At 52.9% G+C, this 109295-nt stretch overlaps 1 protein-coding gene and 1 non-coding gene across 2 annotated transcripts; one reads left to right on the plus strand and one right to left on the minus strand.

Annotated features, from left to right (window-relative positions):
• Positions 1 to 14831: 14831 nt before the first annotated feature.
• PGBD5 (piggyBac transposable element derived 5) lies at positions 14832 to 102155 on the plus strand. The gene is made up of 7 exons (XM_065893939.1): positions 14832 to 15156; positions 68259 to 68686; positions 74129 to 74263; positions 91234 to 91414; positions 94856 to 95053; positions 100569 to 100674; positions 101960 to 102155. Exons 1-7 carry the CDS (start codon positions 14832 to 14834, stop codon positions 102153 to 102155), a joined length of 1569 nt encoding a protein of 522 aa, XP_065750011.1.
• Positions 56860 to 56968, minus strand: LOC136136759 (U6 spliceosomal RNA). Its single transcript, XR_010656693.1, has one exon. It is a non-coding gene; the product is annotated as a U6 spliceosomal RNA (small nuclear RNA).
• Positions 102156 to 109295: the final 7140 nt, after the last annotated feature.

Genomic DNA, 109295 nt, shown 5'->3' on the forward strand with positions numbered 1-109295 from the left:
CTTTTGAAAAGTGTTCTCCCAAGTGATGTTTGAAAGATAGTCTAGTATGGAGCAGGAAGAAAATATTAGAAGTTTAATTTGTATTTAATTTTCCACGTCATCCTTTTAAGTGTTTATCTTTTGTATACCATTTATAAGGCACATAGTAATTTAGTACAGCAGCATAAGTTTATAGTTTGTAAATAAGTATGCATACACAAATAAATATGCTTACATTGCTGGTATGTTCTCAAAAAAAACCACCTTTTTTTGAGAACGAAAGGTGCGCAGTCACGACCGTTTGGAGACCTCTGCTCTATAGACGCAGTCTATAGACGTTTTCCCCAGTCCTGGTTCCCTGTGTCCATTCTGTGAGCCCCTTTGCCGCCACATCTGCTCTCTGAAATACACGCCTTTCTGCATCCAGACCTCACCCCCAACTCAGGCAGTCACGGCCAGGATGTGGGGAAAAGGGTGGCCCCAGGAGTTTGCTGTCTCCCCTCTGCCCCTGTCAGCAGCCCCATGGCCTGAACAGCTAGTGTAGCCCATGTGTGCCAACACAGGCTCTGGAATCAAAGTGGGTGCAGAGCCAGTCGTCTCCTTGGTAGTGACGTGATTCGGGGAGAGTCGTGGGACTTCTGCCAGGACTTAGTACTCATCCTTAATCTGGCGATGAGAACAGCGCCACTGTCGGCGGGCTACGGTGAGGGCGCTGAGAGAGCGGCCCAGGTGCACAGCAATACCTGGTGCGTCGTGTTGCTATTACAGTTATTATTATCCATAATAACAAAACATAGTTTGAGACGACTTTAAAGCAAAGTCTCTTTGCCTGGATATCCAAGATGAACCTGTTTTAGGATAAATTCTGCTCTACTAGGAAGAACGGTTCAGCCAGCTGTCAGTGGGTTTCTTCTGAATCCTTTTTGAATTTTTCAGGATTCCCCCTGGAAAAAAGCTCTCAAGGAAGACAAAGTGGAGAATGGCTCGCTCTTCAAAGGCGGTGGGGGAATGGTTAATTTTGCCATTTACTAGTGCCTTAGACACAGAAGATGCTCAGTGAATCCTGCTATAGATTGAATGCCTGTGTCCCCGCCAGAATTCCTATGTTGAAACTTAATGCCCAAGGTGATGGTGTTGGGAGGTGGGGCCTTTGGGAGGTGCTTGTACCACGAGGGTAGGGCCTGCCTGAAAAGGATTAGTGCCTTCGTAAAAGAGACCCTAGAGAGATCCCTCACCCCTTCCACCACGTGAGGGTATAGTGAGAAGATGGGCACTATGAACCAGGAAGCGGGCCCTCAGACAGACGTGAAATTGGCTGGTACCTTGATCTTGGACTTCCCAGCCTCCAGAATTGTGAGAAATGGATGTCTGTTGTTTAACTTACTCAATCTACAGTAATTTTTGTTATAGCAACCTGAGCTAAGATAAAGCTTGTCTCTTATTCCTAAAAATAACACAAATAGTAACCATAATGTTAAAAAGGCACATTGTGGCCAATGACATATAACTAACATCATCCCTCCTCTATGAAGCCAAGAGCTTAATTAGGTTTCAATGGCTGAATAGAGTATGATTAAAAACAGACACCACCGAGATGTCTAAGTGCTTAATTCCTCTTCCTGCTGATTTTCTGCTAGAACAAAAGAAAAGCCCCAAGTCTCTGTTTCCACTGAACAGAGAGTGGCCAAATCCCAAATTAGGAAGCCTCGGGGTCTGTTTTGACAGCAGATGTGTGGAATTACATGGAAGCTCTATTGTTCATTCCAAAGAATGTTTCACTGCAAGGCTGCAAATACATCTCAGTCTATCAACTAAGGGGCACAAAAAATACGATTTTACTTATTTTTAAATGTGTAAATTTCTTTATTGAATCCAGTTTTGCCGGTTGTCATGGGCTCAGTTGTGTCCCCCCAACTTCATACGTTGAAGCCTTAACCCCCAGGAACTCAAAATGTGACGGTAGTTGGAGAGGGCCTTTATAGAGGTGATTAATGTAAACTGGAGTCATTAGGGTGGGCCCTGATCCAATATGATAAGGAGATTTGGACACAGACGATACAGTCCAAAGGACAGCCATTTGATGACACAGGGAGAGGATGGCCATGGACCCACGGAGGAGAGCACCTCAGAAGAAATCAACCCTGCTGACACCTTGATCTTGGACTTCCAGCCTCCAGAGCTGTGAGAAAGTAAATGTCTAAGCCATCCAGTCTGTGGTACTTTGTTATGGCAGCCAGAGCAAACGAATACAGCTGTGTTTCAGAAATGGTCTCTTTCAATTTGAGGAGCCCCCCTTTTTACCCTAAAGTTTGTTTGTTTGTTTTTTGCGGTACATGGGCCTCTCACCACTGTGGCCTCTCCCGTTGCAGAGCACAGGCTCTGGACGCGCAGGCTCAGCGGCCATGGCTCACGGGCCCAGCCGCTCTGCAGCATGGGGGATCTTCCCAGACCGGGGCACGAACCCGCGTCCCCCGCATCGGCAGGCGGACTCTCAACCACTGCGCCACCAGGGAAGCCCTACCCTAAAGTTTTGCTTCAGTTTGGGGGAGCTTGTGTTATGCTGCTGTGTCAGGGCAGGAGGTTCATGACATTTACCCCACTGGGTCTTCCAGACACTGCACAGGTGTTCCCAGGGCTCGCTACATAATTTGCAGGCCCAGTGCAACATGAAAATGTTGGGGTCTTTGCTCAAAAGCTTGAACAAAGCATTGTTAAAGGTAGTAAAACAGAAGGCTCCTGTCCTCCATGGTCTCTCCTTGTTGTGGATGCTATTTAATGTCGATATAAGTAAATAATTATTCGCACGAATTTTACCATTCATCTTTATATTGGACAATGCCAGTTGTGAATAATTTGTACGGGGACTCACAGTTCCTATTTCACAGCTGGTAGGCGCACAAGTATCTTGTTCTCGCCAGAACAGTGGAAATCCTGCACAAGCCTAGCTCATTCCACTTGACACACACATCTGTTACCAACCCTCCTTCCCATCGTCGTACTGACCAGCTGAACAGTTCAGAAACAGGAGGCTGCTTTTCTGTCCCTTTCCTTCTATGTCACTATTTTCAGCTTTAGTGGTCGGTTAACAGAGAAATAACGTGAGTGAGAAAGGTGCTTGGTTGTTCGCAAAAGGCTGTTGCCTTCTTTCTGTGTTTAAAGCAAGCTCTGGTTTGCAGGGAAAGGGTGCGTGGTCACCGACGTGAGTGCTTACCCTGTACTCACTCTGAGCGTCAATGAGCATAGCATGTCCACTTCAATGCTGTGCTCACAGGCAGGGCGACCGCTCTATGCTAATGAGAAGGTAAGAAACCATGGACATGCACATAGGCCGTCTCCTCTGCTCACATATGTGCTCCGTTGTCCCATCCACTTCACTCACAAAACACAAGTTCAAAACTAAAATTACTGGGCTTCCCTGGTGGCGCAGTTTGAGAGTCCGCCTGCCGATGCAGGGGACGCGGGTTCGTGCCCCGGTCTGGAAAGATCCCACATGCCGTGAAGCAGCTGGGCCCGTGAGCCACGGCCGCTGAGGCTGTGCGTCCAGAGCCTGTGCTCCGCAACGGGAAAGGCCACAGCAGTGAGAGGCCCTCGTACTGCAAATAAATAAATAAAATAAAATAAAATAAAATAAAATTACTAAGAACTTCAAGGGACAGCTGAGCATTAAATCTAGTGTGGTGCCCTTCCGAGGGTGGGGCCTATCTGGGGGCAGGCCCTTCTGGGGCTGGAGCCTTTTGGAGGTGGGCCCTTCTGGGGGTGGGGGGTTCTGGGAGGGGGGCCTTTTGGAGGCGGGGCCCTGTGCAACTCCAAGTGTTGCCCACCGTGAAGTCCACCCTGCCTCTCTCTCCATTGCCCTTCCCCAAGGACCTTCAGGCTTTGGACACTGGAGTTGAAACTAAAGAAATATGTCCAATGCTTTACTGCTGTGGTGGGTTGGTGTTTTTTCAGGACTGATTGACTCTCTTTACTCAGTATTTTCGGTCCCCTCCCAATCCCCAGGCTTTCCCCTATAACGTGGTGCAAGGCTGGCCTTTCTGTTGGGTCGGACCATTTGGTGAATCACCGCAAAAACCTGCCCTTCTTCCACTGCCCGGGAGGGTAGTTCTGCAGCTCAAGCTAAATATAAATACACGTATTAAATGTATTTATGTGTTAATTTACATATACACACATTTCTATATCTACACATATAAAATTCAATATGATTTGCACACTATTTGGGTAAGACGGAATGCACAGCATTCGAGAGACTTTCCTCAATTCCATGATAACAATTCAACATTGTCTTAATTAGTCCTCACACATTCCCCACCTTTCAGGTGTTACAGTCAAGGTTCGGTGCAGTACAACACTCGCCTAACGTTATTCGCTCCGTATGTGGCCTCTTGCCTCAGCCTAGAAGCCCAAGTGGGTGCTTCGGCCAAGTCTCTGGCCAGGGAGACAAAGCCAGAAGATGAAGGGAGGAGAAGTCTCGATCGGTATCTCTTCTTGGGTCAAACAAAGGGCCCTTAGCAAGAGCCCTGTTGGCCCTGGCTGGGCAGGAGACTGAGAGCAGAGGTCTCAGCCGCAGAGGGTGCGGGCATTCCTGGGAAATGCTCAGGTCAGCAGGGAGCACGGGCTTCTCCTTCCTGCCAGTGTCCCAGGCGCCCTCCCACCTGATAACGTCCCTTGTCACATGTCTGCCCACCTGTCACTGTTCCCCTTATAACAGCATGTTCAGGAAAGGGCCCGAGAAATACATTCAAACTGCAGAATCACAGCATATGGGGTAACACGTTGACCCACCCTGACAGCTTTTGATTATTATGAGGGGCCCCGTGATCTTGGGGCAAACTGATATATTTCAAGAATCAGCAAAATGACGCCAAGGGTAACATAAGGGCTAGTGATCGTTACTGGTCCGGAAATACCTCCGGGAGCCCTTCTGAACATCCTCCCCTGCCCCGCGCCCCCCGTCATTCCTCCTTGTCACCAAGCGAATGCTATTTAGGTTTTCTGAAAGAAATATGGACGACATAGTACACTGTGTGCGACCCCTGAAGCGTAATTCATCTCTGAACAACAATTAATACTGATGGTTTGAAGGATGGATACTTTCCTGGGCAGAGGAAGGAGCAGAACATACGAGGCAGCCCTTCCACCCTGCATATAAATAATCAAAGCCAGCAGTCGCCCCTCATGCACGGCCACTGTGGTTTAGGTACTGCAGCTTGTCTCCAGACGGAAGTGGGGTTGGAGCAGGTTACAGTCAAACAGAATTCAGGCTGGAATTGGACGGTCTGAGTTCTAATTCTGACTCCCTCATAGATTACTCGTATGGCCGTGGAAAATCACCTCTCTAAGATCAGTTTTGTCATCCATAGTTACAATATTTTCACAAGAAATTTTAAGATCTACCCTCTTGGCAACTTTCAAATATACAATATAGTGTTATTAAATATGGTCACCAGACTGCACATCACATCCCCAGAACTTATTTATTTTATAACTGGAAGTTTGTACCTTTTGACCACCTTCCTCCTTCACCTGTTTCATCCACCGCCACCCCCCTGCCTCTGTTCTCTGTATCTGTGAATTCAGTTGTTGCTGTTTGGGGTTTTTTTTGTTTGTTTTTCTGTTGTTGGTGGTGGCGGTTTTTAGGATTCCACATATAAGTGAGATCACGGGGTATTTGTCTGACTTATTTCAGTTCGCATGGTGCCTTCGGGATCCATCCATGTTGTTGAAAATGGCAAGATTTCCCTCTTTTTATGGTTGAATAATAGTCCATTGTATGTATTCAATATGTCTTTTCTGATACAACAAAAGTCATTTTGTTTGTGACTCAAAGAAACACTCTCTATGTTGATATTTTATAAGGAAAAGAGAAACAATATGCTACTTTATTTTCTTTTTCCTTTTTTGATGTACCGAATTCACATTTACAATCAGTATGTGAAACCCATTACATACATGCACTTCTCGGTATTAACACTAGAGTCTGGTCTATTGTCTTTTTTTGTTTTTCTTTGTCTTTTTTGGCTGCACTGAAGGCACGTGGGACGTGCCCCCTGCAGTGGGAGTGCGGAGTCTTAATCACCGGACCACTAGGGAAGTCTCCTGGTCTATCGTCTTTATTGAACGGCGTTGGGTGTTTCCAGCTTGCGACCATTATGAATAATGCACTATGAACCTCTCGATGTAGATTCCTTTTTCTTTCTTCTGAGTTAATTCTTTGAGCCACTTGCTCCAAAGTCAGGTGACCTGATTGAAGAACGGGAACAGTTGATACACCTCTTTTTCTATTGCTCTGTGTCTTACCGCTCTCCTAAAAATCTGAGTCAAATTGCAAGAGCACATCTGTTTCTCGCAACTCTGCCAATAATTTATGTTCTCGTTTTTTGTTTTTTTTTTTTGCGGTATGCGGGCCTCTCACTGCAGTGGCCTCTCCCGTTGCGGAGCACAGTCTCTGGGCGCGCAGGCTCAGCGGCCATGGCTCACGGGCCCAGCCACTCCGCGGCGTGTGGGATCTTCCCGGACTGGGGCACGAACCCGTGTCCCCTACCTCGGCAGGCGGACTCTCAACCACTGCGCCACCAGGGAAGCCCTATGTTCTCGTTTTTATGTAAATATTAATGTAAGCTTATTGTCATTTTAGGATGTTCTCTGCATTTTTAAGTCCTGCAAAAGTTATAAAATGTGCTACTTTAAATATAGCTGAACGTCTAAAGAATGTCTTATTTTGCGCTCATAAACTGGAATTGTACATATAAGTGTAATAATTAAAGGGTTAACCATGATTTTGTTAACAAAAAATGAGAATAATGAGAATACTGACCTCACAGGGTTTGTCCTGAGGATGAAATTAGATACTCCAGGTAAACCACTTAGCACATTTCCTGGCATTCAGAAGGCACACGTGACAGTTGATTATCATTTTTATGGACCTCTGTTTTTATCTTTCTAAAAGAGTCAAAAGGTATCTCGGAAAAATATCAACTGCTTCGGATGTTATGGGAAAGTGATATCTGTGTTGACCTAATTAGAACGAAGTGGAAAATCCTTTTTGTTTAAACCTTGTTGAAAATCTTCTAAATTCTGTTAGCTCTTCTGCTTTAGCAATTAGAAGAAACGTTAAAGTTTTTCTGATAATTGAGTTGCTTATTGTGACCAAAGGCATTATTAATCCGGACATGAATGCTTACAAAAGATTAGTGCAGATGAAGATAGAGAAGTGATGGGAGGTTGCAGTAAATTCGATGGAAGCCCTGACATGAGTGTTTCTTCTCTTCCTCCTGCGATTAGAACGCAGCTTACATCCTACTTAGGTGACGGTTCAGGTCCGCTACGTGCTTTTGGAGGCGCTTGGCCTTTCACAGACACCCTCGTAAGAATCATCTTCTGGTCCCTCTCACTGTAAGAAGCCTGAGGGACAGAGATGCTTTAACAACGAGTTTACAACGCCATATCAGTTCAGTAATCCAGACGGCATCTGACCCTGCAACGCCAGTTTACACTTTGAGTTATGTCAGCATCCCCTATAGGTTTGTGAATTTAGGAACGTGGAGAAGGTCCCCTCTCTTCCAGGAAGCATCTCTCCCCGTTTCTTAGCATATCTGAGTTTCTACTTCTAAGTGCTTCACTATCTTGTGTTAAACACTAACCTCTCACTGCAGTTTCTCCTTTAAAAGCAAATGAGTTTTAGGGATGGTGTTCATATCAGATCTCTTTCTTTGGTCAGAGAACAAGTTGCTGGTGGTGGTGGGGGGTGGGTGTGCTAAAAAACGGAAAAATGTCTCCAGAGGAGAAGGGAAAGGAACTAGACAAAAGTACGAAATTGTGGGAAGGGCTTTGGATTCAGCCCTGACTCCATAACTATACCATTTTCTAAGAATGTGTAAAGCTAACTTCCAATTTGTATTTTATTTTTCTTGTCTCTCAATGTCTCATATGTTCACTTGTGGAAAAAAATTTATTTCAAACCCTGGGAATAAAAGGTAGGTGGAAACACTGATCAGAGTTGTTTGTGATGCTTTGCAGGGGTCTAGCTGCCTTAAATTATTTTGTGGAAATATTAATGATCTAAACCACTCAGAAGAGAAAAAAATTCCTGTGATTAAAAAGCCATTTACCCAACTCCTTTTTAATGTCCCTTAATCTTTCCCCAAATTCTCACTTGATAGATTCCAGGTCTGTCATTAAAGTCACTTTCTTGTGCTGTCACCCTCCATCACACACACCTGGCAAAATCCCACCTGGGTAAAACCCAGCAGTCTGTCAACCCTGTGTCTCTTCCTGGCAGCTGAACGTAGTTGGAGAAAAATACAACCATGCTGGCAGGTTTCACAGTAAATTCTTGACCACAAATCCAACTGTATATCTCTAGTCGACTGAGTCCCTGCGCCCCTAGAGAACTATTTCACACCTTCTTTCCTCAAACCCCCAACTGTGGGATCCTCAACTCTGGCCACACCTTTGAATCACCTGGAAGCCTGTAAAAAGCAGCAGTGCCCAGGCCCCAACTCCAGAAAGTCTGATTTAATTGTGTAGATAGAACAGGGGGCCTTGCTATGAATTTGCTTTTTTTTTTTTTGCGGTATGTGGTCTCTCACTGCTGTGGCCTCTCCCGTTGCGGAGCACAGGCTCCGGACGCGCAGGCTCAGCGGCCATGACTCACGGGCCCATCCGCTCCGCGGCACGTGGGATCCTCCCGGACCGGGGCACGAACCCATGTCCCCTGCATCGGCAGGTGGACTCTCAACCACTGCGCCACCAGGGAAGCCCTATGAATGTGCTTTTAAAATTCTCCAGGTGACTCTTGTGTACAGCCTAGATTGAGGACCAACCCGTTCCTCAGACATAGCTGATCACCCTTCTGATGACTGCACTGAGAAAATCCAATCAGTAAGGAAAAAACACCCACAGACTCTCACCAAATCTACCTGCACGGGGCCTTCACTCACTTCTGAGAGAAGACCAACCCCTCTGCTTCTGCATTCCAGCCCATCACCATTCGAGCAACCAAGGGCTTCGTTTAGTCACTGCTCCCTCTCTCTCCAGCATCTCCCTTGTATCCTTTCTACTGAATCGTGTCCACAACTGTTCAAACTTCTCTTGATTTTAAGAAATCTCTTCTCCAATCCCAAACCCACCTTTGCCACCTCCCTTTTCTCTCCTCTCTTTGCAGCAAAATTCCTCAAACTTTGTCTTTACTCAATACCCAAATTTCTTCTCTCATTTTCTGAAATCCGCTCCAATCACAGTTTCATCCCCTCGTTGTCAAACCCAGTGATTAATTCTCAGCCCTCATCTTACTAGATCTCTCAGCAGCATTTGACAGTTACAGCTTCCTCAGAATACACGCTTAGCCTCTAAAACTTTGCTTTGTCTCAGGTTTCTGAATTCTCAGTCTCCTTTGGTGGTTTCTTCTCATTTCCCTCATGTCTAAATATGAGTGTGTGGGAGACTGGGATTGACACATATACACTATTGATACTATGTATAAAATAGATAACTAATGAGAACATACTGTATACCACAGGGAGCTCTACTTGATGCACTTGTGGTGACCTGAATGGGAAGGAAGTCCAAAAGGGAGGGGATAAATGTATGTGTATGTCTGATTCATTTTGCTGTACAGTAGAAACTAACACAGCATTGTAAAGCAGCTATCCCCCAATAAAAATTAATTTAAAAAATAATAAAATTTTTAAAATGCAAAGCTTAAATAAATCAATAAATATGAGTGTGCCCCGCAGACTTCCTAATCCTTGGGTGGTCTTGTCCACTATCTACCACCGACCTACTGATGACGCCCACGTTTCTAGCTCCAGTCCAGGCCGGAGCCTTGAATTCCAGGTTCCTCTCTTCAACTGCCTGCTTTCCAGATCCACTTAGATGTGTTAAATCCAACACGTTCAAAACCAGGTTCTTATTCTTTCCCTACAATCCTGCCGCGCTTGCAGTAGCTCATGTAAAAGACTATGGAATCATTCTCGACTCATCTCTTTCACTGTCCGCTTTTAACTCTTCCGTAAAAGCTGTGGGTTCTACCTCCAAAATATATTCTCAGTCTGAGCAGTTCTCATCACCTCCATCACTACCACTCTGTTCCACTCTGTACCACTCTGACCCTTTTTATACGTCTTGGACTATTGCAGTGGTATCCTAACTGGTCTTCCGGATTCCATCTTTGCTCTGTTCCTGTTTATCTTCCACTCAGCAGCTAGAGCGATCCATTTAAAATACAAGTCAGATCTTGTTACTTCTCTGCTTTCAGCTCGCCAGTGGCTCCCCATTTCACTCAAAATCCAGTCTTACAAGATTTAACAGCCGACTTCCTCTGCAGTTTCATCTCCTCCACTTCCCTCAGCGCTCTCTGCCTCAGCTGCATCAGCCTCCTTAGTGCTCACTGAATACAGCTAGTGTGCGCCCACCTCGGGGACTTTGCACTTGTGTCCTCTTCCTGAATGCACTAGACTTGCTCTCTCAAGGATATGCCCCAGTGTCTTCTACCAGAGCAATGTCTGCCACCACACATACACACACACACACACCATTGTCACCACCACCACAATCACCATGATCTCTGTCCCTCTACTTTTTACCCCTTATCAACAACTGATGTATTACATATTTATTTGTTTCTCTTCTTCCCCTCTACTTGAATGTAAGTGCTATAAAAACAGATTTTTTTTTTCTGATTTATTCTCAGTGCTTAGAAGGGGGCTTGGTCCATAGTAGGTACTCAGTACATTTTTGATGAATTAGTGAATGAATCAATCAATCAGTCAATCAAGCAAGCAAGTAATGGAAATGTCAGGGCATCTCAATCCCAGAAAGGGATTTTTTTCCCCATAGTTTCCTATCGTGTTACCCTGTATCATTCTTTCTCTGCCTCTTTGGGTTGACTCCTAGATAAATTCTTCATATAAAATCATTTCAAGCAAGGTTAATCCTTAGGTCCCTATGTCAGATATGACCCCAAAAGTCACACCTTGCCACGTACACTTGCCTTCAACCTCCTCCCCCCACATACTGGCCATGGTTCAGCAGCTGTGGCTCTTCCTTCCTGTCGGTTCCAGGAGCTCCTTTTCAGCTCTAGCTCCCTCCTTTTGGGTGATGAATTCAATGTGGGGAGAGGCGGCAGCTGCCCCGACTCCATCTCTGCCTTCTCTGCCCACCGTGACCCAGCAACACACAGACTGCCCAAGCCTGACTTGGCCTGTGAAGTCTGGGACTGGCCAGGCCAGTCTCTGGTGCGTTTCCATTCCCTGCAGCAGCTTGGCCATTTGCAAAATAAAAATTGTAAAAGTACCGACAGGAAGAAATATACACCATATTTTATTATTCTAAGATACCCACTTTCTCTCTCTCTCTCTCTCTCTCTCTCTCGCACATTTCACATCTCAAACATCAGGAATCGTCTTGTAGTTGGTGGTGGGCAAGTGGGAATTCCTACGTAGCCTGAGCCTGTGTCAGCAAGATTACGATTCCAGGGCACGCCTGGCTGTCTATTCCCCTCGGTACTTTAGGCTGAGGACCTTTTGATGACCAATTAAAGAAGGAAAATAAAGCTGGTTATTGTATGAAAACCTTGGATAAGACAAACAAACAGATACCAGCATTAAGCCATGCAGAACAGAGGGCAGCAACTTGGATGACCTCAAGGCACTTCTATAAGAAGTGTGGTGTGACAGAGGCTCTGGGTGGCTCAGAGGAACATACCCATGGGGAAAACCTGGGCATTGAAAACTCTCAGTGGGAAAGTAAATAAGACTAGTGAGATGAAGTTTTAGGAAAATGCTAACCAATTATTTTAACGTATTTTTATGTGCTCATTAGAGCGCTACATTATAAAAATCTGTATCTGTATTTAGATTTGATACTATAAATAATTATCAAAGAGGTGTTTTTGATATGTTTAAATTTAAATTATTAGGGAAAAAAAACACTGTATCATAGTTTAAATGGTAGCATTTTTTCTGTCGTGGTGATACATACAACAAAAGTGTACTATACCATGAAAGGAGGCCTAGACTCAATGAAATACAGCTACTAGCCCCAGGTACATAAAAGTACGAACCCCTGGTTTAACAAAACCTAAGCAATCTCCTACACAAATGAACTGCTTTTGCTACCTGGAGCTCTTTGAGAAGACTATAAACCAAAAGCTCAATATTAACCTACAATTATTAATTATATTACAAAGTTATATTATTTGGAAGATGTTTTCAAATGACTCAAAATTAAAAGACCTTAGTGTCACATTGGTTCTGTAATTATCCTCACAAATATGTTACTTATAAAAGTTAATGATGTAGAATCATCATGGTAGCTTCAAGTAGGAAGTTGCCAGGCAGATGGGAAAGTTTTCTTGCCTTTTGTTTTCCAATTGTTTTCTTCCTTTCCTCTCTTCCCTCCACAATGAGAAGCAGCCACTGTCTTTAAAGGTTGGAATATTTTTACTTTTCTAGGTTTTTACTTTACTGGGTTAAACAAAGTAACATGCTAAACATTGATTCTAAACAGGACTAGTCATCTAATTTTTATTTGACAAGCTTTGGGGTAACAATTTGATTTGGAAATTTGGTCTTTTGTGACCAAATAATCCTCTTCCCACTGTTACATGCTGTGTGAGCTACAAGCACTTTGAGGTCAGGAATGCACAAAGGCCCGGCATTTCCTTGGGATTAGTACCATACAAATGCAAATTAAGGACAGTGGAAGGCGGTGTACATCCCTGTGACTCTCACTGCTCTGTTCTGTGCTTCCTAGGGGTAGCAAAGCAATCCATTGTTTTAAAAACACACAATTAATTGCCTTAGCTGCTGACTCTTTCATTGGCTACCTGAAGAAGAGAAGGAAGAATTCTTTCCCATAGAATCCACCCCTCTGGATCCTATTCAATTATTTTTAATAGAGAACATGAAATCTCACAGGAGTCTTACACAATTTCTAATTGCAGGATTTGTACTCGAAGTATGGAGTCTTATTTTGCTCCTTGCATCTTCAGTCTACGCTTCACATGACCCTCTGTGGTAAGCCTGAGGACCTGTACATACCCTCTTCAAACTCTTTGGCTGGTTGGCACAGTATATAGATATGTTGGAAATCAGTTCTTTTCTGTGGCATAATTCTTCCAAGGGAGTTGAAATGCTTTGCAAACACTTCTCATTTGTCAGTCAATCCATAAAGCAAGCCATGTTATGCGAATCCCTTCCTTCTTATATGTTGTCTTGCGGTGATTTTCATGAAGTTCTGCCTGTACAGTGGCTCTGGTTTGGGGGGAGGAAACATGGGGGCTGGGAAGAGAGGTCAGGAACAGAAATTGCCTGCCTGACAGAACTGACCTCAGTTGATGGCAGAATGGTCCCCACATCTTTATCCTTTATGCCTGCTTAGAAATAGCAACATGCCTTTCCATTTTGTGTAATTATTTAGCTAATACCCGGTAGGATTTGTAAGCCCTCACATTGCTGTGGATTTATTTTATTTCAGAGTGATAGTGACTTTATGACCCAATTAACACCAGTGTGACTTATTGCACTATTTGTGGGAGGGAGAGGGGGCGCAAGAAGACAAGACAGACGGATCCTATGTACCACCATCAACAGGATGACCGCCACACACTCCTGTCCATGGAAGAGGGGCAGTCGGAACCTTTCTGTTCTATTTATCAGAGCCCTGAAGCCCGGGTGATTGTGCTATATTTTAACAGACGAGTGTGTCAAATGTCTGAGGGAAGGAGATACTGAAATAGCGGTGTTAGAGTAATCAATATTTTGGTGGTAGTGAATATGTTGAATTTAAAAGACGTCAAACGTCAAAGACGATGACGAATGACTATCTACCTAACTGCAGATGCCGCCACCCTCAAATTACAGGGGTACGAAGGGAGACTGACCCCAGAAATGGACCGGTGGGGCCGGCTCCTAATCGCAGCAAGGTTCCCGGAAGCCGGACAGCCCTTGTATTTATAGGAGCAAGCGGCGCAGCCCGCCGTGACCCACGGGCAGCAGCAGCGCAGAAGCAGCCGGGGAATTGTGACCCTCCGCCTACCTGGAGCGTTTCCGCAGCGCCTGATTCAGAACCACCGGGGCGGACAGCTCCCCGGCGCCCGGTGCAGGGCGCCTACTGCGGAAGGGAACGTGAGCGCGGAGGGTCCGCGCACCCTCAGCGGGCTCGGGCGCCGGAAGAGCACACTGCGTCCTCCTGAGGGAGACCCACTTGGTTCGTCCCTTTTCCCCCAGGGGCAGCGAAGGGCCTGCGGTGGCCGTCCCGGGCGGCGCGTCCCGACAGGCGAGGGGACTGGCCGGAGCCGCCGCCCGCCTCCTGCCCGCCCCCTGCCCGCCTCCCCGGCCCCTCGCCTCGCCCGCTCGCCTCGCCCCGCCCCGGTGGGGCGGACGGGGGGGCGTTCCCGGCGCAGGGCCCGCCCAGCCCCTCTCGCCCGGCCCGGGTCTGGCTCCCCATTGGCCGGCAGGCTGGAGGCGCGAGGAGGCGGGGCCCGCCTCTGGCGGCTCGCGCCCGGGAAGGTTGGCCGGGGAGCGCGGGTAGCCGCCGCGGGGAGGGCGCGCGGCGAAGCGGTGGGCGCAGAGGAGACGCAGCGGCGACGGGAGCGGCGGCGCCTGGTCCGGGCCGCAACCCCTGCCTCCTGCCGCGGCCCGCAGCCCGCGGCGCCCGAGCTCCGAGGCGCTTCCCCGGGCGCTGGGCCCGAGGCGGCCAAGACGGCGGGCCGGCCGGGCGCGGGGCGGCGGGCGCTGTGCTGCGGGCTGCGCTGGTGGGGAACGGCGGGCCGCGGCGCGGGCCCGGGGCCCGGCGCGTGCGGCTGGGAGGCGCTGTGGGGGGCCGGCGCGCGGGCGGCGGCCGGGGCCATGGCCGAGGGCGGCGGGGGCGCGCGGAGGAGGGCGCCGGCGCTGCTCGAGGCGGCCCGCGCGCGCTACGAGAGCCTGCACATCTCGGACGACGTGTTCGGCGAGTCGGGCCCGGACAGCAGCGGGAACCCCTTCTACAGCACGTCGGCCGCCTCGCGCTCCTCCTCGGCCGGATCCTCGGACGACGAAGCCGAGCGCCCCGGCCCCGCGCGGGGCCCCGGCGCCCCCGCCGCCGCCGCGCAGGAGTCGGAGGAGGACGAGGCTGGCGCGGGCTGGAGCGCCACGCTGCGGGACCGCCCGGCCCCGCGCTTCGAGGGCACCGGCGGTAAGGCGCGGCCCGGGGGCGGGGGCGCGAGAATTCCCGACGCTCCACGGGTCGGCTTGCGGGTGGCAGCTGTGCGTTTCAGGAAACACACGAGGCTGCGGCAGCGTGCTGGGGCTCCGCCGAGTTCCTCGTGGGTGGACAGGATGAGGCGAGGCCGCGGCAGCACGGGGGAGTGTGTACCCTCACGTGCTGGGAGTGTCCCCGCGTCCCGCACCAGAAGCCACTCGCCCCTGGGGGTTGGGTCAGAGTTAGGTTCTCCTAGTTGAGGGGATCCTGAAAACCTGGCGTGTCTTGGGGCGGGGAGTCATTTTGCGTTGCTGGCCCCAGAGCAAGCCTTACCCGGGCGCCACGGGTGGGGCAGGTAGCGGTTGGAGCGAGGCCCTGGGAGGGCTGAAAGGCCTCCCGTGGCGTCTTTACTGGGCTTTAGTTTTCTGCAGTTAATCTGAGAAACTTTCCGTGTCCGTGCCGTTGAGAATCTCTTGCAAAAAACAGGAAAGAGTGAAAGGACCAGTTGGGCAGCATTAAGGCGTATGCTTTTGCACCGGAAGGCACTTTCACGTGTGTCCTGCTTACTGTTACGGTCATAGACCAGCCCCTGATACCTGGAGAAGGGCTGGCAGCTCTGGCTGCTTGAGGTCCTCTTTGCTGCCTCCTTTCTTGGGAGGTGGTTTTAAAATATCTCCACTTTCCCCGCGGAAGCTCGGTAGCCTCTGCTCTCTCCCGGAGCTGGAGGCCAGCCATTTGCACTTGTCCTCTGATGCTTTTGTTCCTTGCTCTGCGCCGCCTTCCGTGGCAGCCCCTGGTTTCTGCACACTGTTTTCATGGGTGGAATGGCAAGCAGCCGGTGATGCTGACGACCAGGGAGTGGCCGCAGTGGGCATGATGCTGGGTGAGCTGCGGCTTACCCTGTGGCTCTCCCCGTGGCTCTCCCCGATTATTGTTTGACTGGTCGGGAACACAGCCCATAGGAGGACAGGACCAAGGGACCCCTGGCTGGTGGCTGGACTCGGATCAGGACATCAGGCTGCAGCCTGCTGCCAGGGCTGGCTGGACTCTCAGCAAGGAGTGGTCTGCAAGCCTCCAGCAGTCAGGCTGCAGTGTGGATATGCTAAGCTACAGCTAGGCCTCCAGAGTCCAGGTTAGCTGTGCAGTGTTGGAGGTGGGTACATTTAAAAGCAGGTTCTTGTTTGGGCTTTGATTAAGAGTGTGGGAGTTTTCAGTCACATCACTCTGTATAAATCCTTTTACCACCCCCACCCCCCCCCATATTTTCCAAAACGTCATAAAGTCTTCCAGCCCCAGACAGCTGTTTTTCATATCGGCTCTTAAGAATTTGTACCTCCCCAGAGCCCTGGTTTGGCAGGCTTTATGCAGAGCAGTTTCGCCACTGCAGCACGAACGGTCGGGAAGAGCAGCGTCGTGTGTCAGTTGGCGTTAGGTTCAAGTTGCTTCCTTCACGTGTCCACTGAGTTCACACCTGGACCTGAGAATCGCAGTCAAGCAGCATAAGCAAAGACCTTAGCGGTTATTTGGTGGTATATTTATACCTATTTTTGCTTTCCTATTTTGTGTAGGAGCACAGCCCTAATTAAGAACTTTCTTCTTCCTTGCAGGGCCTTCTCCCTGAGGGAATTTGGGGTAGCTAGCGGTGGAGGGATGACATTGATGGTTTATTAAGTAAGAAATCAGGTCCCCTGAAACAATGGAATAGGGTTTACGGGGGCTGAAAATAGGTGCAGAAATACGCTGCTGGTGAGGGAAAATCCTTGTGCCTTACTGGTGCAGAGAGAGAGCTGTGTTAAGAGGCTTGAGAGCTGCATCCTGGATGCCCTGAGCAAAGAAGGGTCAGCCTGCAAAGTTTACCAAGTCCAGTAGCTCAGACGCTCCAGCCAGAGTGTGCTCCCCACTTTTAAGGAACGCAGCCTGTACCTCCCTCCATCTTTGTTTCCCAGTTTGTTGATGGATCTCGCTGGGCTGGTACGGTGGGAAGGAGACCAAGCCGGAGGGTGGCATTTTGATCTGTAATCAGCCCTCATCAAAGAAAACCCCAAATGGAAATTGCTGTTGCTGCTAGAATCAGATGAGGAAAGCAAAGGATTCTAGACTCATGGAACAGGCTTCCTGCCTGCCTCCCGCTGTGAAAAACCACGTAGGCGTCTGTATGGAAATAGGCGTGTATGCATGTGACTGTCTTAAGTGAAAATGCGTTATCGCTTGTGCTGAGCCTGGTTTCTTCTATCAGAAAGAGGTTATGACCGCTGTCTGGGAGCCCTCTTGATGACCTGGAACCCTTTTCAGAGAGTCCCTGTGTAGGAGAGAGACGCTGGGCACCGCTGTGCCTTTGATCTGCATTCAGAGCCGCCTTTGATCTGCATTCAGAGCTGCTTTTGGCCCGGCGTGGGAGGGAGAGTACACAGTAGGGAGACATTTGATGCCCCGGAGGAAGCATTTCTGTAGTTAAGGTTGTCTTCTCAGCCTCTTCGTTCTGTTTTTTTCAGTGTATTTAGCTCCCTAAGTGCACTTAGGGAGGCTCTCCAGAAGTGCACTTATGGGTGGGGAGGTCCTCTCTCTCACACCCCCTTCCCTTCTCTCTCCTCCCGCTGGGTCCCCTTGGGATGGTTTAAGTACAAAGACCCTGTGTGGGTCATTTTAACCCCTGGTGGATGGAGGAGTCTGCCTGGGAGCTCAGGGCCCAGGACTGTCTTCTAACCAGACTCGCAGGGTATCCCCCGAAAATAGCCCCCTCAAGCTGTCAGCCTCGTCTGCCCACCGTGCAAATAACCGGCACAGCATGCAAGCTCACTCTTTGGAAACAGCATGAAATTCAGCTGCTTTGGGAGCTCCTGCCCTTTCTGAGCAGTCTTGTGATTCGTTCTTTCTGAGGAGGCAAAGGAACAGGCAGATTGACAGATGCTCGGGGGCTTCTTCTGTTTGGCTTTGTGGGTCCTTTGTCTTGGGAAGCTGGGATCTGAGCTATTTACCCTTTCCATGAGAGCGTGGACTTCACAGGAGTTGTCTTCCCATGTCAGCCGCCCTCTGTCATCATGCAGTGGGGAGGTGTGACCTTGAGAAGCTGGGGTGGGGGGGGGAACGTATGGCATTGATAGTTAACACTGAAATGTTTTATCTTTAGAGTTTGTTGTTGGTTTATTTGGTTTAGAGTCTTTTTGACTAACAAGGAAGAAGAGAAGCACCTTTCTCTTAAAACCAGAATTAAACCGAGACCTTCTACCGTACTGGAATTTGTCAGCTAAGATACTGGGCCCCTCTGGTGTCAGGTAAGCAGCTGCTCCCACCTTTAGCTCTGTGGCTCCGGGGGGAACTCAGATCATGATGAGCTATGAGATAAATCGCATGCAGTGCTACCTAATACTCAAGCGCATGCGCGGCCACGCAGATTTCAGAGAAGGGAGCTTCCTGGGAGAGGTGTTTTGCTCTTTTCCAGGAGTCTTCTCCTGTGGTGGGGAACTTGAGCTTGTGAGGAGTATAATAACCCACAGTCTGCATCTGTAACTTGCTTTTTCATGCATTATCGCACTGAATCGTCACAGGTACTCTGTGTGGGAGTTCTCTTCTCCACTTTACAGAGAAAGACAGATGGGGCTTTTCTGCCAGAGTCTGGGGGCAATGAGATTACCTTGGTTAAGTGATCACCACCGTCTAACTGCTCAGACTTCATAATTCAGGAAAGGTAGTGGGTTGGGTTTGTTTGTGTGTTTGTTTTTCACCTAGAATTCTTTCCAGTCAAAAATATTTATATTGGTTTTCATACGTGGATTTGCCGTTCCCTTTTCTGGAAACATATATAGTCCTGTGAGGCTTAATGGAGGTATGGATTTGTGTATTTCAGTGGGATTTCAGTCCCACAGTCCCGGACTGAAACAGAAGACCTAGGATTTTATCTAGCTTCTGATTTAATCCCTGCTCCCCTGAGCCATGGTAATAGGAGGTCAGAGCTCCTCTGCGGGGAGCAGGGCTTTGAATACACCAGCACCCTGGGAGTTTAGTGTGGTCTAGTACTCAGTTTTACAGTGTAACACTCACCTTTATTTTTAAGAGCTGTGAGTGTATTTTTTTTCTTATTAACAAGTAATATATGTTCATTTTAGGAAAAAAACCAAAAAGAAAAACGATAAAATTTTAAAAAATCCCATAATCTCCCGTTACTCAGAGATAATCACAGTTAACTCATTGAGTGTACCCTTCATAAATCTTAGGTTACATATTATCGGGTGACCTGCTTTTTAGTTCTAATTAGTATGTTGTAAACATTTTCCATTTCAATTTTAAAGTGTCGTTTTGATGAAACAGCTCCCTTTGGGTGGGCGTTGGGTTCCTTGCTCCCCCCCCCCCCCCCCCCCCGCTTACATATATTTATTTATGTTTATTCTGCTGTGTTAAATATTCTTGAAGTTTAAGTTTGTGTGCTCGTCTTTAATATATTCCTTAGCATAAAACGATCAAAGCAGAGTTGAATAAGGATTTTGTACAATTTAACATTTTTGATCTCTCTTGTAAAATAGCATTCTGGAAATGCAGCTACTTACACCCTGGCCAGCAGTGTACCAGAAAGTCCATTAGAAAGTCTGGCTTCTAAGGCAGCAAACCAACGTGTGATTCCTGCTGGTAGTGTGGCCCTGAGAGGGTGTTCCCTGTAATAAAGCTTACTGAGGTATGACACACACGAGCCACCGTGTGTAGCACAGCCCTGCAGCTCCCCAGGTCAAGGTAGAGTCTCTCCAGCCCCTTCCCAGTCAGTACCTAGTACTTTTTTTATTGCGGTACCGCAGGCCTCTCACTGTTGTGGCCTCTCCCGTTGCGGAGCACAGGCTCCGGATGCGCAGGCTCAGTGGCCATGGCTCACGGGCCCAGCCGCTCCACGGCATGTGGGATCTTCCCGCACCGGGGCACGAACCCGTGTCCCCTGCATCGGCAGGCAGACTCAACCACTGCGCCACTAGGGAAGCCCATATCCAAGTCTTATTTTTACAGTCTTTTTTATTTCGCCTTGTAGGATTCCATTGTATAAATACTACAGTTTGTTATCTATTATCCTATCAGTGGACTTTTGGACTGTTTTCAGGCTTTTATGAATAAAGCTGCTACCAATATTCTTGAGCATGTTTTTGATAGACATATACATAATTTCCCTGGGGCGTATATACCTAGGAGTAGGATCTCTGGGTCATAGAACAGGTGTGTCATTTCAGCCTTGGCGCCGTAGACACCATGGGCCGGGGGGATCCTTTGTCGCAGAGGCTGTCCTGTGCGTTGAAGGATACTCAGCAGCCCTCCTGGCCTCTGCCCGCTGAAAGCCAACAGCATGCCTTCCTCTAGTCGTGACAAACAAACTTCTCTCCGGGCACTAACAAGTGTCCCTTGGGGAGCAAAGTCATCTGCAGTGGAGAACCACTGCTGCAGTAGACACTGCCAGATGGTTCTCCAGTTTATACGTGCACCAGTGGTGTATGAGGTGTGCCATGTATTCATTTAGCATGCATGTTGAATCCTGCTGGGATAAGTAAGGCATGTCTCCCGGGGTCCAGTAGGAGAGACAAAGTGAAGAAAAAGAGGTAAGAGTCTGTGATCAAAGTAAACCTGCATTTAGATGGGATTCCAGAGGTACCTCACCTGATCCAGCTGGGTTGCACCTAATCCTCTGGCAGAGGTGGCCCCGAAGCTGCATCTTGAGGAATAAAAATGAATCAGGTGAAAAGGAAGGAAAAAGGCATCTCAAACAAGGGAGCAACTTAGGCAAAGGCTGGGGTGGAAGGTGGAAAGAAGCTGTGCCATCTTTGCCTCGAGCTGAGCATCTTTACTTGAGGCCTTAGTGAAAATGGCTTGAAATTTGATGTTTGTCATTGTTACCATTGCAAGAAAACTGTAGCTGGAATCTGAACTTGAAGTCCAGGCATGGGTACGGATTTACCTAGCAAATGCTGGATCCCCCAGTGAGGGGAATTTGGCAGGTTTGGCGAGAAATAAGTGCTTAGAGAGGGTGGAATCCATGGAGAGGCACTGGGGGTTTTTCTTTACGGAAGGAAGAGGGGATATGAATGACAACCAGAGTCAGTGTGGTAAAACCTTTATGGCCAAAGGATGTATAGTACCAATATTAACTTAGGGTGAGGGGGAGAATGTCATGCTACAAGAACAATAGGGTACCTAAAATATCCTGTAACGTAAAGGGACGCTCTGCCTGGATTGGCACGTGGTATAAAGAACTTTCTTCCCCTTGTTTGTGAATTCCAGGAAGAATTACTACAGAAGTATGACTGTCTGGCCATACTTTTTTTTGATTTATTAAATGCATACTAAATATTAGGTGTGTATTTAATAAATCATTTTATTAAAACAATTAGAACCACAAATTCTTTCTCTTCTTATATCCTTGCCATTGCTTCCAACTTTAACCAAGGCAACATCACTCATTGGTCAAGGCATTGGAGCCTTCTTCATCTGCTGGGATTCCCAGATTCCAGTTTTGTTGATGCCCCGCCCCCTGCTTCTATCTCTCTTCCCATTGGCTGTGGAAGAAGAGTGATCTTTACAAACCGGAGCTCATCCACTCACTTCTCTGCTTAAAACCTTTCAGTGGCTTCAACTTCAAGCCAAAGGGAATTCCCAAGTCTTTCGCAGGGCCTGCTAGCCTTCCTGTCCCACGTTCCTTTGGGTACCTGTCCTAGAGCACTCTCTCGCCACGTGACCTGTCCATCTCAGAGCCTTTGTGCCTGCCAGACCTTCACCTGGAATGTTCTTCCCAATACTGGAATAGCAGCCCTTGCTTGTTGGTCATTGGTGGTCTTGGTTCAAATGTCACGGCCTCCAAGAACCTAAAATCACTGTCTTCCCTCTGATCCCTTTTAGCACCCATATAAGCTAACTCCTTCCCAGGGCTGAGACCTTGGATGTCTTGGTCACGGTTAGAACATGGTAATTCCTCAAGTTCTGTTGGATGAATGAATGAACAAGAGACTAGATGGATGCGGAAGTAGATTTTTTAAATGGGGGTGGGAATTGGTGTCGGTGAATAAATGTTTACAAGGACCTGTGCGTTTTTAACATCTAAATTGTGGAAGCGTGGATGGGGAATGAGTTCCTTCCCAGGAAGGCACTGAAGCAAGTCTAGGATGGGTTTAACAGGGATTTCCATCCTGGATGGAAGACTGAACTCGTTGGCCTCTGGGGAACACTCCAGCCCTGGGCTTCTACAACCTGCCCACTTTCTAGTAGCTGGAGACCTCCAAGACAGGACTGTGTTAGGAATTTGCAGGGAACCAGCTCCTTGTACAGCTTAATTGTTTAACAAACGCCTGTGTATCACTTACTGTGTGCCAGATAGCGTCCTGAGCACTTTCTAACCTATGTAATCCTCATAACAACCCTGTGAGGTCAGGACTATTATTTTTCCTTTATTTATTTTTTATTTTTATTTTTTTTGTGGTGCGAGGGCCTCTCACTGCTGTGGTCTCTCCCGTTGCGGAGCACAGGCTCCGGACGCGCAGGCTCAGCGGCCATGGCTCACGGGCCCAGCCGCTCTGCAGCATGCGGGATCCTCCCAGACCGGGGCACGAACCCGAGTCCCCTGCATCGGCAGGCGGACTCTCAACCACTGCGCCACCAGGGAAGCCCTATTTTTCCTATTTTCAACATGAGGAAACTGAGTCACAGAGCGGTTAAGTGACATAGTATGGACTGGTCCCTTTGATTAGGGTACAAGTAAGCCTCATACTTAAGCATGAATTTGAACCATGGTATATGCCGGTCAGATCAACTAATTAAAAATAAGTCCCTTGCAGGGGGCTCTGAGTTGAAGACCGTTGTCATTCTCCAAATCTGTCTCACCCATTGACTCTCATCCCAGGCTTTGGCTGCACTTAATTTTCCAACGCCCCCCTACCCCCCACCCAACCCGTACAGCGAGAAGGGCCGATGCCTGGGTTCTGGGCAATGGAAGATGAGGCAAAGTGTGGACCCCATGCTCGGGCCTGACCAGGAGGAAGGGCTCCTCTGGGCCACACGTCAGAGATGCTGGGGCCAGCAGATGAGAGGACCTTGTGTCTGAATCAGCATTTGGAACACAGCCACCTGTGGATCAGTCATGTCTGTCATGGACTAAATTTATGAAGAAATGAACTTCCCTCTTGGCAGGGGCATGCGGTGGAGGGCGGGTTTTACAGGAGCCAGCAGAGTCCTATCTGCGCAGATGTTGAAGAACAGAGACGGATGGGGGAGGCGAATTCAGACCAGCAGGGCTCTCGCTGATCATCTGTACAGGATTCACGAGGGGAGACTGGGAAAAAAAGCCTAGAAAAAAAAACGAATTATTTGCATTCTCTCCGTGAAGTTCCCATTGTAACTTTGGAACAGGTGAGATGATGCAGGTAAGCAATGTGCACGGAGTATTCTAGACGCAGTTATTCATTGCACATTGATGTTTTGAAGTGGTAGAGGGTTTGAAAGGGGCTTGGGGGCCGGTTTCTGGTGGGAGCAAGCATGCCCAGGGTAAAGGGCCTGGGCTCTGCTGGCCCTGCAGTCTTGGGCAGGGGACCCAGTGGAGCTCCGCACCGAGAATCAGTAAACACATGCGGGAAAGCACAGAGCTGGTGCTTCATTCCAGGTAGCTGATTCTCATTCCTTTAAACTACGTTTTTCCTATGTGGCCAAAATGGATGGATATTGTGCTAAGAAGGTTTTCAAAACCTTTTAGGAACCAGAAACCTCAGGACAAAACCAGGAGGCTCTCTTGGAAGCCGGAGGGAGAGGCCCCAGAACCCACCCAGCTGACCTCCCCACCTTCTCTGGCAGCCCTCGGTCGCGTGGCACCCTGTGAGGTGCTTCAGGATCCCTCTCCCATCTGCCGAGGGCCTTCATCTGGTGGAACCCAGGCTGGATGGGGAGAGAGACTCCACGGGCAGATGATAGACATCGGTGAGAAGCAGTTAGTGTCCTTGGCTCTGCTGGGCCCCATCCTCTTTCCCATGGTGGAGAGGAAACCAGTAGGTGAATGCAATATTGTTGCCTCAGAGCCACCAAAAAGCTTCCGTGGCAAAGGCGATTAAAAATTTAATTACTTTAGAAGAACCAGAGAGGGAGGAGACCTGTTTTCTCAAGTTTGGAAAACAGAGTTACAAAGAGAACATAAGGGATTGGGATAAAGGATAATTTTCTGGGAAGAAAACAATAGAAACAAGTGGAATCATTTAGAGAGTGGTTAATGAAGGGCTTGCTTATGTGAGCTCCTTCTACATTTGGGGAAGTGGAGAATCAGTTGTATCTTAAAGAAGCTTCCCTGGGACCCCCGCTGTGTCAGTGGGGTGTGCTGAGTAAAGATGCCGAGGATCCGTGAGTGAGTAGACCTTCACTTTAGAATTCACACTTGAAAACATCTACCCCTTCTTCCTCATCTGCCTGTAATGATGCTTGCTTTCCTTGGGCCCCAGCGTTTGAGGTAAATAAAAATGTTCCATTTGGTTTGCTCTTAGCGCTCTTGTATTTCAGCAAAACTCCCAGTCAGGCTTCCTTGGCTAGCTGAGAAACCGGACCACAGGTGTTTCACCTGAGGGGACATGCATTCAGAATTCCAGTGGAATCTAGAAAATTACATAATTGGAAATTGGCGATAACTCCAGTGAGAAGGCGTTTAAGATTGGAAGCGGTGAATTTTAGGTAAAAATCAGCTAAGTGTAAATTCACAGCGTGTATCACACGTTTATAGACTCATTGTCTTCAAGAAGTTTGGCAGAGAAGAAATAGAAAGATTTTGAAAAGATGACGGTAAGTTCAGGGAGACGGCAGATTCCATCAGGGAAGTTGGAGTGGCCGGCTGCCAGGGTACAGCCCAGACTCCGCGTGAGATGCTTTGTTGGGAGGGAGGGGGACCTGTCCCAGCTCAGCATCCAAAGCGCCGCCTCCTGCAGGGCAGCGCCAGGCACCCAACGAGATCCTATGTGGTCTGACAGAGGAGGCACTCGGTGAAGTACCCTCCCCACTGTCTTGCTGGGCTCCTAAGAGCAATTCCCAGTGTCCCTGCTGCCAAAGGACCAGCCAAAGCCATGTGCCCCCTGGGGTGTGCCAACATTCTTTCACCCCAGCAGGGCTGGAAACCGTTTAAGTACAGCTGCCTGGAAAGCTAAAGTTAAATGGCCCCCAAAAGAAAAGCTCTTGAGTTCAGATGTCATCTCTTCTTTTGAATACACTTCATCCACGTGGCCTGTGATGGGCCAGGCACTGTGTCAGCAGCTGGGGCTTGAGAAATGGATAAGGAAAGCATGGTGCCCAGCCCTGAAGACAGGAAGTGCTCAAAGACTTGTGACCCGTATGGTGGGTGCTGTCGTAAGAAAGGGCATCCTGGTGCTGTGGGAGCTGCCAGGACCAGCACTTCTGTAGATCCGTAAATGTGACCGGCACACGGCACCGAGGGAAGCCAAGGATGGTTCGCTCAGATACCTGCTTCTCACCGGCTCCAGAGTGTCTCCCCCGGGATGGGATATCAGCAGCTGGGCACGCGGGATCGCTCTGCATAGAAGGATCACAGCTGTGCCTACGTTCTGACCTGCAGCCGATTCCCGTTTCCATTAAGGAGTCCAGCTAAAGGCGATACTGACAACAGATCATCTTACCCTACACTTGTTACTGGGAATAAAAAAAAAAAGTCAGTGATGGTTGTGGAGTTAAAAGGAAAAGGAATACTTCTTTTCTTGGTAGTTTTCATACTGTGCAGTCTTTAAAAAATTATACACATGAACTGTCTAATTTTATTTACATGCATTAATACCATACATGGAGTTTAACTGCAGTCCTGTTTCACCCTCTCTTGTTAGAATTCTCCTCACTGCCTGCCTCCGTGTAGTCTGTGTTGACCACTTGTTGCTCATTCACAAACACATTTGTGCATATACATCATGTGTAGGAGTTTTGGGGTCACTGTTTAACAAATACAGACTCACTTTATATACTTTGTATTATGCTCTTCTCATTCAAGAATACTTCATCAGTAACTTCCTTCTATTCCTAGCTTAGTTTATTTTTATAAGGAATGGCTGCCAAACTTTTAGCAAATGCCTTTATTTTTATCAAAATGCATTTATCGCTGTGGTCCTATTTTTTATTCACATTTAATTTATGGACGAAGTAGATTTCACTGATTTCCTGGTATTGAGATTCCCTTCCTTTCCTGGAATATATCCAAGTTGGTCTCTTTGATAGATGGCTGAATTCCGTTGTTTGCTGGTATTAGTTTAGTGTTTCTGTAGCTAATCCATCCTAAGCCAGATTTGTTCATTGTTCCCCCCCCCCACCATCTCTCTCAGGTCTGAGTATTAAAATAATGCTCAGCTTCATAAAATGAATTGGCTTATTATTGTTTAATTGTCTGTTGCCATTCAGCCGTGGAATTATGCGTTAGACACAGCTCAGCTGTGAACCTGTCTGGTCCCAGTATTTCTGAATTTTCCACGTCTTGAATCATTTTGATGATTTATGTTTTCCTAGGAAATCATCTATTCTAGGTTTTCAAATTTGTTAATGTAAAATTCCATGCAGTTTTGCAAAATGGTTCTTTCGGATTTGCTTTTGTAATCTGCACTTGCTTTTATGTATCTGTTCTCAGCCCTGGTCTTCTGTGTTTGTACATCCTCTCTCTCCCCTATCCCCTCCTCTCCTTCCCCTCCTTCCTTCACTTTCTCCACTTTTCCTCTCCCCCCATCACCCACCTTCTCTCTCTTACCTTTAATTGGGCATGTGAGGTTTTTCTGTATTATTGGTCTTTTCAAAGAATCAGCTTTGAGGGACTTCCTGGCGGTCCAGTGGTTAGCACTCCAAGCTTCCACTGCCGGGGGCCCAGGTTCGAGCCCTGGTCGGGGAACTAAGATCCTGCCAGCTGCGTGGTGCGGCCCTCCCCCGCAAAAAACCCAAAAATTAGCTTTGAGTTTATTTGTCCTTGTTATGTTTTTTTTTAAATTTAAAAATGTATCTTTGTTATAACTTCTTTCTTTTGATTTATTGAGCTGTCCTTTTCTAATTGGTTTAGATGAGTGCATGGTTTTTTATTTTTAAAACTCTTTAGTATTGAAGGCATTTGACACAAAAATATCCTTAGAGTATAACTTCTGCTGTATTCTGTAAGTTTTGGTATCCTTTCCATTGCTTTCAAATTTTTTCCATTCCTCCTTTTGATTTCTTCTTTGACCTAAGAGTATATTTCTTAATTTCTAAGTAGTTAAGAGTTTTTGTTACCTGATTATTTAATCCTAATTTTATTGGATTGTGATCAAAGAGCTGTCCTTTAAATCTTTAATTTGGAAGGTTTGTAAAGGTTTTCTTTGTTGCCAGATATCTAGTTAATCTTTACAAACATGGCATACATAGCTAAGAAAAAATGTATTTTTTATTTGAGGGAAGTAAGGGTGTCTGTCTGTTTCTCTATCCTCTCTGTTTTTCTTTTTTCTGTCTAGTAGATATTCCCATTTGAAGAGCTGAGTTTTTACCATATGCTTGCATATTTAGGAGTCTTTAGCTGCCGTGTTGTTTCGTGCATGAGTACTTATACCTTTTATATCTTCCCACCAAAGTGTGCCTGTAATAATGTCCCTCTTCATCTTGCTTAGTACCTTTAACTTTAAATCCAGCTTGTTGGCTGTTAATTTGCCTTTCCTGCTTTCTCCTCCCTTGCATTTGTCAGGTATCTCCTTGCCTGGTGCATTGTTTCCAACCCCTTATTGCCCCTATTTGTGTTTCACAGACAGCATGTAGATGGATATATATTTTTGACACAACATGATAGACTCTTTAGTTGGAGAAATCAGTCTGTACACACTTTTTTTTTTCCATTTTATTTAGTTTAAAAAAATTTTTTTTTAAAGATTTTTTTCTATGTGGACCATTTTTAAAGTCTTTATTGAATTTCTTACAATATTGCTTCTGTTCTTTATGTTTTGGTTTTTTGGCCACAAGACATGTTGGATCTTAGCTCCCTGACCAGGGATCAAACTTGCACCCCCTGCATTGGAAGGCAAAGTCTTAACCACTGGACCACCAGGGAAGTCCCTGTACACACTTAAAATGATGACAAACAGGCATGGTTTTATTCCTTCCATATTATTTAATTCACTTTTTTTTCTTACTCTTTCCCTGTTTTTGGTGTTTTGATCAAGTTGTTTATTCTTTTTTTATGCAATAAATATGGAAGTTCTTTCCATTTTGGGGATAAGAGCTTTATTGAGATATAATTCACATGCCATACAATTTACCCATTTTATGTGTACAATTTAGTGGCTCTTAATGTATTCCCAATTGTGTGGACAGTCAGTTTTAGAACATTTTCATCATCCCCAAAAGAAACCTTTAGCCATCACCCCGAGCCTTAGGCAATGGCTAATTTACTTTCTGTCTCTGTAGATGTGCCTGTTCTGGAAATTTCATATAAATGAAATCATACAGTATGTGGTGATTTGTGACTGGTTTCTTACCATTAGCATAATGTTTCCAAGGTTCATCCACGTCGTTGTATGTGTCAAAATTTCATTCGTTTTAAAGGCTGAATGATATTCCATTGAACTGATATATTTACATTTTGTTTACTCATCAGGTGATGAACATTTGGACTGTTTTCACTTTTTTGCTGCTATGAATAAAGCCAAAACCTTCATGTACAAGTTTTAGTGTGGGCATAGTTTTCATTTTTCTTGAGTATGTAGCTAGGAATGGAATTGCTGGGTTGTATGGTAACTCTCTGTTTCACTTTCTGAGGAACTGACAAAATGTTTTACAAAGTGGGTGGCCGCCAGCAGTGTGTCTTTTTTTTTTTTTTTCGGATTTTTTTTAATGTGGACCATTATTAAAGTCTTTATTGAATTTGTTACAATATTGCTTCTGTTGTATGTTTTGGTTTTTTGGCCGTGAGGCATGTGGGATCTCAGATCCCCGACCAGGGATCAGACCCACACACCCCGCATTGGAAGGTGAAGTCTCAACCACCAGGACCGCCGGGGAAGTCCTGTTTTTTGTTTCTTTGGTAGTAGCCATGCTAATGAGTGGGAGGTGGTATCTCATTGTGGTTTTGATTTGCATTTCCTTAATGATTAGTGATGTTGAGCATCTTTTCATGTGCTTGTTGGCCGTTCATACATTTGTATATTGTAGAAATGTTCACGTTTTTTGCCCATTTTGTCCAAATGGCTAAACATTTGCCTAAGGCAGGACTGAAGCCAACTGTAGAATGAACTTCTAGGATAAAGACACAGTCTGAAGTTTTGTTCTTTTAAAAAAGCATTTATATTTTATTAAACATTTTAGGTGTCCAAATTCAAGAGGTTGACAGTATAGTACAGGAATAACCATTTCTCATGCTGTCGGTGGCTTTCCTGTACCTGTAGTCGCAGCACTGAGCACCTGTGAACACTTGTGTTCACCTCCTGTTGGGCTAGGGAAGGGGCAGGGTGGTCGTGTCTGCCAACACAGGGACTTGTGCCAGTGACAATGCACCTTCCTCCCTCACAGTAGCTCTTGAAGGTAGAGACTTACCTTCTTTTCATCTCCTAGACTTGAGGACTTGGTCAGTCTGTGGGGTGATGCGATGTCATTGGCAAAATCCCACGAACTAAACCTTGGGTGGCTGCTTACAGGTATTCTTTGAGTATTTTTTAGGAGTAAACTTCAGATGTTGCCTCACTTGTAACTTTTACTTCTAATATTTCCGACTGCAATTGCTACCTCCTGCAGTCCCTTGAGGAAAAACTGGGAACGTGGCAGTGGAACAGTGTGCTTTTCTTCCACGATAACAAAATCATTTCTGAATTTCTGTCTGCACCTCGAATTTTGATATACGAGCATGGCTATGTGCATGGATTTTGGCGTCTTCCCGAAGAGACGATTCGTATCACGTAAAGAACACTTACGCTCTTGTGACACGTCAGCCTGGTGACCCAGGATTCTGCAGGCCAGCCAGAAAGGCAGGACCGGGGGTAACTCCCTCACCCCTGTAGGCTTTCGGCGTTCAGAGGCCTCTGGATGTGTTTGCAACCTTCACACGTGTGCTGTGCAAGATGCAGAAGGAGCACATTAATTCAGGGGAACAGATCTTCAGAATCACATTTTCCAGGAGGAACTTCGTAACTAGGATTCATAGTTTGGGTGATTCAACAGTTCTTCATCTTCTAACTACTGAAAATGGTAGTTATTACCCACATGGCAATCATTTCAACAGACACTTTGAGTGTAGCGTTAGTTTCCATAGGCTTAAAACTACAAGACGTGGGACTTCCCTGGTGGCGCAGTGGTTGAGAGTCCGCCTGCCAATGCAGGGGACGCGGGTTCGAGCCCTGGTCCGGGAGGATCCCACATGCCACAGAGCAGCTGGGCCCGTGTTTCACGGCTGCTGGGCCTGTGCTGTGGGGCCCGCGAGCCACAGCTACTGAACCCCGTGTGCCTGGAGCCTGTGCTCCGCAACAAGAGAGGCCACCATAATGAGAAGCCCACGCGCCGCAGCGAGGACCCAATGCAGCCATAAATAAATAAATTAATAATTTAAAAAAAAAAAAAACAAAAAAACTACAAGACGTTGTCTTCTTAAAGGGCACTCTTGTAAGGTTATTTTAAAACGTGACTAATGGAAACAAAATGATTCTGTAACACTTTCTTTTCTTCATACTCTATTATTTTCTTCATACTCTATTATGCAAAGATTGAAAGTGATTTATTGTGGATGTTGTCATAAATGGTTGTGGAATTTTTTTCTGTTCCTGAATTTTTAAGCTGGCAGAGTTGACTTTCTGATTTTAATTCATCTTCACTAGGTGAAGAATTCACAAATAGGACTTTTTCTTGAAATACTCATAGCCTGAATGAAATTGAATGGTTATAAAATTACAGTAAGTTCTCAAGGGCTGTTTGCTTTAGTCTTACGAAAGCTAGTGCCTGAAATAATTCTACACAGATTATAATGCTGATATAATCTAAACTATTTTTCTGCCTTCTGTCGTTACTTAAATTTTATGACTCAGTTCTAAAGGATAGATATTTTTTCTAAAGTTATCTGGACTACGTACGTGTAATGTTTGTATTAACTGTCATTCTGTTTCTTGATTTAAGTATTTGAAAGCTCTTAATCTTGCTACTTTTTTTTTAATAAAATGGTCAGCTATTCCAGTCTTTAATTACTGCAACATTTTACTCATACCAGTAAATATACATTTGTACTTTAACTTATAGAATTCCACCATAGAAAGCTTATAAGTTTATATTTTCAGCCTGAGTTACATCTAGAATGCTTCATTGTAGTGAAAGTGAATACTCAGATATTAATAACCAACCTGAACTGCATGTCCTGTGCCTTGTGCCTGAGATGGCTGTACTGCTTAGGCGTGATGAAAACCTACCTGACTAAATGGTGTCGATCACCCATTACTTCAGGGGTGTCAGAAATGACACTGACGCAGGCATCGGCCTTCAGCCTCGCCAAGGCCAAGACCGTTCAGCTCGTTAGTCATCAGTTTTCTCTCCTCTTTGCTCCATGGAGTCTTGTTCTATTCCATTTGTTGTTAGAGCTTTTCCCTCCTTGTTTTTCCTCTGCTGTGGTGCCTGGCGCCTAGTGGTATATACTCTGAATTCTTTGTCTTCAAAGACCTTTCCTTTTTATCGTGATAGCTGAGGAGCCTTTATTTTGATGCCTGGGGAGCTATTTTCACGTCCCGTGGTTCCCAGATGTTCTCTCACCATCCGGGCTGCTCTGACATCGTCCACAGCCAGTTCGTGTCCATCTCCATGTTCTGTTTCCTTTTTAGGTACGAGTTCGTTCTGCCTGAAGGACAGTCTTTTTTTTTTCTTTATCCTTAGATTCAGAAACTTAACTGGCATATGGCCCTTGTCTTATCCCTTATGTCCAGAGCTGGGTGCCCTGTACTGCCTGTCCTTCATCTGTCCTTTTCTCTCTCTCTGTCTCAGGATGTAGCTTGAAAGTCTCATAGCCTGTCCCTTATGCTTTTCATTTCTTCATACTTGGGCTTTTCTGCTTTATTTCTTGGACTCAGTCTTCTGAGTCAGTGCTTCAAGGGATCATCTGCGACCACCTTCCTCGTTCTCTTTGCCTGAAGAGTTGTTTAGTGGGGAAATCACGTTTTATAGTTACAGGAAATCTTTTTTCCCCCATGTGTGTTGCCGTTGCATCTCTTTGAGTGCTATTATTCCTATTTTAATTAAAATTCAAGTTGGCATCTGTATCTGCCAGCAGCTCTCTCTCCCTGAGTGAGTGCTCTGTTTCTTCTGAGTCACCATACTCCCTGTGCTGTGAGACCCTTGGAAGGGCGGCTGTCTTTCTTTGTGGGCTTGTGGGCCTGGGTGGTAGAGAGAAGGCAGCTGACACGTCCTCGGCTGACACCTGCAGGACCTCCTGCTTGTTCTCACAGGCTCAGGGGCAGGAAGCCTCGCCTGTTCTCCAGCTGTTTCTCTACCTGTGGAGCCTGGGAATCTAGGTGAGTGCACAGGTGAGGCTGACCGTCCTCCCAGGTCCACAGGTGTCCTCAGGCCTCCTGCACCTGGGGCTCCGGGGCGGTCCCTCCAGCAGGCTCCTGAGGCAGGAAAAGGAGGGGGCAGGCTCCCCTCCCCCCGGAGCCTGCGGGTCTCCGCACCGGAGGGGCCCGGTGGGGACGGGTAAGGGCCGTGTCGGAGTCACCGTGTTCTTTCAATGAGAAACGTCAAAGACTATCTGAAGGAAAAGAATAAAGGTTTATTGGGTAGCATTTAAAATGTTTTACTGCATGCTTGGGTAAGTATCGTTATCCCCATTATACAAATGAAACAGGCTTTGCGAGGTTAAGGGGTGTATACCATAAGCAGCAGTGCTGGAAGCAGGGGTCTAACTCGGCTGCTTGGGCTTTCCGCGAGAAGAGGCCTGGCACGCGGTGAGCATGCCCTTGAATGCTGGCTCGTACTGTCCTGTACGCTCTGCCATCCCCACGGTTACGAACGTGGGTGCTTTGGAGGAAACAGCGGAGAGGTGGGTGGCTTTCCGATGAGATTCATGTTCAGGGCTTCCATTCCTCAAACTTTATTTCTTTTTTGGAGGGGGGGGGGATTTCTTTCTCTTTTATTGGTGGGGGGGGGAGTATATAATTGCTTTACAACGCTGTGTTAGTTTCTGCTATACAGTGAAGTGAATGAGCTGTATGTATACATATATCCCCTCCCTCTTGGACCTCCCTCCCTCCCACCCCACCATCCCACCTATCTAGGTCATCACAGAGCACCGACCTGAGCTCCCTGTGCTATACAGCAGCTTCCCACTGGCTGTCTGTTCTACACATGGTGGTGTATGTATGTCAATCCTAATCTCCCATTCCTTAACTTTCTAACAAGGACTTGGTCTGGTAGTTGCTGGGATGAAGACAAGAAGCCATTAAAGAAGGGCAGGAGTCTCCCGGAAGACCCTCATTCTGGAACCCCAAAGTCATGACCATGTGAGCAGTGGCTTGAAGTGGCCTTTGGCCAGAGGGACGGGTGTTCAGCTGGGCCAAATATTACGTAATTGAGGCCTATTAAACGTTGTTCTTGCTATCATAAAAGACTTTTAGTTTTGGACTTTTAGCCTCGCTTAAAATTATTTTGACCTATTTTCCACGCTTTCTACGTGGAGATTAAAAGACTAGTTCCTCAGAGCCAAGAGAAGGTGGCCCCAGTTTTCTGGTCTTGTCTCGGCTGGGTTCCGTGACCTTCAGCCAGCCCGTGTGTCAGCATCGGCCAAACAGCTTATCGGACGCCTCGGAAGCTTCTGGCTTCATATTGGGTGAAGCTTGAGAGTGTAAAGAACTATTTGAGTCAAAATTCCCAGGTCTGCTGTGAGTCCAGCCAAATTTTTGAGTTCTCAGACTTCCCAGCCTCCGGTAACTCACTTGGCAAAGTAATTTCACCCGAGCCTCAGTTTTCTAATCTGTAGAATGGGGACATAGTGGGTCCTCACAGCCTCGTCGGAAGGCATAACATGTTTGTAAAGTGTCTGTGTCTGACCCTTAGCAAGTCCTCCGACAGTGTTTGTCCCCTTCCCCTGCTCTGTCTGTCCCCTGAACCCTTCCCAGGCCTTTCTTGAGGATGAAGAGGAGAAACTCTGGGCCATGTGGGCAGCTTCTACGGGCTCCCCAGGCTCGCTCCCTTCGGGTGACCAGTCAGATGTGCACGTGGGTGTCGGTTTCCTTTAGAATCCGTTCATCTGGACAGCGTTGCTCGTGAGAAGTGTGGATGTAGAATATGTGGAGTAATGTTTGGCACAAGCATTTCTTTTTTCAGGAAAGACCGGGCAAGTCTGAGAATTCACAGGTTTAGGCTGGATGCCCTGTTTGGCAGACGCCCCTGCTTCTATCAGCCATCACTCCTGGCAGGGGCTCTGTGGCTGGGGTCCTGCTCTCTTACACCGTAAGGCAGTTCCGGCCCTTGGTCCCCCTTCCCCAGGCCCCTCCGCATCACACTTCCGTCCAGGTGCCTCTCCTGCCTCGTCTGGGGTCGGCAGGTGTTTGCTGCCTGGGCACTGCCGGCCGTGCAGATGCCCACGGCCTCTAGTTCGGGAGATGCCCGGGCAGCAGAAATCCTGATCAGAAGATGAGGAAGCGTGTGAAACCTGGTTACTTACTGATGCCGGCGTCTTTTCCGTGTTTCTTTAACCCTCCGGAAGTCAGGGGAGAGCGGAAACTCTATACACTTCTTTTCCTCCCTGCTCTGGCTGCCATCCCCACGTTCAGAAAGAAGATACCTCGCGCTGGATCCCGGCACCCCGGGCAGCTCCCCGGCCTGACCGTGGCAGGCCCTCAGCTCCGACGAGCCCCTCCCAGCACCACGGCCCCTCTCTGCCCTTGAACTTGGCCTGTGAAGGGTCTGCTGCTCGCCCTTCTGTCCTCAGGCCGCAGGCACTGAGGTCCTCCCCGTGCCAGGTCAGGAGTTCCCTGTGAGAACTGAGGCAGTCACTGAGCTTCTCCCGAATGCCGAGGACATGGACGTTCACGTGCCCCACGGGCTGGGCGCGGGCCGCGTCTCGTGGGCGTTGTGTGCACCCCACGGCCGCGGGTGGCCTGTGACCCGGGGGCCAAAGCCAGCATCCTTTCCTCACATCCCACAGCCTCCCGAAAGGTGGACGTGGCAGTCCATGCCCGACAGTCTGCACGGGGCTGCCCCTGCTGGTAAATGTCAGGCACGAGGCGGGAGGGACAGCGTGAGTGCTGCGGGGACAGCGGTGCTTCCCAGGTGACGGCAGACAGCACACGCCTCTCGGGATGATGGAATCGCCTGGGCTTTCACGTCTCGTCCGAATTCCCAACCGTGTGCCTTGGTAGCCAAGTGACCCCCTCGGAGGCAGGTTTCTCATGTAGGAAATGGAGGGCCCCTCGCCCTGCCTGAACTGTCCAGCATTTGTAAAGCCCCTTCCGTGGTGCCTGCATGTAACAAGGCGCCCAGGAAGTGTTGGCCCTTTTCCTGTTCCTGGTCTCCCGTGCCCATGCGGTGGACGGTGAAGTAGACAAGTGTTTATTGAGCACATCTGTGTCTCAGTCACCGTTCTAGGCTCTTGGAATTCGTCAGCGAACAAGACAGATTCCTGCCTGCGTGAGGTATACGTTCTTGAGGGGGAGACAGACAGTTAGCGATAACCAGGGCGAACAGATGGTGTGTTAGAATGGAAACATTAGGAAAGAAGCAGTGGACAGGATTAGGGGGCTCGGGGGTGCTGGAGCAGGGGACAGCAGTCCACTGCACGGTTCAGTAGGGCGGACGGGATTAGGCCCCGTGGAGAAGGTGAGATTGGAGCAAAGGTGAGGGAGGTGGATATCCTTCCCGGGCGGGCAGGGGAGCAGCTAGTGTAAGGCCCCAGGTGGAGGTGTGCCTGGAGGGGAGGGAGGCCGAGTTGCTGAGAGTGGGTGACGGTGCGGAGGACAGGCAGTCCCAGAGGGACAGGCTGGAGGCGGATCACGGAGGGTCTTGCTGGCCGTTGTAGGGGCATGGCTTTAACTGGAGTGGGATGGGGAACCTTTGGGGTGTTTTCAGCAAAGAGTAGCCTGGCCCAACACAACTTTTAAAGAGATGCTCTGGGGCAGGTGTAGGATCTGGCCACGTAGTAACCTGAAGAGCGGGGCTGGAGGAGTGCAGGCTGCGATGGGTGTGTCTTGAACCTAGAATCAACCACGTGCCCTGATGGATCGAACGATCTGACCTTGGGGACTGAGCTTTGGAGGAATCGTCGGCAGTGTTGACGGAAGAAAGATGCATCATTTTCCCAAAAGCTTGGCTTGACGCCGGGTGGAGCTGACGTCAGCAGGGTCTCCTGACATCCTGCAGTTGAGTCACCCTCGGCCTCCCCCGTGCCCTTGTTAATATCGTTGTCACTGGTGATGGTGGTAGTGGTGTTGGTAACAGCTGTCTGAGAACCAGACCCCAAGGGCTGGTGTGCGTTGGCCGTTATGGCTGAGTTCCCAGGCATGAAGGAGGTGGGCTTAACCACTTTCCCCCATGAGGTGAGCATGTGCTAGCATCACCGGGCCAGTGGGAGGGGCTCTGGAAGAGGGGCCAAGGTTATCCCTGCTGTGGAGCCCTCCTGAGAAGACCTGCTCCCCTGGGCATCCCCGGGCAGGACCTCCAGCTCTCTGAGTAGTTGGCTCCTGAGAAGATGCCAAGTGGCCGTCGGCAAAGCTGGGAGGGCTGTTCTTTTGCAGGAGGGCTGCCAGATAGAACACAGGGTGCCAGGTCAACTTGAATTTCAAATAAACAGTGAATCATTTTTTTGAGTCTAAGTTTGCCCCGAATACGGCATGGGGCATACTTGTATGAAAACATTACTGTTGTTTATCTGAAATTCAAAGTGAAGTAGGCGTCCTGTATTTAAATTTGCTAAACCTGCCTAGCCTCTGTTGGTGTGTCCTTGCTAATGGGCGAGGTGCACCTTCGTAACCTGTCAGAGTTGCCGAGTAACCGACTTGACTTTGGAAGAGACGCTTCATTGTGTGGGGAGAAGATTCTGTGTGTTCTTGGGTCCGTCTTTCCCCGTCGTCTGAGCAGAGAATCAGGTCTCATCCCGAGCTCTCATCAGAGCCCTGTACAGCCTGCCCTTCCTCTCCTATTTCTCCCACGTGAGTTTTGCCAGGGGACTCCCTGCTGGCCCACTGCTGGGTTTTAAGTCCTCCTGGATGAGGCAGTGCTGAGGACCGAGGCTCAAGGTCTTCAGCCCTGGAAAATCCAGGACTAGGAACCGTGGGAGTGGTGTCGGGTGCCAGCGGCACAGAGGCCTTGGGCTGGCTCTGCCCTCTGAGAGCTTATGGTCTGCTCTGCTGGGGAGACCTCTGCTTCCAGCCCTGTCCTGAGCACCTACTCTGCTAGCTATCCCCTCCCTCTGTTATGGGCTGATTATGTCCCCTCCCTAAATTTGTATGTTGAAGTCCTAGGACCGCAGAATGTGACTGTGTTCAGAGATAGGGCCTTTAAAGGTGATTTCATTGAAGTGAGGTCATTAGTCTGGGCCCTCATCCAATGTCACTGGTGCTTATAGGAAGAGATCAGGACACAGACACACACGGAGGGAGGCCCCTTGGGGACACAGGGGGAAGACGGCCGCCACAAGCCAAGGAGAGACGCCTCAGGAGAAACCACCCCTACAGACACCTTGACCTTGGACTCCTAGCTTCCAGAACTGAGAGACAATAAATTCCTGTTGTCTAAGGCTCCCAGGCTGTGGTACTTTGTTTTGTTAAGTCCAGCCGATGACTAGACCATCGGCAAGGAGATGCGAAAGGCAGACGAGAAAGCAAGGCAGGGAGGCTGGCCTCCCAGGGTTGAGATGAGACATCTTAGCTCTGCAGGAGGCAGGTCTCGCAGGGAAAATACCATCCAGCTCCGAAGCTACGGGGCTGTCGCTCTTCCTTGAGGACCCTGAACTTCTTTACGTGTCTTAGTTGTCACTTAGTCGGTTACATGTAACGGAAGAGTCACAGCTCAACCGAGTTTTGCATGTGCATATACCCATGTGTTCTGGGGGAGGCTTCCAAAGAATGTTATCCTAGAGCTATTTTTATGGCAGTGACATCTCTGGGTAATTGAAATTATTTTTATATCGTTGTTCTTAGGAATGAATTTGGTAAATATTCTTTAATACCCTCTGTTGCTTAGGCTAGTTTCCCATTTAAAGACTCATTTTCTTTTGTAAAAATGTCACCTCCAAGGTCAAACACTAAGAATTTGAAGCCTGGATTAATTTGAAGGCTGTAAAACCAGCACTTGATTCTAGGTTACTGGTGTTGTTATGCTGTAGAACTTCACGTTGTAAAATTTTTAATGTTTTCTATGTAAGTGCAATTGGTGAGCTTTTGCTTTAGATTCCACAGTTAGGGGAACAGTGTCCTAAACTTAAATTGGACAAGTTAGCCCGTGAGGGTAGCAGAGCACTTGGCAAACCATCACAGCTTGACAGCTGGGCGTCCTCTCCCTCCTTACAGCTTCCCGAGCTGGGATGGTGGCCGGGAGATTTCAACCGCAGGGGCCAGGTTGAAGGTTTCAGGTGAGCGTACCGGTGTGGGTGGCCGGGTAGCTGTAGATCCCAGCGCCCGGAATTGGGCCACAGAGAGCTGAAGATTAGGCCTGAACAAAATGGAACTCCCTCTTTGTGGCACCAGTGGCACCAGTGGCACCAGTGTGCCTCTCAGCTGTCATCTTAGGAAGGACCCCGAGGTGTGACTCCAAACCCCTGTGGCCCCCAGGTGCATGAAGGTTCAAGGCACCCTTCTGGGTTTAAAACTCGAGTGATCGGTTTACTTAAATACCTCATTAGTGGTTACACTAATCCTCTCGTCCTCACACGGCCCACGGGTGGCTCTGTCCTGGTTTAAAGGATGGAGGCCCTCAGTGGTCCAGGGGCGGGCCAGGTGCACCCAGGGGCTTCCTGTGATGCCCCTCAGGTATGCTGATCTCAGCATCCATGGGGCTTCCTGGAGTACCTGCGGAACCTACCAGTCCAAGAGGACCTCCTGGGGGTGTCCCGAACCTGCCCCTGCTGTGGAGGTACAGCAGCATACTCCATGCAGAGACGGGTCTGCAGGTCCCTAGGACGGAGAGCCCCACAGGGGTGGCAGATCAGGGAGGGGGGAGAAGTGAGGAGAGAGGAGGGGGGAATGAGGAGTTCAGGCAGAGGTGCTTGGGGAGGGGAGGGGGTGAGTGGGAGGGGAGGGCGTGGGGGGGGCCAGGGGGTGGAAGAGGAACGGGGGGGGGAACCGACGAAGGGAGCATCTTCCCCTGCCGGCGCTCAGAAACACTGCCCCGAATGCAGCGGCAGGGCTGGCTCAGGCCTGGGCCCTGTGGAAGCTGTAAGGGAAACCACACCAGGGCTGGTGAGGGCGATGGGCAGGGTCACCACGCGTGCTTGCCTGGTTCACGGGTGGGAGGGGCACCTTACCTTCGTTCTTTGGGAATAATCCTGACCAAGGGGTGGGTAGTCTCCAGGGAGATAAAAAGATAACAGCATGTTTCCCTGAAAACCTGGGTAAAGGATGTGGGCTGGTCCTTTGGGGAGCCATAGGTAGGGTTGGAATAAGAGAAAGGGATTATGGAGGGTCCACAACCCAGCTGGGGATGAGAGAGAAAGTAGGGCTAGGAGCTCGGGGCCCTGGGTGCTGGGTGCCAGGGCAGGACCCCACGGCCAGGGGCAGCAAAGCCTTTAAAAGCCACCTGGGTCTCTAAGCAGAGCGGGCTGTGGGACCCTAGCTCTGTCCCCAGCTGGTGGCGGACGCTGGAAGCAGCCAGTCTGTGCCCCAGGACCAGACCCTCCCGTGTCCCCTGAGAGCCCCCAGAGCCGCCTTTTCCTCCTCCGGCACGTTGCCCTCCAGGGCCCCTTGAGTGAAAGTGACAGAGCTCTGGGTGCTTTTTAACTGACTTTGGAGGGGGAAAGAGCTGCCTGGAATTAAACAACACTTGACTCTTTAGGTTGAAACAGGCTCAGACGGCAGCCATCAGAGCCCTCCACCTCATCGGCTGGGCTGCTCCCACCTAGTGGGACAGACTGGGGGGTAATCCCAGCCCTAGGCCCCTAGGGTGCGGGCAGAGGCGGCCACGGGCATCCCGGTGGCCGCAGGGCTTCTTCTACAGGGCCAATCCCCGGTGACACCTGGCTCCTCCACACCTCTCAGTGCCATGCCTGTGGAATAGGGGTCAGGAGGTGCTGAGGCCACCTGGAGCAGGTGCCCAAGACCAAGTCCAAGGCTTATCTTCTCTCGTTTCTGAGTCCTCTCCTCTTTACACCTTGCTGCAGTCCGCAGACACCACAAGAGCAGAGTTTTTCAATGATGCCTCGAGCCCTTTGGTGGGAGACCCTGGTGGCTGCTAAGTGGCCGTTGCCTTCTCTCTGCTCTATCTTTCAGGATGCAGGGCATGTGAGGAGAGGGAGGATGCTGGTGCGGACCCGGCTTTGATGCCGATGCAGATACGGATCCTCTTTGCCCGGTAGATGTAGCCGTCTGTTGCTTGACCCCAGCTGGGGCCCCACCAAGCATTCCCGGCTGTGGAGCTAGTGTGAAATGCACCCGGCTTGGGTACACCCAAGGGGAGAGGAGCTGTTGCTGGTGTGCTGGGCGCGGAGTCGGGTGTTCAGCATGCGTTGTACTAGAGATAAGTGGGAATCCCTCATTTCACAGATACGAGCGCAGAGGCTCAGGGAGGTTCGGCTTTGGGCGCAGAGCTGGGTCTGGCTGCACAGCTCCCTGCAGGGCAGTGTGTGGGTGCGCCCAAACCGTCCCAAAGACCATTCAAGGTGGTGGGAAGCAGGATCTGTTGCTTATACCGAGGACTCCCGAGTGCCAGCCTGCAGACCACTGCTGGTCAACGGGGAAGTTCCTGTTGGTCCACAGTGAAAAGAAAATGAGTCAGGACCCTGGGGTCATGGTCTCGTAATGTGTCCTTGACTGAGAGTTCGTCCTTTCTCCCTTTTTTTTTTTTTAATGTTAAAATGGTTGAGGGTTTTTTGGTTTGTTTTTGAGGGGGAGGGAGTTTATGGCAAAATAAACTCTGGGACCCTATGAGTACTCTTCTGTTTTTCAGATTGTTACTGATGTGTGTGAAATTGAGAAGCCTGTGGGCAGGGACACCTTTAGCAGCCCCCTTCCTGCCCACGATCAGAAGGGTCCTCACCTGTCCCAGAATCGGGACCAAATCCCTCACCTGCTCCCGCCGGCCGGCACCTGCCTCCTGGCCCTTGTTCCGCCCTGAGGCCCGGGGAGGGCCAGCTGTTCCTCTGGACTCAGCACCAGGGGAGCTCACCCAGGCACTTTAAAATAAAAGATTCAAAGCAGGTCAGGTTTTCATTTGGGCTTGAGATCTGGGAATGAAGCTTCATGGTCCTGGGAAGCGTCAGTCCTGCCTTTTCCAGTAAAAAGTTCATTTCATCTTCCGCTCCTTTCATATTCTACTTAACCACATCATTAAATGAGCGAATGCCCGGCAGGACACCCGTGTCTGGCTCCCTGCGGCCCCTTCCCCGGGGCAGGCTTGGGCTGCCGCGTAGCCTGGAAGAAAGGCCTGCCGTTCGTGGCTTCCTTTTTGTCTAATGCTGTAATGAGGATTGGCGCCAGGCATCTGGGGGCGCTTCATAATTGTAAAGCCCGTTCTATTTATTGGCTGTTAGAGATGGTGAGGATGAGGTTTGTTTCTCTTGGAAATAGCGCATTCTCTTAACTGTACCAAAAATACTGTCGGAGCCGTATTTTATGGATGACCAAAATACAGTTCTTTGTCCTCTCGGCATCACACAGTTTGGTCTTGGACACTGTTCTGGTACAAGGAGAAAAGCATGTTAGGACTTAGCCCGTCAGGTGTTGACGGGCAATAGTCGGTGTTACATTTGCGTAGCGTGTTACACTTTTCACTGATACCAACGTCATATGTGGGTTACCCCACAGTATGTACCATTTTATAATGTTGCTGTCTGAGACGCAGTCCATCTATAAGACCTCTGTTACATCCCTGTGGGGAAGGAGAGAGCAAACGTATTTTTTGCTGGGGGGCAAAATTGGAAAAGTGCTAAACAGTGGTACCATATGCAGTTTCTGAATCCTTCCTAAATGTTTTGATGACTAAATACGAGAGTGAGTCAGGACCCTGTCTCGGACCCTCACTTTGAGCTGCGGTCACGAACCCCCTTCTGCTTCGTTCCAGATGTCTCCCGTCAGCAGCCCCCACCCCCAGTCACACAAACGCCCAGGCAAACTCCATCCTCGGCCACGTGCCCTGTGCTCTCCTGAAGGACTGAGCCCAGTACCCGACCCGTCAGTATGAAATGGGGGTGGAGAAACGGCCACTGGGCCCTGCTAACTCCCTGGGTGACTGAGCGCGGAGAGGCTGGGCGGCATGGGAGCGCGCCAGCAACTGATGGCAAGGCTGGGACACCCAGCCTTAGACTAGGTTTGCCCTCTCCTTGTTGGAGGTCACCGGCAGAGACAGCCAGGAATACCACTGGCTAATAAACGTGGATCGGTGTAGTTTGCTTTGGCGGGGCGTGGGTGGGATGGGAGGGGAGCACCCCAGGGCCTCAGGTGAGAGGTCAGAGGCATCAGGAGGGCTCTGCACGGGGTCTGGGCTTCTGCTGGGTGATTCTAAGGCAGGTTGAGGACACCAAGCCGCAGCCAGTTCTCGACCGGGAGATGTCCAGACTCATCAGTGACAGAGCATCTCGGTCACCTTTATGTAGAAGGTGGAGGGTGATCGTGGGCCGGGTTTGCAGCATAAAGCAGCAGTGGCCGCCGTGGCAGACGGAGCCTGGGACGTTCGGTTATTTTATGGTGTGGACGCCGCCTGTGCATGTCCCACCTCGTCTGTTCCGGAGCCTTGTTTATGGTCAGTTGGGAGCATCCCAGCCTGGCGGTCACTGCGAACTCCAAAGCTGTGCTTTATTTTCTGCCCTTCCCCCCTCCCCTGGACCCCACTGTCCATCTTTATAAAAGGGATGGGTGATGCCCTCCTGCCCTAGGCAGGCTCACTTTGGGACAGGGTAGTGTTCTCCGGTCCCATCCCAAATGATGGCAGACAGGTCCCATTCTCCACATCGAGTCACCTGGGAATTCTAAGTAATAGGAGTCAGGTTGCTGTTGACCAGTTGACACAAGGCCACACTTTACATGTTTTAACGAAACGTTTACTGACTGGATTTTTCAGTCCTCTTTCTGTTTTACGGAGTCGGTAAAACCTTTTTCAGGGCTGGAGCATTTCCACAGCCCTTCTGAAGGTGCTGTGTCTGCAGTGCCCAAGGAAGGAAAAGGCCCCGCCTGCCTGCCTGCAGAGATGCTGGACACCTGTGCTCGCAGGTCCATAGACGGGGTTTGGGGAGTCCTTGGACCCCTTCATATTTTATGGAAAGTTTTACATGTAAGTGTGCATGTGTATGTTTATACGGAGAAATTTCATCGATCTTGCAGAATCTCCAAGGGATTTGCACTGCAGCAGAAAGCTCGCCTGAAGCCCTGGAAACGTGGAGCTTTCGGTACCGACATGTGCGGGGAGGATGCGTGGCTGGAGGGCCAGGCCCACTCGGCCGCGCTCCCTGCAGCTGGGCCCACGCCCCAGGCCGGTGTCTTCCCGGTCTCCCTGGCTGGAGGGGCCAGAACAGGAACCCTGGCCTGAGGTCCCCCCAACTCCGTCTGTTCCTCTCTCCAACCAGGGCCCCTCCTTTCCCACTTGGGGACCTGACTCACCAGAGCCCGGGGTGGCCACAGCTCCTCCCGGCCATTCCCTGGGTTGGGAGGGCTGCCACCTTGCACGTAGGCAGCCCTAGGACTGTGTTTAAAGAGAAGCCAGCGGGTCTGGGTGTTGTAAATGACTTTGACCTTCTTTGTTTTTGAGGACCTGTTCTCGACTGTGTGTCTGACTCCTGAGGCATGTGCTGAGGGGCCTGGTGACGTGCGGACATGCTTGTCTGTCTTTTCATTTCTGCCTGTGGCCCGTCTTCTCCCATCTCACAGATTCCCTGGGGAACATCTGCCACCCCCAGAGGACACACTGCAAACTGTGTTCCCTGAACTTGGTAACTGCAACTCAGTCACCTAAACTCCTACCTGAGTCACTCCTCTTTTGAATAGAATTGGGGAAATATTTGGTCATTGGCCGTGATTCAGGGGGCAGAACTCCGCTTCCTGCCTGCTCCCTGATCCACGGCCTGGCGCCTCCCAGGCCGGGCATCACCCGGGAGCTGGTTGAAATCCAGGTCCAACATCCAGACCCCCGACCCGGCAGCGTGGCAGGTGCCCCGAGGTTTCCAGCACATTCAGGTTTGATGGCTGCTCTTCACACATTTCAGTATTCAGTGAAGCGAATGTATCTGAGAAGCAGAAGGAATTTGGAGAAATAGGCCTGTTGGTCCTAAATCTCTCTTAGTGCCGCTCTGAGATAAGAGAGCAGATATAGGGCTTCCCTGGTGGCGCAGTGGTTGAGAGTCCGCCTGCCAATGCAGGGCACACGGGTTCGTGCCCCGGTCCGGGAAGATCCCACATGCCGCAGAGCGGCTGGGCCCGTGAGCCATGGCCGCTGAGCCTGCGCGTCCGGAGCCTGCGCTCCACAACGGGAGAGGCCACAACAGTGAGAGGCCCGCGTACCGCAAAAAAAAAAAAAAAAAGGAGAGAGCAGATATAAGCTAAATGGAGAATGTCTCTAGGCTGTTCCACTTAAGGCTGGTGGTGAGCGAACCTGCAATGTGGCGAGATGGCTGGAATTCATGTTGGGGGCCCAGGTCCCACACGATCTCAGCGTCTTAGAAACGCTTCTTCCCCTTCCTCCTTTCTCCCTGTTAAAAGACATTTAAGAAAGAATCTTTCTGTCTAGGTGTTAACGCTAATGATTTGTTTCTCTTCCTGAGCATTTTGAAGTATTTTAATTTTTATCAAGACACACGGGTCTTGACCCAAAGCAGTGAAGTCCTAGTGATGGAATTTCAAGGTTTTCCACAAGTGGGAGGTTTTTCAAAGCAATAACGTAAAGAGAAGAGCCGTGAGTACCAGGCCCATAGTTTACCGTCTGTGAGCACTTGTTCTGGACTGAACAGGTGGAGCTGGTGATGGCCAGGTGGAGCTCCGGCTGTTGGGATCTGGGCATCCCGGACCTCACGGAGTTGGTTGATTCATTTGCTGTCATAAGGGTCACAGGGTGACCAGACGTCCAGGTTTGCGTGAGACTGAGGGGTTTCCTGGGACCCAGGACTTATAGCGCTAAAACTAGGACAGTCCTGGGCAAACTGGGCGGTTGGTCACTCGAGGAGATGAGTCTGTTATGAAAGCACGTGTGAGGTGTTAAGGGCTCTTTAAATGCCAGATGCTGTGATCACTTCACTGCAAGGATGCTGGCCTCTATTTAAACTTTCTCCCATTGGCGTTTGGTGGGGAGCTCTCCGGCCGGTGGTCCTGTACCATCTCGCTGTCTCTTGAGAGACCCACACGCGTGAGTTTGGGGGCAGCACAGAGCCAGCATCTGGGACTGGTGGGCCTTTGAAGGGGCCGAGTTCTGTGGGTGTTTGAGAGCTCACTGCTCAGACCCTGGCAGCCATCAGCTGGCTGTACCTGGCTTTTGCCTCCATTCCTGGCTTCCCCGACGAAAGCACCTTCCTATCGGAGGCACCGTGCGTGCTTGTGCCTTGGGGACAAAAGGCCACATGGGCTGCCAGGGTGAGCAGTGACGGGAGCGGAAACCCAGGCGTGAGGACAGCAAGGTGCCGATGGCAGGTGAGGCTCTGGACCAAGCAACAATGGTGATGGAACCTGGGGGACCGGCGGCATCCTCGTCCGTTCCAGGCGAAAATACCTTCGTGTCCAGTCAAGCTGTTGAAAAAGCTTCTTGACTTTCAAAGAAACTGGTTTGCTGTGTGGATAGGAAGATTCCTGATTTTTTCGGGGGGAATACTTTTCGGAAAGAGGATCTGGGACAAGCAGATGACAGTTGGAGGAACATTGGATCATGCAACCATTAAGATTCAGTTTGAGGGCTTCCCTGGTGGCGCAGTGGTTGAGAGTCCGCCTGCCGATGCAGGGGACACGGGTTCGTGCCCCGGTCCGGGAAGATCCCACATGCCGTGGAGCGGCTGGGCCCGTGGGCCATGGCCGCTGAGCCTGCGCGTCCCGAGCCTGTGCTCCGCAACGGGAGAGGCCACAACAGTGAGAGACCCGTGTACCGCAAAAAAAAAAAAAAAAAAAAGATTCAGTTTGAGATTATTATTGAATATCATGTTAATAAAAACAAGAAACTAAAGTAGTCAAAAGAGGGAACGTGTGTTAGTACTTGTGATGTTTTGACCGGAGAGTTTGGTGAGATGTAGGTTTCACAAGTGGGAGACGGGGAGGGAGAGGGGTTCTGAGGGAAACAGTGCAGTGAGATTGTGTGCAGGGACTCTGGGGAGAGAAGGACCCAAGTTCAGATCCGCCCTCTGGCATGTAGGCCTGGGGTCCTTGGGCCAAGTATAAACCCTCCTCCTAGTGTTTTCCATCTGCTGAGCACCCGCCGTGTGCTGGGTACTCTGCTAGAAAATTGCCATATGTGCCCTCAATCCAGCTTCACAAATATGGCAGATAGTTTTATTATCCACATTTTACAAATAAAGAAATGGAAAGTGAGAGGCTAGAAGTGATTCGTGCAAGCCTACACAGGACCTTGGGGCAGGATCTCAGGTCCGCTGGACTCTCCCATTACGCCATGGTGCCACTTTACCTCAGTTTCCTCATCTGTAAAATGGGCATTCTCGTGATTATAGGAAATAGTGTTTCATGTCCTTAACACAAGTCTCTGTACCCAGAGGTGCTTCCCCATCTTCCTTCCCCCTTTTAGTGCTGAACCGTTGCTCTAAAGAGCTGTTTCCCAAAATAGCACTGCTGGTCCAGAGCCTGCTGACTTTCTAGGCATCGTGACTTACTCACTCTTCCTTACTCTAGTTAAAGGACTATTGTTGAGTAAACACGTTTTTAGTCACTGAACTCGACTTTGCTCTTTGCAAAGGTGGCAGTTAGAATTGCTGCCTTTTATTTTGCCCAGCGGCGTAATGCACCAAATGAAAGAGGCCTGCTTTTCTTTCTTTTTTGCTCATGTGATGTACTCACACCCAGCCTTAGGTTTGAAGTTTCAGTCTCCCGCACATGGTATTTCAGGATTCGGGTGTAGATTCCCCCATAGCTCACGCGGTCCTCTTGTTCTCTGAATCACAGTGGCTCCTGGCTGGGGAGCCTTGACTTTGAATTGAGAGACAGATGCTGGGGAGTTACAAGGTTTCCTTCCTGCAGCAGGGGCTTGGCAAGTAATCGCCTTGTTTTTTAAGGGAGAATTTTAAGCCGCATTTTAAAGGGCCAGACCCACAGCTTTTACATGGCAGAAAAAAAATGAAACGAATCTTTAAAATAACTTGTACCCCCCTTCCTGATGCAAAAGGGATTTTGGAAAAGAAAGCTTGACTTCCATTGAAGTGATGGCAGGATGAGAAAGGCGGGAGATGGTCCAGGCCGTCTCCGATGGGCACCATGTGCGGAGTCAGAGTCGGTTTCTGCTCCCACCCCTTCCCGAGTGCACAAGGAGGGCTGGGTTATTATAGGGAAAGTTAGAGAATACAAATAAGCAAAAAGAAAAATACCCAACATTCCCACATTTTGGTAAATATCTTTCCACATACCTGGATGTGTGTGTGTGTCTACGTTCACTTTAAAGATGAGCTTCTCTGAACGTATAGGGTTTGTACAGATTTTCACTTTTATAACCAGTGCTGTGGTGAGCATCCTTATACCGAATGTCTTCGTCTCCCTGTCTGATCACCTACCTGGGATACATCAGTGGAAGAGAAGGTCTTTGATGACAGATGCCAAATTTCACTCCCGTCGGAAGCGTGAGTGCCCATTTTCCCATGCTGATTCTGGCCGTTACCCTTTTGAAAAAAAAATCTTCGATAGCTTGATAGAAATAAATGGTGCCTCACCACCAGTGGTTAATGTATCTGCTTACTTGTGTTGTTAAACATGAATTCATTTACTTATTGGCCTTTCGTTTTATGCCTGTTGTTCAGTCCTTTGTGGGTGTTCCTTTGAGGTGGTTATCATTTTTCTTCTTGATTTGGTAAGAACTCTTTATATATTTAGATATTATCTCTGTGAAATATGTTACAAATGTAGTTCCAATTTCCAACATGGTGTTTTGTCCTGTTACTGGATTATGTTCCAAATGCAGGAGGGGATTTTCGGAAAGGAAGCCTGAGTTGGGAGAATGTTCAACGTCACTATGGAGACTTTCCTCCTTAAACCCACCTAAAACTCATGGCCTTAGAAGAAGTGAGTTTGAGGTTACGGCTGAACAACTAACTCTAAGCCAACGTCATCTGTCCCTGCTGCCTTAGGGGCTCTGAAGAACCTCACCAAACTTTGGAAACATGCATTTACCATTTCCTTCTATTTTTTGATGCTGGATTTTTTTTAGAACATGGAGCTGGAAGAACTTTTAATTTTTAAATAAAATTTGTAGTTTAGCAGACAGGTAGTATGTATATGTGTGCACGTACGTAGAGTCTCCTTCGTATAAAATTTTTAAATTTCTAAATGGGAAGGAGTAGAGGCATGGACAAAAAAAAGACAAGACATTCATATTTTGAAATGACCTTACCTCATTTCCAGGATTCATTATTTCTGAGCCAATAATGAAGTCACCTTTACTGAGAGTACCTGTCTCTCCTGACCCCAATTCAGTTGCTTAGTAAGGAGCTGGTATGGTTTAGATTCAGAATTAGAATGAAGGACAAGACAGGCAGAATACAGGCTGGCCCAGGATGGCCTGTGGACCTGGGGAGATCCGCTCCCCCCAGCCTGGGGATGCCTGCGGGGCTGTGCGCACAGGGCGGCCCAGGCTGTGTCTGAGGTCAGGAAGGCGCCCTGTGCTGCATTTCTGCCTGTGCAGGGGACACACGGGGGCTGTGAATGGGGGCTTCTTGAACAACCAGAGGTAACCCCGCATCGAAACCTACAGGGCTGAGGAGCTTCCCCGTGACAGGCTCTGGGCTCACAGGACGCACTGGGCAGGGCTGAGAATCCAGAGGAAGAAGTGGTTGTTGTTGCTTTTTTTTTTTTTTAATTTGAAGACAATAAGAAACGTTTCTCGGAGGGTCGGTGACCTGTCCTCTGCAGGCAGTGCGGCCCGCGGCATTTCACGTAGGGCTGCGAGGTGTGGGGGGTGGGTCATGCCAGCAGAGGCGTGATGGCAGGCTGGGGGAGGAGCTGCGAGAAGGCTGGGCAGCCGTGGCCTGAGGGGCTGCGCAGGGGCCTGGGGGAGACGTCGTTCAGGGTGTGTAGCTGCACGGCCTGCCTTGGGAGAGGCAGGGGGTGGACGGAGGGCTCCGGTGGCCCGAACGACCATCCCGGGGCAGGTAGGGGGCGGGGAGGGGAGGAGCCGGGGTCGGGCAGGTTGGGTCGCGGGCGCACGTGGAGCTGCCAGCTTGGAGCCTAGCCGCCGGGGTGAGCGCGGGAGGCCGTGCGGCGTGGGCTGCGGTCTGTGGACGCGCGCCCACTGGTCCTCGGCGGCCTTACTGTCTCGTGCGGATATCACAGCAGGGCCTTGGGCGACGGCTGTCTCCTTGGGTTGTCTCTCTTGTCTTCATCCACAAAGGAGGATAAAATCGGCCCCCGTCTCGGGGATGACGGAGGAGATGGGCCCCCTGCGGGCCTCGTTCCACACGGACATCGTGGTCTTGGGGGCGGTGGCCGCGCCGAGATCCTGCGGCTGCGGGGGAAGCCTCGTGCTCAGGGCGGAGCTTGACGGGGACGTTTGCCCCCCGGGGTTTGTAGAGCAGGCGAGGAGCAGGGCAGTGTTCCAAGGGAGGTTAAGAGAGAAGCAGCATCTTCCCGCGGAGAACGGCACAGCCTCGGGAGATACCCTAGCTCCCTGCGGGCCCCCCGTGCCGTTTCTTCCGACTCTGAAGCATGCTTTGGGGACGTAGGGGAGCAGATCTGAACGAGCCGCACGACTCCAGGTGACTGGGAGGGTTTTCAATGTCGAGAGAGAGGGAATGGCAGGTATGGCCATGGGGTGGGGGACCCTGTTTTGCCCCCATTGCGGACAGCATCAACTTGACAGCATGTCTCATGAGTGAAAGGACCACCAGAGGACCCTTTTTTTAATAATCCCTGCACAGGAGATGATGTGATTCCTTAGTGCTGTATTAGATGCTGGCCCTACCGAGAGGCAGTGGAAAGTAGGAATATCGCTTCGTGTGTGGTGGCTTAAAATCATAGTCAGAAACCCGCGTGCCAAAACAAGGTGTCCCCAAAATAACTTCCGTTGCCCTTGATCCCCAAAAACGAAAGTGCTCTCGTTACGCTGTGATGTGCTCTCCTGATGAGTTCCTGGCCTTAGATGGACACCCACAGTGGGACCTTGATGAGGAATCTTCAGTCTCTGGCTGTAGCATCCCTCCTCCTCGCACTCCCATCAAGCCGGGGGTGCGTCCTCATTTGGCCTCGCTGGCCTTTAGGAAAGGCTTGAGTCTCATCATCATGTCAGTGTCGGGAGGCACATGCCCCGTGGCAGCGCTTGGCAGGCAGCATTAAAAGCAGTAGCTGGTGCTGTTTCCAGTTTTAGTGTGTGCCAGCTGCTGCGCTGTGCTTTCTGGGCAGTGTTTAATTTTGTCCTCGCGGTTGCTCTTGGGGGCAGATACTCCGATCATCCCCATTTTACAGACGGGGAAACCGAGGCTCTGTTGGGTTATGTGCCCTGCCCAAGGCTCTGTTTGACGGTCAGCTCTGCCTGACTGCAGCCCCCGTGCTCTATTTGTGCAGAGCATCCTCGGAGACTTTGCAGGGCCAGGAGCAGCAGCTGGTCAGCTCGGTGCTCGGCCAGGGTCTGCGGTCGAGAGATCCAGTCCCAGGCAGAGCTGCCCTGGCGAGACCCTTCCATCTCTGGGAACCGGGTCATCCTCCTTGCGTTGCTGGCGTCATCAGCACCACAGCTGCTTCTCCTCGCATGCCTGGCACCGTCGGCGGCAGCATTTCACACCGATTGCCATTGCTTCTCCACTTCTGCAGTCACCACTCGCCTCTCCGATTCCACAAGCCCCCGCGGCACACAGCTTTAGCGTCCAGACTGAGTTGTCTGCAGGACTTTGGTCCCTCTCTGCTGTGGGAGATGAGCTTCACCCCCTTTATCTCAAGGAATTTGCTTCACAGGGATCCACACTCGGCACCTTGCACCTGCGCGCCTAGGCTCTCCTCCCGCGGCAGGGGGCTGTGTGCACCTGCGATTAGGAAGGGGCTGGCCTGGCCCGGGAGGACTGACCTCATGCCAAAGGCAGGGCAGTTCCTCACCTCCCTTCTAAGATTTCCCTGGGAGAAGGGCCCTCCCTGTAGGAGCAGGCCTTCCCCACTGGCTGCTGTGCACGGAGCACGTGGGCTGCACCAGGCACTGCGCTCAGAACTGTTCGGATACCGTCTTGATGGCCCTGTGAGGGAGACGGGATGACCCCTTCTTCCAGCAGGAGCAGTAGCCATGAAGTCAGAGCCTGATTCTTTTTTTTCTGGGGGATAACAGCTTTTTTGAGATATAATTTACGTACCATACAGTTCACCCATTTCCAGTATACAATTCAGTGGTTTTTAGGACGGCCGCAAATACGCGCAGCCATCGTCACAGCTTTAGAACATCATCGTCTCAAGGAGAAACGCCTTATCTGTCAGCTGTCACTCCCCTACTCCTGCATACTCCTTGCCTCCACTTTCCAAGGAGCCAATAATCAACGTTCTGTCTCTGGAGATGTCGTAGGGCCTGCTTCTTGGCTGTGGACAGCAGTTATGTTTTTGAAAGAGCTGGAAAGAACCTGAGGTGGTCTCAGTCCAACCCCTTTATTCTGCAGACGAGTATTTGCCTGGCATCAGGCTGCTCGTGGGCGGTGCAGCTGGCCGGGGGCCCATCCGTCTCCACGTGCTGCCCCGCCCCTGCTCTGCCCCCTAGCGTCGGAGCTCTCCCGTGATGCCCGCCCCAGCCAGCAGGCAGCAGGCCCCGGCCCTGCAGTGTGTGCCAAAAGTAGTCCTTGGGGTTAGAATAAGAATTCTCAGTAACGGTGACGTGAACAGACCATTGGACGATGACAGTGACGGCCCTGGGGCCGCTCTGCAGAGCGCAGGGGCCGCCAGAGGGGAAACCAGGGCCCGGGCCCTCAGTTTGCCCACTTGTAAATAGAACTGCTGTTTGGATGATCGTTATATTTTCTGTAGTCACCCAGGACCTCAAAGTGTAAGAACCCTGGCCAGTGGATGGAGCAGGTCGGGCGGGCTGAGTCCAGGAAAGTAAGGCCAGTAGACGCTCAGGCCAGCTCCAGGTTTGGTGAGAGGTAGGGAGCTGCCTGCCTCCTGGGTGGCTTGGGATTCTCGCCTTAGCGAAGAATAAATAATAAAAGAATAATAGGGCTTCCCTGGTGGCGCAGTGGTTGAGAATCCGCCTACCGATGCAGGGGACACGGGTTCCAGCCCTGGTCCGGGAGGATCCCACATGCCGCGGAGCAACTAAGCCCGTGCGCCACAACTACTGAGCCTGCGCTCTAGAGCCCGCGAGTCACAACTACTGAGCCCACATGCCATAACTACTGGGCCCGCACGCCTAGAGCCCGTGCTCCGCAACAAGAGAAGCCACCGCAATGAGAAGCCCGCACACCACAACGAAGGGTAGCCCCCGCCCGCCGCAACTAGAGAAAGCCCGCGTGCAGCAAGGAAGACCCAAAGCAGCCAAAAATGAATAAATAAAAATAAATAAATTTATATTTAAAAAAAAGAATAATAAAACTACACAAAGCTTCTCCTCTGTAAAGTGTTCCTTTGGAACGATGCCTCCTTAGAAGGGAAGGAGTCTGTACAGCTTGGCCATCCCACGGCCCTCTGCCCACGCTCTGCTCTCCATTGATTCCATGTCACATCAAGAGACTGTGGCTCGACCATGAAAATAATAACAGCAGCAAGAGGAGGAGTGACCCGTGGTTCCTGAGTGCATCCTGATAAGTGCTAACTCATTTAATCCTCACAACAGCTCAGTGAGGTAGGTGGCCTGAGGCCCACAGAGGAGGCATCGCGTTCAAGGTCACACAGCTAACAAGTGGCAGATTCACCCCTGCGCTGCTGGTGCCGGAAGCTTCACTCTCAACCCCCCATGGTCGTGGGAGGATGAAAAAGAAGTCTCATGTAGAAGCGCCCACGACGGCTTCTGACACTGGTGCCTGTTTAGAAAAGGGAAGAGAGACGCCCTCTCTTGCTTAGGTCTGCTCACATCCTCCTGGATGTTTTGCTATTTCATTGTGAGGTTCTTTGTCTCTCTCTATATATATGTTTTTTTGGGTTTTTTTTCTATTTTGCGGTACGCGAGCCTCTCACTGTTGTGGCCTCTCCCGTTATGGAGCACAGGCTCCGGACGCGCAGGCTCAGCGGCCATGGCTCACGGGCCCAGCCACTCCGCGGCATGTGGGATCTTCCCGGACCGGGGCACGAACCCGCATCCCCTGCATCAGCAGGCGGACTCTCAACCACTGCGCCACCAGGGAAGCCCTTGTCGGTATTTAAAAAACACAAACAGGAAGGGAAAGCTCAGATGAAAACTCAAAGCCCAGCCCGACCGGCCATCTCTCTCACATGTAAAGGGTCGCGAGGATGGAGAGTTTTTCTCCTTAGTGCATCTCCGGCGTCCAGCGTGGAAATGTCAACCTGGAAACCTGCTTTCTGATTTGGGGAGCAGCGCACAGCTGATTAGAAAACAAGAGTCTGGGGTGCGGAGCTTCCCCGCCTCTCCCCTCATTGCTACACCCCCCTCCTGCTGGGGCGCTTGCGTTTGCATTTTGCCAACATCTGCTCAGGCTGCCTTTTCTTCCCCAAGTCTTGACAAAACAACACCCTTGGTTACAAAGAGGAGTATCTGTAACCAGTGGCAAGCACAAACAAGTGTTTGACTACCATGTTAACTTTTGAGGGATTCTTATATTTTTTCCAGCCTCATAAAAAATTTACCCTCTGAGGTCTGGACTGCATTCAGTCTCCATAAGTTGGGTGTTTTGGCTTGTCTGCTCGCTTATTCCTCCTTAGAAACTTAGGTTGGGGAGGTGGAATCCCAAAGAGGAAAAAGGGGCTGGAAGTCTTTGGAAGCCTCTGAAGAGCTCTCGCCCCAGGGCCCTCTGCCCCTCGCTGCCCAGTGGGAGTGCTGTAGGCAGTGAGCTGGAGCCTGGGGGCCGTGGGCTCTAGAAGGGGGGCCTGCGGCTCGACTTCTCTCCTGCTCATGTGGCCTCCTGTCTAAGGAGTAGAAGTTGGTGCTCGAGGCAGATAGGCCGTGATGCACAGAATATCACTGTAGAAAGGATTCTAGAAACCCCATAATCCCATTCTAGCTTTACAAGTGAAACCAACCCTTTGCCTTGAAAGGAAGGGTAGAAGGACACCAGGACCTCAAGTGCCCAGTCTTTAAAATGTCATTTGCTGTTCTTTTTCTAATTTTAAAGACCATATATTTAATTATATCCATTAGTCCCAGAAATCACATTCAGAAAAGTATGAAGAATGGAAATCGCTTATAATGGCGGCCCTGCCCCTGGCCACCTGCCCCCACAGCAAGCATTGCTTGTGAGTCAGCACCACCTTCCCCCAGCCCCAGACAGGGCTTCAGAATCCTCCTTAACATGTATGCAGGCAGCTGCTAACTACTGGGATCGACACGAGCTCTGGACGGGGATTGACACCTATGCTGAAGTGGAGGGTGAGGTCCTCTTCTGTTCACTCCTGGGGAGGTGAGCGCCTGTGTATGCGCTGGGTGTTGGGTGGCACCTGCACAGATGGGTTTTGAACACACCCTGGGCGATACAAAGGCTACAAATCTCAGCCCCACTTTGTGTCATTCTCCATACCTACTAGCCACTCTGCCACTGGAGTGATTTAGGAAGTTGAAGCCTTTGATAGTCACTAAAGCCTTTATTAAAATGAAAACCCCCGTGGGAAGGGTCATACCTGAAGGTGTTCTCCGCTGGAACTTCAGTTCTCTAATAAGATCCTGGCAGAGCCGCAGAGCTGGAGTCGTGAGGGACAGACGGGGGTGGGAGACGCACCGTGGAGAAAGGCCGGGCCGGCAGGAGGCGACAGGAGACCCCAGGCCACCTGCTGCAGGTCATCCTCACCCGGCTGACCACAGTGAGGCTCTCTGGAAGGGACCCGTGCGTCGTGTATGCTGATTGGCTTCTGGTTATGAACAGGGGTGAGTGGAGTACCAACTTCATCCCCATCGACGTTTAGCCAGCGGAGTCTGTTGCAGAGAGCATCTCTCTAAGGAAGATATGACATAATCCGAGTTTCTATAGGAGGAGGACAGCCTTTCGGCATCTGCTTCAATTGGAAGGGCTACCGTTGGAAAGGTGCATTCTGTGCTCTTAGCACATACGTGGGGCGAGCTCCTTACCAAATGAGAGGACAACAGGGGGACGGTGGTGGGGAAGACACGTAGGGCATTTGCTAGGTGTGGTTTATAGTGTTCTGGGTCTCCTAACTGCTTTCACTTTTCATTTTTCACTCTAGTTTTTTACCTTTATGCATGAAAATGAGGAATCATTGTGTATGTGCTTTGCACTTGGCCTTTCTGGTGTGGAGTCACCCTTAACAGGAAGGAAATCTAAACAACGCAGTAGCTCCAAAAGTGCTGGGTCTACGTGGTCTGGGTGCTGTCTCATCCGGGTGGTGTGACGTGTCGGAGGGCGCGCTGAGCTGAGAGCACCCTGCTTTTCCTGGGCTCACAGCGTTACAAGTGCAGCTGCCTGGGCGCCGTGGGCCCTTCGCCTGCCTGGAAGACCTGCTCCTCAGTTATGAGACGCTTAGGTGATAGAGATCACTCACCTTGGCTGGGGAGGGCTGCCCCACACTGGGACCTGTTACTGCCTTCCATCCCCCCAGCCTGTGTCCTCGTGCTCGGTGCCCAGGGAGCTGGTGCCCGGCTGGATGGCACTTGGGGCGCTGTGGTGGGAGGCATGCTTCCGTGACGGGGCAGCGGCACAGAGTCAGGAGACACCTAGGGCTCACGCTTGGGCTCTGACCTTCACAGTTGGCCCGAGGTCTGTGTCTCTTCTTCCTCATCCGTAAAACTTCCTTAGAAATGTGGTGCTAACGTACATGAGTCTCCAGTGCAGCTCTGGGCACATCACCAGCCCTAAATGAAGGTCCCCTCCCCATACCGGACACCTTAAACTCAGGTACGTTGTGGAATTAAAGGATGTACCTCGGAGGCTCCCCTCCTGAAGGAATAATCTGACTACTGTCCAGCTTGAACAGACCTGTTGGGCACGAGACAACTGGCTCTGGGTTTCTGTTCTCAAGTTCTCTGAAGCCGGGCCTCGGTGGCAGTCACCTTTGCGCCTTCTGTTCCTCAAAGACTAAGTCTTTTTTTTTTTTTTTTTTGCATTTTTGAGTGTTTTATTTATGTCAAATTGGATAAAATGTGTGTATTTCTCAGACAGAAAAGACATGTCGAGGTAGAAATGTACCTTTCAGCTATTCATGGGTTCACAAGTACACTGGGGAGACTGTAAAAGCGTAGATTCTGATTCAGTAGGTCCGGTGGGCCTGAGTTCTATTTTTTTTGGGGGGAGGTGGTTTTGAGTAATTTTTATTTAAAATTTTTACTTCCTTGTATCTTTTTTTTTTTTTTTTTTACTTCTTTATTAGAGTATAATTGCTTTACGGTGGTGTGTTAGTTTCTAAAAATATGGAACGCTTCACGAATTTGCGTGTCATCTTTGAGCAGGGGCCACGCTAATCTTCTCTGTATCGTTCCAGTTTTTTAGTATATGTGCTGCCGAAGCGAGCACGACTACGTATTTCTTAAACATCCCTGAATCCTTTAGAATCCAGGCGTCAGCTGGTTGTCTTTCCAGTGGCCAGGGGCTGAGCCCATGGCAGCAGGTGGGCCTTTCAGGCAGAGCGGCCCACGATGCACAGGTGATCGTGTTTCTAGAGCAGGTCTCATCCGGGTAACTTGTCCTACCGATAATTTTCGTACAAACTTCATCCTGAAGCTGCATGATTTAAAGCTGAGGAAAAAATAACATTGCCACGAGATGGGCGACAAGAATAGCATTTGTGTTGGAAAACAAACTGCAGTTTAAAACGGCAGACACTTGTCCGAGCTCGTGCTGCCGTGGACAGCCGGGCACTGGTGCCTGGACGTGGGTTTGGTCAGGTGATGGTGGAGCTCCCGGTGAAGGGAGAGGGCTCGGGCCCAGGTTGGGGTCTGCGGGCGCCCAGCCCCACCCAGGCCCAGAAGGGGAAAGGAGGTCCTGGTGACACAGCCTTCGCGGAGGGCTGCCGCCTGGGCCGAAGCTGGCGGTCCCGCCAACATGGGCCGTCGAGGGGCAGCTCTGGGCAAACACACGCGAGCCCTTAGCCTCTCTGCCTCACTGCTGCAGAGGCGGCCTTGTGCTTACACGTAGAAACATCAGGGTCATATAGGTCTTTGTTAAGTAAAATAAACGTGATTTATTTCTACTTACTGATAAATATATAAATATCTCCCTGGGCAGCGTTTGTGGAGTTGGGCTCCGGAGTGTGGCCTGAAAGCGGAAAGGCTACCAGCAGGCCAGAGGCCGGAGTCACCCCAGCTCACTCACTGTGACCGTGACCGTCTCTGGTCCTTGTTTCCTGGTGGGAAAGTGAGGCAGACGTGCCATCTGTCTTGGAGGCCACGGGGTGACCAGCGGGATGGGGTCAGCCTCTGCCCACAGCGTCTCCGGGGTCGCCCTCCCGCGTCTGCACCTGCAGCGTCCTGCCCGTCCCCGCCCGGCCTCCACGCCGAGAGCGGGGATCCCGGGCCCGTGCTGCTTGTCCCTCATTTGCCCAGGCTTTTTCTCCCTCCCCCCCGCCTCAGGGCCTGGTTCTCCATCCCAGCACCCCTTTCCTTATCTCCTCCATCTCTCATCCTGCGTTCTCTCTCCCGCCAGGGTGTGGGCGGATGTTTAGGGAATTAGAGGGATCTCATCAGCATCCAGGGACCAAGCGGCGCCTGTGCCTTCATTTGCGCTGAGCCAGGGCCGGCACCGGCCGTCTGTCTGTCTGTGGGGCGTCGCGGGGCCCTGGGATAGTAGAAGCTACAGCCCTGTGCTGTTGCGACTTCCTCCTAACCCGAGCTACTCTGCAGCACCCCCTTGTCCCCAGCACACACAGACGCTCGGAGTAAATCCAGAGGGGCTGATGGTGGAAGAGGAGGAGGATGGGGTGTGCGGGTCTGCAGACCTGGGCTGTGTGGCCTCAAGTGACTGACGAGTCTGTAAGAGGGGGTAATGGTTCGCACCAGTGATTCTAAGCCAGGAGAGAGGGAGAGAGAGAGAGAGAGAGAGAGAGAGAGAGAGAGAGTGTGTGTGTGTGTGTGTGTGTGTGTGTGTCGGGGCGTTGCCCAAGAGAACCAGGGTGGGGGGCTATCACCCATGTCCTGCAGGTCCGCCTGCAGAGGGAGTCCAGTGCCACCCACCTCCCCATCACTGCGTGCATGGACCAGGCGGAGCCCGCTGCCCTCTGGAGAGGGGAGCCTGGGAGACAGCAGTGCCTGGATTGTAGGGGCCAGCAGAGTACGGACCAGCTGTCCCCACCCACCCCCACCCATCAGTGATCTAACGGCCGTCATGTCCACATACATCCTTGACCAAGCTGCTCAGGCCGGGCTAGGCCCCAGAGAGGAGGTCCAGGTTTGACCTTCCGAGGCCCGCTGTCTGGGGGCAGGCTGCCACGTGACCGTTACTTTCTCATTTGGCTTGGCAAGGGCCGGACCGTTTCCCTGGGGGCCTCGCAGGGCCTCTGGATTCTCCAGACTCATCCTCTCTGGTCTGTGGCTGAGATGTTCCAGGGCTCGGGACCAGCCTGTGCCACTTGCTTCTGGTTTGTTTGCTTCTTCAGGCTCCCAGCATTTTTTCAGTGCCAAGACAGGATTCCCAAAACGGCGCATTTTCTGTGCGCGGCCCAGCGTGTGTGTCTCTGTAGCCACGTATTTAATCTCATGTGTAGGTAAGCACAAAGGTCCACATCTAGGGTCCTGAGGAGTGTGAGGCCCGGGTCCCTCACCTCTTTGGATACATACACACACAGGCATGCACGCACACACAGGTGCTTGGTAAGGGTCCCCGGCTCCAGGACCTGCCCCTTTGTCTTCTCCCTCCCTCCTCGGGTTCCATAACCCTAACCCTCGATGCTTTTGACCTCCTCTGTTTACTGCCCTCAAATCCTAAAGAGCCATTTCCCTTTCACTCCCTCGTTCCCTCATTCATTCATCACTCACCCGACAGGGTATCTGCTGATCACCTCCCGTGGGCCAGACGGTGTTCTAGGCGGTGAAGATGCAACAGGGAACAGAAGAGACAGAGACCCCCGCCCCTGGACCCTACACGCACCCCTTCTGTTACCCTCTCTCCCGGGAGTCACCGTAAGTGACAAAATCACCCTGACTTCCCCGACGGTATCCTAACAATATCCACGCCTTCCTGTTGGCACATCCCCGCCGGCTTTCAGGGAGGGGCCGTTTCACGTCAACAGCACACAGTTCTTTGTGAGGATCTACCTCAGCCACGAGGAGACGTCCCAAGCCCACGTGCGTGCCGGTGGTCGGCTTCCAGCTTTCCCTCCTTTCTCCTGATCAGCCGCTGCCTCACAGCCATCCCCACGGTCAGAGCTTCATCGCGTACGTGGAGGGTCGCAAGCCACCACAAAGCCAGCGGGACCCACCGTGTGGGGCGTCTGTGCCCCTGTGCGCAGGGGTGTCGGGGCGAGGCCCTCCGGCGCATCTTTCCCCAGGTCTGGTGACCTCACACGAGTTGTTCCCGTGAGCCTGAGCCTCCACAGCTGCGAGGTGGGCATCCCAGTGCCTCCTTGGTTGACCGTTGTAAGAGGAAAATACTGCCAGTTACACGCCCGCTGTGGTGCTCGATGCCAAGAAGACCCTCCACCAGCGCCTCAGGGTCTTCTGTCCTGTCAAGGGCACCCTTCTAGAAGCCTAGGGTGGTGACATCCTTTTCACTGCTTCTGCCCCGGTGCCTGACGGCGTGGTCCGCTTCTGTCACCTCTCGTGGAGGAGGGACTAGGGTGGTCCAGGGCGGTCTGAGGGGTGCGGGTGAGGTTGCCATGCTACCTGGAACTGGCCAGGGCTGGCAGCAAGTTGGGGACCTCAGTGGCCTCAGCTGAGCCCTCATGAACGGGAGGAGGTAGGTCTGGGGAAGGAGCCTGAGGAATAAACAGTGTCCCGGGTGGATGGAAGTTGGGCACGGACCCGATGCGATTGGGGCTGAAGAGCTGCATTGGGTGTGGTGGCGTCAGGGAAGATCTGGGAAGCGATGGGGGACGTTAACTCGGCATCTGGGTGGCCCATCCCCCCTGGCCACTCTGCACGAACTGGGGCTGGAGGTGGGCAGGCCTTGGACTGCTCGTCACCACCACGTCCCTCCCCCATCAGGTGCTCCCCAAGTGGGAAAGTGCCCGTCTGTCCTTTCTGTACCCAAGCAGAGCTTTCAAAATACAGCCTCGTGTGAAAAATAGACACGGTGTCTAAATGAAACACAAAGTGTGGCCGCCAAGCCTGCTGTTCTGTCACAGCCATCTGGTACGCGAGCTCCTGGAAGAGGGACAGGGGCCGGGGATGCGGGGTTCACGGATGCCGTCCGCAGGTGGTGAGGCGCTATTACTGGGTGTCGGGCGTGTGCGACGCACCTTAGGCTCCTGACCTACGTCGCCCCACTTCATCCTCACCCAAACCCTGAATTTCATACTGAATTTCTTCCCTTTACTGACGTGGAGATTGCAGATCACGGTGCTGCAGACGGAGCGTTTGTGCCCCCAAATTCATATGCTGAAACCTAACGCCCAGTGTGATGGTGTTGGGAGGTGCTCAGGTCACGAGGGTGGAGCCCTCGTGATGGGATGTGTGCCTTATAAAAGAGACCCAGAGAGCTCCCTGGTCCCCTCCGCATATGGGAACACAGCGAGGAAACAGCCCCCTATGAACCAGAAGGCGGCCGGCACCTCGCCAGACATCGAATCTGCCTGCACTCGATCTGACCCTGCACTTTTGGCCTCCGGAACTGTGACAAGTACATTTCTGTTGTTTGAGCCCCTGCCTGTGGTATTCTGTTGTAGCAGCCCAAACAGACCAAGACAGAGAGGTTAAGCAACGTGCCCAAGGTCCCACGCTTGGCGAGCCATGGGGACCTGGGCCCAGTACGGGCTGTCCTCAACGTGTCTGGACAGCAGCTATTTCAGAATGACGATATGAGACTTTTATGCGATTATTGACATTCCTCAAGATAACTTACATCATCGTCTTGTTGTTCCGTTAGTCTTGGAAGGGAGATGATGCAAGTTACCAATAAGAAGCTGAGACCCAGAGAAACAGCAGCTTCCCGGAGGTTCAGGTAGACGAGAGCCTGGAGCAGGGCAGCTCCTGACCCAGACCCAGACCCAGACCCAGACCCAGACCCAGACCCAGAGACCCAGCCCCAGCACCAGCCCCAGAGACCCAGCCCCAGCCCCAGAGACCCAGACCCAGACCCAGACCCAGAGACCCAGACCCAGACCCAGAGACCCAGCCCCAGCACCAGCCCCAGAGACCCAGCCCCAGCACCAGCCCCAGAGACCCAGCCCCAGCCCCAGAGACCCAGACCCAGACCCAGACCCAGAGACCCAGACCCAGAGCCAGCCCCAGCCCCAGCCCCAGCCCCAGCCCCAGACCGAGACCAGACCCAGCCCCAGACCCAGACCAGACCCAGACCCAGACCCAAACCCAGACCCAGACCCAGACCCAGACCCAGCTGTGCGCAGCTCTGCCTCAACCCTTAACACCACCCCACCCCCCAGCACTAAGGGAGAGGGGAAGCTGTGTCTTGGTGCCCAAGTATCTTAGTGGGATGAGCCTGGTCCAGGGCAGGTGGTGGGTTGGGAATGAGCCTGGGCGGAGGGTGGGTGCAGGGGGAGCCTGGTCCAGGCTTTCTCAGTAGCGTGGACTGTTGAAGGCCACAGCACACTGGGCATGGCAGGACTCACAGACTCACAAATTGTCGCAGAATAGCCTTGTTGCCTCCTGGCCTTCGGGCTACTGCCAATAAAGGAGTCAGTTACAGTGACATCTGTCATTCATGTGACCTCTGCGTCTGCTCTGCGGCCATCACCTTGCTACTCACGCTGAGAACCAGATCCGGTCGGAGGGGGAGGAATTCCTGTTCTGTCTGTACAAACGTGTCTGACCTGACCTCTCTTCACGAACGGAGTCCAAAGAATAGTTTGTGCCGTGAGCTCGACTGTAGAGACAACGCTGCTCCAGACAGAGAGGACGCGGTCGGGCTGGGGGGTTCCCCGGGCCCAGGGGAGCGGGCACTGCCGTCCTTTCTCTCCAGGGCTGTCTTAGCTCAGTGCACGTGGAGATGGGCACGGCCGCCTCTGCCCGGCAGAGCACTCCCAGGAGACCCCTCGGAGCAGGTTGACTGGGGGTGGAGGAACTCGCGTTGGCTGTCACACAGGAATCTTAACGTTTCGTGTGAAATGGGGCTTTCTTCCGTGTGTATATGTGCCTCATACAGTGAGTGTTTCTGAAGGTGACACGTCGGGCCCGGGTGCATGTCACCCCTTCTCTGTGCTTTGCCCCATGACGTCGAGTCAAGGTTCTGGACTTGGTGTCTCCATTAGCCCACTAGCCTCTTTCTGTAGGGACTACACGCTGCTATTCTATGGTCTGTTCGCTATGAACGGCATCAGCTCAGGTGCCCGGCGCCAAAACTGTTTTCTTTGTGTGGTCAACTGCTTTGCCAACCACTGGGCTGCATCAGCTCGAGGAAGACCACACGCACGCACACGCACACACGTGCACAGTTTACTGTTACGCGTCCCTAACAAGGAAGCCCCACAGCTGATACGTTACGTGACTGATGCCGTTCTCGGGGTTTTCCGGCCAGGTTTCTGCAGGTTTTCTAACGGCTGTGGAGGATGGTCAGCCTTCGATGTTCCTCTGTTGGAAGACACCATTTAGGGGACTGTAGCACTGATCTGAGCTCATTTCCCTATGTTGGTAAGCGTTGCAGATCAGGCCTAAACAGAAGGGGAGCCTTGGTGCTGCCTACAGCCGCCCAGTGACATAGGGCAGGGTATCCCCCTTCCCCCTGCCACACATCCAGGGATGTCGGGAACACAGCCGGGACTCCTACCCCTGCCTGGAGACCCCTTGATCCGGCTGTGAATTGCATTTGTTACCTGTCACTTAGCTGTGAGCAAAAGTTACGCAAGGGAAGAGGCTTTAGAGCTCTCCCGTGGCCGCCTGGCTGCGTCCTGCAGTGGAGACTTAGACCTCAAGTGTTTGTCAGATAGCTGGCTTGTCCTGCCTATCAGCCACTGGGGGAAGGATAGAAGGATGCGAGAGACAGGACGATTACGTCCACCGAAGGTGAAGACCAGCTGCAGCTGGCAATGAGAACAACGGGTCCGCCTGTCTTCTGCGTTACCCATTTATGGACTGTTGCCTTAAGGTTTTTCAGTGTCTCCAGTGAGAGGAATATTTTTGTGACGATGCAGGATGTTCCCGTTATATTTTTTTATTAATTTATTAATTTTTTTTTGGCCACATTGGGTCTTCGTTGCTGCGCGTGGGCTTTCTCCAGTTGCGGCAACGGGGGCTACTCTTCGTTGCGGTGCGTGGGCTTCTCATTGCGGTGGCTTCTCTTGTTGCAGAGCATGGGCTCTAGGCGCGGGCTTCAGTAGTTGTGGCACGTGGGCTCAGTAGTTGTGGCACGTGGGCTTAGTTGCTCCGTGGCATGTGGGATCCTCCCAGACCAGGGCTCAAACCCGTGTCCCCTGCATTGGCAGGCGGATTCTTAACCCCTGCGCCACCAGGGAAGTCCTCCCGTTATATTTTTATACCGTTTGATTTGGCCTGGAGATAAGTTTTTTTGAAATTTTTAAACCGTTCATTCAAAATACTGTGTTCCTCATATATGTCGCAAAACTGCTGACTATTTGTACCCCAAAGTGCCAGTGTATGCAAAATGCCGATCTCATCTCAAAATGAAAGCTTCAGTCTCTAAAAGGTTACGCTTTCGAAAGCACACAAAGCCAGCCTTTTCTTCCAGACAGGGCAGAGGTGGGGGTCAGTGCCACACGCGGGGTGCCCGCTGCCTCGGGTCTGGGTGGGGCAGTGCGTGGAGGGAAGGGAGCAGCTGGAGAAGCTCCTTGGGGACCGGGACCCACGCCCCAGCGGGCCTCAGGGCGGACTGGCCGGGACCGGCCATTGTCTGACTTCCACTCGCTCTAGGGCGGTTATTACTCCAATCTGATTGATAAGGAAACTGAGGCACAGAGAAGTTATGTGGCCTGCCTAAGGTCACACAGCCAGCAGCTGTGGACAGGGAAGGGGGAAAAAGCATCAGAAGATGCAGAAGGGCCGGGGGGGTTCTGCAGTGGTTTCCCTCAATTCAGGAAGGGGGGGAGGGAGGAAATTAAACCCAACAAGATCCCAAGCCAGCTCACCGAAGCTGGGCACCTGGTAGGTGTCTGTGACGCACCCCTTCCCACATCCTGTCCGTGACCAAGTGTCTCCCACCCAGGGCTCACCTGGCCACCCCAGCTTGGTGTCCTCAGGGAGGTGCAGCCAGGGGTGTGCCAGCTCTGCCCCGCCCTGCCCACCCACTCAGGCCTCCTGTTACACACAGAAGCTGCTGGCTGACCTGGTCTCTCCACCAGGCATTAGCACGGGGGGCTGCTGTCCAGACACGAGACCCTGCCTAGGGGGCTTAGCACCGATGCCCCTCCTCCTTGGTGGGCGTGGCTCCTTCCTCCCTGCCACTCACGTTCCATCCACCATCAGCGGGAATGTGTTGAACATACCGTGTACTGGGCTCCGAGGCTGCAGGGTGATACGACGGCCTCGACCTCTGAGGGTGGGGCAGCAGAGGCAGGCCACAGCAAGTGTCAGTCCCTAAGAAAACCACCGTAGGCTGATGAACATAAGCGGGGAGACCCGGTGGGGGCCGAGACTGAGAAGCCCGGCGCTGGTCAGCTTGCAGTTGGGTGGGCAGGAAAGCCTACCGGGGATGCTCAGTGAGTCCAGAGGCCAGGAGGGCTTTGTCCCCGCAGACGGGCCTGCGTGGACGCAGGCCCTGTGGTGGGAAGAGATGCCGGGGCCCAGGCCTGACACCAGCTCCACCTATGAGCCGAGCACCTGCCCGGCATGCAGCGTGGCCCGGGACGAGCCTGGGGGTGGGGCATGCAGGGCCTTGAGCCCTGAGCGCTTGGGGAGGAATGTGGCTCTGCTTGAAGTGCAGTGGGCGCTCGTGGGGGCGTTTTCCTTACGCTGTGATCCGGTTTGTGTCGTTAAAATAATTTCCCTGTTGCTGTCAGTTATTTGTGGAGGGGGATGCCCGTGCGGGAGGCTGCTTTAATCGTCCAGGCCAGAGGTGGCGGCCGCGTGGGAGGGCGGGCCGCATGCGCTGGTCGGTGGGCACGGTGTGGCGGTGAGGGTGGCAGGACGTGCCACAGAGGTGGGCGTGGGCTGCAGGAGGCGCAGGTGTCTGGCCCAGGTAACCGGGGGGCCGGTGGGGAGGAGCGGAGGGTGGGGGGCGCAGTGGGGGACCTTGGGTTTCGGTCCAGACACCATTAGCTTAAGGTATCAGCCTGCGTGCCAGTCCTGGTACCAGCAGAAGTGATCAGTGGATGTGGCCGCTTTTGCATGGAGGCTTCTGGGCTCAGGCCATCCCCACTGCCCCCTCGCCTGTAGTCCATGCCCGTGCCCAGCACACCTGCAGGGGGACCAGGGGAGGAGCCCGAGAAGTACAGGGATGGGCCGTGGCCACCCTTCCCGCTCTGTTGGGTCCCCGCCGGGTCTGAGTGACTTCAGGAGCTGCCCAGACCTCCCCCACTCTGCGGCAGCGAGGACCCCCCGAGGTGTGGTCCGTCGTGCTCACGGTGCTTCACTGGCCCAGCCCCGGTGCCAGCCCAGGTCCCGTGCCCCTCGACGCCTCAAGCCGCTTACCCTCCTCCCGGGGCCTTTGTGTGAGATGTTCTCTCTGCCCGAAATACTCTGCAGCCCCGCCCCACGGGCTGATGACTTTCCACCCATGAAGCCCAGCTCGCGTGGCCCCTTCAGGGAGCCTCCCGGACCCTGTCCCCAGGCCCTGGACTCAGGGTCCCCTCGTGGGCACAGCCTTCCCCAGCCTGACGTCACCGGGTCACTCTCCGTGGCCTGCTCCCCTCACCCCATCAAGAACGTCTGGGGAGGGAATACCGGTCGCACTCCTTTCTGTTCCCAGGGTCACCACGACGTTTTTCACTGAATGGTGGTTCCCTGCCACCCTCGAGTGACCGTCCCCTTTCCAAACAGCACATCTGCTTTTGTAGCCGCTGCTGAGAAGGGGCGTTAGGGTTTCCTCGCATGTGGTGGGCTGGGGAGTCTCTGGGGGATGGAGCTTCACTGAGCGACTGTCGGGGCCCCCCGGTCTGCAGGCCTGCTGCCACATCCTGGGTTTGATCCCCTGGAGGCCTAGGGAACCAGGTGGGTGGTGGCGATGGGGCCTTGAAGGAGCAGCGTGGTGACACGATGGGGTGGGTGGCCGTGAGGAGGGAGGGGAGGGAGACGGCTGTGTGAGTTTATAAGAGGGTATCAGCTACTTCCCGGTTTCTTCATTAAGCGGTTGGCCAGGCCCCTGTGTGAATTCATTTTGAAATGGTCTGAGAGGCAAAATGACTTTAAACATAACTTTTGGAAGAGAACATTTCATTCTGCTTACTCAGCATGGTGTAGCCATTAAAATGCTGCTTTTCCTCCTTTTTGAAAGCTACCCCTGAATAATTTATGGCTTCACCTACTGCAAGGTTCGCGGAAATAAAATGATTTCAGTCAGGGCGGCCGTGGAGCCGTCTTCCCGGCCTCATTGTCAGGTCAGCCAGGGCCGGTGCCCATGGCACCAGGACCGCCTGGAGCCCTTCCAAGAAACGACTGGTGAAAGAGAATATGGTGGCCACTTTGCTCTCTGGGCCTTGGTTTCTTCTTCTGCAAAATGAGGGCAGTTAGAGCATTCTAAAGCCCTCAGCCCGCCGTCAATGGATTTCTGTGGATAATGTCTCAGTAAAGGTTACCCAGTTGTAGGTACCTCCGTAGGGCCAGGCACTGTGCGCGGTGCATCCCCTGCGTCCCCCGTTCAGCCTGCCCCACACGACAGCCTGGCAAAGCAGCTATTACTGTGCCCACTTTATGAACGGGAGAGATGAAGAAATCTATCCAAGGCCGTGCAGTTAGCGAGCAGTACATTTAGGGTTGCACGTCCCAGATCTGTCCATCTGCATTTAAGACCTGGGATGCCTCATGTACACTGTCAGTCTTAATTTTGCTGTAGGAAAGTTGTTTTTCAGAGACTGCCTAATTCAGTCGTACAGGAAAGTTGGGGGTGGGCTGGGGGTGAGTTTAAGCTTCCAAAGAACGTGCACAGCTTTTATTAGAAGTCACTATGAGGATGCAGTAGAAGCAAAGCTTGTCCCCTTCAAGTCTCTACGTACTGTTAGCCTGGCTTACATGGAGTTGACAGCCATGTCTCTTTAAGGATGTGTGTGTGTGTTTCAAAAGGCCGTCCTTGCATTTGTAAAAAACTGTGAGGTTTTCATTGCATTGGTGAAATTATCTAAACAAGACCCTTCAGATTTATTTACTAATAAATTAAGAGTCACCACCCAGACAGTACCTAATAGGTTGCCGTCTCGCTTGAACGGAATCTTTCGGGCCCCGAGTGGTGAAAGGATTCTTATTTCCAAAGTCACTTTAACTTACAAGGAGACGAGAGCCAGAGCGCCACGCCGAGCTCCTCTGTTCCGAATTCGCTGTGTCTCTGGTGGGGGCCCTCCACGCTCCTACCCCGCGGGCCTTTCTCTCCGATGGTGTTTCTGGTCTGCCAGATCTGTGAGGCGGGGCCGAGTGCAGGGCGCAGTGGGGAAGCGGGGCGGCGTGTCCCGTCGGGGGAGGGATGGAGAGCAGGACGCTTCGGGGCGCGTGTTCGGGCTCCTCCCTGGAGGGAGTCGGGAGGGAAGGTGGCGCTCGGGCGGAGGCCTCGAGGGGACCCAGTGGCTGTAGCAGTGGCGCTTGGCCTGCCTGTCCAGGTCCCATCCGGAAGATGCCGCCCAGCGCCAGTGCCGTGGACTTCTTCCAGCTTTTCGTCCCTGACAACGTCCTCAAGAACATGGTGGTGCAGACCAACCTGTACGCCAAGAAGTTCCAGGAGCGGTTCGGGAGCGACGGGGCCTGGGTGGACGTGACGCTGCCGGAGATGAAGGCGTTCCTGGGCTACGTGATCTCCACCAGCACCTCCCACTGCGAGTCCGTCCTCAGCATCTGGAGCGGCGGCTTCTACAGCAACCGCAGCCTTGCCTTGGTCATGAGCCAGGCCCGCTTCGAGAAGATCCTCAAGTACTTCCACGTCGTGGCCTTCCGCTCCAGCCAGACCACACACGGCCTCTACAAGGTCCAGCCCTTCCTGGACTCCCTGCAGAATGGCTTCGACGCCGCCTTCAGGCCTTCCCAAACCCAGGTGAGGCCGCCAGCCAGGGCGGGGCCTTCAGGGGTGGCAGTGGTTTGGGGAAACGGTGGGTGGTGCCCTTGGCACCCTCCCATCCTGCCTTGACCCCGAGGTCACCTCCGAGGTATCCCTGCTCGTCCCCCAGGCCACCAGCCCATCCATCCCCATCCAATCAGAGGGAGCTGATAGAGGAACAGCTCCAACCCACATTCAGCGTTTTGCTCCGAAATGCAGTTTCCCTCCTCTTTTTTTTTTTTTTTTTTTTTGCGGTACACGGGCCTCTCACTGTTGTGGCCTCTCCCGCTGCGGAGCACAGGCTCCGGACGCGCAGGCTCGGCGGCCATGGCTCACGGGCCCAGCCGCTCCGCGGCACGTGGGATCTTCCCGGACCGGGGCACGAACCCGTGTCCCCTGCATCGGCAGGCGGACTCTCAACCACTGCGCCACCAGGGAAGCCCCTCCCTCTCCTTTAATTACACTTTCTTTGTAAACGATGGTTTGCTCAGGGTAATGTTAATTTTCTTGTATCCTCCGAGTACGTGCTCATCTGCTGGTGGTGAAAGGAGGCGAGAGGCCTTCTAGGGGGTGAAGGGAACGAACCTGGGGTTGCAGCCGTCCTCAGGCCGTCGGAGTGGCTCAGGTGCTGAGGTGCCCTGGCCTGCGTGGAGAGCTGGGTGCCTTTGGACTGGAGGTCACAGAGCCCCGGCCCTGACTGTTTACAGCCCCTCACCTTCCTCGCTTCCTAAATGGAGGCTGTGTGTGCTCTCAGCTCCCAAGCCCCGGCCTTCTGGTTGGCTGAGGCAATCGCATTTGGCTGTGGTGAGACAGTCTCAGAATCGTCCTCAAAGTTGCTCTGCGGGTCGGGAAACTGAGGAGGTGGCTCTTTCTAGAAATTTCTCTAAGGAAAACATCAGGAGGTTCTTGGCCCACATGAGCCCAGTTCCTTTTGACCTGTTCCATACGGAGACAAAATCTTACTTCTCTTTTATTTGTACATTTAAAGACCCACCCACCCAACTACTTTTCCTCGTGCTTTTCCTTAAAGGCCTGCGTCACGAGCCTCAAGTTCTTTTCGCTGTTCTCTTTGTGATCCTCTCCTAATTCCCTGTCTCACCTTCTCCGCACAGCTGGAAAGCACAGGGTTTCTGTGGGGAAGATCATGTCCTGTGTCAGGTCTGCGGTCCCTGCACGGTTCTCCTGCCTCTGCTCTGCTGTCCTGTGAATGTGCCGGCTCATGAGGGTCTCCAGGTGTCTGTGATGCGCCTTCTGACTCCTGGGAGGTGCTCCCTCCTCTCTGCCTTTGCAGGTTTCCCATCTCCAGGACCCCGTGTGACTCCAGGCTTCCCAAATCCCCCGACTATTTATAGGGCAACGAATGCCGTTTTGTCTTGTCACTCACCTTCCTTCTTACCAGGAGGTGGGGTCTTTGGGGACACACGCCCTGCCTTATAACAGGCCCTGCAGGACCAAGTTCAGGGCTGGGCGTGGTTTTTTTGTGTGTGTCACTGAATATTTGCTTGGTTGAAAATGAGCTAGACCAGAGACACATGGGCTGGGCTGCAAGGGGAAAAACACAATATTCTGGCCATTCTTGGCATCAAACATTTGAAGAGCTGCTGGAGGGCTGTGAGCTCACTGAGACTAAGCATCTTCCCGGAGTCAAGCAAGCAACTCCATGGATGATTGATATTTAACAGCCTAAAGATAAGGCTGCCCAGGGTCCTTCCGGCCGCTAGACGAGCTGTACCCATGATTACACCCATGTCTGTGTGTGCCTGCCGTGTGCCGGCCCCGGGCGGTCTGATCCCTCTGGAACTACAGCATCAGACACCTGAGACCTGCGTCCTGGGCGATCGCCATGCTGTGTGTGTGTCCCCAGGGTCCGCTTAGCCGGTGGGCACGCTGGAGCACCCACTAGCGAATTCTGAGCTGTGTGGGCTCACCCCTTCCCAACCCCAGACATGGGTGCCGTGAGGGGGGGCAGGTGTCTGGGGCGGCAGCTCTGCCCTCCTGTGTCGTACGGCTCAGATGGGTACGAGGGGAGACCCTCGAGAGACGGTCACTTCATTCTTGCCGCCCACATCTTTTCTTCGCGTCCACTTGTTGAGACTGAGAAAAGAGGGGCTGACGTGAGATTTAGTCTGGGGAAGGGCTTTCAGCTCTCTGCTCACGTTGGGTTTTTTTGTTCCCCCCGCTTTGCTTTTTCTTTTTAAAATTTTACTTTGTATTTAATTTTTATTTTTACCTTTGTATTTGCAAACTTATGTGCTCTTGTTGCTACCATTTTCCATCCCGTGCTCTATATGTTGGTCAGGATCCCAGCAGGAAACAAATGCTATGTTCCAGAAGGGCAGTTGCAGAGAATTGGAAGCAGGGACTGTGGACAGTCAGGGTTTAGGGGCATCACCAGGGTGGCGAACACCTGGGCTGGCAGCAGCGGGAAGCCGCCGTGAGCCTGTGGCGCTGGCGTGGGCAGGCAGGCAGGGCTCGCATCTCTTGTTCATCCCTCCCTCGTGGCCACACAAGCCAGGTGCTGGGGGCAGGGCCCTGGGGTGTGCGGTTTATAAGAGGTTGGCCACCAGGACACAGCGCAGGGTAGGAAGATGGAAAGGGGGTCTGGGGGGCAAACAGTACCCGGTAGAGTCCACCCACCAGACAGGAACATGAGGCAGAGGGGAAGTCCGAGTCCCTGGGATTGGCTTTCCAGTGCGCTGGTAATCACCTGGAATTTCCTCTTCCTCCCGACTCTGGGCCCCATTGAGCCAGCTCTGCTTGAGGAGGGCCAGCCAAAGGACGTGAGACCAGAAAGTGCAACGTGGATTGGAGCGTGCTCGGGCCTTCCTGTGGGCTGGTGGTCCCGCCAACGCGGGCCGTCGAGCGGCGGCTCTGGGCACACACGCGCACGCCCTTAGCCTCTCTGCCTCGCTGCCGCAGAGGCTGCCTCGTTCTTACACGTAGAAACATCAGGGTCATATACGTCTTCGTTAAGTAAAATAAAGGAAACCCTCAAGGTTTCCTGGCTTTCCAGCTCCTCCTTTTCTGAAGTCCCTGTTGGCTCTGGAACATTCCATTCAAGGAGAAGGTGTGTTTTCAAGTTGCAGTCCTCCACCCCGAGGCCTCAGGGCTCCACTGACCGGTCTTCACTCTGCCTGTTGAGACCAGTGGGAACAGTCCCCGTCCCATCCCCCAGCAGACTCCGCTCCAGGCTCCGGGGAACAGCTCTGCATCGCCGCCACGCACACACCGCACCTGGGCACACGGCACACGGCACACAGCACCCTCTGCCCTGCAGTCTCTGGAGCCTTTTTATTCCAGCAAATGTGACCCTTTGGGATGAGCTTACAGAGTCTCCAGACTCGATCAGTAACCCCAGCAGTGGGGTGCGCCCAGGCACGAGTGTTTATACACAGCTACCAAATGGGGAGATGCTGCATCTCCTCAAGCCCGGGGGCAGATTAGTTAAAGGAGGGTTGGGGGAGGGATTGCGGAAGTCAGTACATGGCTGCCGTGTCTCCCCTGCATAACCACTGCCCCCCCCAGCCTGAGCTCGTCATACCCGGAAGGGACTCAGAACACACAGCTGGGCGACAGCAGTGCTGGCCGACGACAGCCTGGCAGAGGAGGGGGCAGGTTTTGGAGCTCTGGAGAGCGCCCTACCCCGTGCTGCGCTCAGCTGTGACCCGTTCCACATGCCTGTAATGAGGGTAGAAAAGAGGAGAAGCCATGGAAGGCCAGGCGTTCCTGCTGGCTCTTTTGCTTTGGTGATTAAATAGAAACTTGAACGGGACTCTGTGATAAGTGCAGGTGGAGTAGAGGACGTTGGCTTTCTGGAGAGCAGAGAGAGGGCCGCATCTTCCTCACTCCCCACTCCACCCGCCCGCCCCTCCGTGTGTGGGACGTGGCCATCCTGCTACAGTGGTTCCACATGGGCTTTGAAGGTTTGGGGAGCCGCACGGAACCGGGCACGAGGTCAGCCTCTCCAGCCTCCCCTTCGTGAGCTCAAGGCAGGGGAGGCCGGGCTTAATGCCCCCCGCTTCCAGCAACAGAACCCTGGAGGGGCTGGTATGCACACCTAAGACCCAACACTGCAGGGCCGTTATTTCTTAAGTGGAATTCGAGGTAACATTGATAGGAGAGTGGAAGGCCACTGTCCATCTCACACTCGGTCAGTGTTATCCCCTGTTCTGCCCTCGCCAGGCCACTTTCTGACATCACCTGGGAGCTCGCTGGGAATGCAGAAACTCAGGCCCTGCCCCAAGCTTTCCGAAACAGAACCCACATTTCATAAGATTCCCAGGTGACTTGTTTGTTTATTCAAGTTGAAAGGCCCTGATGGAGAGCGGGCATTGGCACGCTTTTTCCGTCAGTGGCCAGGTATTAGACTTTGGGGGCCGTGTGGTCTGTGTTGGGACCTTGTAGCCCAAAAGCAGCCACTGACAGCACGTCAGTGAGGGGCACGGCGGGTTCTGGGAAAACTTCATTTAGAGCGGGCAGTGGGCCAGCCCCTGACCTGGAGTTTTGTGGAGAGTTCTTGGAATCATAGTACTTCCAGCATTCTTCATTTCAGTGAACGACACATGTACGTACCAATCCATAAGGAAGCTTGAAGTTGGATTGGAAGGGAAGCGTAACAGCTTCCTAAAATTTACCCAGAAGTCCCCCCAAAAGCTTTAGCTTGAAGAAACAAAACTTGGGGAACCCCTGGAACCTGTTTTTATGCCATTTCTTTTTACTTTATTGTCTTGTCATTGAAAAAGTCCTGTCACCGTGCCATCTAGAAGTGGAAATAGGTGAAGTAAGTTTAAAAATTGCCTGGGGAGTCCCACGTCAGAAAGGACGTGATGACCCAGAGGAGAGCGAGAGGCTCGGTCGTGGCAATGAGGGAACTGGGTCATTTCAGGAAGAGTTTTTAAAAAGAGAATGTTTAGCCTGGGAAAAAGAAGGTCGTGGGCCAGCATGAGAGCTGTCCGGAAAACCTAAAGAACCTAAAGAATCGTGTGAAGTTGGGTCGGTAGGTTTAGGTTAGATGTAGGTCACCTTTGCGTCAGTGAACGGTTGGAGCGTCCATCAGTGGAAAGGTCTTCCTTCAAAGGAAGTGGGTGTCCCCACCAGGCATGTCCAGCTGGAAGTCAGGACCCCTGCTGGAGGTCCCTCTCCCAAGTGAGAGTTTGGACTGAGGACCTTGGGCCAATAATAATAACTGTCATGATGATTTCCATTTACTAAACACCTGCTAAGTGCCAGTTTCTCATTTAATCCTTCCCCAAACACTGGTATAGACAAATGAGGAGACTCGAGGAGACTCAAGGGGACTCAGGATCAGAGAGGTAAAGTAACTTAGCCAAGGTCACACAGCTGGTCAAAGGCAGAGACTAGATTTGAGCCCAGACTTGAAGACCCACCCTGCGCTCACGCTGCCTTCCGTGAGAATCTCTGCTTTTTCTTTCCCGGCAGGTGCTACACGAACCCCTGATTGATGAGGACCCTGTGTTCATTGCCACGTGCACAGAGCGGGAGCTGCGGAAGAGGAAAAAGCGGAAATTCAGCCTCTGGGTCCGGCAGTGCTCTTCCACTGGCTTCATCATCCAGGTGAGCCCCGGGCCGGCCCTGGAGGCCGAGGGAGGATTTGGTAACCGGTGAACTTGCCCACTTACCCTTTTCACTGCACCTCACAGATGCTGCAGCTTCGGCTGGGCTGTGCTGCTCTCTTCCTTGCTGGGCCCGGGGCTAGCTGGCGCTGTCCACTGCACGTTCTTCCTGCCCACTCCGGCCCCTGGGGTTAAACAACAGCCGTAAACACCGATCAGGGCTCAGGCCCTTACAGTGTCAGCCAGAGGCTTCACCAGAATGCTGGGCACAGAGGTCGCTGCCATGGCTCTCGAGAGCGTGCCGTGTGACGTCCCAGAAACACCCCCCAGACCCCGCCGGGGCTCTGTCCTAAGGACACCTTCTTCAGAGGCCTGCAACGGCATCAGGAGCCCGGCCCTCTGAGCCTGCCTTGCTGCCTGCTCCCTGGCTCTGCCCTGCAGAGGTGGCCGAGCTCTGCTGCGGGAACAGTGCCAGACGCCGCCGAGCTGCTGGAGCGGCAGGGTGCGGGGCGCACGGAAGGAAGAGATGGGGCTGGCGAAGCGGACCCCGGCTGGGCTGGTTCCTCCCGCCCTGCCGCTCGGGCCACTCGGCGGCCCTCACTGCCCTGCCCGGCTGCAGCCCCAGGCCCAAGGCGCAGGGGCCTTGCACCCCCCTCCCCCGAGCCAGGGAAGGATTCGTAGGGAGGTTCAGCTGAGCATCTCCGTGCCGCATGTGCTCGAGCCGCGGCAAGGAAGGTGCATGTGCCCCAAGCAGCAGCCCGCCCTGCCCCGCAGGCCGGGGGGCTTCAGGTCGGGCTGGGCCCAGGCTCTCCAGCTGGGCTCACGCACAGGCTTCAGGCTGTTGCTAGACAGACCCACCCCAGAGCGGGAAACACTCTGGACGTACAGCCTGGGCCCTCCCTCCCCACACAACCCCTGCCATCACTATAGTATCTTTTGCAGTGACACTGCCCTGGGGACAGGGGAGCCCGTTTCACTGTATATATATATGACATTCAGTCATTCTTTGAATAAATACTTAACCGCTGAGTGCTGTGGCCTGCAGCATCGTGCCAGGCACCGGGGTACAAAGTCATGGCTCTGCCTTCCCAGGGTTCTGCCTGTGTGGGTTTTGAAGGAATGTGCGCATGTGGGTTCTGTGTGCATCTGGCACCACTTCCTTTTTTTTTGCGGTACGCGGGCCTCTCACCGCTGTGGCCTCTCCCGTTGCGGAGCACAGGCTCCGGACGCGCAGGCTCAGCGGCCATGGCTCACGGGCCCAGCTGCTCCACGGCATGTGGGATCTTCCCGGACCGGGGCACGAACCCGTGTCCCCTGCATCGGCATGTGGACTCTCAACCACTGCGCCACCAGGGAAGCCCACCACTTCCTTTTTACTGTAAACTTGACGAGTAGCGAGGAGTCACGACCATTACCTGCAAGGCCTCTCTCTCTCTCTCTCTCTCTCTCTCTCTTCCTCTCTGTGCGGGTTCCTCCTAGTTTCTGTGAAACCTATAAAATCCCCATCTGTCAGATAAAAGGTTCGGATGGTACCTTGAAATTTCCTTTTATTTCTAAAACTCTCTGATCCTAGGAAGCTTTGTGCAGCTTGAGGGTTTGAATTTAGATGTCAGGATGGAAGCTGGCAGCTCCCGGTCCCAAGCAGTCTGGCCTCCGCCGAGGCCGGGGTGACTGGAAACCCCGTGCACGCAGGTGCTGAAGGGGTACCTACCCTTGACTGCAGGCTGTCCCGTGGCAGGTGGAGCGAGGGCTTCCGTGGCCTCCCCAGTTCGTTGGTCGAGATGAAGGTGTTTGTGGTGGCAGCAAAGCAGGGAGGGACACCTCTGTCTGAGAAGGACCCATGCGGCCTGAGGACGGTTGTCCTTTTAGCATCCTGGCCCTTGTCTTGGTCCCCCAGACCCTAATCCTGGTTAGGCAGTGGCCCAGGCAGATCCAGCCATGGGGCGAGGGGCAGGGGGAGCCTCCCACCCCCGAGCTTTCACACCTGCATCTCCTCTGTTCTCACACCAGCCGTGAGGTACAGGGGGCAGTGGTGTGCACACCCGTTTCCCAGATGAGTTGGCTCAGCGCTGCTAATGTTTAGGGACCCCCTCCTCAGTCCTGGGGGCCAGCTACAAGCCCAGCTCTGCTACTTCCTGTGTGAACTAAGCCGGCTCCCAAATTGTCCTGGATCTTAGTGTCCTTAGCTGTATAGTGAAAGGATGGGGGGCCTTAATCAGTGAGGCCCCTTCTACTGCAAGGTTCTGTGATTCTTCTTTTTTAACGTCACCTGTGGGACGGTGTACACAAGCCCATTTTCTTCATTTCAGTTTGTCAAATAAATTCTTCTTCTAAATAACTTTCCACTGGAGGATCCCGGTTACTGAGCCTAAAGAGGCTGTGGCCATGCTGCTGCCCTCCCGCTGGTAGCAGGTCTGAGGCTGGCCGATGGGAGGCCGGCAGACGTGGCGCATGAAGGGGTTGGAAAGGGCGTGTGCATGGTTCTCCTCTGGCCTCTCCGCCCTGACCCTGGGCAGATGTCCCAGCTGGATCGCCGAGTCCTGAAACCATGAACTCATAAAAGTGATCGCGGGCCACTGAGGCTTTGCTGTTGTGTGTGACACAGTTAACAGAATTGCCCCGGGGCCTGCCAGTTAGGGTCTGCAAAGCTGACCAGATAACTTTCCTCCTGTTACCCTGTCATGGACACAGCTGATACCTGGAAGGGACAGTGGATTCCAGGAGACCCATGGCCTGGCTTTGGCTCTGTAGTGTCATTCGGCCAAGACTGTAAGGTTTGCTGACTGGACTGCATACTTCTGAGGTAGGGCCGCATTGGGGATTAGCTCCGCTTGAAAGATTCTAGATCAAGGTTTAAGTGAGGAAAAAAACATTCCAGATTGGGTCGTGGTTTCTCAAGTGGTCCCAGTAAAGGTTATTGTGAGAGCTGACCAGGAGCTCCAAGCCTCAGAAGCGGTGAGTGCTTCCCCTAAGGGCACCCGAGCGAGGAAGGAAAACCCACAGTTCGATGGACACTGCTGCTGACGGGGAGGGTGTCCAGGGGAACCCCGGTATTTTCAGTACTTTTATAGGCTCACTACTCTTGAATTCATCTGAAGGGGAATCTCAGAATCAGATGAAAGTGGTTGAGAATCCTGGGTGATCTAACCCGTGAGGAGACGGTAGGGAGGTGTGTGGGAGAAGAGGTGAACTGTGTCGCCCTGAAAATGAAGGAGTTAATGTGTTTCACTTCTGGGGGTGCATGAGGGAGGGAGGGATTTCTTCCAGGAGGAGGAAGCCATCAGAGGAGGTGCGGTCACTGCAGAGAGAGTCACACCCGCGTGGAGATGCTGTCCCGTGTGATGAGGTGGTGTCGCCTCGTCTGTCCTCAGCTCTCTCCTCCAGCCCTCCTTCCAGAATCTTGTGTGAGAGGCCTTGATCGTGGTGGGGCCGGTCCCCCACTTGGCGTTTGTAGAGCTTCCCTGCAGGCCTACTCACCACAAAAGCCCTCGGACCCAAGGTGTCTACCTTGGGGTCTGCCCCTGCACCGAACGCTGAATACCGAATCAGTGTGTGACGATGGCAGCCAGGAGACTGCTGCCTGTAGGACTGGGGCCACGAGTCTGAGGTAATCTGGCAAACTCATTCGAGGACTTTGAGGGATGCAATTTGTATTGTGTCTTGTGGGCCTATCCTGAAGGAGCGTATCTTTTTTTTTTTTTTTTGTGGTGAAATGTACGTCACGTGAAATTTACCCTTTAGGCGGCATTAAATACATCCCAGTGTTGCGCAACCATCATCACTATCCATTTCCAGAACTTTTTCATCATCCCAAACAGCTGGGAGCATCTCTCTTAGCTGCGGGATGATACACGATCACACAGAAAGAGTGAATTCCCCCCAGGCAAAGGCATCCTCCGGATACACTGTGGATGCTTCTGGAGCTCAGAGGCGGGGTCACCTGGCACCCTGGTCTGGTTGAATGTTCAACTCTGGTCACACTCCCCCTGGTCGGGCTGCTCTACCTGCTGTGCCTTTGGGACTCCTAGTTACGGGCAGGTGAGTGGTCGGGACAGGGTATGTGCTCGGCTTTTGGTCCCAGCGCGGGCCGTCTGCGTTCCGTGCAGGAGAGGTGCTTGCAGTCACGTGTAGTGTTCTCGGGCAGTCTGTTGTCAGATGGTTCTGGTGCCGGGGGGAGGGGAAGGGGGCGGTTGCAGGGTGCCCGTGAATGCCTGCTCTGCTTCACCTCTTTTCTGACCCGGCCTTTCTGGCTTTACCCTCTGACGTTAGCAGGGCTCGGAGGGCGTGATGGGTAATTTCGTGCCAATTTGGCTGGGCCACAGCACCCAGATATTTGGTCAAACACTATTCTGGATGTCCCAGTGGAGGTATTTTTAGATGACGTTACCATTTAGATCAGTGGACTTTGAGTAAAGCAGAGTGCCCTCCCTCGTGTGGGTGGGCCTCATCCAATCAGTTGAAGGCCTAAATAGAAAAAGCCTGACCTCGCTGAAAGGAGAGGCAATTCTGCCAGCAGACGGCCTTTGGATACGAACTGCAGCTCTACCCTGGGTCTCCAGCCTGCCAGGCTGTCTTGCAGATTTTGGACTTAACGAACCTCCGTAATCACACGATCAGTTTCTTGAAATAAATACCTCTGTCTCTTGCTAGATGGATAGATGGATAGAACTCTCTCTGTATCTCTGTCTCCATCCCGTCGGTTCCACTGCAGAGGGATTTCCGCTACCACCTAACTCACACAGCCTGTTTGTGTCTGAGGCTCCCTGGCTTCCTAGAGGGCAGGGACCACGACTTCTTCAGCCTTCCCTCTCTACAGCCTAAGGGGCTTGCCAGCTTTTTTTTATTTCTTCTGAAGTCAGAGACATCCCTATAATCAAGGAGTTTACAAAACAGATGGGAAAACAAGACGTCTACAAAGGAAAACCTAAGTGCAGGTTGTTTTCTAACCACACTTTATGGGATTGACATTGTGCTCAGCGCTGAAGACCCAGGAGTGAATGGAGCCCTAATGGCCTCCCTCCTAGGAGAGATGGACGTATGAAAAATATTCATGAGTAATAGATACAATGGAATACTACTCAGCCATAAAAAAGAGTGAAATAACGCCATTTGCAGCAACAGGGATGGGCCTAGAGATTATCATACTAAGTGAAGTGAGTCAGACAGAGAAAGACAGATACCATATGGTATCACTTACATGTGGAATCTAAAGTATGACACAACTGACCTTATCAACGAAACAGAAACGGACTCACAGACATAGGGAACAGACTTGTGGTGGCCAAGGGGGAGGGAGGGTGGGAGAGGGAAGGATTGGGAGTTTGGGGTCAGCAGGTACAAACTATTACATATAGAACGGGTAAACAACAAGGTCCTACTGTACAGCACAGGGAACCATATTCAGTATCCGGTGATAAACCATCATGGAAAAGAATATGAAAAAGAAAGTTTATATGTGTATAACTGGGTCACTGTGCTGTACAGCAGAAATGAACACAACACTGTAAGTCAACTACACTTCAATAAAAAAGTAAGTTAAAAAATATTCCTGAGTGCATTGTGACCTGTGTGCGAGGGGTGTGTGGAATGTTGTGAGGCTGTAGGGTGGCGCCTGTGGGGCTAAGAAAGGCTCCCGGGTGCCCCAGAGGGGAAGGTGGATGGTGCAGGCAGGGATTGAGGTTGACAGGTGAGAGCCAGTGTCACTCGCCACAGGCCAGCCCTGAGCATGGCCACTGAGAGGACGCAACCTTGACGAGCGTCTTGCTGTCCTTACTTTACACCTGGGAAAACCGAAGAGACTGAGTCATTTACCCCAGATCGCCAGGCGATGATAGGTGGAGGCAGGGATGTGAGCCACAGGGCTGGCCGGCCCCCTACTCCGCGGTCTCCGCTCCCAGGACCCCTTCAGGGAGGGAGAGGAGACACCCGGTGACCCGGCTCAGGGCCAGTGCGCGCCCATGCAGTATCTTCTTTCAAACATGGGCGGGCGTCTTTGACACCCATCGGAGTGTTTCTGTGACTCACCTTCGAAGTGTCCATTTCAGGAGAATCAGGTGATCCGCGGCGTTCCTGTCCACAGTGGAGAATCCTCGAGGCAGACGGAGGCGCCCACAGCCTGGAGTACTTGTCGCGGGTCCCCTGGAGGATCTGTAGGCTTTGTGACCCCAGGTTTTGACGGCAGTGGAATAAGCAGGTGGGGGAATCACTGGTGACGTGAGGCTCTGACCATCCCGAGATGCACTTGCTCCTCGGGTACAAAGCTCTGTGCTCTGAGACCGCGGCCGATGCCTTCTTTTTGCAAAACCACTGTCGTTTCCACACCAGAGGCACGTGGTGCACTGGAGAGAATGTTCTTGGTGTGTCACAGGCCTGCCGAGAGCTGCCCCGACCCCAGCAGGTCCTCCGGCCCGTGCCGTCTGCGAGCCGAGGGCCCAGCCTGTGCCCTCGTCCATGGCTCCCAGTGAGCTGCGGGGTGCAAGGAGGGGTTTGTCCAGAAGAGGGCATGTCCAGTTTCAGGGGAAGCCGTGTCACCGGGCGTCCGTGGGTTCTTAGTCTGCGACACTGAGGTCACTCATCTTGGAAGCCTGTGACCCTTCCATGGGCACAGGAGGAAACTGTCTCTGTAGAGACTGCTGTTCTGTCTCTACCATGTCAGAAAGATTGAGAATAAAGTGGGGAAAACGAGCACAGTTGAGTTAATGCTGTGTTGACCTATGGTGGTTATGTGCAGCCCTGAGACTCTTTGGGGAAGAAAGAAAAGAGTCTACTAACGAAAAAAAAAAAAAGCTGGTATGGTCAAAAGCGCCGAATTCTCCCATTTGAGTGTGTTGAGATAGGCCGCCTGCCTCTGCAGTGTGAGACCCAGGGTCCCTGAGCCGGAGGTGGTGGCTGGGAGAGCACCGGGCAGAGGGGGGCACAGAGCAGAGGCCTGGGAGGCCCGTGCGGGAGCTTTAGTTAAGGGCCGGTGCTCTGCCCGCAGAGGACACCTGGACAGTCTCTAGAGGGTTGAGTGCTGGGTGCCGAGCGGGCGCAGAGCCGTTCTAAATGGCGAGCGTGGTCCTACCGCTCAGTGAGTGCGCCTACACCAGAGACACTGGGCTTCAGAAGCCGGAAGCCAAATGGAGCCCCCAGGCCAGGGGACCCTGCCGCCTGACCCCGTGCACATCACCGGGGGTGTCCAGGAGACCCTGGGAGCGTCTGTGAGGGGCCGCACACTTGGTGTGGCTGGACCAGCTGCTCTGGGAGCCTTTTCCTCCCTTCAGTCTAATCAGTAGATTAGGAGCTGCTTCTTCAGTTCAGAAAAGGACAGTTTGCATCCACGGAGCGCTTGCCGCGGGCCAGGCTCCACAACTAAGCGCTCTACGTGCATTGCTCACTTTCTGTTCACAGCCGTCTTGGGAGGTAGGGGTGCTCCTGCCTCTGTTTCACGGTAAGGAAGCCAAAGCCCAGAGAGATTCGCTACCTCGTCCGAAGTCTCAGCCTAAAGGGACAGACCTGGGATTAAACCCAGCCTTCCCGACCCCGGAGCCCACCCTCTGGACCACTAGGGTATGATCTGTCCCCAGGAAGATAACTTTTCTCCCTTTAGACAAAACCCAAGTCTCTGTTTCTTACCCAACTTGATTGTTGTGTGATTGATGTTCTAGCCTCAGATTGTCACTGATCTCCCTTATTTTGAGACATGCTTTTTATATTGAAAGAACTTGAGGATTTTGCACTGAAGGTGTTTTTTTTTTTTCTTATTTGACTTCTAATTTTTTTGCGTACTAGTGAATTGCTCCTGACCTAAAACGAACCGGATTAGCTTGAAAAATGAGGCTCAGAATGGAATTAATTAACAAGAGTGAAATTTTGCTTGTGGAATCAAAAACTGGGCAGCGCGTATACCCATCTGTTTAATTGTGCCGTGGCCGGGATGCTAGCTTCAGTCCTGTCCAGGTTGAATGTGGCTATGTCCCAGGATGGAACTGGCTGGGGCCCGGGACATCTGTCACAGACCTGAGTGTCTTTGAGCAAGTGGCTGAGCGCTAATCCCTTCCTCATTCTGTGGAATGGTTTAGTCTGTCCAGCCCTTCTTACCGTATAAGGAGGGAGAGACCGTAAAGAACATAAGTGCCGTGTAGGTGCATCAGGCACTAACTGGATCAGATTAAACCCTGGCCCCCTCCCCAAGGAACTACCCTCATGCGAGGGGTGCAGAGCCCACCTTCTCCTCCAATCCGTTGTTGTTGTTTTATTGAAGTATAGTTGGTTGATTTACAATGTTGTGTTAGCACAGCAAAGTGATTCCGTTATATATCTGTTCTTTTTCATATTCTTTTCTGTTACGGTTTATTACAAGATATTGAACACAGCTCCCTGTGCTCTACAGTTGGTCCCTGTTGTTTAGCTATTTTATGTATAGTAGTGTGTATAATTTATCCCTAATTTATCCCTCCCCCTCTTTCCCCTTTGGTAACCATAAGTTTGTTTTCTATGTCTGTGAGTCTCTTTCTATTTTGTAAACAAGTTCATTTGTATCATTTTTTTAGATTCCATATATAAGCAACATCATATGATGTTTGTCTTTCTCTGTCTGACTTCACTCAGTATGACAATCTCCAGGTCCATCCATGTTGCCGCAAATGTCATTATTTCACTCTTCTTTATGGCTGAGTAGTATTTCTTTTTTTTCTTTTTTAAGAAAGCATTCTTTTTTTTAAATTTATTTATTTATTTTTGGCTGCATCGGGTGTTCGTTGCTGCGCGCGGGCTCTCTCCGGTTGTGGCGAGCGGGGGCTGCTCTTCCTTGCGTTGCGTGGGCTTCTCATTGCTGTGGCTTCTCTTGTTGCAGAGTGTGGGCTCTAGGCGTGCAGGCTTCAGTAGTTGTGGCTCACGATCTCAGTAGTTGTGGCTCGTGGGCTCTAGAGCACAGGCTCAGTAGTTGTGGTGCACAGGCTTAGTTGTTCCGCGGCACGTGGGATCTTCCCGGACCAGGGCTCGAACCCGTGTCCCCTTCATTGGCAGGCGGATTCTTAACCACTGCACCACCAGGGAAGTCCCTGAGTAGTATTCCATTGTATATAGGTACAACCTCTTCTTTATCCATTCATCTGTCGATGGACATTTAGGTTGTTTCCATGTCTTGGCTGTTGTAAATAGAGCTGCTCTGAACATTGGGGTGCATGTATCTTTTCGAATTAGAGTTTCCTCCGCAATCCGTCATTTTGAAAGACGGACTCACCGATTATTTGAGCTTTGGGATAAAACAAAGCAAGGTTCTTGTAAGGGCCTGTAGTACCGAAGGTGCTGGAGAAGACGGGGTAGAGAACGGTCTCAGTGCACAAGCCCTTCCTGGCCGTGGTCGTGGCGAGAGGTGACCTGAGAAAACACTGGTAGTAAAAACCATCCACAAGGTGATGGCATGGGGACTTTGCTGGAAAACCAGGCTGGTGAGCCAAGGATGGCGTAAGGCAGCACGTCCAGTGGAACTTTCCGTGAGGATGAACGTCCTGTACCCGCGGGCTCCACCACGGCAGCCACTAGCCACATGTGACTGCTGCATACCTGACCAGTGTGACTGAGGCATTGAATTTTTCATTGTACTTAATTTCAGCTAATTTAAATTAAAACAGCCCCGTGTATCTAGAGGCTACAGCACAGATACGGAGCTTTGCCATAAAAAAAAAAATCACTTCTGTGCACACGACCTGCACGTGAAGACAGTGGCCTTGCGAGGTACAGAGAGTAGTACTATCTTTACAAATGAGGAAATCAAGGCTCAGAGCAATTAAGTAACTGGCCCCAAATCACATAAGCCTCTAAATGGCAGAGGCTTTGCCCATCGAATCCAGGGCTTCTGCCCTCATCGTCTCCTGGTGGCAGACTCCGTTCCTCGCGAGATGAGTGAGCATCCTTTAAACCTGATGGCTCTCACGCATGGCCGTCCCCCCAGCATGGGTGACAGCCCCGCCCATCTCCACGTGCTTGTTCCGCGTGGTTTCCATGAGTGCGGCCCCTGCACTCCTGTGCTGTTGCCCCACTGCTGGGATTACAGCCTACACCTGCTCTGTGCACCGTAGTCCCCGACGAATGACTTCCCCGTCCGCAGGTATGCCCTCCACCAGCCATGGAAAAGCCCGATTCTCATCTGTTCTGCGAGAGAAGTAGGGCCAGTGGTCCAGACCAGCAAAGCCCAGGGACAGCTTAGTGGAGGCGTCAGCTGGTGCATCTTCATGACCCTTGAGTCCATCCGTGATGGCAGCTGTCACCAGTGTTCTTTTGGGGGAGGCGGTGATGAACTAGGTCCCACCTGTCGAGGTCTTGGGGCATTTCAGAAATAGGGCTAAGATAGACAGTCACGTGGTGCAGGCATCTCCCAAGGCATTACCACTGTACTCCGTGTTTCCTAAGATTCCTTCTGTTACGATGTCAATAAAAAACACACAACATTAGTAATAACATCCTGGGGCAAAATGTAATACCGTATGATATCATATATCAATAAATTTTCTTCCTTCTCTTTCTAAATCTGTATATGAAGAAGTTAATAAATCCTAGGAGGAAGAAGAACTTTTTTGCAGGAGAAGTGAAAAGCTTGGCAACTGAAAGATGCATTTTTCTGCCCTAACGACACTTGTCAAACGAGCTTGTAGCTCAGAAGGGAACGGGGCTCAACCACACATTCCGTTTTACGCAGTGATGGGAGCCCCCCCCCCATGCCCCTCCCTGCTGGAGGAGGGGCTGTTGTACAGCAACGGTGCTCTCTGCGTGCGTGGACGGAGAGAGAGAACGTTTGAAAAGCCAACGAGGCAGCAATTACACATTTAGGTGTGTGGCGTTTCCTTGGCCGCCAGCGCGGTGTATGGGTGTGTGGGGGTGCTCAGTGGGGCTGCCTCTGTCGGGGTGCTGATGGGATCGTCTAAGGCGGGCTTTCAAATCTGCACATGATCGGCCGCCTGTCTTCAGCAGTTGGAGCAATGGCGTGTAGTTGGGGTAAGATTCCATGGGAGCTTATGACTTTTTTCATAGAGTCACAGATTCATTCATCCAACTCAGGGTTACAGGTTCACATCTTAGACCAGCTGAAGTTATTCAGTCAAAGCAAACCCAGACCAGTGGGAGCTGGACCAGGCTGACCCAGCGGCACTGGTCAGGCAGGTTGAGTCCTTGTGTGGCCTTTTGACTGCCCAGTTTAACACTTCATTGGAAACCGTGCCCCTCAGCTGGGACTTTTGAGGTTACTATTTTTGTAGATCATATAGATATATTTTTAAAGACTTTTTGACGTGGACCATTTTTAAAGTCTTTATTGAATTTGTTACAATACTGCTTCTGTTTTATGTTTTGGTATTTTTGGCCCCGAGGCATGTGGGATCTTAGCTCCCCGACCAGGGATCGAACTCGCACCCCCTGCATTGGAAGGCGAAGGCTTAACCACCAGACCGCCAGGGAATTCCCTATTTAGATCCTATTTTATATTCATTTTATTATTATTATTATTATTATTTGCGGTACGCGGGCCTCTCACTGTTGTGGCCTCTCCCGTTGTGGAGCACAGGCTCCGGACGCGCAGGCTAAGCGGCCATGGCTCACGGGCCCAGCCACTCCGCAGCATGTGGGATCTTCCCGGACCGGGGCACGAACCCGTGTCCCCTGCATCGGCAGGCGGACTCTCAAACACTGCGCCACCAGGGCAGCCCTATATTCACTTTAAAGATAAACTCACCTTACCTTCTAGTACTGAGTGCCATAATTCAATACCCTCCTTGAACTCCTATTGATGCCACTTTTTGGTCTCAGGCTTCTTCCAGATTTCCTAATAGGAACAGGGAGATGTCTGACCCCATACCTCTCCCCTTCTCCTGATGCAGCAGCTGAGTGTCTACTCCTTGGGAAGGGACTGGCTGGAATCTGGGGAAACACCAGTGTTCAGACTTGCCTGTGTGGGCATACGAAGCTAAGTCATCTGAGATGGTCCTGTAACACCACCACACGTCATGGCTTTTGGAGAAATGTGTTATCCCAGGGAAGAGGCGGTCATCACCTCCAGGTGTGGGCTTAATGCAGTGCATATTAACAAGCGCTAACTGAGGTGGGGCTGTCTCGGGAGTAGATACGAGTTCCACGTGGGCCTATGCTTGGGTAACCCTGATGGGGGGGCTCTTCTATAATTATATTTAGTTTGTCTTTTTTATTAAATTGGCTTGAGTGTTTAGCATCCAAAACAAAAATCTCAAATTATCTATACTTGCAACATATAAACATAGCCATTTAAGGGTCTAGTCAACATATCTACACGCACACACACACACGCACGCACGCACACAAAGATTGTACTACCAAGGCAGCGTTCCCAGCTGTGATGAACACTCCCAAACCCTCACCCGTGTGGGGTGTTTGGGTAGGGAGGTCTCACTGCTGGTCTCCGTACGTTGTACATGGAATCAGTCTATTTTCAGGGAATAAAGTTGACATCATCCACTTTACTTTTACATCAACAGCTTTATGACATCATCAGCGCCCTGCTGGTTTCATTACTGAGATGGGGGCGCGTTGCCTTCATCAGCCGTGGTGTTTGGGTCCGTCAGGTGCACAGGCACGTGGCTGTTGAAACGCTGTGCCCCCGTGGGTGGCAGGCGGAATCGAAGACGCCCACAGATTCCTGCCCCCGTGTAATGGCCCCAGCTCTTCACTCACACGCTGATCTAGGTGTTGCTGTGGAGGGAATTTGATTTTGCGGGTATAATTACGGTCCTAAACCCGCTGACTTTAAAAAGGAAATGATCCCAGGTGGACCTGACCTAACGAGGTGAGCCTTTAAAAGGAACAGGGCTCTCCTTGGCAAAGGGACTTGTAGCACAGGAGGGATTCAACCCAAGGGAGAGTCTCCACTGCCGGCTCTGAGGATGGAGGGGCCCCTGGGGGGAGAGGGCAGGGGCCTCTAGGAACTGAGAGCCCCCCCCCGGCTCGTGCCAGCAGGGGACGGGGCGCACACAGCCAGCGATGCTGATTGATTGCAGCCCCGAAGTACCCTGAGCAGAACCTTGACGGTGCCCTGCAGAGCCGGGGTGCCAGCGGGTGTTGTATAAGCCACTAGGCTTGTGGTGACTCGTGACCCAGCAGAAGAGGAGCGCCAAGTGCACAATGTGTCTACATTTGAGTATGGATATCTGTCCAGAAATACTGAATAAGTTGCGTGAGGAGAGGACAGTTGTGTGTGTGAAGGTAGAAATCGTCCTTTAGACGGGATTTTAAATAACGTGTAGTTAGAAACAGAATTTCTGTTTCAGTTCTGCGTCGAGCCCCGTGGCCTTGGAGGAGTCACCAGCGTCCTCGGGTGTACCCCCCGGTCACTGCTTTCCAGCCGGGCTGTTGGGCCTTCCTGAGCCCTCCCTCCTCTTCCGGGTGCCCTCCCCCCCATCCCCCCGACGCCTCCCTGTGAGCCTCTCCTCCGCGGCCCGCCCCCCGATGCTGGCGACCCAGGGGCCCGGCTCAGCCCCTGGCACCCACAGGCGCCGACTCTTCCCCTGTATCTGCCCGCCCGACCGGCTCCTCTTTCCACCTTCCTCTGTGCGTGGCTGCTGCCCGGGCGGCCCTCAGCGCCACCACGCCGGGGCCCGCGCATCCCGCCCGCACCACCTGCCGCCCGGGCCACCGCTTCACGGCCTTCGTGTGTTCCTCCCTCGCCCGCCCGCCTGGGGCCGACGGCTCCACAGCACGACGGGATCAGTGGCGAGGCCCACAGCACTTCAGGGGCCTGCGACGGTGTTTCTGTTTCTCTTAAAATCAGAAGGGACAAAATAACGAACTTGTAAGTTGCAGGAAGTGCTTCGACGTGTAATACTTCTCTGTATGCCAATGCACTTGTAAAATATAATTTCAAATACTTTTTCATGGAGGAAGAGGCCCGTGGAAGCAAAAGGGCCCACGAAAGTCACAACGCAGTCCTGACACCTCACTGTTTTGCGGAGTGACGACGTTTGCCCTGAAGGGGGCACGCGTCACCTTGCCCGTGGCCTGGCAAGTAGGGGAGGTACTTTGAGACACGACCTCAGGGGATGTCTCGCAGCTCTGGGTCCTGGGAAGGGCTGCACATCACTGCTAAGTGGGAGCTGGTGCCTCGGCCCTCTTCTGCCCTGACGGGTGAGTCTGAGACAGGACGGTCCTCCCTTGCCTTCAGTTCCTGGCTCACATACCTTGGTGCATGTCTTGGGATGAACAGAAGCGGCCAGTCTCTCGGGGCCGTGTGAGGGATCCACTGTCCCCTGACCGGGCACCCCGGTTCCCTTCCCAGCATTGTCCCAACAGGGACTGTGGCAGGTCCTCACCGCCCCTGCGTGCCACCCCTTCCCCACCCGCCGACCCCGAGGACATCCACGCTTCCAAAGAGGGCGGGGGCGGGACGGCGGAGGACACCAGTCTATGCAGCTGAGTCGGGTCTGGAAATCCAGCGGGGGTGATGTTTTGAAAGCATCTCATATCCGGGAGCCTGGATAACCCACCTTCCAAAACACTGGCTTTATTGCTGGAAACAAGTTTATAAGGCCCTGGCTCACGCAGTGCCTCAGCTGGGAAAGCGGTTGGTGAGAAAGACGTGATTCTCTCCAGGGTATTATTAGATCCAGGAGAGAAGCGGTGTTCTCTGAATTTAGACTCCAACACCCTTTGCTGTTAGGACTGACGCAGGGCAAGGTTATGCTTCTGGTGTCGCTCGCCCTGCGATGGCCGCGTTTAGCCTTGCTGGCTCCAGGGTCTTATGTGCCGCTTTGTTGGGGCACCTGAACTTGGCATCTGTGTGGTTCTGAACCGTCCTCCGACACTGGCATACACCCCCTGCGCTTGAAGCTCAGACCTCCCGAGGGGCCACCAGCTTGTCCTGGAGCCTCTCTGAGGGCACCCATTCAGTGTTTGGACAGCTCTGAGTGTTAGTAAGGGCTCTGATGCTTGCAGATCTGTTTTCTGTTTGTATACATTCATCTTGGTTTTGCCTTAGAAAGCTCTTAATCGTCATTCCATGACACAGCTCTCTAGCCAAAAGCAAAGTTCTTGGAGTCCTCTGTGCTCCTCTGTGGTTCTTTGTCATGGCAGCCCTAGCAAACTAATATGCCGACCACCACCCTTCTCTTTACGCCTGACCAGGGAAGGATGAGATGCTCACCACCCTGGTTTTTAATGCGGGTCATGATCACTTAGGCCAGTCATGGTATCTGAGGCCTGCAGTTGGCCATCTCCAAGGGTTTAGTGTTTGTTTTCCAAAAATATTCTTGCTAAGTCACGTTTCTTGCATCCTGTACTAGATGCGGTTACGTTTTTGAACTTGGTTGTAGGATTTTGCATTTCATCCTATGAAATATTGCCTGCCTCGGGCCGAGTATGCCACGGTCTGCCCGTCTCTCAGGGGGACTTTGGAAGCCACATGGGGTGTCATCAGGGTTGGCCTGAGAGTTTCCAGCAGCACACCTTCTATTTCCTGGTGAGAATCCTGGGTGTGTGTAGCCAGATGATTGCTTTTCGAGGGACACACGGGACAAAACTAACTGTCCCCAGGTAGGTTTGGGGACACAGTGCCCAGCGTGGCTGTGCCAGCAGTTCAGGCAGGATACCTGGGAGGGGCCGTGAGTCGGAGCTGGCTTTGGTGCAGAACCCATGGTGGGAGCCGCAGGACTGGGCTTTGCTGAAGGAGAGCAGGCGGGTTCTGAGGAAACATCCTTGCTCGGTCGCAACCTCACGTGACACGTGGCCAAGACGATTGGCTTCTCTGTGTCAGTGTTTTACTCTCTGTCAGAGAGGTTCCTCCTGGGAATGAGGTGGTGAAGGCGTAAAGACCCCAAAATGAAGTGCTGGGGTCCTGCTGCGTGATCCCGCTGTTGCCTGCCGGGCTGCGGGCAAGTCGGTCCTCCCTGGGGACGTCTCAGATGAGTATTCGGGACAGAATGCGCCTTCGAGGATGAGCTGCTTTTAGAGAAGGACCTACCCCGCCCGCTGTTCGTCTGCCTCAGGAACCCGAGACACTGTATTTTGCGAATGATCGTCCGCAGTCGTTTGCCCGAGGGCGGTACCGTGGACTTGCCGGTCCTCCCTGTGCCCGCCCTCGGCTGTGCTCAGTCTGCACGGACGGGCCTGCACTCAGCAATTCCGCGCCTCAGAGGACAGTCAGGGTCCCTGATCAGTGTGACGGGCACACTGTCTGTGAACCGCTGCCAGCAAAGGCACCCAGAACATTCCATGAGAAGAGCTGTTCTCCCTGAAGGAGGTCAGTGGTTAATACCATATGATAATTCTGCGTGGCTCAGTCAGCCGTAGGGAGGACCCCACGCTTCTTGACTCCGTTCCCACTCCCTGCACCCACCTCTTAGATGATGTTCCTCGAGGATGTTCACGGACAGAATTTAAAATTATTGTGTACTAGTTGCAGCATATCCTTGCTGGTCCTGGGACGTCAGGTGAGTTTTAAATCCCTGATCCTGTCCCCTCCTCTGCAGTATGAAGTCAGTATTATCCCTTCTGCCCACACGGTGATGACTGTAAAGAGTAAGGGGGTAATTGTGGATGTGCTCTGTGAATTACAAAGCTGCATTCACACAGAGTGCGCACGGATATGTTTCTCTCTTACAGGCGAAGCAGCCTTCACTTCTGTTGACCGTGAACGTGACTCCTGGGCCTCAGGATGGGGGGATGTGTTTGCTTTTGATCTCAGCTGCCAGATTCATTACTTGTAACAGTTTGACCTTTCCCTTCTTTACCTTGACATTTCTAAATCGCAGAGTCTGGGGCTGAGGCACCAGGCTGATGGGCAGCCTTGGGAGTGACCGGTGGCCTCTGTGGGCCACGGAGATGCTGGGATCGGTGGGGACTGTGGAACCGGAAGCCCGAGGAGGGGTGGCTTTCCCACACACCCGGCCTGGAGACGGAAGCCTGTGCTTCCAGAATGGTTGGACCCCTGCCCGACCCTTCTGTGAGCTCCCTGACCCTTGTGTGTTTCTGATGCAGATTTACGTCCACCTGAAGGAAGGCGGGGGCCCTGATGGGCTGGACGCGCTGAAGAACAAGCCACAGCTGCACAGCATGGTGGCCAGGAGCCTGTGCCGGACCGCGGCCGGGAGGAACTACATCATCTTCACGGGGCCCAGCATCACCAGCCTGACCCTGTTCGAGGAGTTTGAAAAGCAAGGTTTGGCAAGTGGGGAGCGTGTCCGAGCGCAGTCCCCCGCCCCCGAGAAGTGGTGGGCAAGGCTGGGGATGCAGGCGTGTGGCAGGCAGCACAGAGCACAGGATGCCGGGCGGGAGGCCCTCCCCCGGGGGGACAGGTCATGCCAACCTGCCGGCTGCCTGCACCCTGCTGGGCACTGGAGGTCTGGAGGGAGACCAGACTCGTGGTCTGGGGGACAGGTCAGTTCAGGTCTTCCGGGCACATCTCTTTGTGTCCTTTGTGGTAAGGCCATGGCCATCCGAGGAGTCTTCCTAGTGTTTTAGTCCATTCGGGCTGCTATAACAAAGTACCACAGAGTGGGTGGTTTATAGACCACCCTATAAATCCTTTTTATAGTTCCTATAAATAGGAATTCACTGCTCACAGTTCTGGAGGCTGGATGTCCAAGATCAGGGTGCCAGTGTGGTCGGGTGAGGGCCCTCTTCCAGGTTGCCGACTTCTCCCTGTGTCTTCACATGGTGGAAGGGACTAGGGAGCTCTGTAGGGCCTCTTTTATAAGGGCACTAATCCCATTCATGAGGGCTCCACCCTCATGACCTAAGCACCTCCCAAAGACCCACCTCCAAATACCATCACTTCAGGCATTAGGTTTTCGGCATAGGAATTTGGGGTGCGGCGGACACAAATGTTAAATCCGCAGCACCAAGGCACAGCTCTTACTAAGACTCTTAGGAAGTCTGAACTCCCCACCCCAGTCTGTAATGTGGCCCCTTCCAGCTGGGCAGAGAATTGTGTGCATTAATACAGGCAGCAGTACAATGGGCCTCAGAAAGGTGTTAGTTCCCCTCAGTGCTAAGATGCCTGGTTCGTTTGTTGCAAAGACTGGGCAAGCCTTCCAGGGCTCTGGCAGAAATGGGGCTATAGAGACAGACCTGGGCCGAGTCAGGAAGCCCCATGGCAGGTTGTATCTGCCTTCACTTCATCCTACATCTGGGATTTATATCCAGTCCACTCGGGAGAAACACAGAAAGCCCCCACTCAGCTACTCCAGACGCTGGAATTGCAGACCTGTTGCTTAGCAACAGATCTGATGTCTGCCCTTAAAACCAAACCTCCTCTGGACTTCCCTGCTGGTCCAGTGGTAAGGAATCCGCCTTCCAATGCAGGGGATGTGGGTTCAGTCCCTGGTCGGGGAACTAAGATCCCACCTGCTGCAGGACAGCTAAGCCCGTGCACAACTACTGAGCCCACATACCTCAACTAGAGAGCCTGCGTGCTGCAACTAGAGAGAAGCCTGTGTGCCACAACTAAGACCTGACGCAGCCAAAAAAAAGAAAAAAAGCAAACCCTCTTAAGTAATGGGGAGCCCACAGCTTCCGACCTACGGCCTCAGCCTGGACCCTGTGCTCTTGCCGGCCTGGGCTGCGTCTCACTCATCTGTAAGCCTGGTCCCAACGGGGCTCAGGGCTTAATTGTTGAGAGAATTCCGTGTGGAGAGGTCAGACTATGTGAAGAGGGGCCGTGGAGTCACGTTGGAGAAAACTGGCGCTGACGCACTTTAACCCAGCACAATGGGTGCCCGTGTCAGAGCGTGGGGTGACCCGCTGGCCCGCTCGTGCGGGTCCCAGGGTGAGTGTCACGTGCATGGCCGCCGGGGTTTCCAGAACTGCCCCCCACAGCATCCGTGTGCCCTGCAGGCCCGCTCCCTGCCCCACACCGTGGGTGTCCCTGTCTCCTGGGCCAAGAGCCGCGTGACGTAGTCAGGACCCGCTTGCAGCATGTGGGCTGGTGGGGTGCTGAGTGAGGACGCCAGAGGCTTCCCTGAGAGCTGGGCTGCTGGCCTGGGCCCTCCCCTCACAGGGAATTAGCGGAGGATGGGGGAGAATCTTCCAGCAGGAAGAAGATAATTAGACATGGAATTTGAAGTTTTCCGAGAGCAGACAGATTTCTTCGCCTGTTTGTTAGAAGCATCTGAGGCTGTGAGTCCTCCCACACGACCTCCTGGGCTTCCCCTGTGATGACTGACACGCGGGGAGGTTGTCTCCACGTCGCTCACGGATGGCTGCCCCCCATCCGCAGGGACTCTGACTGCCTTGTCTGGCCTGGTGCCCCCAGGGGCGTCTAACGGGCAGGGTGGCCGGGGTTGAAGACAGGAGTCCCAGCTGAGAGTCTGGCTGTCCCTCCTGGGCGCACAGAGACTGCCCTGGCAAACAACAGCCAGGAAGGATATTCACGCAAGATTGGCTGTTTTCATAAGTAAACTCGTGTGCTGCTGGATTCTCTTCCTCCCCTGTTAGGAGAATGCAGGTGCCCTTTGGGTGGGTGGGTTCACCGAGCCCGATGGGCGATTTAAAACGTTATCCCCATTCGTCTAATCCTCTTCCCTGTTTGGAAGACACGTTCTTCTTAAATCTCAAGGCCAGCGGAGTCTGGGTAGTTGGATCTGTAGAGATGGGAGCTGCAGGGAGCCCTCTGTTTTCTGGCAGCAAGACTGGGCCTGCCCCCCCCACCCCCCCGCGGGTGTTATTCCTCACCCACTGCTGCTCCTGGGGCGGCAAGGAGAACAGGAAGTCATCAGCCGTCCTTCCAGCATTGGGGGGGATGCAGTGGAGAGGAGCGCATGGGCCCGGGACATGTGCCCACAGTGTCAGTGAGCCCGGAGGGGCGGACTGCTCGTGGGCCTTCAGTCAAAGTGCCCCTTCACATCCCCCTCCCCGCGGGTGTGGGGAGGGGCGGGCTTCCCCACGGCTTCCTGGGCGCGGGGAGAGCCGGAGACCACGAGCAGGGAGGGCTGGGAAAGACCTTGAGTCCCGGCGGAATTTAGAGAAGCCTCCTTGTTCCTGCTGGTCTCTGCCTGGAGGGTCTCCTGCCTCGTGGAACGTGCTGGGCGTTGAGGCCCCCCAGGAAGCCCCGCCCCATGGAAGCCCCGCCCCGCCCCCCCAGGGGCCTGGCGTACAGCACAGGCAGGACCCCGTCTAGCGCGTGTCCTGTGAGGACTCCCTGCCTCCTCTGCCTTTCACTTGGCAGCACGCGGCCGGGGCTGCCCGGGTGCCCAGCAAGTCTTGGTGAGGGGGCAGGGTGACTAGCTGGGTCAGGCTTAGATGGCAGACAGACCTGTGCTAATGATGCCTGTCTCTGCCCGCCCAGCCGGGAGCCTGCAGTTCTGGTGCATCGCATGTGCTCAGAAGTTTTTAGAAGCAGGTGGCAGGTTGGGTCCTCGGGCTCAGCCCTGTGCTGGCAGGTAGCCAGCCCTCTGGCCGCGAGAGCTGCCGTTGTTATTGCCGACGCCCTGCTTGCGTTAGCTCTTCCCTGCGATCTTAGTACGTCCGGAAGTTGGGGGCGGCGGCACATCTGGGATGAAAGCCCCCGGACTTCACCATCTCTTCTAGGGGGGCCCCCGAGGGCCGAGCCCGGGGCGTCGGGGGGAGCCGCCCTGAGGCCGTGCGGTCCGTGTCCCCGCAGGGATCTACTGCTGCGGGCTGCTCAGCCCCAGGAAGAGTGACTGCACCGGCCTGCCGCCCTCCATGCTGAACAGCCCGGCCTTGCCGCCCGCCCGGGGCCAGCACAGCATCCGAACGAAGGGGAGCATGTCCCTGATCTGCTGGTACAACAAGGGGCACTTCCGCTTCCTGACCAACGCCTACTCGCCCGTGCAGCAAGGTGGGCACGCGGTGGGCGCCGGGGCAGGGGTGTGGGTGAGCTCTGGCGTCGGGTGACCCCCGCCCCTCTTCGGCTCTGGGCCGCAGGGTGACGGCTGCTGCCCTTCGCGGGGCGGCAAGCGCTTCCTGGGCCCGCAGGCTGTCCGCTGCCTGGGACTTGCCGGCCGTCAACAGAAGCCGTGAGGCTGGCCTTTGCAGGTCCCCCAGGTCGTACGCGGTGTGATTAATAGGCTCCGTTTGAACGGTATTTACGTGATCATCATCTAGGATTCTGTGAAAAATCTGTTCTGATGGGAGGGGGGGAATAGTCAACCATTCTTATCTCTGAAATGTCTTCCTTAGAAGTTAATCGCTAGCGTTGGGTTTTTGCGGGGTTCAGCTGGTGTCATCATTGATTTTCCTTGGGATTTAAAATCCATTGCTAACAAGGGGATTCATTTAGCAAGGAGCCTATATTTAAGGTAACCTACAGCTCAAACACGATTAAATAACAGAAAAGGAAATTGCAGAGACAAAGGGACCCTTTACAAAAATATTTATCGTTGCGTAGTGTATTTGAAAAGTCCCTTGTGTTCCTTTACATTAAGACGTCTTTCCTCTTCTCTATTAAAGGAACATTGCCAAGGAGCTCAGGGGCGTGTGATGTGTGTGTGTGTGTGTCTGCGTGTGCGTGGTATGTGTGCATGTATGCGGTATGTGTGCATGTATGTGGTATGTGGGTATTTAGTGCCTCTTGTTCATTTATTCCCATCCTTCACCCCACACACACACCTAAGTTGTGTTACATTTCAGTGGAGATTGCAATCGAGGGACTCAAGCACGTGGGTGTCGTTACCCTACTTATGTGTAGGGGGTGGAGAAAGCGCCCCCCCCCCCCCACCGAGTGCTATGTCAAGGGCACTTAGAGGAGAGGTTTGGAATTGACCTTGTCAGCTGAAGGCCAGTTTGAATTGGACTTCGGCTCTCTTGCGGTTGGGGCCTTGGGCCCAGAGAGTCTCTAGGAACAGGTGTGGGTGTAGGGCATGGGAGCTGCTTCCCACCAAGTTATGTTAAATGATAGTCTCTGAAACGATGTCCCGAAGCAAGGACTTCGCACCTGTCTGAGCTGGGTGAAATGAGGTAGCAGAGAAAAGACCGCACCTGGGGAGGTTAGGGAGAAGCCTGCGATAGGACTGAAGATGACACACCTGAGAACCCTTAAATCAGGCACCAAGGGAAGGAGGCGGGAGGCTGTGGAGGCTAGATGAGAAAATTGGGAGGGGTGATTTTTAAATACGCCGAAACTGGTATTTGTGTTCAATTCCGTGGTAGTTTTCTAAAGTACGTACCCTATTATACATCATGCAGTCCCCAATCCTAGTCGCCCTTGAAAATCCCATGGAGTGTGTCCACAGCCTGGCCACAGACTGACCCCCACCGCCAGGCCCCTGGGCACCCTCAGGGCCTGTGGACACTGGGAGCCCGGCAGGTGAGAGGAGACCCTGGGTGCGGCCCAGGGGGCTCAGAGCGGAGGCCGTGTGGCCGGCACGCGCCCCACCGGGAGTCCTTCTCCTGGCCCACATCCTAGGGCCTCGTTTCTTAATGAAGGAGGTAGTTTTCCTTTCGGTGTACTTCAAAGACATGGTTTTTAAAAAGCACCTCGTGGGCTTCCCTGGTGGCGCAGTGGCTGAGAGTCCACCTGCCGATGCAGAGGACACGGGTTCGTGACCCGGTCCGGGAAGATCCCACATGCCGCGGAGCGGCTGGGCCCGTGAGCCGTGGCCATTGAGCCTGCGCGTCCCGAGCCTGTGCTCCGCAACGGGAGAGGCCGCAACAGTGAGAGGCCTGCGTACCCCCTCCAAAAAATAATAATAATAAAAAGCACCTCATGTTCCATCCTTAGGTGTATCACAATTTCTTTATCTTGGCCCCTATGAATGATCCTGTTTTCATAATATGAAGAATGATGTAGTGAAGGTCTTCTTATGTAAATCTTCAGGTACATCTTTGATCACTTCCTCCAGATAAATCTAAAAGTTGAACGGCTGGGCCAAAGGGTCTGAACGTTTTGAAGGCTCTTGATGCTGTGTTGCCAAAAGGCCGTACTTATTGCCGTTGCAGTGGGTTATTCCTCCTGCTTTATCAACACTAGTTTGTTTTCTTTTCTAAATTTGTCAATATGATGGCTGAAAATGCTGCAGAATTTTAAATATATATTGCGGTGACTGTTGGTGGGATTGGACATCTTTTCCTGTGTTTTTAGCTAATTTTCAGTGCTTTCTTCATGTTCTTGTCAATTTTTCATTGGAAGTATTTGTCTTCCGAAATTGAAAGCAGATTTTATGCCTATAGCAGACATTTTTCTTCGTTTGTTTTCCTCTTGCTTTTATTTATGGCCAGTAATTTTCACATCAAAAGCGTTTTTCGTTTCCGCATAGGCATAGCTGTTGATCATGTTATTTGCTCTCATGCCTAAAAGCCCCAGCTCTGTCCCAAGGCCAGGTAAGTACAGTTCACCTGGTTGTTCCATAGGGTGAGTTTGTGCTCTTTGCAGCCATCCACTTGGAATTTATTTTGGTCACGGCACCAGCTGGGCTGCTACGATGTTTTTTTCTCGTTAAGTAGCAAAGGTTGGTTGACCAGGCAGCCCCACCCGTGTACCTGAACCATTTATCAAAGAATTCTTTTATTCCCTACCTACTTTACATGTCACCCAGATGACAAAGTCTCCTGTCTTCTAAAGGCTGCTTCTCAGCTTTATACCGTCTTCTACCGTGACCGTATTTGCTCTTCTAGAACATGAGCAGAATTTCGAATTTTAGCAAACATGTAACTAGTTATGAACATTTTAGGGATTGATTTATTATTCTCTACCCAGGTTCTAAGGGGAAATGAGCCCTCTTTCAGAGACGGTGAGCACACGCAGGCTTTTAAAATTACATGCTGTCATTCATCCAGGGACATCCCCGTTGAGAACCACATCCTTTTGCATTTCTTCTAGAATCCATTTCGAGTCTACCATCTCGTTGCCATCTCCGTCTTTGCCCACTTAGGGTTCGGTTTCCATGAGGCTAATGTGAGTGTGGAATGTCTGCATGGGTCTGTGAGTCAGGTCTTGACTCATTCATTCAAACTTACAGAAGGACGGAAAGAAGGTCAGCCCAGCCAGAAAAAGCCTGGGGAAGGCAGGAGACAGAACTCACTGGAACATGAAGACAACGTGGTTCTCTCATAGGCCCACGTGGACCTACAGTGTCACAGAGGTAGACACGTGGGATAAAGCTGTGCGCAGAGGGTCCCCCACACGGCTGTAAATGTACAGGGTGCACCCAGGAGAGCACGGCATTCCTGGTTATGAGGCCAGAGGACACAATAAATGTCACATCACCTCTTGTCAGTATTTCCAATGTCTAAAGCTTTTCAGTCCTCAGAAAAGGATACTATAGGACAGCAGTCTTACCCTTTGCAGCTCGAATAGTATCTAAAATCCAAAACGTCAGCAGGGAGGAGCGTGGACTGGCTTATGAACTTGGGGAAATGCTCAAAGAGACTGACGCACACCTGGATTTTGAAACCAGTCCCCTGAGATTTCCAGCTGCGATCCTCACGTTGAGTTAAAACATTCGAAGGGACGGGAGGGGAACGGAGAAGGAAAGCAGGCCTGGCACGGCTGGGTGTGCTGGGACAGCGGCGGCCCTGGCTGTGCCGAAGGCGGCAGCCGGAGCTGCAGGCGGGGAGCCCCAGGGGCACGGTGCTGGCCGAGGCCCTCGGACAGTGGGCCTGACCCGCTGGGAGCCCTGGTGACTCGGAGTGAGTTGTCCTCTTCCTCTGGGAAAAGAACGGAGGGGGTTTTATTTCCTTATGGGATGGTCTGATCTGCTCATACACACGTGGACTCCGGGGAGCCCTACAGGCGCCTCCTTAGTCCCAGAGGAGGCTGTGGTCGAAAGTCGGGCAAATTAAAATGGAGCTGGAGGTGGGAAACCTCCCAAGGCCATGTGCCTGGGCCGGGGTGTGAAACTGGGGCGTTTGCCCACTTGGACTTGAGGTCGGGCGGGGTGGTGAGCAAAGACAGCAGCACAGGTCCCCTCAGGAAGGGTGCTGCAGACACAGCCCTCCTTGGAGGCAGGAGCCCAGCCGTGAAGGATGCACGTGTGGCTGCATCTCCCGACCACAGAACGTCTCTCTGAGTGGGGAAAGGATCCCTAAGCAAACCAGGGCCCAGGACCCTCTGGCTGGGCACGGAGATCCTCTGAGCTTTGGAGGTTTTAGGAAGTGTGTTGCCCGGGTCCTGCCCCGGGCTTCCCCAGACCACAGCTCTAGGGGCGGGGCCTGGCTTCTCAGTGTCTCACAAGATGTCCAGGTGCTTCTTCAGTGCAAAAATTCAGTACTGGGGGAGCGGGGTGGGAGACAAAAGAGATCCCGGCTCAGGGCTCAGCCTCAGCAGATGGACCTGTGCGACCATTTTTACTTCGGTTACGCCTATTTAAGTAGTGCTGAAAACCCACAGCCCTTTGAATGGCACTGTTCTGCTAATCACACCGTTCTGCGGGCTGCGCGGATGGGGGCGGGCTGCGCGGAGGAAGCGCTCTGTAATCCCGGCCACGCTCGCAGCGCGGGAGCGTCCTTCCCGCCGCCGCGTCACCTCCGTGGGCGCAGTGGACGTCCACCCAGGCGGGCGGGGCAGGTCTTGGAAGACAGGTTGTTGGGCAGTAGGCTGAAGAGGACTGATGGCCTCTTGCTTCTCATGCCCGGTCAGTGGGCCGTTTGAATCTTGCCGTGACCTTTGCGAGTGGCCCTGGGACGCGCGGTTCCATGTGTATTTGGGAGGAAGAGGCGTTTGAAGGCGTGTGAGAGAGGGAGCGCCGGGGGCGGCTGGGTGTGAAGCACTCTGTGCGCGGCGCGAGGCGTGGAAGAGCCTGGGGTCGGGGCAGCTCCTGCCTCTCCTGAGCCTCTAGTGCCACCCTCTGCCTTGATGGGGGCGGCGGGGCAGGCGGAAGCGACCCCCGGCTCCCTGACCTTGGTGGCCACCTCCTCCCACCCCCCCTCAGACCCTGGCTGGAGGGGTTGAAGCCCGGTGGAGGGAGAGAGGGAGGGGGAAGGTGGGTCCTGAGCTCCCCTCCTGCTCTCAAGGCCCCATCGGGTGCAGCAGGCCCTGCCGTGGCCCGTGCCATGGCCCGGTGTCCCGCACTACCCTGAAGCTGCGGTGGCGGTGTTGGTGGTGGTTCCCCTCCATCTCCCCCCCTGCCATGCCCCTGTGCCGTGGCCCTGCCATGCCCCTGTGCCGTGGCCCCTGCTGTGGCCCTGCCATGCCCCCTGCTGTGGCCTATGCCATGGCCCTGCCATGCCCCCCTGCCGTGGCCCTGCCGTGGCCCGGTGTCCCGCACTCCCCTGAAGCTGCGGTGGCGGTGGTGGTGGTGGTTCCCCTCCATCTCGTCCCCTGCCGTCTATTTGACGAGCAGGCAGGGGGAGGGGCGCATTTTGCACGGGGTCTGCGGGGGGCGGCTCAGAGGGGATGTCCCGACTGTCTCCCGCAGGAGTGATCATCAAGAGGAGGACTGGGGAGATCCCCTGCCCCCTGGCCGTGGAGGCCTTCGCCGCCCACCTCAGCTACATCTGCAAGTACGATGACAAGTACAGCAAGTAAGTGAGCCGGCGCCCCGGCACGGGAGGCCTCGCCGCCGAGAGCAGAGGGGCTGCTGGGCGGTCAGTCTCCCCAGGTTCAGAGCTGACAACGGGAGAGCCCGAGAGAGAAAATCCCGGGCCCGCGGCCTGGCCCGCCCAGCCCCCCACCTCCTGCACCAATGCCCTCTCTGCCCCTCCCCCCCCCCCGGCCCAGCCGCTGGCCTTCACCCCACACCCTCTGGGCCCTGGGCGCCGTCGGGCCGGGCCGCGTGTTTTCCGGCACTGGTTACGGAGCTCTTCGCGTGCGGGCGCGGTCTCAGGTGTGGCGTCGTCGTCAAGTGCCCGCACGGAGTGCATGTACACGCCCCCTGCTGTCTTGGGGCGAGCGCCTGTGTCCACAACAGGAGGGAAAAAGTGATTGCCCTTGAACCTCGGTCTGCCTATGAAATGACTGGGCCTGAGCCTCACAGCCTGAAGCAGGGTTGCACTAACCCCAAAGGTGGTGGGCATTTTCTCAGCCCTCCTTGAGGGCCACGGACGTCTCCCCGGGCTGCTTGTGGGCGAGGAGGGCAGCACGTGGACCTGGGTCTCCTGGGAAAGCCCGGGTGTAAGAGGGAGCCCCGCTGCCCAGGGAGTCACTGGACGGGCTCCGCGGAGCCTGCAGTGTGCTTGGCACCTCGCGGGCCTGCGCGGTGGCTCCAGGGGAATCGGCACGATCGAGAGAATGGACATCCATGGCCGCCCTGGCTGGGCGTCTCGGCGGTGCCCCTGGCCCCCCGGGTGCAGAGACACACGTGCAGACGGAGGTCGCGGTGCAGGGATGGGTTCTGAGTTGGCAGTCCGGGGGGAAGCGCCGTCCTCTGCCTCGGGGCAGAGGAGGCCTCCATCTGAGGGGAGGCGGGCGTGGTGAAGAGACACGCACGGAGCTGCGGGCGGACGCGGCGCAAGATGGCTTGGGCCGTGCCGCAGTTGCGCGGGGCCCTCGGCGAGCAGGGGAGCCCCCAGGCCCGGTTCCCGCCAGAGCTCCGGGATGCACCGCAGAGGCCCGGCTCCTGGTCTCGGTGTCCCCTGTGGTGACCCGCCTCCTCCCACCTGATCTTTGATAGGGGTTGTTTGCACGTTCAAGTACGGTTCACGTGACCGAGCCTCAGAGAGAGGCTGCCCCTCCCCACAGCCGGCTTCCCACCGCCGCGTCCCCTGCAGCATCTCGCTGACCCCAATGAGGCCTTTTGGGGATGTCTCTCCTGCACCGGGTCCCCGGGCACCGTCTGAGCCAGCCTTTCTTGCCGTTCTGTCCTCGTAGGTATTTCATTTCTCATAAACCAAACAAGACCTGGCAACAGGTGTTCTGGTTTGCCATAAGCATTGCCATCAATAACGCCTACATCCTGTACAAGATGTCGGAGGCCTACCACGTGAAGAGGTACAGCCGGGCCCAGTTCGGGGAGAGACTCGTGCGAGAGCTGCTGGGCCTGGAGGACACTTCTCCGAGCCTCTGATGCTGGGGGCACGGCCCAGGTTAGGTAAGAACCAGGTCCAGGGAGGGGAGGGGGAGCCTGACGTCCGACCCACCGGCCAGAGACCCGGAGACGCCCTGCGTGGGGCTGCGGCCCGGGAGGGATGCTCGGGGCCTCTGGAGGGACCAGGACGGACCTGGTCAGAGGATGGCACCATCCCGCTTTCCACGCAAAGAAGAGCACGGCCTCCCTCCGGAGAGCGGCCACCGCCTTGGAGCGAGCAGCCGGCAGGTGTGGCCCTGAACCAGACCCTCCGTGCCGCCAGCGAGGGGCCATAGAGGGCACCCTCACGACCCCCCGGAGGCCACGGGAGAGCCCGCTTAGCACAGGGGACCTGGGAGGGCTGCTGCCACCAGGGGCGCCGGGGATGGGATGAGATGAGCCGGAGCGCGCTCTGCTTGGTGAAGATGGAGAGACATCCGTGACGTGGTCCGCGTCTCGCCGTGCCTGCAGGTGGCGGGAAGCGAGCCGGGTGGGCTCTGCGCAGGTGTGTGCGGGAGCCCGGAGGGAGCCCGGAGGGTTTTCCAGCGTTTGCCTTGCGCAGGCAGCTTAGAACGGGGCTCGTAGAAGAAGAAACACAACCCGGCGCCATTAAAAGGCAGCGACGGCGTGGGGAGTGGGGCCCTCTGATACGTCCACGCAGCCTTCCTGCCCATCCCTGCGTGGCTGGTGGACACGGAGAAAGGGAGAACGGCGATAGGGTGACAGTGAAGTGTGAGGCTGCTTTTTGTTTTTAAATATGTCTTCAGGTTACTTTCTTACTGTTGCTTCAGATCTTCTGTAAAAGGAGAGATCCCTCTTCTTTTCTGCCCTCCCCCTCTCACCCCACCCTGTCGTGGCTCCTTGCATATGATCACAGGCCTAGACCTGGGCCAGAGAGGGCACCTCGCCTCCATCAGGGCACGGGGGCCTGCGGGCCTTGAGCTCTTCATCATTAGCAGAACTACCTGTTTTGGAAAACACACGGCATGGCCGAGACACCAGAATGTCTCTGCGGATGACCACTGGCTAACTCTATCCCTCGCATGGTCACCGGGCAGTGTCTGCCGGCCTCACAGCACCCCTCAGAACGCTGTGGTGGGCACTGACGAACCCACCGGTGCCAGCTTGGCTGGGCGTGATTCCCGCGGGCCGGGGGCCTGCTCACCGCCAGCCAGAAAGGCCTATGTGACGGGCATCTGTCAGCAAGGGCTTTGCTTACTGCCCAGAACACTTGGGCCTTTTCTGAGCCGAGGTCCACCTTCGGCCAGGGTGGTCGGCTGGTCTGGCTGTCCCCGCAGATAAGAAGCAAGTCATTCCTAGAGTTACGCGATCCCCCTTCGACCCAGTTTACGTCGCCCCCTTATTTTTACAGATGCAAACCTCCTCTACTCAGGCTTTGGGACGCTCTTCCTTGTCACTCAGTTAATTAAAAGTGTTGCTGACGGCATGCTCCCAACTCCCATTTCTGTCCCCGGGTTCATGACGGTCACCTCGCCTGTGGTTTTCATCCGATGCCACGGATCGTAGGCCAAATTTTAAACCGCGTCTCAACACACCTTCGCCGTGTCCTTTACTTGGATTGGAAGCACTTTTACCACGTGGAGAAATCTATTTTTAATTTGTGATGCTTTTCTACAAGGTCCACTATTTCCGAGTTGAATGCGTCTCCAACACTTAGGGAGACTCTAATGAAAGCTGATGAATTTTCTTTTCTGTCCAAATAAGTAAAAGAAAAAAAATAAAAGTCTATTTAGATGTTGACTCTTCATTAATACGTGAGTTTGTTGAAAAGGTCAGGGACAAAAATCCAGGCTCCTTTTTTAAGTCTTGATTTCTCGTATAATCCCACGTACACGCTCTTGACCGTTCTAGCACCATGAGCCCGTGAGCAGTTTAGAAGAGGAATTCAGCTAAAAGTGTTGACTGGTAGACACGTGTACGGAGGCCTGGTCCGCCCGTGAGTGCTTAGGAGTGACTTGTTAACGTTCACCAGGCACCGTACCTCCCTGGGTCTGAGGGACGGCGGGTCCCCGCTGGACGGGCTCATTGAGAAGCTCGCCATTACTGGTGACCAGGAAGGGGCCCAGTGCGAGGTTCGCAGGGGAGGGGCGGCCAGCACAGGCCTGGCAGAGGCTGGGAGGCAGGTGGCCTCCCTGCATCCCGCGGCTGCTGGGACCCCTGTCCGCGCAGGTCCTGCCTCTGTGGCATACCAGTCCCGGTGGGAGGTCTTTGCTACGGGGTCTAGGAAGGAAGGACAGACAATGAGCTCCCAACCTGGTTCAAAACAAAGCACCGCTGGAGCGTCTAAGCTTCTCCAGAGAACATCTGTTAGACCGAATGCAGGTTAACCTGTTTGGTTCCACAGTTTGTGACGTAGTCACATGACCTCAGCTGTCTCTGGAAGTAGGTAAGATAATTCTTAGGAGAATATGACTTGGATGAATTTCTGATTGTATTTGGTGCTTTCTTTCTCCGGGTCTATATTCCAGACGCATCGTCTTTTCTCCCCCGCACTCTGCTTCCCCAAAAGTCTCAGATTTGAACAATATCTTATTTTGGTCACGGGAACATTACATGAGTATTTCAAAACTCAGGTGAGTGACATAGGAAGACCTTGGTGTCTGGATCATTCTGGGCAAAGGTATCCAGTTTATTGACTAAATTAGACAAGGCCTGGCCACCAAAATCGAATTAACTCTGCAGCTGTGACCAACGTGAGAAGGTCGCAGAGCCCGGCCGGAGCGGGGGGGGGGTCCTGGGTCACAGGGTGTGGCCGGGCACCGCTGTCACCCTCCGGAACCCCGCCCCGGCATCCGCAGCGAGGCGGGTGTGAGGCAGGCTCGCCATCACCAGTGAGTAATGCCCCTCCAGCCTGCGGTTAAGGGGAAAAGCATCCCTCCCCGCCCCACAGCAGGTCCTGGAGGTCCAGGAGAGCAACTCAGCGACAGGGTGGTGGGAGAGAGAAAGGGCGTGCCGTCCACCACGAGGCAACCACGGGCGGCCACGAGCAGACAGCCAGGGCCACGTCCATGCAGCACAGAGAGCTCCCTGTGCCCCAGCTCTTCTCCTTCCAGGCTCCCTGCTCCCTCCTCCCGTCACCATCCCCAGCTTGCAGGGGGGGACGTTGGACAGCTTTCCCAGGTAAGCCAGTGGACCTGACATCAAGGCCATGTTCTCGCCACTGCACACGCTGGCTGCCCAGATCCAGCGTGAGGGTCGGCAGCTTTAGGCCTGATTCACGTAATGCCTTTATACGGTGTTCTCTCCTGTCTGGGGCTTTACAGAAAAGAGATCAAACCTGTCTTCTGACCTCAAATACTGCAGACAGTCAAGGTGCACACCCTCCCTGTGTCGTTCTCACTCAGTTGTGTTGCCTTCTTGCCCTGGACCAGGTGGGTGTTTTTTGGCTGAAGGCCTGATGCAGCCCAACTTGACCTGGTGGTGAGCTGTGGTCTGGGGGGCGTTCGGCCAGAGAAGGGCCCTAGGCTGCAGCTGGCCTCTCCTCACCAGGCAGCACGAGGGGAGGGCCGGCCTGGAGCCTCTCCCCAGGTGCCCAGGTGCATGCCGTCCTGTGGGTGGTGGGCTGGGGTAGGGGGTGCGTCTCCAGAACGGCCTCAATCCCTCTTCCTCAGATGCTGCCCACTGGCCAGCATGTGTCTGGTGTTGTCCCCATGTTGGGTAAAGGCTCGTCAACAGTCTTGGGTATAGAAAGCCAAGGGTACCAGAGGAAAGGGAACCCCCAAAAGATCACAGCACGGTTCCCAGGAAGTGACCCCAGCCCTGCCCCAGGGACACCACAGCCCCCTCTGGAAAAGAGCAATGTCGAATAGCCCCTGCATTTCTGTAGCCTTCACTGTCACACCCAAACACCTTCTGTCTGGTTTTGATAGATCTTTATTGGAGTATAATTGCTTTACAATGGTGTGTTAGTTTCTGCTTTATAACAAAGTGAATCAGTTATACACATGCATATGTTCCCATATCTCTTCCCTTTTGCATCTCCCTCCCTCCCACCCTCCCTATCCCACCCCTCTAGGTGGTCACAAAGCACCGAGCTGATCTCCCTGTGCCACGCGGCTGCTTCCCACTAGCTATCTATTTTACGTTTGGTAGTGTATATATGTCCATGCCACTCTCTCATTTCATCCCAGCTTCCCCTTATTGTATCCTTATTTCTCGAGGGGGGGAAGGTGATGCCTCACAGCCGTGAGGGCTCCAGGGGGCAGAGGCGCGGGGTGGACCTCAGTCACTCCCACCAACGCCCGGACGGCTCAGCTTTCCCGGCAGGCGTGGTACCAAGAGCCACACCGCACGGTCTCTGCCTCGAGGGCGTTGGGGTGCAAGTATGTCGGGGCTCAATGGAGGCTGAGATCTGCCCAGAAGAAAGGTTTCCATGAGGGGTGAGCCCCCCGCGTGATGGAGGTGGCAGTCGGCATTGCTGCTGGGTGCACGGCACAGCCCCCTCCGAAATGTGGGGTGTTTCACGTCCGCAGGCACCAGACGCACCTGCTTACAGAGACCCGGAAAGATGGGATCTGAGCATCTCGGAAGGCTGGGATGAGACTGCCTCCGACCAGGACTTGCCGGTTTATACATAAGTGTCTTTGGAAAGCGTGGCATCTGTGGGGCAACAAGGCAAAAAGTGGTCTTAGCTATTCAAGAGGTCATCACCAAGCACGAAGAAAGTTTCTCATCTCATCAGTACTCTTATGCAGTTATGACCCTTCTTTTCCTTTCATTCCTCCAGCAACTTGTACCTGGTTCTGTTTTCTCCCAGGAAGCGTGGTGCGCTCACCTCTTTCCCCACCTTCCTCCACTAAGAAGGGGCCGCAGCTCAGGCAGAAAAGTGGTGGAAAAAATGATTAATTGGGCAAATGAGATTTTTAGCTTTTTTAATTAGCTCTTTCCTTAGACTTAGCTGTTTAAAAAGAAAAAACTGCATCTAGCTTCGCAGTTGGGAGCTTCCTTCCTGTGAGTAGAACACAGAAGGAAGGAGGGGAAGGGGTTTCTATGATTTCAGTAGATTAAAAAGGTGGACTCAGAACAGTTGTATACATTTTTAGGTGTGAATTTAAGATCTGGAGCTGTGGGATTGTGGGAGTTTTGATTGAGGCGTTTTGGGGTAACTTTCGTCCATTTCAACATAATGCCAGAGTATGATGTGATTCAGAAGTTTTGCCCCCTTGTCACTACTCATCACTAGAAGTACAGTATCCAAAGTGGGACGGGTGCCCTTGCCAGCTCCTGTACCAGTCAAGCCACGCGTCCAGTCCTGGCCCCTCCCTACAGCAGGAGACATGGACCAGTCAGGGGTCCAGGAGGCAAGGACAGTGGGTCCACATCGAAGCTGGATGCTACGAGGGGCAGTGGGGCAAACGGGGTGATGAGTGTGGTGCAGCCCTGGCAGGGGTGCATGCCAGGGGTCTCTGGGCTCCTAGTCTCTCTTGGGATACAGTGGACATCACCAGCAGGCAGCCTTCAGCTCAGTGGGGAAGTGCTTTCCAGCACTTAGAGCTGCCCCACGTGGGTACAGGACGCCTCCGAAAGCGAGGGACACCCTACCTGTTGCTAAACATCCCGCACCAGAGGCAGCGTTCTTGGTGGGCAGGAGGCGGGACTGGGTGGGACACCCCTGCTGGCAGCTGGACGCAGGGTCTCTGCTAGGCAGATCCTGGCTGGGGGCGGCGGCTGACCCACCTTCCCTGTCACCCTCCCCCCATGCCAGGAACTGGAAAAAGGTGGGGTGAGCTCTGCCCTCTCATGGCTGCCCCAGCTCTTAGCAGCAGCCTGACCTTGGCCATTGGCCAGCCTGCATCAAGCCAGGTGGTAGCAGTGGCTTTTTTTATCCACAGTCACCATCCTCCAAGGCAGAAAGTCTAGAGACCACAAGTAAGCAGAGCCCTAAATTGAGACGGCCGGCCAGATAAAGTGTATTCATGAAGATAACAGGATGGAATATTTTCAAACCTGGAAGGATTGTTGTCCTGCTGTAGACTGTACAAGCGCTGGGAAGGTGTGGGCAGCTTTGTTTGTTTTCAAGAGTGTTAGAATGAAAAACGATGTTTTCACACCTGGTCTTTGGTCCAGCCCCTGCCTTCCCAGAATCCGCCCGCCTTCCGTGAGCCTCTCCACGTCCGCCCAGCAGAGGGCGGCAGAGGACACCTCGTGCGCCTCTCGCGGCTGCAGACACAGCGCGTTCCTTCCATAGAGGTGCTGAGTTAGGGTCCCACAGGGTTCTAAGGCACCGTGGATGCCAAGGTAAGAAAGTCACACGAGGTCTCTATTGCTCCAGAGCGAGGAGAGAGAACCATAAACAAGTCATAGACCTCCAACCGTGCTGTCACGGGGCGGGAGTGGGAAGGGAACTTGGTGCTGAATTCCACGTTCATTCCTCCCGCAGATGTGTGCTGGGTGCTTCCTAGGTCCAGGCCCTTGTGGGTACAAGACAAAGACCCCTGCCCTCCTGAAGGGCGGAGAGGACATAGCAAACCAAAAAGTGCCTGTATAGCATTTGTAAAGAGATCCAGTTCTGCAGAAGACGGGAAGGTTCAGGTTTGGGGAGCGCTGAGGCAGCAGGTGGGCAGGTTAGGCTGAGAGGGTCTGTTTGGGGCGAGTCCCAAGGGGAGAGTCGGCCCAGCAGCTTCAGGGACCCACGACAGCCTCGTCTTCAGCCGGGCTGTGCGGGGGCGCGAGGGCCGCTGGGCCCATCCCAGGCCGAGGTTGGGCGCTGCGGGTCTAGAGCGGCAGCGCCCGCTGCCCTTGGGGAAGAGCACGACCTCAGGCCGGACAGGCTGCGGTGGGGGAGATGACCAGCCCAGCAGGACGGGGAAGGCTCACTCAGGGACCCCCGGAGGGTGTCGGAGCAGAAACTAGCGTCGTGTTTTGCATGTAGTAGGCATTCAAAGAATGTTAACAAAATATAAATGCACTCTTGCATTTGGGTTAGAAAAAACACCTGCACGTGATAGAGGAAACCGACTTTAACAGTTTCATGTCTTACTTGACTGCTGACCCACTATCAAGAGGAAGTGGTTCCTGGATGTGGGGAGGGGAGGGAGGGAGGGAGAGAGAAGAGGGTGGGAAGGGGAGGGGGGAGGGAGATGGAGGGAGGGCTGCGGGCCGGGTGCCCTCGAACAAACT

Source organism: Phocoena phocoena, chromosome 16 (assembly GCF_963924675.1).
Source record: "Phocoena phocoena chromosome 16, mPhoPho1.1, whole genome shotgun sequence".
Taxonomy (NCBI): Eukaryota; Metazoa; Chordata; class Mammalia; order Artiodactyla; family Phocoenidae; genus Phocoena; species Phocoena phocoena.

Excerpts from the sequence above, each read along its gene's own strand:
- PGBD5 (XM_065893939.1), top strand. The coding sequence starts at position 14,832 with ATGGCCGAGGGCGGCGGGGGCGCGCGGAGGAGGGCGCCGGCGCTGCTC. Across the intron at positions 15,157-68,258 it reads GCGCTTCGAGGGCACCGGCG|GTCCCATCCGGAAGATGCCG; the intron begins GTAAGGCGCGGC and ends CTGCCTGTCCAG. Across the intron at positions 68,687-74,128 it reads TCAGGCCTTCCCAAACCCAG|GTGCTACACGAACCCCTGAT; the intron begins GTGAGGCCGCCA and ends CTTTCCCGGCAG.